Raw genomic sequence first — 144,179 nt, 5'->3', positions numbered from 1 at the left:
GCTAAAAAAACAAACAAACAAAAAAAAAACCAGATGAAACCACCCAATAAGAAACTGGACAAAAAAATGAACAAGCAACTCATAGTAAACCACAGGGAACCAAATGATTAATGAATATATGAGATGGTGCTCATAAATTCAACAGTAACCAGGGAAATTCAAAATAAAATGCCAATGGGATTTAATTTCACTTTCATAAATTTGGAGAAATTAAAAAGTCTAATACTATTTGTTGTTCAGAATGTGGGGAAGCAAACCAACATGGCTGCTAGGGTGTGAATAGGTATAATCATATCGGAAGGCCCATATCCTGTAAATCAGCAATTCTGCCTCCAGGTGTATACTTTAGAGAATCTCTTGTATGTGTGTACAAGAAGGGAATGGATAAAATATACTATAGCCATACTATAGAACACTATATAGCAGTTGAAAGAAATAAGCTAGGTAGGTCTATGTAAATCTACATAAATCATTCTCAAAAAAGTGTTTTTTCTTTTAGCTTTGTTTATGTATAATTGAGAAAATGATAAGATATTAAAAAGAAAAGAATCAGGATAGGGTGATAAATGTAAGAAGATAATCAACTTGGTGGACCTAAGTATTTCAGCCACTGAAAAAGCATGTTCCTTTCCTATTAAAAACTAATAAATCTGGGGATGAATATATATTTTATCTTAATTTTGGTTAAGACATGTCAGACTATAGAGTCTGCTAAGCACTTAAAAAATTGAGTTTCTGTACCTGAAAGCTAAGAATCATATTCTGCAATATGGTGACGCCCACCCCCGCCCCCCAGCCAAGTATTGTCATCTGATGGCTAAATGGACACCGTCTAGGGCATGGAGAGACAGTTCATTCTCTATGAAGACCACATCTCTTGATTCTGATGCCCTTGGTGTTAGTTTATCTCAAGCCTGGTAGATTTCATCAGAAATAGCTGCCACATCAGCCACCATCCTAGTGATGCCCCACTGGAAGCTTCCAGACTCCTACAAGTCAGCCAGGTAGTGAGATAAGCATTCTAGTGCCTTTCAATACTTCTGAAGCCTGTAGGCCATCAAGCTGCTCAAGCTATTTAAAACGTTCAGCAGGTTTTGCTTTTGACTTGAATTATTTAAAATAATATCAGTAACAATAAGAACCTCAAGTTGATCAGAAACTCTAATTGGCAATAATATATTATTATATTTAACAGAATAAGAAAGTTAATAATTAACTTATCCAATTGGCTAGGGATCCCTCTTATCCCCCCCCACCCCCCCACCCCCCCAAAATAGTCTCTAAGGGAGAAAAACAGTAAAAGAAGTCTTTGGTGATGGCTTTTGGCTATCGTCAACTGCCACACTGAATTCTCCTCCTTAGACAACACTATGTCTGATGTCTTAGAAACAGAAAAGGAGTGTGCCCTCGGGGAAAATACAAGAAAGAAAGAAAAGAGGGAGACGACGCTTGCTGAGGTGCCTGCTGTGTGCCACGTAATATGCCATTTGCTTCTGTATACGTTGTCTTATTTAATTTCAATAGCAACTCTGCTAAAAAAGTATTATTATCTGAGGCCCAGAGAGTAAAGTGATTCGACTGAAGCCACTCAGCTGCCAAGGGGCAGAGCTGGGGTTTCAAATGAAGTCTGCTTGACTTCACAGGTGAAAGACTTTCTATCATTGTCTATTACCTGTAAAAGACAGTGGAACATGACTCCAGACCAAAGTTACCTTTTGCAAAGCAAGAGTTGTGTTTATTGTTTCTCCAAATCCAGAAAAATGGCTTCAAAGTTCATTGGCCTTTCATCCCTTTTTTTCTCCACTTTGAGCAAAGGGCGCTGTCCTAGATGGAAAGGAAGAAAATGCTTATCCTTTTCTTTCTCCTACTGTTCACCTCCCAACTTTGAATGAGATAACAGCTTTTCAAAAGACACAGTAAGATAGAAGGACCTTCACACAAGAATAGAACAGCAAAAGATAAACATCAAAGGAGGAAGAAAAATGGATAATGGGATCGGTAAATCCTGAGGGAAGTGAATTTTCTCAGAGCTTCCTGGTAGCCAAGGCAAAGGGAGAAATATGCTGGGTTATATGGTTTCAGTGTCAAATGAGGAAAGGACTACTTGTTCATTAAGAAAGATAAACTTTTTTCTTTGTAGTTACTCTTAGTTCTGAAGGGAATTTATCATGTGAGTTATCCTGAAAGGGATATTCAATGACATAAGAGAAAATACTAGAGAATAGTTTTATTTAAAAAAAAAACAAACACTAAGATAATTTTTTTGTCCACTACAGATGTCCAGAGGTGAATTTTTATGTTCTTAGTTGTTTATTCAATATGGCACAAAAACTTTTGATAGGTTGATCATAGGAAGTCTTCCCTTGAAAATCTTCAATAGTTTCCTTTGATGATATCACTCAGAATATTTCTCCCAGAAGTATTTTAGTGTCGGTCTCTTTATTCTTTCCCTGCCGCATTTTAGAATGAAAATCCTTGAAGAAGGACCATGCTGGCTTCTTGTGCTTTGTATAAAACACACACACACACACACACACACACACACACACACACACACACACACACACAGTATATAGCATATAAAGGATCTTTCCATGGGGGCTAGATTTTTATATTGTTTTATACTTAAAAAAAATCTACTATCAATATCTACTTGGGAAACATAGCAGTCGTGCCAGACATCTGAGTTTTATTCATTAAACCATATCTTTTACATCTGACCTATGACCCACTGATGTGTTTGTTTTTCTCCTTGTTAAAGCTCCTAACAAGCCAGACTGAACCATTCACAAGTCTTTCTCTCTTTCTGCTTTATTTCTTGTTGCACATGCCAGAAATCAAAACTTTCTACAGACTACAATGGATAATTTTGGACTTGAATAATCCATTTCTTTTTTCCCATCTTTATTAGAATCATAACAATTTTTAGTTATTTTCCAACTTTTTCCTATTCATAACAGTTTTTCAGTTGCATTTGAATTTCTACGTTGCAAGTTGAATTTCTACGCATTCTTTCTTTGATTCTGCATCCATAGATTTTGTGTACCTCTGGCATTATACAGGTATATAACTTTTTAAAAATTTTGCATGTGGATTAAGCTTCACTGAAGTTTGAGGCAGACCAAGGGGGAGATTATACTGTAACAGCACAATACATTTACAGCTGATTTCTAATAAATTCTGTATGACTGTTACGAAAGCAACTGATTCAAACACATTATAGAGGAGTAAAATTATAGAAAAACTAATTTTCCATTATAGAAAAATAACTTTCATGGAAAATACAAAAAGATATTTTTAAAAAATGACACAAAAATTGCTAGTTTTCCTAAAGTTGACATTTTAGGAATTTCTCTTACGGTACTTTTCAGAAGGATTTTCCAAGGACTCCAGATGGGTTTGGGGTGAAAGTACAGGACACTCTCCAGCAGTATTGCTTGCAAAGCTATGTACCTTGACCTTGCACGTGACTGGAATTGCTCTGTGGGTTGTGTCTAACTCCCTGGGCTGCAGGCAGCTAGCTGCCTTTATACATGCCACTAAGGTGAGTTCAGAACCAAGTTATCACATCAGGGTGGTCTTGGTTATAGGAAAGAGCCTCAGCTGTTAGTTAACAGGCTGTGAAGAAACCATTTGGGCAAAACATAGTACGTTCAAACGTGGCACTTTGCTTTCAGCTCTAAGTTCCTTTTCTTCCCTCTAAATACTCTCTTATTTCCCCACCCCCTTGCCTAAGAACTTTTATTTAAAGCTGTTGGGCTTTCCCTTTCTACATATCTATCCAGAACAATTTTTTTTTTTTTTTTTTTTAGTGGTACACACTTTTAGCATAAGGAGAACACTGACAGTAGAGTTGTATTCCTGGTGGGCAGAATTCCTTTTGCAGCATTTCCTCAAGATCCCCTAACTTTGGTGGTCTCTTTTTTCTGGCTCACAGCTCTCAAGCTCCTCATCTCCCTTGGAGGCCTGGTGTTAGCCTGAAGTTGGAGATTTCTGGCAAAAGGTGGTTTGCAACATGTACTCTTCTCAAAGCCCAGCTGCTAGGGGGTGGAGATCAAGCTGTGAAGACCCTGCTTTGTTGGTGTTCTTGCCTGGCTTGCAGAATTGTCAAGTGGGGACGGGGGAGAGGGAAACCATTTTTTTCAAGATGCTTGTGCATATCAAATGCGACTTCCTAGAGGCTCCTTCTATGCTGCTTCTGCATTTCAAAGAGGATTTATTTATGCCATTAGTTAAGTCATCACATTTAAGGCAAAGAGGCTTTTTACAGGTGTGGAACTCTTTAGAAAGGACTTTCTATACGTTCCCCTGTGTTGAGCTGACAAGAAGTTCCCACATGTGTTGCTGTGCTAATTCAAAAGATGCCTTGTTGCTCTAAGGAGAAAAGCAAACACTTCAGGAAGAGAGGGTTTCACAGAATATTGCAGATCTGGTGTGAGAGAATGTAACTAATATTTTTCTTCCCTTAGCAGATTCATCTTGGCAATCACAGTTATAACTATTACCATTTAGTGACACTAAGCTTATTTGGTGCCATTGTGAGAAGTCTCCTAGTTATCCCTATGCCTCCAAGTCTCCCATTTCTCCACAATGCATTCTACACACTACAGCTAAAGTGATCTTTCTAACAAAAATCACGTCATGTTACTCCTTACTCCCCACTTAAAATCCTTCAAGGAGCCACAGAAGGCAATGCTGCCTTTTTAGTATAGCAGAGAAATCCTTCAGGCCCTAGTCCCTGCCATCCTGCCCAGATCTGCTCTCCCACAATCAGTATGCTTTCTAAGAGCAACAGAGAAACAGCACGTATAAGCACTAGTTATTAAGTACCAAGCTTGGAGCTAAATGCTTTGTGTGCACTTTGATCCTCTTAATGACTCCAAAACTTAGATGTCCCTATTTTACAGAGAAAACAGAGGCTTAGAGAGGTTAAGTAGCTTGTGGGAAGTCATCAGCTTGTGAGTGGTGGAGGGTAGAGTCCCTTCCAGGTGGTTTGTCAACACCACCTGGTGTTGTCTGTGAGTTTAACAAGTGTACTATACTGTCTCTCCTGCTGAATTGCTAGTTGTTTCTGTTCCCACTTCCTGGAAAGGCTTATCCCATTTGTTCAGCTGGCTGGCTGGCTTCTCCACCGTAACATGGCTCAGTTGCTAACTCCTCTGGAAGCCATCCCAGGCTCCCCAAGGCAGAGTTGGGAAATGATGCCTCTACAGCCATAGCATGAAATTAGTGTGTGCAGTCGAACCCTTATTAAATTGTATTGAGTCCATTTACATCTCTATGTCTCTGACTAGACTGTGAGCTTTTTGAGGGCAAGGAATTTTGTCTTTGTATCCCCAATGTCTACTTCAGTGCCTAGTGCATGACTAGTTGGTGTGCAATAAACTCTTGTCAAACAGAATGAGTGTATAGGAGTTGGGGGAGTATGATGCATGTTGGATTTGCTTATTCTCAATCACCCTTTAAAGTCTATTCTCTGGTGCACAAGTTCCCTGTCAAAAGGTTTCTACATCCCTCAGGGTCCTTGAAGATTTTAATGGACTCCTTGAGGTATTTTCAATATTTCAAAAATGCTAACAGAAACCATTTATTAACCTGAGATAAGTCCCTACAGGCTAAATAAAATGTCAAGTTTCTTTGCTTTTGGCTAAAATCATATCAACTTGGTGTGATAACAGAGATTTTCTCGTAATGATCAGAAACTTTGGCAGGAAAATCTTATGTGTGATTAATAAAACAATAAGAAAATAAGTGATCTGTAACTAAAATGCTGCTTGTTTAGTGGAAGAAATTTCTCAAAAATTGGAATCATAAGGGGGAAAACTCTAACAAAAGTGATTCTTTATGGTGATTCCTTGTGATCCTTCACAAATATGGGGAAGTCTCTGCCTTAGTTAATGGACTCATGTAGACCACAATCTTCTTATCTGCACAGAATCCCCTTTTTCAGAAAGCTGAGGAAATTATCTTATGTTTGTGCAAATAAGGCTTTTTTACTGAACATTTTTTAAACCTCTCTGTTGACCATTGAATGTTAGAGTGATCCAGTTTCTTTAACTGCCATCCATTGACCATCATATGTAATATACAGTTGAAGTTATGTTCTTTTCACAAATTTTGTCATTACTGTTTTCCAAAAGGAAAGAGAGAGAGAGAGCGCGCTGATATCTGCAGCACTGAATTCTGTTCCATTTGAAGTACAGCCATTCATCTATCTCCTTGCTCTAGTTCATCCTCCACAGAGAAGCTGGAGTTTTCAATTCAAAAGCCAAATTGGCTCCTATGGGTCCTCTGATTAGAAATCTTTGAAGGCTCCTTATTGCTGACATTTTCAGCTCCAAATTCCTTGATGTGATATTCTAGGCCCTTGACAATTCATCTTAAAGGCTAACTTTTCAGCTTCATCTGCCACCAGAGCCACTGAGGTTCTTTTCTGTCCGACCACCTTGGATGCCCTCTTTTCTCCAACATGGTATGACCTTTCATGCCTAGAGTGTTTTGTGTTCATGTTCAATTCCCACTCATTCTCTAAAACTCTGTTCAAATGTCATCACTTCTGGGTGTGTATATCATTCTTATGTTATAGCATATATCACCTTTTGATTTGTACTATAATTATCTCTTTTCCTGTCTGCCTCTTCCATTTTTGTGAACTCTTTGAGGGCAGGAGTCAGGTTTTATTTATATTTGGATCCCTAGGGCCAATAGCTTCCAACCACTGGGAAGACCATAAAACTTACCAATCAACTTGGGACACTTTTGAGGGTGTAAGGGGCACTGTTAATAATTATGTTGGGGCCATAGTTATAAGCCAGATTTGCCTGGGCAATACAGGGTGTGTTGTTACCCAACCAATCACTCCAAGCCTTACAATGTCCCTGCCTTCACCTACCTTCCCGTTCTATCTTTGCCCGATCTCCTTCCCTGCCACCACCCAATATAGATGCTTCGCACTAGCGTCACCAAACTATCTTGTGTTCCATGATGGTCTCTGCCATCACTATCCCTCTGCCACGTCCACCTGGAAGATTCCTCTTCACCTTTCAGGATTCTCTTGTGGACTCGGAGAATTGGACTGGGAGCTCATTCTGGGACCCTTGCCAGCAATAAGCACGGCAATACTACTTTGTATTACACCAGTTTGCTTCTTCATTGCTTTGTGCAGCTAGGTTGGAACTTTGTGAGGCAAAGATTGCATCTTATTCATCTCTGCTTTCCAATCAGTCTGTACTATTTTAATAAATGTCAATTGAATTAAGCATAACTTTGGAATTGCCGTAGTTTTTAGGTGGCAAATCCATTAAATCTTTTGGAACATCCCCTTTACTATTTATTTAACATATGTTTCTGGGACTGAAATTGTTTTTACATTTTAATAAATGTTACATTACTGTTTGTTGAAATTTATACATCTGATACTAAATACCAAATTATGGTTTTTATTTGAAATGTAACTGATTTTTGGTTCTTTTGAACCATTTTTTAAAATAACTCTCGGACCTGTAATCCTCTAACTAGCATTCTGGCTTTAAAAAAATTTTGAGGGGATATCCGGGATCGATTTTTTTGAAGAGTGTCAATTCCACATGAAATATCTTGGGAATTTGGGGGAAAATTCTGTGTTCATATGTGACTGAATTAGAAAACAAAATGAAATTTCTCCTTACCTCATAATATCAGCCAGCCTTCCTAAATCCTGAGCACTTGAGTAACTGAATTTCATAAAGAATGCTTGAAGTAAGGTAAAAAACGGAGAAACCAGTGTCCCATGTGAAGCACTTATGAATCACATCCATACACCTTTTTCCTGGGAAAAGACACCCAAATCATCTACTTCTCCTCTTCTCTCACTTCAATCCATGGCCAGGAAGTGACACCCTTGGTATAGAGAAACAGTAAGAAACAGGTCTGATGTGTTACCAGGCTCAGAAAAAGGGTATTTAGAGAGTGGTTGATGGCTTGTCCCATTTTGTCCTCATGGCCTGTGGTTTCTCTCAACCTATGGGAACAAGAAGAATTACTGAAATTAGTCACAATCTTTGAGCACCTAGCATTGTGTTTGTCACACTCTGACCTGCCCACAAATATTGAATGAAAAAGGAACGAAAACATACTTGGCAATTTTTGTCATGAATTACATCTGGTTGAGGTTTTTGGAGTTCACAAATCTTGGCCAAAAGATGAGGAGAGTAGGGGAGAGAAGAAAAACTGAGTCAGGGTAATACATCCAAAAAGAATGAATATTGGGTTTAAAAGACATTTCCAGAACTTTAGTTACATTGTAATTGCTTTAATATAGTCCCTTAGATTCTTCAACATGTTGCTTCTGCTCTGGTCTCTTGCACCATCCTGTTCTTTTGTTCAGTTTATTGGGAAATACTTGAAAAGTGTTCATTGTGCCTAGGGCATCACCAGAGGCTCTGGGAAGACAGGTAAAAGATAGGACCCTGGTGCTTTGGAGCCTACGTTCTGTTTATCCAGACACCTGGTTAGTGACATTTTCCATTACAGGTCTTGCCTCAGTGTAAGTGGTTCCAGTGCAGGTGATCCTGGCTGTCCTGGATATTTTATGAGCTCCTTTATCCCAGATAATAGTGATACTCCCACAAAGCCCAATTAGTTGCAAGACTAGTATATCCTAGGTGATGTCCTAAGTACAGTACAAACCTTCTTTCATTTAACCCTCATATCAACCTGAGGTAAGGATTGTTTTTAGATGAAGAAACTGAAGTTGAGAGATGCTAACTGACTCGTGTAGTCACTAGTAAGCTAGTAAGAGTGCTGCTGGCGGAGTTGGGGTTCTTGGTCTCTGAAGCCAGTTTCTCAGCCATTATGCTGTTCAAGTTGCATCTTCTTCTGCCTGCCTCTGGCAGAAAGTATTTAAAACATTCCCCACCACGCTGCCCCTGAATTTATGACTTGCCTCTTATTGGAAATCTCAGATGAGGACTCAAGAGAGTGAAGACCTTTCTTCTGAACACTCTGAATAGGTGATGCACCAACAGCCAAAGGCTTTGAGAATTCCTGTTACCCATGGGGCTGTTCTATTCTAGATCCCTACGCACTCCCTTCTGCTGTGTGGCTGTCGTTGGCTTGATGCAGGTGTTCCATTGCACTCAATTGACTGCCCTGCTCACTGTCCTAGAGAGAGTCAAAAACGGCTTCCCCCCGGGCAACTGGACAAACATACCTGACTGAGTTATGGAGGGTGGTAGCCAGTCTTCAAAGGAAATCCCATAAGAGTTAGTATAAAAACAGATTTCCATTATACAGCCTCAGATGGAAACAATGTAATGTAGATTTTGGCAGGATATTATTATTTTTGACTAATTCTCAAACCCACAGTTTAGGTCAAAATTCATTTCTTTACCCCTAACCTACTCTGCTTGCTTTTACAAGAACTCTGGACATCATGAATTATTTTAGAAAATTGGGGGATATTCTGTGTTACTACGTGCAACAGGTTCCCAGGAGATGACTCCAAAGTATAACTCAAGCGAAGAACAAGTTTTACTTGGATGTCAAGCAACCTCCTCAACCAGTGCACATCATAACGCTTCTGTGGTATCTGAACATCTCACCACCTACAGTACTGAGATTATAAACAATTGAGCAGCACTTACAATAGCTGTATCTGTTCATTCTCAGGCAGTGCTTCATGCTGAGGTTTTTGAAAAGGTGTTATAGATGTGATGCTTTTAAGTTCCAGGTCATGGGTTCAAATGCAACCCAGATTATTGACTATCATGAGACATTTATCTCTGTAAAATGAACCAGTGTTCTAACTCGACATCTAAGATGTGGAAATACACATGTTAAATACGGCCACCACCTCTGACACCTTATTGGCCGTCATAGCAGAAAGACCAGTCTTAGTGAGCTGGGGTAAAATAAACATAAAATATTAATCTTCAAATAATAAAAGAAAAGTGTTCAAATTTTATTAGACCAAATCATCATCTTAAATGAAACACACACACACACATACACACACACACACACGCACAAGATGGTTTCTTTTTGGCTTTTATAATTGCATGTACTAACAAGAAATGTTCTATTTAGACGAAAAATATCAACGGTTACATAATTTTTGTAATCTACACCATTTTGAAGACTCTGTAATATAATATTTTCTATGTATAAAGGCATTGTTTTTTTTGGTTTTATAATGTTAACATCTACTTTTCTCACTGAGAATTTATGAGATGTTAAGGTTTTTTTTTACCTTTATCAGTTTTTATTTTCTCATGAAATAGTCTCTCCTTGGAAATAGCCTTCCAAGGTAGAAAGCAACTTTTGTAGGTAAAGATCAAATTTACTTTAAACATGTTCCTTAATCATTCCTTCATGAATTAAGCAACTATTAACTTAGCCCCTACTATGAACACAGTACTTGCTGAACTGGGTGCTAAAGGAAGATATGAAACCATTTAACACATAATCCTCACCTTCAAAGAGCTTACAGTCTAGTGGGAATGTAGTGCAGACACAGTGAATGTTAAATGGTGAGTCAGCAGTACCTTAGATGTCACAAGGCTGTGTGTAACTGTGTATCAAATGAATGTCATGAATGCTCTGAGTTCCTGGGAAGGAGAAATCACTGTGCAAGGAGAGGTTAGACCAGCTACATGAGAGATGGGACGGTATCCGGCCTTGAAAGGTAGGAAGTTCTCAGGAAGTTGATGAAAGGACATATTACGCATTCCATACAGAGGGCAAGGTTTGAGCAAAAACCCAGTGATGGGAAATGAGCAAAGGGTAAATTTAGGGAATCAGGCTGCATCCCACTCAGAGGTGGCAAAGAGCTTGGGCTTTGTAGTTTCTCCAAAACTCAATATTACCTGCAAAGACCATCCCTGAAACAGTGTGGCAAAGAATCTGAGCAATGCAGTGTTTGGACCTGGAGAAGCATAGGTGGGAAATGGTGCCATATGGTCTCAAATGGAGAAGTGAGAGTCTTGAAACATAGTGGACATTCCTTCTCCTTCCTTCCCTCCCACCACTTACCTTTTAAAAGGGGAAAAAACAGATAAACAGGAAATACAAGGTTTTTGCTTTTGTTTTTATTTTCACCTGTATAGTCTTTTGTCTATACATAAAACTGTTCCCAAATTTGGGGAAAGGCCAATTCTTTGAAGTTTTCAGAGAAGGACCTCTGATTCCATTGCAAAGCACTCTGGTTTCCACAGCTTTCTTTGCTAGGAAGATTTTCTAATATCTTTGCAACTGATATCCTTCCATCGTTTTTCCTCTTTCTAGGCTTGAAAGTGGTTTAGTACTTTCCTCCACCTTTTCTAAGTCAATACTTTTATCATTACAGTTGTTTCTCTAAGGGCTGTTTCTGTAACTTGTAATCAGTAAGTAAATTTTATTTCCTCTTAAAAGCCCCCATATTCTCCATATCCTACTTTAAAATATGGGACTAAAGACATCACAGAGTATTCTAGTATAGCCTGTATCTGTACTGAGCATGAGGGAAAGGACTCCTGGTTTTCTTTTACTAAATCAGTCATGTTTTTTAAGGTTAAAGCACGAACACCAATAGTTTGTGTTGACTCTGACCTCCAGATTGTTTTCTTTATGACATCACAAAATGAATCCTGCAATCCTGTGGTTTGTGTTTCTTCCCAAGTGAATTACACTACAGAACCTCAATCTGTTTACGTCCACCCACTTCTCCAACTCATCAAGGTCATTTGCACTTCTATCTAGTTTTCCAAAGCAGAATGTACCACACCCAGTTTGATGTCATCCTGAACTTAATAACCATATTCTCTACCATCCTCTAAGTCACTACTAAAAATAGCACCAGGTTAAGACCAGTCTCTTTGGAATCCCATGAAGTGTGCATCTCTGGGCTGACACTGGACCATTAATAATTACTTACTGAGAAAGGCCTTCTAATCACTTATGAATCCTCCTGATGAGAAGAGGATTTCAGGATGTAATACTTTAATTGCCTGATGTCAAGCAAGACAAAACTTAAAACTATACAATAGTCAAAACTATTTCATATCTTTACCTTCTATTTGGTTTTACCAGATTTGTCATGCTCCTGAGGAATAGTGTTTGACTAATGTGGTAGGATTTCTTTTTTAAACAAAACTGCCTTGATCTTATCTAGCATGCTACTGTGTGTGTGTGTATGTGTGTGTGTGTGTGTGTGTGTGTGTTTATAAGATTGTAATATTATTTCTGGATCTGAGTGTTAAGGTGTTGAATCTAATTTTCTGAGTTTTCCTATTTCTCTTTTTAAGACACAAGTATGCATTTCTCTCTTTCAGCCCATAGACACCTCACCTTAAGTTTGCAAAGATAATTGCTAGTGACTCTGTGATGACTTCATTGAAATGCCATACCATGGTGTTTGCCAGTAATTGTTTATTCATTCTGCCATCTGAGCGTGCAGGTCATCATTAGCATATGCATTTGTATATAATAATGATTTTCAATTTATTGAGTAGAGTCATCATCTGAAGCACTGTAAAAAAAAACAAGTGTAAACGCAATTCCTACCTCAGATGTTTGTTGCTTCACTGGGACATGACAACTAAGAAATCAAAACATGGAAGAAGGAAAGGTCACTCGTATTGTCGAGACGTTGCTGGCAGCTGGCTGAATCTTTCTTTGGGCAGCCTTTGGACTGCAGCCCTGTTGATTTAGAGGAGCCCCATTGTAGGAAGAGCCTTCCTGGAATGTGAGAATTTTGACAAGAGGTCTGAAAAAGAAAAGGGAACTAGCTCGGATAGTTGGAGGGAGACCATAGGTTCATATAAAAGCAAATGGAGGGGCTTCCCTGGTGGCGCAGTGGTTGAGAGTCTGCCTGCCAATGCAGGGGACACGGGTTCGAGCCCTGGTCTGGGAGGATCCCACATGCCGCGGAGCAACTAGGCCCGTGAGCCACAATTACTGAGCCTGCGCGTCTGGAGCCTGTGCTCCGCAACAGGAGAGGCCGCGATAATGAGAGGCCCGCGCACCGCGATGAAGAGTGGCCCCCACTTGCCGCAACTGGAGAGGGCCCTCGCACAGAAGCGAAGACCCAACACAGCCATAAATAAATAAAATAAATAAATAAAGATACATGAAATTGCTGAAAATTTAAAAAAAAAAAAAAAGCAAATGGATTGTTCTCATCCCTCTGTTCTGTGAAAGGGATTTTCAGTGGCTTCAAAAGGAATTCTGTGTAGGAAGGGTATGTGGGGAAAGGGAGATTGTTTAAAGGAGTCAACCCTTGTTTTACCTGGCTACCAGACAAAAGAACCTTCCAGCCGTATGAAATTGGTTGCACAACTCACAACATCTTGGTTATGATAAGAGCTGTTGCTAGAGACTGGTGTTTCTGGTGCTTGAATTCTAAAAGGTTGTTTTCTACAAGCTGTCTACTTTGACGGGTGTTGTGACTCAAATGTTGATTGTGGTTAATCTGCACAGACGTGAGAATGGAAACGTCCCTAGGGAAGGCTGGCTGGGTTTCTGCTCAGCTATCTGCACACTGTTAAGGAATATGCATACTGATAAGGCCAGGTCTCACCGCACTCATTCCTTACTCTAGCCATCTCCATCCCAGTGGCCAGGGACGAAGCCTGACATGGTGTCATCCTTTCTCATAGTCTGCGCTGAAATCCTCATCCCTGGGATCGCTCTTGGGATGAGTCAATAAAAAAGTAGCCATTACTTCCAGGAGACCCCAGGTAGCAGTTTGAACGTACCTACAGGAGGCAGGAGGGTGAGTGGTGTCATCTACTTTAGTCTTTTCCCATTAGCTTATTAAACTAGTTTATTGTATTTCCTAACAACCAAAAGCCTGGTCCCAAGGACATGAGATTCCAGATGGCTGGCCTGCAAAGCGGAGCATGAGGGGAGTGGGGGGAGCAGGAAGAGAGCGTGGCATGAGGAAGGTCGCGTTAGAGCGCTGTCATGCCCAGGAAGGCAGTGCTAGCTATGAATGGGCAGAGGGTGGATGTGGTTGCCAGTAATGTGGGCTGTGGAAAGGGGAGGCTGGGAGGCATCCAGCCTTTGCCCATTGCTGCTTTCCTCTTGTCTTTTCTCCCCTTATTCCCCTACGTGTCTACTACTAAGCCTATAATAATGGCAATATTGCATGTCAAAGCATTCTGCTTTTTAGCAAAGATCTCTGAATGAGGCTACTGTTTATTGTCTTCTTTGTTGAGTGAAGGGTTAGAAGAAAAGTGCATGTATTGGACTTTCCTGGTGGTGCAGTGGTTAAGAATCTGCCTGCCAATGCAGGGGACACGGGTTCGAGCCCTGGTCCGGGAAGATCCCATATGCCGCGGAGCAGCTAAGCCCGCGAGCCACAACTACTGAGCCTGCGCTCTAGAGCCCGCGAGCCACAACTACTGAGCCCACGTGCCACAACTACCGAAGCCTGTGCGCCTAGAGCCCGTGCTCCGCAACAAGAGAAGCCACCGCAATGAGAAGCCCGTGCACTGCAACGAAGAGGAGCCCCCGCTCGCTGCAACTAGAGAAAGCCTGCGCGCAGCAACGAAGACCCAACACAGCCAAAAATAAATAAATAAATAAATAAATAAATAAATAAAAAAAATAAAGGAGCACGAGAAGCATTAAAAAAAAAAGTGCATGGTTTTTTTTTTTATTCAGTTCATTCAGGTTTAATATAGGGAAGATCAAAATACAATGAAGAGTACTGTACATTAATGGTCTCAGTTTCTTGAAGGTATTGAGAGAATATAGCTCTGTGTTCTTGCCATAAGTTAAAAGTAGACTTCCAAAGCCTTGACTGATATCTTAGTTTTTTTTTGTAGTATTGAAGCCTTGTGTACAGTGGTATGTGGTGAGGTTTGGGCCTTGGCTGATATAGAAATAATTACCAAAGCGTGGTTGCTGAATTATAAATCCTGCTTACCTAACAGGCACACAATAATGGAGTAATATATTCCACAGTGGGTGCCAGGGAGGGCAAAGGCAATGTGTTATCCTGTGGTAGATCAACCCACCTCTTTGATTCTGGCTGGAAACAAAAGTTGAAACTTGCCACTGATTGCATAAGTGATTCCGTCCATGTACTTTGTCTAATTACAGATTTTTAAGTATAGTGATTTAGCTTCTGGGTAGAGAATTTGGTGTTTAATTTGAATAGAATCCTGGTAATGTTCAGTCCAAAGATACACTTACTCTGCTTCCAAAGATTGTGGTTAGGTGCTACCTTGGTTTTTGATGCACAGTGCAAGCAGGGGGCATATTGTTATATGACAGTATGACATATATTGTATGATATATGCTGAAATGGAATTTCCTGCAGTTTGCCAAAAGGCTGTTTGTTGAGGTGTGTTAATGTGCTGACTTTGCATGTGTGAATGCACGAACTGGGGGTCTGTGGAACTGGTGTAGTGAGAGTCCCATGCCTGGCCCTGGCAGAGGTTGGTCTGGGCAGGAGCTACTGCTGCTTGCGAAGCTGGAGGGGACTATCTCTAGATTACTCAGAGCCACTTTCTACTGCTTGGGGTGCTGGGAAGATTTGTTTGCAAATTCCTGCTTGACTTTGGGCTTATCACTGAACCCGCCTCTGCCTATTTGTCTCCGGTGAAGCTGCAGTTAACCTTTTCTGATTCTAAATACCTCTGCATTAAACCTCACTTGCCCATGGATGGATGTCAAGGGCTGTGGTGTTCCTAATGAGTAAAATTTCAAAATAATGGATGACTCTCCTTCAGAAGTGCCTTTTAACTCAATTTAAAATTTGTTTTTGACTAACATCTTAAAATGAGGGATCAATTTAGCATACTAGGAGGAACTGTGGTTGGAAAGACCAGAATGACATTTCCTAGCTGGGTCTCCCTGGGCAAGTTTATAAAACCTTCCTGAGCCTCAGTTTACTTTGAGGATGAGCACATTTCTTCTTAAAGATTGTTGAAAGCAGTAAATGAGGTTATAATGTATGTAAAGAGACTAACACAGTGCCTAGTTTATACCAGTCACACATCAAGCTGTGGTGTGTCCAAGCTGACTTCTACTGGCTCGTGAACCGATGGTTAAAATTTCAGGAAGCTCTTGTGCTAGTTGGTAGCCTGAAATCAGTTATGGTGGAAGTACAAACCAGACCTTTCCTTCTCCCTGGAGAGTTGGTTGCTAAACATTTAAGAGCACACAGTTGATGGCAAGTATTAATCCCCGTCACCACAGCTCCAAAATATATTATAAACCTCCCAGCCTTTGTAAACAGTCCATAGAGAATTAAAAATGGGCCTTTAAAGAAAATTTAAGGTAATCACAGTAAACTTCAGTCACTTTTCATATTGTAACACAGAGATTCTGTTGGGGCTCATTGAAACTGTCGTCTCCATCCTGTATGATTGGAGAATGTTCTGCTTTTTGAGGTTTTATGTTTGCTTTTTAAGGTTTTATGTTTGCTTTTTAGAGTATTTTTTTCTCTTGTTACATCATGTTAGCTAGTATATCTGTCTCTAATAGCTCCTTCCCATTTATTATTTGCTGTTTCTCATGATTTCTCAACTAAAAAATCAGCTGCTAAAATAATGTGTAATGTAAAAGTAAGCTGGCTCCCAGTTAAAAAATGGGCAAAGGATATGAACTGATATTTCTCTGAGGGAGGTATAAAAATGGCCAATAAGCACATGAAAAAACTCTTGACATCATTAGTCATCAGAGAAATGCAAATCAAAACCATAAGTAATAATGAGATACTACTTCGTATGCATTGGAATGGCTACAGTCAAACATCCACTAATAACAAGTGTTGATGAGGATGTGGAGAAATTGGAACCTTCATACACTTGGTGGGAATGTAAAATGGTGCAGCTGCTTTGGAAAACAGTCTGGTAGTTTGTCAAATGATTAAAAAGAGACCCATAGATCCCTGTCATATGACCCAGCAAGTTCACTCCTAGTTTTATATCCAAGAGAAATGAAAACATTTGTCCACACAGAAGCTCGTACAAGAATGTTTAGCGTAACATTGATTCATAATAGCCAAAAGGTGGACGGGTATTCATCAGTTGACAAATAGATAAGTAAAATGTGGTATCTCCATACAACAGAATATTGTTGGGCCATAAAAAGGAGCGAATAATGATACATGCTACAATATGAATAGACCTTGAAAACATTATGCTTAGTCAAAGAAGCCGGGGTCACAAAGACCGCACATTATATGATTCCATTCATATGGAAGCCCAGAACAGGGGAAGCTATAGAGACAGAAAGTGTATTAACCCTATTAGCTTAGGGCTAGAGTAGGGATAGGGACAGGGGAATAGGGGAGTGATGCTAAATGTTATGGGGTTTCTTTTTGAGATGAAAATGTTCTAAAATGGATTGTGGTGATGCTTGTGCATATCTGTGAGTGTACTAAAAACATTGAATTATATACTTTAAATGGATGAATTGCATGCTATATGAATTATATCTCAATAAAGCTGTTAAAACTATTTAAAATACATTATCATGAAGTAAGGTTTAATTCATAGACGGCAAGAATGATCTAAACCTAAGAAAATATTGTTATATAATCAATACATTAATTAACTTAAAAAGAAAAAGCAAACTGGCTTTGAGAGACAACCTGAGAGGCTCATCTAAAAGGGAGGTGCGTGGATTTTTGACATCTGTTTTGGCTGTTAAGAAACTCTTTTTTCCTTTTGGCTGTATTCTGGAGAGTTACTGTCTCAGGTAAGTAATGCCATCTATTTGAATGAGTTGTTTGCCATACAAGCATTTTTTTAAAAAAGATTTATTTATTATTTATTTATTGTAGGCTGTGTCGGGTCTTAGTTGTGGCACGTGGCATCTTCGTTGAGGCATGCAGGATCTTTCTTTGTGTGCAGGTTTTCTCTTCTCTAGTTGTGGCGCGCAGGCTCCAGGGTGCGTGGGCTCTGTAGTTTGTGGCATGCAGGCTCTCTAGTTGAGGCACTAGAGCCCAGTAGTTGTGGCATGTGGGCTTAGTTGCCCTGCGGCATGTGGGATCTTAGTTCCCTGACCAGGGATTGAACCCCTGTCTCCTGCATTGTAACGCGGATTCTTTACCACTGGACCATCAGGGAAGTCCCACACAAGCATTTTAATTCCCTTTTTAGTTGTCAAATACAGAGGGGACTGAATAAATCTCTCTCTCTCTCCATTTGTATGTTTAAGTTCAATATTTTTGGATGACCGTAGTGATATTGCAGTTCACAAATGATACTTTAATCCCTGGCTTCTGTAGAGACTGGGGGAGAGTGAAGTGAGGAGTGGGGATGGCAATGATATCTATGAGTATCATGGTAGAATGAAGATAAGTGATGAGTAGAGGTAGCCTAAAAATAGCAAACTCTTCAACAGCTCTGTGCGTGTGTGTGTGTTTCCTTTGAAAAGAAACTTGTAAAATATTTTGGTGCAAGGAGTGTAGAGGTGAAAATACTTATGTAAACACCCAGCCACGCCAGTAACTTTCCACTTGATAGAATGCTCTTGCATTATACCAACTCCCAGCAAAATGTTCTTTCATACTTTGCAGAATTGCTGTGAAAATGTTACCTTATGCCCTTTTTAGAAATAATCTACATATTTGAAGGGAAAAATATCTATGTCACTTGAAATGTTTTATTAAAGCATTCAAATGCCTGTAGGAAAAAATATATCATTTCTTAAGGAAAATCTGATCCCTTACAGAATATTTGCACTCCACTTGCAAGATTAAAAAAACATGCTATGTTGTGACTTTTCTGTGGTGAAATTCAATTTTCAGCTCTATTAATGCTATTTTTACTTTAATATTTGGTTTGTTCTTGCTCATGTTTTATTGCTAGTCATTCTTAGTTTATTTTTGTTTAGCACAGTGCTCAGGGATTAGATTTCAGGAAGAGAAACAAACAAGGAAAAGTACTTCTGAAGTTCCATACCACATCAATTGCTTCAACACAGTAAGTACAGGCGAAGAAACACCAAGACTCCAATAGCTCAGCCCTAATTTTCTGGTGAAGTCTAAATGCTCCAGGAAGGGAATTAGCCAATAACCGTCCCCCGCATCGTTCCCTGCCCTCCATGCACCTGCCCAATTGTGCAATCCTTAGCTTGAGTGTGAGGATGTCATTTTCTCAACAAGCACTGGCTCACTTTTAAAGTACTTGGACCTTGTGGGAGGGCATTTCTTTCTGATCTCCGTCAGCAGAGGCTCGATCTCTAGAAGCCTCAGGATTGACTATCTCCTGGTAACAACACTTGCCAAATCTCAGTTAAACATTTGGGGAGAGAGAGAGGGCAGAGGGGTGGGCAGTCTTATTGCTCCTGGTGGGCAGATCCAGGGATAAATTGCCTCCTGGGGAAAAGGGAAAAATGAGAGTGTGTAATGATTTGTGTATCCAGGAACTTTACAAGGTCAGGCGAACGCAACAATTTAACTGTTGGCTCTACCTGGTGCTTGTCTTTATTTATTAACGTTGATACACAATATCAGTATGAAATCTTTGTGCATCTTTCTGGACTTGAAAGAAGAGATATATGATTTGTAAATGGTATTTGAAGTAATATTTATGAAACTTTATAATACATTCATTTTCTTATTTTCCATCTTAGAATAAATGCAAAATGGCAACTAATGGGTTGGGTATCATTAGGGAGAATTGAGGTCCTGATCAGCTCATAGCATCTCATATCAGAAGAAAATTCTGTTTCCTTTAATGCCATTTATAGACAGTTTCTAGTCTACCTACAATCTAAGTTGCAAAAATATTAATACAGGTTTTTACCTTTATGGAAAACTTATATGCCACTTATGTTCATCTTTCCTTCGTTCAAATGATTAACTAGTTGCTAACTTTAAAAACTTCCCATCAGAAATTGTGCCTGTCTTTTCCCACTGCTTCTAATGAGTTTCCTGGGTGTTATCAGATGTTTCTTTCTATTTTTACCATCTTCCTTTGGAAATAAGGCGATTTTAACTGAATGTAGAACAAGAGTGCACCACTGATTTCTGTAATGGCACTGGAATATACTCTCTTTCATTCTTACAGCAATTTAACAGCGTATTTGCTTTCTCTCTCTCTTTTTAAAACTCTGCTGAGCATCATGCATACATCTTCATTAAGATGTCTTCCGTGAGCCTAAATCTTTTCCCTGTAAGTTTAGAACTAATTCAGAACTCACCCCAGTGGATGAGTAATTTAAATTGCTACTTACAACATGCATTACTTTGCAGTTGTCTGCTCTGAGTTTCGTCTGCCTGTTTTGCCCAGTTACCAAGTTTGGATTCTGTGTTTCTCACATCCATCTGTATAGACTTAGAGAACCAAAATAGTTTTGTTTAGTCAGCAAATTTCAGCACCTCATTATTTAGTCCATTTTTAAGGGTGTGAATAAATATCCTGGAGGACACTACTCTTGTTCCGATTGCTGACACCCCACCATTAACTCTTTTCCATGCTGAGAGCTGGTCATTTATTCTCCGTCTATCACTTAACTCACTTTTAACCCATGATTGACGGATCTTTACCTCCTGCCTCGTGGTCGGCAAGTTTCCTTAATAGTCTCTTGTGTAGGATTTCATCAAAAGCCCTTTGAGAGCCTAAATAAATTACATCCTCTAGTTTTCCTTTACCCACTATTTTGTTGCCTCCATAAGATTTTGCATTAAACATACCAAAGGCACATAAGTAAAACAACAAATTCTAAGTGTTCTAAAAACCTCTTTTCCCCCTTTTGGATATGTCCCTTTATCATAGCATCTAATGCTGCCTTTTTTTTTTTTTTCTTTCCCTTAATAATAACTTTTTCTTTGTACCATCCCCACCGAACCTCTGCAAATCAAAGACATATTCCTACCTCGTGTTAATGTTGTTTAGAGCTACTTTACAAAGTAAAAACGTCCCACTGCGTGGCCCCTTCAGAACTGTAAGAATCATGGCTTGCTAACTCACTCATTCACGAACTTGTCAGAAATTTCAAGAACGCAGTTATTCTCTTTGGTAGTTAAACATTCCAATATTTTGGTTTTAGGGGCATGACCACTTGTCAGGACTTTATTCTGTAAAGATATTTATTTGGGCTATATTGACCCTATTCCAATAATTCCTCACCTTACACACAAAATTTTTTATTTTTTATTTGGAATTAAAGAAAGGACATTGGAAAGTGTGTAATAAGTAGTCCGTCAAAAGCTCTCCTTTGTTAAAGCTCGAAGTCTGACCCTGACGATGTTTGCCAGCAATGGCTGTTCCTCATTTTGATGAGAACTTGAAGGTGTGGTGCGGAGGGTGAGCGGGAATAGTGGAGTGGGGAGGCTACACGCTGGCATTTGCATTTACATATCTTCTGAGCCTCACAACAACCTGATGAGTCCTGTAAGGCAAGTATCATTATTATAAAATTGTAGAATAAATTAACACATAGGAGGTACATTATTTGCCCAAGGTTGTGGGCCACTGTAATGACCCCGGACTAGAACCTAAGTTTTCAGATCCTTCATCCAAAATCCCTTCTATGCTGCCATAGTGATCTCCTCTATTCCTTTGAGTTGAATATGTAAAAGATTTAAGCCATTTTAAAAATTACTTGTAGCTGCTTATATACTATTTATTTCAAAGTCTTCTCAGGAGTCATGCAGTTCCAAATGTGGAGGGGACATATCCTTGCCCTCTTATATCTTATATCTGCCAAATCTTACTGTTTAGAAGTGAAGGGCATTTTCATTTTGGATTAATATTAAAATGACATAAAAAAGCATTTTGCTCTCTGATGTAAGCTTTTCTTCAGTGTTCAACAAACATTTTATCATTTTTTTCCTATAAAAAAAAGTCCCCCTTATTTAAATTGTCACAGTTTGGGAGCCCTGCCTGGAATACATAATAATTGCTTGTAACACTTAAAATGAAAACAAATTTACCAAGGATGGTGGAACGACAGCAAAGAGCAAGAAAAATATAAGTACATGGAAACAGTCTCTCCTACACAGATATTTTCAGCACTAAGTATTTTTATTGAAATTGTTGTTTCCTGTTCTCCTAACTCCTCTTCATCTGGATTTTTTTTTTTGGGTGGAAAGGGCTTTAAAAATCTAAAGATCTGAAGAGAGAGAGACATGAGTCTTTAGAATTGTTATTTGATTTCTTGGGTTTAGCAGAAAATGATGAAGTAATACTGAATCTGAGCGGAACACTGATTGACAGGTAGCAGGAGAACAAGCCTTCTCAGCCTTGGTACCATTGACATTTGGGACTGGATACTGTTTTGTAAGGTGGAGGGCTGTTCTGTGTATTGTAGGGTGTTTCACAGCATCCCTGGCCTCTATGCACTAGGCGCCAGCAGTACCCCCGCCCCTCCCCAGTTGTGACAACAAATCATGTCTTCAGACATTGCCCCAAGTCTCCTGACTTAGAGGCATAGTTCTTGGGAACGCATTTCAGGACTCTAGTAGGGGCTTTGACAAATCTCCCACTCCCTCCTGTGGGCAATCTCTTCCTATCCAGGTACAGACTGGTTTTGATCCCTGGAAATAAATTTACCTCCCATGAGGCCTGCTTGCTTACCCAGACTCTGCTTACCTTTTTTGCCCAGTGATTCTGAAAGATCCATTTACTCTCTTGTGCTAAAACTAGCTAGAGTTGACAAAAACATTTTGAGAGCTTCCCTCTTGGTTGGGTGGAACTCATGATATTTCCTGAAAATTCCATGCTCCTCTCTGGTCTTACCCTGTTACCCCTCTCTTTTTCCACCCAGTGTGAAAACTGATAAAATGAGACTCCGACTAGGAAGCAGCAGACCTCACTGACCTTGGGCGAGACAGTCCCTCCCTGTTCTCGGCTCTTGATTTCTCAACCATGCTTTGACATAGTTGGGCTAGATAACACATCTTCATGGCCTTTCAGCTCTAGAATATTATTGTCTGAACATTTAAAATTTTTTTGGCCTCTTGAGTCTGCCAATTCAGACTTTAGAAGCAACCCCTATTCCCTCAATGACACCAATTTATAAACCTGTTTTTGCAAAAATGTTTGTTTGGAGTTGTTTATCCACTTTATTTCATCTATACCCTTTTTCCTCCAGAGCCTAACTTTTATTAAACCATAATGAGAATTTAGACACTCATTTGTTCTAATGATTACATCAAGAAGTTTTGAGTTCAATCACATCTTATAGGACTACATTGTGGACTGAGATTGTAGCAGCAAAGTGTGGGAATGAAAACCACATTTCACATAGAACAGGTTATTCAAAGCAAACTGCTGGGAAACCTGTTGAAAAAAAGTACTTTTTTTAAAAAAAAAAGTAACTACTACTGGATTTATCTGGATATAGGCATTTCAAAAATTATGAAAATCTGATTCATTCCTCCAAATGCATGCAACCTTTTGCTGCTGCTCTTACGACACTGCTGGTGTTTACTCTTGGGAAGTAAGAGTGTCTGACTTTCCCCAGGCATTCCTGGCACTGCAGGGAATGGTGAGGTTAAGGTGGGAAAGGCCTCCCTGCCTCCCACTTGCTGGTTGTGTGACCTTCGGCAAGTCACGTTCCGCTCTCTGGGCTTCAGTTTCTTGGCTTCTGAAACTAGGGAGTTGAATTTGATTTCTAAGTTCTCTTATAGATCTAAAATCTAATAAGTGAAATCAGAAATGTTGGTTTGGAGCAAGGCTTTGGAACACAGACTTCTTCAGCAGGGCTGGAAAGCAGGATCCCAGGGAGACTGGCTCCCCCAGAATGGCAAACTGTGACTCTTCCCTCCCTTTGTTGAGATGTCTGGAGGGCTGCACCCAACAACCAGCTCGCTGCCCCCCAGCACAGTGCCTGTTGATAAAAGGCAGCAGTTCTAGGAAAATGGGTGGCAGCCTGCTGAGAAAAATGAGTCAACAGCCCCAGGGGGAGAAAGAGGAAGACCTGCGGGGGGCATTGGACGTTCTTCTAATCAAGGAGCAAAGAGGAGGTGTTATCAGTGCTCTGTGAGCTTGCCCTGCCCGAGGGGGAGGAGGAGAAGATGTCGTGAACCGGGGTGACTGAGGTGTCCTCCCTGCAAAGATTCACAATGAGACATGCTGCAGCGCCATTCAGAAAGCACAATTGCAGCTCCTGAAGGTCTGCCTAAGCCCAGAGCAATCCCAAGTTCCTCGTGATCACAAAGTCCTGACTGAAAGGCTGCAGCCGCCTGGTTTTCCTAGGAGTGTTTGTTAAGGAAATGGCTGAGAGAAATTTGTTCCATCAGTCTTTCTTGAATGGTACACTGGTAATGGGAATGTGCCTTGCATCATTAGCACATTATATATTCACTCATTAAAGTATATTTACTGAGTCATTATTACTTGCCAGGCACTGTGCTGCATGACTGGGGTGTATCAGTAAACCAACTGCTTTAATATCCCTGCCCTCAGGGAGCATACTGCCTAGCAGGAGAGACGGATGACATACAATAAAGATAAGTAAGTTAAACTGCATGTTAGAAGGTGATAGAACCAAGGAATAAAAAGAAATGAAAAGACAAGATGCCATTTATTTAATCTTCCTCCTTTGCTTTTCCTCTACCTCTAGCGTTCATAATATCCCCCAGTATTTTCCCTCACTACAATTTCTTGTTCTTTAGTTATTTTTTCACTACCAGCATGACGAGTATTATTTGAGACTAATTTCATACAATAGCATAACAATGTTACAAGTTGATGTTAAAATGCCTTGTACCTGTTCAGTGACACAGTTTCTAAATTTTCCTTTCAATACTTCTGTGAGGTAGACAGAGAGGGTATTTTCACCCCCATTTTACAGATGAGGAAACTGAGGTTAAAAGACTCAGTTTCAAAGCTTGGTGTCATGACTTTTTCTCAGTATTCTTCTGCAGACTTTTGTAGGAAATATTTTTTGTCATTTTTCTCTGTAGGAAAAAGTGTTCGAAATTTCAATTGACTTCAAACAAATATTTGGAACAAACCTGGTTATTCATTGGGAACTTCTTATATGGTGATTACTTTAGTTGGATAAATACATGTGCGTTTGATGGTCACCACTGTACTTCCTGATATCAGGGTTATCCCAGAGGCCACAAGATTTCCTTAGAGAGCTGGTGAACTGCCCCGCCCGTGACGGTGGGGGGATTTTTTTCCACAGCCTAAAATTGGTGATGTGCAAAATCTTTTTTTTTTGTTCTTCCCTAGGCTCTACTGATATCAGTGAATGTTAGCAAACTCTGCTCCAATTCTTGTTGTCTGTCTTCTGAGGTTTAACATCAACTGCATCTTCTGGAAATGGGTCATATCCTTGGATGTAATCCAGGTAAGACTTCTTAAGAGTACAAATGGGACACACGCACACACACACATAGGATTTCCTGAAGTCCCTGGGGAATTTGCCTGCGTACATGTACCTTCAAAGGTTATAATTTGACAGGCTATAAAGGTGAAAGTCTTATTTCTGAATTCTTTTGCTTTGTTCCTCCTCCCCCTCATCAATTCCCCCACCACTGCACAGGGCATTTTTCTTCCTGCCATAGGAATTTATGGTAAAGTTTTCATTTCCAGACTGAAAGCTCTTGGGTACCTTTTCGTCAGTTGCTACATGCTCAGCACCCACGGTCTAATTTCAGTATTAGTACAACCAGAACATATTAAAAATATTAAGGAAGGTAAATTTACTTCTGCTGCTGTTGCAAAAAATATGATTATGTAATACATTCTAACACCAACTGTAAATGATGTTTGTTTTATACCATATCCTCAATAATCTGGAACACTGCTCTTACCAGTAATGTGAAAAACTGGGGGATTTCTAGTTTCATGTCTTCACCACCCTCTTCTCTTTTTTAGAATATACTTCTATTTAATTAAATACAACAGGTTAAAATTAGGCAGTGTGGTTCCTGGGAGGGAAGATGGGATTTCATTTAAGGGAGTCTTGGATTTGGAACCTGACATGCTGTTTTATTAGTGTGTGACTTTGAACTATTTAGTTTACTTTTCTGAAATTTAAATTCTTTTTTTTCTGTAAAATGGGGGAAAATTTCCTCTTACAAGTTTTTTAGGGATTAAAAAGGGATAACAAAGAAAGTGCCTGGCATTTAGATAGAACATACTCAGAAAAATGTCAGTTTCCGTCTTTTTTTTCTACCCTCTCCCTCTTAGTTCGGTAATAAAGCTTTCTTGGGAATGAAGTTTTTATGTGACAGGTTTATTTGTCCATTAGGACTTCATACATTATGAATGGGTTTGCAGTGCATCTTGGAAGTGTCGGCTCCCCATGTGTGGTGTGGTGGGAAATGTATTCTCTTTACCACTGCGCTGAATACAAGACACACTTATTTAAACTGGTGGCTGAAAGTGACAGAACCTGCCTTGAGGCTGATCTCTTTCAGTGTTCTGGTGTGACGGTTTCCTCTTTAAAATCCACTGGTTTGGGAATTAGGTGATCAGCTGTGCTCACCCAACTTGCAAGTGTACTGGAGAAGCAACAGATACTCTTCTGGCTTCGTCTTTCATGGATCTCTTCTTCAGTCTGGGCTGCTGTGCCAGAAATTTCTTCGCCATCACCACCACAGAGCGAGTTTCTGGCCAGTGACACAGATGTTGGTCAAGTGCTTCTCTCTTAATTTGATGGCTGGGAAGAGCACACTGACTTCCTCACTGAGGAGACAAAGCCACAGTTTGGAAAACTAGGGACAATTTGAGAAAGTATAATGGTCCCACCAAGACGAGATCCCACATCTTTGTTCTGAATCAGGTGGAAAGGACAGTACTTGATATCACTAGACAAGAGCTTCTCCAGCTGACAGATACAAATTACTCTTCTTATTCTTGTAATCTGAGCAGTCAGCTCCTGCTCCAGAACAAGGGCTCCGGCATCAGAGAACACTCCAAAACCGCATCTAATACTCCACACGTTACCTCCTTAATGAAATGAAGAACGGCTCTGCGAAAGAAAACAGAGGTGAGGAAAGCTTACAAATAATTAGGAAAAGTAAGATGGGGATCAGATTCAACATGCTGTACTGTCAAAAACATAATAAGAAACAGCTCCATTAATTTGGTGTGAATAACTAGGTGAATATACTCTTAGGACCTAAATCACAAGTGAAGTGGAAATTGCCCAAAGAAGTTAATAATTTCTTGATAGAGTCTTTTATAAATAATCATGATTTGTCTCTGCTGGTTATTTTATGTTTAAACTGTCATCAAAATAGTTTCCATTTTAGCAACAAGGCATGGGATTGTGTTTTTATGATATATAAGAAAAAGCTAAGTACTTAATAACATCCCCTTAGAATTATTCCTTAAATTCCATTTTGCATTAAAAATACATGGAGGAGGGACTTCCCTGGTGGCGCAGTGGTTAAGAATCTGCCTGCCAATGCAAGGGACAGGGGTTCAATCCCTGGTCTAGGAAGATCCCACATGCCACAGAGCACCTAAGCCAGTGCGGCACAATTACTGAGCCTGCGCTCTAGAGCCCGTGCTCTGTAACAAGAGAAGCCACCGCAATGAGAAGCCTGCATACCACAACGAAGAGTAGCCCCCGCTCACCGCAACTAGAGAAAGCCCATGCGCAGCAACAAAGATCCAATGCAGCCAAAAATAAATAAAATAAATAAATAAATAAAAAATACATGGAGGAAACCCAGTAAAGCAAACAAAAACCAAACAGAAACAAAATCAAAAATAATTGTGAGGACTTGTGCACTTGCAGTGATAATAATGACCCTTTTACACAGAAGGTGAGCTTTCCATGTGTCATGAACAGGTGAGAGGAAATCTCTAAGACAAAAGATGATCTGGTCTGATAGGCCTACAAAGCTGTTGAAGGTTTTTGTTTTCATCACCTTCATCACATCACCTTTTTTCATCACATCAAAGGTCTTCCTCTACTTCACGCTCAGTGAGCTGGGTACAGCAAAGAGGGTGAGCTTCCTTGGACAGGAGGTGAGAGAACTCCATAGGGTTATCCAGGTGCCTTTGGGCCCAGAGGTACCACCCTTGGCCTCTAAATCTAATGGAATGTGTCCAGCGGGGGTGGGTGGATCCCCTACAGTGGAGAATCACTGCTGTCGAGAGTATATATATGCTCAGGAATAAGTACTTGCTGGATACATGACTGGCCAGTTGTCGATTTGCACGTGTGATTATTTCTTCAAGTGGCGAAACAGAAAAAAAGTACATATGCAAATATACTCATTTCAGCTCTCTCCCTGGCTCCAATTCATTTTTGACAGCCATTCAAAAGCCTTTCCTTTGAAAAGCAGATCTGCAATGTTCGAAAGGCCCCAGAAGTCCAGGCCAGTCTTGCTGGATGTTCAAGCCGTCCCCAATCCCCAGCCCCGCCTCAGCTCAGCAGCTGCCACAGCCCGGCCGAGCCCAGCTCGCCGCCACGCCCTGTTCTTCTCTCTCTGAGCTGCCTCTGTTTACGCTGGGCCTGGAGAGCCCTCCTCCTCTCAAGATCCTGCTGTCTTTCCAAGACACAGAAGGGATGACCCCTCTTCTGGGAGGAAACTCATGGCAGCCCTGGAGATTAGAGCTCTCTGCTCCTGCTGCTTTTTCCTTGTATTTAGCTTTTGGCACTTTCCATACTAAGGCTTGCATTTTAGTTACCTGCCAGCCTCTCCCACCAGGTACAAACTCCTCAAGGGCCAGGACTTGTCTTATTCATCTTTGTGAGGGAGTGCCGCAGGCACCAGGGGAGTTTTTCAGCATGGGCACGGCAAGGTAAATGCTGGCTGATACACCTTTTCCTCTTTATTTAGATTTTGGTGATTCACAGTGTGAAAATTGGAGTTAGTCTTTTAATGTTCAAACTCCTTGCTACTCTTGAGTTTTTGCTGAGGCATCATATCGTATCCTGGTCTCAGCTTCCAAAAAGTGTTTATGCTTCTTTCCTATAAGAATTTAGGCCCTGGAAGCTTGGGCAGTATTGTGTCTTTCATTTCAAATCCTGTCCATCAGATTATATGTTCCACATCGGCTTTTCCTTTACAGCCAAAACTAATCCTCAGTGTGTTCAGATTCAGTGTTGAGCTAGTAAGAAGGGCCCCCTTTGTGCAGTAGGCCCTGGACTGGATTCCAGATTTGTCACCGCTCAGGACTGGCCTTTTGGTTGGTGCCTGGAGGGGGTGGTTGCCCCTGCCAGCCGAGGACCCTGCCGGAGAACTTGCCAGGGGAAGTGTTTGCTCTTCTTAGGATTTTTACGAATGGATTTTTCTATGGTTCAGAGTGGATCAGTAATTTTCCACAGCCAGAGTGCCTCTGCCAGATGGGTAGTTTCCCTTAGGTTGGTAGAATGCCTTCCGATAAGATTCAAGCGCACATAAATTGTTTATTCATTATGGACCTTTGGGTCCCAGCCATAGAAGAGGAGAGGGGGCCTAGGGTGCAGCAGAGACCTTGAGAGAGCTGAAGAATCCAGAGAGATAGATGAAAGCAGGGTTCTAACCAATAAGATACTCAAGCAACACCTAGGGACCTTTGGTTACTATACATACTAATGTTCTAATTCATAATATGAAGGAATGTGGGTTCACTGAAAACCTAACTATCTACTGAGGTTAGGGTGATCTTGTTGGTGTACTTCCTAGCAGAGCAATACGTCTTAAAGATAGCAAATATACATACATACATAATTATAGCTCAGGTTTTTTGAGCTCTTTCCAGGTAAGATGCTTTCTGCTTTATATTAGAGATGCCATTCAGTCTTCCCAACAACCCTTAGGTGATAAATATAATTACCTCCACTTTATAAATAGCCAAAATGAGGCTTAAGGAGGTTACATATCTTACTTGCATACCAAAATTTTAACTGATGGTTTTTCCAAGTTGTTCTTTTTCCTTTGCTTTGCCCAAGACTGGAAGAAATGAAGCAGATCAACAGTTTTTATTTCCCCCGTTGACCAAGGACAAGGGTGTTTAAGAGGTTTGCTAGAGAAAAACATATCAGTTGGGAGGGTGATGTGGGAGGGTGAGCAACGATATTTTCTCTAAGCAGGAGCTGATATTTTAGGATGCAAAAGGTACAAATTAGGTTGACAGTAATTCCCCCCAGTGTCCATATCTGTATCAACTCTTTGCTCTTGATCATTAGCTGACTGGTCCAGAAATACTTGACCCAAGCTCTCTCTTGTGAGTGCTGAATAAACTCATAGCACGCAAGAGGGTAGGTTTTAAACTGCCTGCTCCTGAGACTTTGATAGGTATCTATTTCTCTCCCTATGTGGATGCCTTGTACTTCTGGTGTTTACAGATTCTTAGCTGGGCTGGGAGTACACTGACAAGCATCCATATGTCATCTGGGCAAGGCATGTACAGCTCTGCTGTTTTGATCTTTCTTTTGCCTTGAATTCAAAGTCTGCAGGAAGAGGCAGAAATCTATTCCATCTTTGTGGGTTGTGGGATGGACCCAGAGGCCATAGTCTCCTAAACTTATTCTCGTTACTATGATACTTGCTTGGCAACCACCAGCTCCCCTTTCCTATCTGCTGTTATCCAGTCCTGAAGTTGAAAGGGGTGGGTAGTGAGGCTGAAAGCAGTAGATGGCTCTGACCAAAGGTTGCAGGGTGGGGCTGTTCTCTCCACTGCTCCTTGTTGAGTATGAAAGGAGGAAGAGGAAGGCCAGTACACTGCAGGAGAGAGTATGTCCATAAGGAGTGTGGCAGGGGGAGGGGGAAAGCTCTAAGTACAGAAAAGCTCATCTCCACCTATGGAAAACTGAATAAACACCTGAGAATAAAGAAGAGATGATTAGTCAGAAACACCTTGTAAAAATATCTGCTCATGAAAAGTAGGTCTCTGAAATGTAAATGCCCTGAAAATTTGCAAGTCTGGAAGATAAACTTCCTGAGTTTATCACCCTTAAAAATGCACACTGGAGCTAGGAGCAGATTCAGGAAAAAGTTTGCAAAAGCTGGAAAAAGAGTAGAAATGACCTCCTGGTAAATTAGATATGATGATTTCGCAAGAGAATATAAGAAAAATTGAAGGAAACACGAATAGTACAGAACACCTGTGATAATGTAATCAAGAGCAATAAATAATATAGATTTTGAAATGATAAATTATGACAAGTCAAATTGGTGGATATAGGAAGACTTACAGGACTAGGAATTGAGTCCAGCCAAGCAGATGTTAAATGTTTAGAATTTAGGAAAGCACTTAGGGTGAGCTCTCAAAACATTTTATTTGCAAAATTAGTTCAGATTGATTTGGATATGAACATGCTGGAAATCAGACAACAAACATGGGCTCTGGAGAGATACAAGGTGCCCAATAGCAGAAAGGGAGATAGGAGGAGGAGGAGATAGTCTTTTATGTATTTGATTTCTCTAGGAAATAAGTTTTTTATATAGGAAATAATTATATATATATCTTTCTTCATAACTATAAGGAGCTGATAAGTTTTTTTTTTTTTTTTAAACTGTGAGGGCATAAAATAAAACAGAAATAAGGATATGCCAAGAAAAAGAAATAAGCATATTAGATTCTATTAAAAAAAAAACAATCTGGGAATTTCTTGGCGGTCTAGCGGTTAGTACTCTGTGCTTCCATTGCAGAGGACACGGGTTCGATCCCTGGTCGGGGAACTAAGATCCTGCAAGCCATGCAGAGTGGCCAAAAAAAAAAAAAAAAAAATCTGAATCTGGATCTTTTCCACATTGAAGAGAATTATGGGATGCAGTGAAGTAATCCTAACCACTCACTCGTTCCACGAGCACATGTTCCCCATCTCCTTTAGGCTGGGCACTGTTCTGGTACTGGGTGAAGGCAAACTAAACACAGCCCCTGCCCTGGGTACAGGCCAACTAAACTTGGTGTTGAGGGAACCTCAGGAGGGTGGCCTGGAGGGTCCAGGGAGGGACTCCTAGAGTTGGTGGGAACTGAATTGAGTCTTAAGTTATAATAACTGCCCATGCTGTATAATATTCTGTATTTTAGAAAGTACCCACACCTACAGGACCTTATTTGGTTTTCATTATAGCTCTGTGGCGTGGTGCAGAGAGACTTAACAATTTTGGGGTCTGTTTCATGTGATCTCTCTACCATGTTTGACACCATTGGCCATGTCCTCCTCTTTGACATTCTCTCCTCTTCTGGCCTCTGTAAGATTTTGTGCTAATAGTTTTCTTTCCATCTCCCTGGATGCTCCTCAGGATCTGTTGTCACTCTTTTCTTTCAGCCCATCCCTTAAGTGTCAGTGTCCCTAAAGGTGTTGTCTCCTGCTTTCCTCTGCTTCCTTCATATGATGGTGGTAATGATTTACTAGACTCATGGCTGACACCCTCAAGAATTGGAGCGGGGTGCAGGGGGTTAGGAGGAAAGGCATTGGAGAATTTCACGGGGATGGTATGTGTAGTTGGAAAAATCTCCCCGTGTAATTCTGACGGCCCTTCTTTCTTTCTGTTTTGAGTCCCACTTACATATATATGCTGATTGTTATATTCCTAGCCAAACTCTCTGTTGAACTCTGGATCTTCTGTCCGGTTTTCCACAGGACTTTACACTTGGCTGTTTCGCCACAACTTTCCTTAAATGTCCCAAACCAAACCTGCTAGTGCCTGCTCCCCCGCTGTGGCTGCAGCCTCTATTTCTCCCTCTCCACTCACATTCCACACTCCACACAGCCTACAGTCAATCTCCAAGCCCTTCAAATTATAACTTTTTAAAATGTCTAGAACATGCCCACTTCTCTCTGGTCCCATTGCTGCTGCCATACGTCAGGATACCGTCATCACTCTCCTAAATTACTGCAGTGGGCTCCTAACTTGTTTGCATGCTTCTAGTCTTAGCTCTTGATACACATTCTCCTACAGCCATTATAATAATTTTCCAGAATAAAAGTCTGGCTATATATCTCATGGCCAGTGGGTAAACCGAGAGGATGGCCTGTGAAGTTGACACCAGGACCCTGCTTACTTGCCAGCCTCATCTCTTGCCCTTCCCACCCTGTCTTCCCCTTGAACCCTGTGCTTCAGTCATACTACACATCTTCTCCAGATGTGCGGTGCCTTCCCTCATCTGCCTGCCCAGCCCTGGTCCCTGCTTGCCTAACTCTTCCTCTACCTGCGCCTTCGAATTTCAAGTGTCCATCTGGCAAGTTTATCCTGACCCACTTCCAGGCACGAGTTCGTTGTCTCCTTCCCCATTCGCCTCCATATCCCTTGGGTGTAAGTTCTCTTACACTCCCCTACTAGAGTGTAAAAGCTCTTTGAGGAACAAGACAATTGATCGACATCATTTTACTCTCAGAGTCTGGAATGTAGCAGACATCCAGTTAATGTTTGTTAGATAAATGATGAGTGCATAATGAATTGCTATTTCTCAGAAGAAGAAATAGAGGTTAACTCACATGTCTAAGAGTGACACAGTGAGCCTTCTAATCTAGGATTATTTCCGATAAATCATCTATCTGTGGCTAGAGAGACCCTATTGATATAGACAAATTGGGATTGAATCTGTATAGCATGAGATATTGTTTTACAGGCTTTTTTGTTTTTCTGCTTCACCACAGATTGGTAGTGCTCAGTGACGGCAAGGGAATGAAGAGCCAACGTGGCTCACAATCCAGGGATGATACAGGGAGAAGTGCACTGGAAATCAGGGCCTCACCGCCAGCTCTCTATGTGCTTTTCTTTCAGCACGTAGCTCCTCTCAGGCTCGGCCTCCCGCTCCCTAGATATGCGGGTAGAATAGGCGGTGTTCAATGTTCTGTCTAGCTCTGTAACTCTATTATACTGCATGTGTCACAGTGCCCGTTAAGCTACTTCCTCCTTCAAAAGCTCAGTGAGCAACCAGTGAAATGTACCGGGAAGTTTGTTGTGTCCTGAAGCTTGGCACAAAAATCTCTGGGCACACATCTCCTGGATGGCATGCAACCGAGGTGCATGCCTGGCTGGTCTCAGATCCAGAGGTTTCCTCCAACTCCTGGCCTTTCATCGGCAGTGAGGACTTCTAGTGCCATTAATCCCTATCTAAACACGCACCCACCTAACGGTGTGGAGGACCCTCTTGGAGGATCTAGTTCGAAGTGTGGAAAGTTCACTGTGTCTCCCACAGCCAGCCTATCTCAAGGGTCTGGACTAGATAGTTTATTACTATACCTGTCTACAGGAAATTCCCCGATCACATCTTCTAACGAGGAAAGCATGCCTAGGCAGGGGTATATTCATTTCCATGGAGGAGTCCCTTACCCTCTTTGCCACCAGCTGCAGCTGTTTGGATTGTGTGGCATCTGTCACAAGCACAACCAAACTGTAGGCTGGTTACAAACCCGTGGCATGACCTCATACAAAAAACATTAGCTGCAATCAGGCTCTTGAACTGGGAAATACTGCAAGAATGGGGCAACCAACCCCATTCATTCCAGTGGTAGAAACAGTAGCTGAAAACACACAAGAGGAGCCCTGAGGTAAGGTTAGAACCATGAGGGGTCACGGCAGCCTGAAGTGATGAGGAGGCAGAAACTGGAGTTTGCAAAAATTAAGAGGCTATACTTACACATAGGAGTCCCTGAGGGATGAGATAGATGATCTGGAGTAAAGAGTAAGCAGGTGAGAAAAAAGAGAACAGAGTGGACAAGGAGAGAAAGACCACTGGCGTCAAGCCCACACGTTCCTGCTGCTGTGGTCTGGAAGGCTGTCTCAGACCTGCACAATCTTCTGGTCCAGTTTCACGCTCAGAAAGGTCTGGGCCAACCGCAGTTCCTGTTCTTGTTTCTGAGAGGTTCTTTCTCCAGTGTGTATCTTTCCAGCAACCACCCCTTCCTCATTTCTTTTCGGTAACTAGAAGAGTGTAACACAGACGCCCTTATGGTAGGACTCCTGAACTCTGACTCACTACTGCTCTGGCATTGGTAGGGCTTTCCTGTGTTCAAGTGTCCAGGTCACTCTTCCTCCACGTTCATGTCATGTTTTCATTTACAGCTCCTTAATTAGACAACAGTTAAATTCCGATACATTGATCCTTAATGAAATACGTAAATTGGAGTTCCATAATTTGGGGCTTATGAACCACAAGGGAAACTCTGGATGGTCTTCAAGGAGGTCTACAGAATCCCTGAAACTGTAATTAGTGAAAGAGTGTGTGTGTATGTGTGTGTGTGTGCATTTTTCTGAGGAGAGTTTCCATAACTTTAACCAGGTTCTCAGTGATTCATAACCTCCTAAAAGTTAAGGCTCACTAGTTTATCGCTAGCATAGCTGGGTTGCCAAGAGCTCAGACTCTAGAATCAGAATTGTAGCTGAAATCCCCTATGTACCACTTACCATTGGGTGGGCTTAAATATTTGCTTTACCTCTACATCTTATGTTTTTCATGCATGAAATGGGCCTAATACCAATAGTACCTACAGATAGGAGCGTTATGAGGATTAAAAGAGCTAACAGACGTAATGCGCTTGTAATAGAGCGCCGCGGTGCGCAGCCCTTAGCACTCAGCCACTGCTGCCAGCTGTTACCCGCCCCCCACGCACCCTGTTACCCGGCAAGGTTACCGGGAGACCATTAATGCCGGATGGTTAGAGCCGCCTTAGAGGTCCTGCTCAGCCATTGGTCGGCGCCACAGGGGGCCCGATTCAGCCATTGGTCGGCGCCGCAGTGGGCCCCTCCCCCAAGCGAGCAGCTCTCAATGGGCGATCGTTAGAGGGGCATTTTTGGGCCAAGCATCAGTGTACTGGTGGTCATCGGGTGGAGAGTGAGGTAAGTGGCAGATCCCGGCCTTCTCCCCGGGGCCCTCCAGCTCACCTGGCCTCGGGCTGGCGGGTGAGCTGCGGGGGCCCAGGGAACAGGCTGGGGGTGTGTCCTGCAGGGCTCCGGAGTCCTTGCCAAGACCGCCCACTGGCCGGGCCCAGGCCTTGAGGCAAAGGTGAACCTCTTCCCCCTCCCTGCCTCTGCGACCTAATAATGGCAGCGGCAGTCTGCATGGGACACAGTCTGGGGCACCTGACCCCCACCATTTGGGCAGCCTGAGGAGCCTGAGGGCCAGCTGGGTCCTGGGCGCCTGGCTCCCTCAGCGATGACAACGGGGCAGGGTCTGGGGACCTGGCCCTGAGGGAGCCACCAACTGAGATCTGCCTCTTCAGCCGGGCCTGGGCGCTGGCGGGAGGAGCCAGACTTGGTGCTGGACGAACGCTCCGGGGCAGGGTAACCCCCCCCTCCTCCCCGCCAGGGATCCCCTTCTCTGAGCCAGGCCTGGACCTCGAAGGGTGAAAGTTGTGCCTTGGGACCTTCCCCTTTCTTGTCAGAACAGAGAGTAACATTTGTTTGGTGGAGATTTACAGGAACATCTTTACCTGACCTTGACCTGACCTCAAGAACAAAGGATCTGACACCGAGAAGTTTGCAACAGCTACCCACGCCCCTCCCTCACCTTTCCTATAAGAGGGCTTTGCTGAAAGTTTTCAGGGAGTTTGGGGTTCTTTTTAAGGCATGAGCCAGCCCTCTCCTTGCGTGGCCCTGCAATAAACATTTCTCTGTTCCAGGCTCAGGCGTTCTGGTATTGTTTGGCCTCACAGTGCGTCAGGCACACGGACTTGTGTTTCGGTAACATGCTTAGCACAGCTCCTGGCATACAGCAAATTTTTTTTTTTTTTTTTTTTTTTTTTATACATCAGGTTCTTATTAGTTATCCATTTTATACATAGCAGTGTATACATGTCAATCCCAATCTCCCAGTTCATCCCACCACCCCCCCCGCCGCTTTACCCCCTTGGTGTCCATACGTTTGTTCTCTACATCATGCAGCAAATTTTTAGTGATGGTATAACATTTGTATTATACTGAAGAAATACATGTGCAATCATTTCTTCATTGTCATGTTTTCAAATTCTGAATATTTATGTTTTATTATTGAGGGCAATATATATATATTTTTTTGTCAGAGAATTTTGAGACTAGAGAACAGGACGAATAAACAAATACAATTTTTCAAAAATAGAATTTTTATTCTCTAGTGAAGCATAGCAGAAAATGCTATTAAGTAGGTACTCATATTTTATAAAATTTATAAAGGTATAAAGTCCTGATGAACTAAATAGATCTATTTTATACTGATGAGCACAGTTTTATATATCATCATAATCACTAATAAAAATTAGATGAATTTAAAAGTCAGCTGCTTGTAGGTTAGTGAAATATTGAAATGACTGGAGTTTTCACTTAACCTGAAGAATTGTTGCCACTTAATATACACACATTTAATACCTATTGGTTTGTCACGGAGGAATAACGGAGAAACCAAGTTTATTGACTAGAGTTTATATGAATGTTTCAATACAGCTGCTTTCACTTGATTGTATTTCTTTAATGCCTACTAAAGATCCATTATTAGGCACATTTTTGGCATTACCAATTAATTTATATAGGACAATGTGTGATCCACAGCAGGTCAAGCTTCTGACTAGCTGTTTTAGAATAAAAGTGGATAGTCAAATAAACCTAATTGAGGTTAATAGGATAGATGTTACTGTGACACTCTGTATCCAAATGGGAGAGAGATGAGACCATTTTCTCAACTTGAATATCCCCCAGTGGAGTCAGACTTCCCAGGTACCTGCCTGGACTCTAAGAAGTGGTGAAAAGGACAGTGGTGGCAATTGTGAGCATGCAGTCAGCTGTGGCGATCCAGCTGGTTCTAACAGGAACTCCTTATGAGCCCTCTGTGGTGGAGAAAATAAATCCTCAAAATTCCTGACGGGAGGCCCTTGACTTTTAATTTGACAGATGGTTAATCAGGTGTATGTGAATAATCATTATACAGGAAACAACCCCAGCAAAACAAAACCCAACCCAACTCACGAATGTAAAAAATGTCATGTTTCCAAAATAATGATGTTCAGCCTGCCTGTTGGAAAGGGAAGAGGCACAGCAGGGGTCTTTACCAGTGCAGCACAGTGTTCTTATTCTACCAGGTGGGAGAAACAAAAGTAGAGAGTTCTCTGGCCCTCATCCGGTCACTCAGCCACTGTGCAGAGGTCTATGACTTGCAGTTGCTCTACCCCACGTAGGTATTTGGCTGGACTGCATGTCTCTGTAGAAAGACAGAAGTCCTGCTATTTGCAGTAGTTATGGCAATGATGATGAGAGTGATGATGAAGATGATGATGCTTACAGTTGGGCACATAATTTTCAGTCTAAAGGTCTCAGGTGCACTCTGGTGGTGGGGCTTCTGCAGGGGTTGTCTCTGAGAGAAGGCTCCTGGTGTCAGTTGTCTGCACCTGCCCTTGGCCAAGCCCAGGCTCAGGGCCAGTGGCCAGCATTTTGCTTAGGTGCGAGACTCTTGCCTAGCAGCAGACTCTTCAAACATATTGAGAACTGATTTGACCTTTGTCCCAATCCTCCCTTAAGACACCCCACGTAGGATGCTGTATCAGCACAGTGTCTAGCCCATGAGAGGAACTAGTTAGGTACTCTGTAAATGTTTGGCTGCAGCTTCTTGTAATGATGTATACACAAATGGTTTCTTCATGCAGAGAGCAACTTGCTCCTTCTCACCTTGATTCTCTGTGGGTTGCTTTGGTTTTTATTTTTTTGGCAGGGGGCGGGTGAGTAACAGGGAAGATTAAGGCATTTGGAAAATTCCTTAGTACGTTACTGGTAGTTGCTCTTTATGCAATAGAAGACATTAGTGTAATTTCAAATAGTTCCCAGTTTGAATCCTTGATCTCTATCCTTTTTCTATAAGGATCTCCCTTTGTGTTGACTTCTCCATCCCTACATTTGGGTATAAGTGTGAGTCCTTTTAGAGAATCTTTTGGAAATTCCAGGGTCTTGAGATTAGGTGCCAAGCCTAGGATTAAATTGAATTTAGAATTACTATAGCAGTTGTTTCTACAGACTCATTCTAGGGAGGGAAATGGAGAGATCTATTTTGTGGCTTTATTCAGTTTGGTAAACTGGAACAATGTTTCCCATAGTCTCTTTCCCTGTATGGCTCCAGGTTACTACTGAGCACGAGATAAATTTAAACAAGATTTGGAAGGTGAAAGTGAAGCAGCAGCCGTTGTTTACCCGTGGAAGGTGGGTGTAGAACTCCGGGCACAATGGTGGGTCGTGCCTTTTGATGCTGATCTGCTAACTCACCTTATGGACCCCCCTCCCCCCCACACACACACCAAGGTCACAGCTCCGACGGCAACCACCAGACCCTCCTTCAGCCTCTCTGAGTCCTGAGCCAGATTTACACGCAACTCCATAGTAACTTGCTGGTCTTACCGTGCAGACCGCCTCATCACTGAGAAGGGAGCAGTGAAAGACAGGTATGAGCTCCAGTTTGTCCTCATGGGCCTCAGGTTCTAGTTTGTCCTTGCTCTCCCCTCCTTCCTGTCCAGCTGACCTTCCCGATCGCTGGCCCAGGTCCACAGCGACTCCATGACCGATGCCAGTCACAGACGCAACTTCCATAGACTTCCTTTTCCACCAGCTCCCATACTTGTGTCAAGTTTAGCCCTGATAATAATCCCTCTTCAATGTCACTCGTGGTAGTTCTGCTTCTCTAATTGAATCTTGATTGGTACACTGTTCTTATCCTAAATGAATACAAGCATTTTTAAAAAAAACAGTGGCCCTGAAGTTCAGATGTTCTTTGTACTGTCTTGGGGGACACCAACTCTAGTGGGGGAAAGCATGAAGAGTCTTTTCTGTAATTCATGTGGTATGTTGGCTGAACTTGTAATCTTGAACTTGTTTTCTGTAACTCAAGTATTATACTATCCATGGGAGGGGAGTTGCTAAGGTTTATAGGGAAAAAATAGACAGCCCTTTGCCATGATAGATCCTGATTGGATAGGTCAAGCGTATACACCTAAGGCACAGATATTAAAGGGCTTAATATCATGTCACCTGAGGACATGAGAGAAGTGAAGAAAAGATGAAGGTGGGATGGAACCAACAAAGGTAAATGAAAATTACCTGCACAGTAAACAGTTACTGAATGAATGTATAAGAGGTGTTTTGACATTTTTAATTAAAAAAAATCAAACAAATCAAACAAGAATATAGAATTATTTTTTAATCTACTTTCACAATACCTCAAAACAACTGTTTTCATCTTTAGGTATTATTTTTCATATTTATATACATTTGTTATATAGTTGGAATCACAGTGCAATAGCTTTTTATATTTTCTTTGTTTTTCCCCACTCATTTTTCATATATATTTTTTTCATTGACGCGGATCTCAAGGGAGACTGTGAGTACTTTTAAGGAGATTTTAAAGCCTCTGTTCAAAAATGTGTTAAATTTTATCCTTCATCTCCTGCTTAGAATGTTTGGTTCTGAGAGGTCTATGAGCAGTTTTAGAAATCGGTCTGACAGACGATTGCTAAAGCAGTGTGTAGCCAAGGTGAGTCCTAAAAAGTAAGAGCTAAGGAAACTTCTAGAGAGACGTTTAGGGTATAAACTTTGCTATCATATTCAAATTTCTTGCTACGGTCCTGGCTTCCTGGACTTGAACATTTGAACAGCTCCAGTCAAGACAGAAATGGTGTAGGGGTGATGGGCGTGGTCTGGCAGAGGGCACGGTCAGAAGAGACTGCAGGGCTGCTGGAGAGCAGGGAAGGTAATGGCTCATGCCTGCTGACCTGAGAGAGAACTTTCTGGACTCAGGGATCTATAGATTTGAGTGAGAACTAGCTTACTATTGGGAAAGGCCATCCCTATGCCTCTGCCAATGTCCATATCTACCAGGGGGCAAGTGTTTTTTAAGCGGAACACAACCTATATATGTATGTATATTTAAGTACAAACACACAATTAAAATGAAACCTTGCCTTGAACTCCAGTGCATTCGGTTGATAAAAATCAAGCTCCTTTGGTTGAGTTTCGAATTAGGTGACTGAGAATTTCTCTCCCTTAGCCTTCACCTCACCCTTACCTCCACCTTTACTTCTTTTTTATTGCAGTCCCTGAGACCCATGTGGTTATAAGAAGAACAGCTTGAAAAATGCTGGTTTGGAACCACTTTAGTTCATACTTAGTCTTATAAGGAAATCTGAAGTTTTCATGTTTGAATCAGATATTTTGCATCTTTTTAATTTTCATTAATCTCTTTGTGATAATAATGATCTATAATAGCAAAATCTATAATTGCAAAATCATAGTGCCTACAAGGTGTCAGGCTTTGTTCTAAGCACTTTACATATATCAACTCATTTAGTCTTTCCAACAACCCTGTGAGGAAGGTACAACCATAATTCATTGATTCTAAAACATATTTTCTCTCACATTTTAGCATCTGTGAAACTGGAATGTGTCTTACTTTTGATGGCATGTAAGTTTAATTGGCAACATTTCAAAATTTCTTAATGGAACATAAAATATTTGTATGTTTTGCAATAGAGGATAGCTTAGATTCCATGAAATACAACATTACTATCCTCACTTTACAAATGAAGAACTTTGGGCATAGAGAGGTCAGGTAACTTGCCCAATATCACAAACCTTGGCATTCAGACTTCAGAGTTTGTACTCTTAGCTACTTTGTGCCCTTCCTGGCATTCAGCATGGCTTTCCTTTGTCCCTGCTTTTACTGCCACCAAGGGTGCACCCTTAGCATGGGGGGACCCCTGCCATTTCTGATAGTGGACTTCATCCACTGAGTTGAGGCCCTCTTCCAGGAGCCCCCATGACAAGGCAGACACCACTTCCAGGGTTTACCCATCGAGCCTTTTTCATGCAGCCATTAATATTCTGCTGGGATTTACTTATCTTATTGCTTTTCCAAATGAGAGACAATTCCAAAACAGTCTTTGGGAGATGAGACACAGAACAAGTTTTGATAAAAGACTGGAAGGATAAACGATATACTAGAACTGGTTCTGACTGGCTTGTGAGAGCTCTTGCCTGCTGGTTGATGGAAGTATTTACATCACAGAAATCAGCAAACACAAAAAGAATAAAATACCTATGAATAAACCTATCTAAGGAGGTAAAAGACCTGTACTCAGAAAACTATTAAGACACTGATGAAGGAAATCAAAGATGATACAAACAGATGGAGAGATATACCATGTTCTTGGACTGGAAGAATCAGTATTGTGAAAATGACTATACTACCCAAAGCAATCTACAGATTCAATGCAATCCCTATCAAATTACCAATGGCATTTTTTACAGAACTAGAACAAAAAATCTTAAAATTTGTATGGAGATACAAAAGACCCCGAATAGCCAAAGCAATCTTGAGGGAAAAAAATGGAGCTGGAGGAATCAGACTCCCTGACTTCAGACTATACTACAAAGCTACAGTAATCAAGATAACATGGTACTGGCACAAAAACAGAAATATAGATCAATGGAACAGGATAGAAAGCCCAGAGATAAACCCACGCACCTATGGTCAACTAATCTATGACAAAGGAGACAAGAATATACAATGGAGAAAAGACAGTCTCTTCAATAAGTGATGCTGGGAAAACTGGACAGCTACATGTAAAAGAATGAAATTAGAACACTCCTTAACACCATACACAAAAATAAACTCAAAGTGGATTAAAGACCTAAATGTAAGACCACTTTGTAGGAAAACATAGGAAGAACACTCTTTGACATAAATCACAGCAAGATCTTTTTTGACCCACCTCCTAGAGTAATGGAATTAAAAACAAAAGTAAAAAAATGGGACCTAATGAAACTTAAAAGCTTTTGCACAGCAAAGGAAACTATAAACAAGACAAAAAGACAACCCACCGAATGGGAGAAAATATTTGCTAACGAATCCATGGACAAAGGATTAATCTCCAAAATATATAAACAGCTCATGCAGCTCAATATTAAAAAAACAAACAACCCAATCAAAAAATGGGCAGAAGACCTAAATAGACATCTCTCCAAAGAAGACATACAGATGGCCAAGAGGCACATGTAAAGCTGCTCCACATCACTAATTATTAGAGAAATGCAAATCAAAACTACAACGTGAGGTATCACCTCACACTGGTTAGAATGAGCATCATCAGAAAATCTACAAACAACAAATGCTGGAGGGAGTGTGGAGAAAAGGGAACCCTCTTGCACTGTTGGTGGGAACGTAAATTGATGCAGCCACTATGGCGAACAGTATGGAGGTTCCTTAAGAAACTAAAAATAGAACTACCATACGACCCAGCAATCCCACTACTGGGCATATACCAGAGAAAACCATAATTCAAAAAGACACATGCACCCCAGTGTTCATTGCAGCACTATTTACAATAGCCAGGTCATGGAAGCAACCTAAATGCCCATCGACAGACAAATGGATAAAGAAGATGTGGTACATATATATGATGGAATATTACTCAGCCATAAAAAGGAACGAAACTGGATCATTTGTAGAGACGTGGATGGACTTAGAGACTGTCATACAGAGTGAAGTAAGTCAGAGAAAAATATCATAGATTAACGCATATATGTGGAACCTAGAAAAATGGTACAGATGAACCGGTTTGCAGGGCAGAAATAGAGACACAGATGTAGAGAACAAACGTATGGACACCAAGGGGGGAAAGCAGCGGCGGGTGGGGGTGGTGGTGGGCTTAAAAAAAAAAAAGAACCAGCAAACACTGTGTGTGAATCAGGGCGTTCTGTTTGTTTGTCCTTTTCAGAGAGCCAGTTTATGATCCAATCACTGGAGAGTTGCTAACTTATTGGATTCTAGGAAAAAGACCTCATTGGTCAAAACACAATAGTAGGAGGGGAACAGGCAGGGTGAGTATGAGTATGAGCAGATATTCTGAAGTTTTCACAATAGTCTCAATGGCAAAGAATTCTACTCTAATTACATCTTGTGTGTCTATGTTTTAATTTAGTTTATGTCATGATCTTAATATCTATAGGGTAGGAGACCAATGACACATATGCTATCCACCTGAAGAGCTGAGAAACCTAACTACCCAAGGAGCGAGCACTGTCCAGTTTTTATTTTGCCCTCCTTGTTGAGAGAAGGAGAGGTTAGTCAGCTATTTGCCGAGGGAAGTGAGTGGGCAACAGGACTTCCAAGATCATCCCAGAAACAATAACTATTAGATCCTAGAGGGCAGTGCTCAACATGTAGGAAGTGATCAATAAATGGTTATTGTTGAACTAAGCAATTATGTAAGAGTTCTTGTATAGTCACATCTCTTCCATGTGGGTTCTTTCGTTATTTTCTCTTTTTTTTCCTTGGTGATTCTCAGTAAAACCCACAAAACAAAAATGGCTTGTGGGCTTACCATTAGGAGGAGGAAGGAATTGGGCTGCTGTGTAGACTGCCTCAGCCTGAAGAGAGAAAACTCCAGGAAATTAAGTAGATTGCAGCAAGGTTAAAAAGAAACCCAACACTGGCCAACGCCTCGAGGGTTTGGCACAGAGGAAAAGAAGATCAGAGGAGCAGGCTGGAGTCTGAGGAGAAGCTCTTGGGGCTAGAGTGAGGGACGGGAGCTTGAGTTTCCAAAACAGGGGCTCTTTGGTCACTTTGGGGCCACAGAAGACATGTATGAGACATTGGTTGTGGGAGAGAGGCAAGAGAAGGGAGACCGACTCTCAAGGCAGAGCGGACTTGGAGGTGGGGATTATGGCAGCTTTACATGTTGCAAAGGACCTGCCCATTTCTTATTTCCAAATTGGGCTGCTTTAGAAAAAAAAAAAAAAAAACCTTTGTGATTCTTCTCTATTTAAAACTACCATGGATTCAGCTCAGGAAATGGACCTTCATGGGTTGTAGGATGACGATTTTAGCAGTTGGGCTCTCGGCTAACTCAGAGAGAGAGTATGGGCTTCACAGGGGTATGGTATGAAGGCTGAATAGCAATTTCTAAAATGACCTTCCCAATATCTTTCCCCACACACAGAAAAGGATTGCGCACAATCTATTAACAAATTTGGCTCTCATTTATAATTCTTTGAACTGTCAGAGCAATCCTAGCTGATTGAAAGTAATTATCAATCTCTCCAAATGATTAAACAGCATATTTAGATTTTCATATATATCATCATTTTGACTGAATGATGTGTATGTGTGTGGGACTGTGTATTAACAAGGTATCTCTTCAAAGTTATAATAAATACTTGATGAAAAAAGAGTTGCCTATTGCTCAGCATAAAAGGAAAAACAAGAAGTCTAGGGCGGGTAAGCCAAAGAACAAAATTGGGACCTAAAATAAATGATGAAAGACAGACTGTGGCAGAGATAAAGTTTCAAGACACATAAGTGATAAACACATAGAAAAATACTTGTGACGTTCCTAGCATAGCATCTGAAGATTGAAAATTCTGGTCAGCATCAGCAAACAAGCAGTGTAATTAATGTGGAACAGAAAGAATACCACAGATGTTTAAAATTATTTTTTTTTCTACTGACTCAGTCTCCTGCATATTTACAAATTGAAGGTTGTAGATTGATAGCCCCTGAGATTCATGCCCAATGGGCCCTGCTCCAGGTTTGTGTTTGCACTCAGTGACATCCTGTTGGGTTCAAACTATTTCCCCCAATTAGAATATAAGAAAAATTACCACCAAAACCTGCTTTGTCTCACATTGGTCTCCCACGTGTGTTCTGTTAAGGAGTCACTCAACAGGAATAACAAACAAAAACTCCCACCAGAAACTACAGCATCTCACAGAGGGGGTGCAGGCTGCTCTTCTTCACTAAGATAACTCAGTTTGGTACAGCCTCATTCATAACACAATAATAGCAATTCGTTTCCACTGGGTTCATTTGAATTCTGATTTTGCTACATGTCCCCATCTGGATTAGCTCAACAAACTTTAAATGCTAGAGAAAGATTATGCAAATGTGGAAGTTCATAACACTCTGAAGAGATTTTCTTTTGCAACCCCAAGGACTAGGCAGATGTTTCACGAGGAGGTAAACTAAGTCACCAAGATGTTTTGCTGGTGTGTTAAGGTCTCCCGGCATGTCAGAGGCAAAACACCAGAATCTTGGCCAGAGTTTAAAATTCTGCAGGTTAGTGTTAGAGCGTGATCATCTTCCAGGTTGGTGGGGTTTTTTGTTGTTGTTGTTGTTTGTTTGTTTGTTTTCACTTTTTTTTTTTTCCCAGTGCTTGTTAAACATGAAATTTTTCTGAAAGGGCAGTCACAGACAAAGTAGCCCAAATGGTTTGAAAAGAGCCAGCTCTACAGAGGAAGGCCCTACATCTTATACCTGGGAGCCTTTCCTTCAAAGCGTGCTGGCTGATAGGACGCCAAGAGAATTTCAGTCATGGATTGTGGTGATCTCTGAGCATCTCAGGTGGTTTAAAGGGCAGGAGGAACATGGCAAATCCTTTGTAACCTGGAGGAGGCAGCCCACTTCTCTGGTTTGAGACAGACACCAAGTCTCATGTGGGGGTCTGTGCATGTGTCAGCCGTTCCATAAACACTGAAATCAGATATAATTTGCCAAATAGTGTGTTCCTAGATAAGACCTTCTACTTTGCTTTGAAGTTGATCAAAAGCCAATCCTTAGTTCTTTTTCTATGAAAGAAATTAGCAAAATAGAATATGGTGAGAATAGATTAAAAGGTACTAAAAATAAAATGTTCTCATCTCTAAAAATTATATATTCACAATTTAAATGTTCTCTTGACTTAGATAGGAGTTTTGTCCACATTTACTTCAAGATGCAAAAGGTATTCTAACACACATACTCATAACACAAAGAAAAAGGTACTCAAAGAGACTCTGAGAAATCATCTGTCCACTTAGTAACCAGAATAGAAACAGAAATAGAAACCAGGCATAAAAATAATGTCTCAGAGTCTCTGGCCTACAAAAGATACATTTGGTTGTGGCATGTAAACTGGTCCTTTCCCCCTTGCCTCTGTGTCCCCTTTTAACAGTTTCCATCTCCTTTTATTCTTCCCCAAGTCACAGGGTTAGGAGAATATTAGCAATTATCTTTGACAGACTCACTTAGGTTATGTTTACATAACAATAAGAAAATGTTTCAGGAAGGAATTCACTATTGCACTGGGGTGTAGGCATTAATTTCTTCATGTAAGAACCAGTTCTTCTTTACAGAATGTTTCATCAAAATGTTTATTTCAAGCCAGTGGGTTCAGCCTAGTTAAGGGGTGTTTTCCACATAAAAGCCTCGTGGTTGGATAAGAACTGGCCTCACCCAGGGTGTCCTAAAACTGTCTTATCTTTTAACACATTTTCTAACTCCTTTTAGACAAAAGAAGGAAACCAAAACCAAATTGGGGCTAACAATATGGTTAGGAAGATAGGGCATCAGCATTGTGCTAGGGACACATATTCCTGTGAAAATGAAGGAAGTGCAAAGGAGAGAATCATGAAATTTCACAATGTTCAGAGCTGGAGGGACTTAAAACTAATCTAATCTTCCTTCTTCTACAGATGTGGGAACTGGGAACCACAGAGCAAAGCGACTGATTATATTTTCTAAAAACACTTGGCCTGTGATGCAAGAGCTGATTGAAACATTTCAAGGCAGATTTTTCTAGATATTCCAGAAAAAAAAAATCCAGTATTCTCTTTTATTCCAAAATCCAATCATTCATATGCCTGGAAGTCTTTTCCTGTATTTCTTTCAAATTTCTCATGCTTATTTATGACAAAAAAGGTTTACTTTTTGGCAAACTGCCTTAGGTGGACGAATATTCCGAGACAGGACCTGGAGTCTGGCTCTGGTTAAAGGGGACCCTAACTCTGGCTAGAGACAGATCTCTGTCGCTGCCGTTGTGGGCCTTGATGTTCGGCTGTTCGCCCATGACTCAGAACTGAGGACTCTAGCATACAGGAGTCAGAACAATTCTAACAGGGACCAGGTTCTCTGCTGACCCTATGTGTCCCTGGCTCAGTCTGAGGGATAGAGAGGAGTGCTTTTTGGTTTTGATCACTTTCTTTTGGGGAAGTTTAAGTTTGCCTCTGGCTCTTTCAACAGATCCATAAGATTGTGTTTACTCTCTTCTCTTTCCTGTTTTTTGGAATTTTAATTTCCTAGTCATTGAAAATTGTCTGTTTTCCAACTTTCACCCCCTCCACCCCCTTCCCCGACCTTTATTCTAATCCCCTAATCCCATTTTAGCAAAGTATTGAGTTGTTTTTTTTTTTCTTTTTTTTCCTCCTGTAGTTTTCTGGCTGCCTTGGGAAGTTTACCCAGCCCCCCACTACTTTTTTTTAACCAAAAGTGAATTTTGCTTATTTGGACATTTAAAAATTAATGTTTTCTAGTTTCTATGAGACTAGTTTCTCTCACTTTTTTAATCATTAGACTTCTTGAAAGAGGTCTATACTTAGTCAATACTTAGTGTCGTCACATCTCATTAATTCCTCAACCCATTACAGTCTGGCTTACACCAACACCGTGCAATTAAAAATGCTTTCTCACCAGTATCCTCCCAGTTGGCCAGTTCAATGGCCCCACTCTTCCTTGTCACCCTGCTTGACATTTATGCAACATTTGACACGGTTGACCAGCCACTCCTTATTGAAACTCTTTCCCTTCTCAGGCTCTTTTATTTCGTAGGCTCTTGCCTCTCTAAGCTTTCTTCATGGGCTTCCTTTTCTGGTTCCTCCTGCCTTTTGATGTTGTTTTTCTAGGGGATCTATTTACGGTTTGCTCACACCATACACCCTTACTCTGCTTTATTGCTCTCAGTAACCCCAAATGCACTGATGAAGTTCTCTGGCTTATAATTTCTCAGCTGAACTCCGGTTCATAGTTCCTAGAGCCTATAGGACATTTTCAACTGTTTTCTCTGAATGTGATGGATGATGACTATTATTCTCGTTATCATCATTATTAAATTCTCTATGCCTTTGCTCATGCTGTTTTCTCGGTTCCTCCTTCACCTTCCCTGCTTGGAGCACTCCTGCTAGTTATTCAAGACCAGCCCCCCTGCTGCTACCTCCTCTTCAGAACATTCTCTGTCACTCTGAAGAGGAGTTTTTGTTATTTCCTTTTTTCTTTTGGAGCATTTTGATAGTGATAATGACTAACATTAATCGAATTCTTAGATGCTAGTCTCTGATTTAAGTTCTCATGGATGATCTCATTCAATCTGCACAGAAGCCTCTGACAGGTACTTTTATCATCCACTGATTTTGCTTGAGAAACCTGACTCAATGTAATAACTTGTAGGTTCTCACAATAAAGTTTCAAATCCAGGTAGCCTGAGTCCCTCCCCAAATAACTGGAGCTAACTTTTACTGACTGCCTACTTTGTTCGTAGATTTCTGTATTATCCTCCTTTAGTCCCCAGAACACTGTTACAAAGTGTTACAAAGTACAATTATTATATCTATTTCGTGAATGAGGAGACTGAGACACAAATAAACTAAGCAACTTGCTCAAAAGCTGCCTAGCCCCCAAAGTAGCCAAGTCAGGATGCACTTTTATTTACCTCTGTTATAGAACTTCCCAAATCGTTCTATAGTTAACTACCTAGGACATCTTTCACTCTTCTGTCTGCTCTGTGAGGGCCCGGATGATGTTCCTTCCAACTTTTTATCCCCTATATCTAGTCACAAAATAGAAGTTCAATAAATGTGGAGAGAGAGACTGATAAACAGATTGGTTACTGTTGTCTTTGGGTCATTTTTCTAGGACAATTGATATGCATCCATTTTGTTCTGTTTTCCATGGCCAATCATTTCTGTGTGTGTAGCATTGTGAAGCCAAATGTGAAAATGCTGTCTCTGCAAACTTTCTTTCTGAGTAAAAATAGTTTCAGTTCCCAAAGGTAAAATAATTGCTGCCCTGACAGCCTGTATCTTCCTCCCTCTCCCTTTAGCAGTTTTAAGCTGTTGTGTCCAGATGGAAGGTTTAGTTGAAGAGACCCTTAATCTATTCAGAGATAAATACCACATTTCACAGAATATAAGCCTAAGACAAACTTAAGTCATGTTGCGGTTTGAAAGAGGCCATTTTCTGTTGAGTGAGGTAGTATCTGTCCATCTCAGGTACTTGCTAGCTCTATTACCTGACCCCTTCCTTCCTTCCCTCTTTCCTCCCTCCCTCCCTCTCCTCCCTCCCTTCCTCCTTCCTATAGCTGGACTTCACTTCATGCTGAAGACGTCACATAAAATTCTATCTCTCCACTCTCTCCAAAACAGGTTGGTTTTGTAATTTTTCAACCATAAAATACAGTACTTTGCATCAATACAGTGCAATATATATATTCATTTTTCTTGTTTTGTTTGTTTATAAAATTACGGAAGTACTGGTATACCTTGTTTTATTGCACCTCTCTTTATTGCCCTTCAAATGTATTGCAGTTTTTACAAATTGAAGTTTTGTGGCAGCCCTGCGTTGAGCAAGTCTGTTGGTACTACTTTTCCAACAGCATTTGCTCATTTTGTGTCCCTGTGTCACAGTTTGGTAATTCTCACAATATTTCACACTTTTCAATTATTATTATATTTGTTATGGTGATCTGTGATCAGTGATCTTTGATGTTACTATGATGCCTTCCTGAAGGCTCAGATGATGGTTAGCATTTTTTAGCAATAAAGTATTTTTAATTAAGTTAGGTACCTTGTTTTTTTTTAGACACAATGCTACTGGACACTTAATAGACTACAGTATAGTGTAAACATAACTTTTAAATGCACTGGAAAACCCCAAAATTCGTGCGACTCGCTTTACTGAGATATTTGCCTTATTTGTCTGGAACCAAACCTGCAATATCTCTGAGGTATGCTGGTAATACATGTTTATTGTAGAAAATATTCAGAATGTAAAGTTATATGTAGTAAAATTTTAAGTTTCCTAAACTGAGATCACATCATACATACTATCTTCAGCACATTTTTCATGTAATAATATATCTTTCCATGTCTGTGTTAATAAATCTACTTCAGTCTTTTTAATGGTGACATCGTGTTCCATGTTAAGGAGTATGTATCTTATAAGCCAATTCCCCTTAGAAGAACATGTGGATTGGGCTCCACAATGCTAAATATACACATATCTTTGTGCCCAGGTGTAAGAATTCTGTAGCTAATTTCCTAGAAATAAAGTTGCTGGGTCAGGGAGCATGTATTATTATTTTGATAGAGTCTTCTGTGGTATATGATCTCCAACGATGGCCTCCCATATTCACATCCTTAGATGGAACCTCACATTAAATCTGGGCTACCTACCCTTACAATTTTAATTTTAATTTAACTAATAAACATAGTTAAATCTATATACTTTAACTGACATTGAGAATTAATCTGAATCTATTAACTTCTTCCTCCCCTTGAACATGACAAGACTGGTAACATGCTTTTACTTTTCCCTTTCCTCCCCGTCTTTATTTTGACTAGATCATTTGGAATTTTCTAGACTTGCTAATTTTTAAAATGCTATTCCTCTATTTCTTATGACATTTCCTAATAACTGAATTGAGCCTCACAGCCACATTATTAAAAATAATTTAGAGTTAACTATAAGTGCTAGTGGGCTTTGTTTCTCATCCCCTTGTAGCATGTTATACTTTTTGAAAATTCTTCTTTTATTTTAAATTCCTTTTTTGTACTTTGTATTTTTTTCCCAAAAGAGATGCCTGGGTGGTAAAGTTTATAAATCATTGTGTATATAACAATATCTTTATTTTTTCCCTCATACTGGATTGATATTTTATCTGGTTATGAAATTCTAGGTTCAAGGTAATTTTTTCTTAGCTTTTTGAAAGCATTTCTCTATTATCCTTGAGTACTCCATCATTGATATAAAATATGATGGCAAACTGATTTTTGTTCTTTAGGTAACCCTTTTTTTTTTTTTTTTTTTCTCCTTGGGAAATTTTTAGATTTTCTCTTTGTCCTTGGAGTTTAATAATTTTACTAGGATTTGTTTGTGTTTTTATTTGTTTGCTTTTTAAAATTTTCTGATGCAACACTTCGTTGGCCATTTTCAGAGGGAACATTCAGAATGTCAGATCCTAAAACTCTCCTAGCAAGAAGATTCTGAATTTTCTTTTATCATTGTTTCTTGCTTTTTATCTTAAAGAAAAAACAAACCCCAAAAAACAAACAGGCTGTGAGAAACACCAAAACAGTAGACAGAAAAGGAGAAACAACATTTGCAGTCCATAATTTAAAAAAATCTTCTCAACAGTTATTAATCATAGTTTATTATTTTTACCATTTTTTTCCTATTGAAATAGACCTGAATATCTAGAAATAATGCTATCATTCTTTTACAGCCAGACCCAAGAAACTTAGATTATAGAATTGATGTATTCCTGTGGGGAAAAATTTGCTCTCTGTACCCCAAAGCCTCACTCATTTTCTTAATAAAATTGAAGATGGGCTTGTCCTGAAGATTAATTTGGCCTCATTCATTATAAAATCATTTTCAACAATTTAACAAGTGAATTTAGATTACATATCTAGATTGTATGAATTTCTGAAAAATATATTAATAATATATAACATGCAAAATATCAACAAGAAATCCCTAGCTAAATAAATAGCTTAAATGTATTAAAGGAAAAAAAGTAGGTCTGACTGAATATCCATGGGCTAATCTTTACTGCATGTTGCTCTGTGCCAGGCTCCTCTCTCTACTATTTTTATAAGCATCCGTCCTTTAATTCTCACATTAGTCCGATGAGGCAAGCGTTGCCATTACCCTAATTTTACGTAGGAGGAAACTAAAATTGGTAGAGCTTGCATGGGGCCACACAATTAACAAATGTGCAAATTAGCAAAGCCAGGACTTGAATCCAAGTTGCCTCATTCCTTGGGAGTGTTTGCTTAAGGTACACGGTGGTAAGGAAAGTGTTAGGGAGCTTGATCTCTGCACCCCATAATCAGAGAAGATATTCTGGAGGCTGTGGTTCCTGAAGGGATTAGCCAGGTAAGGAAGAGAAGGGCATATCAGAAAAGGACAATTTTTACAATGACACGGAAGAGCGAAGAATGTGGCTCACTGGGGAGAACTGTATATTGTTGGGTGTGGATGTAAGTGTCTCTCTGTGGCTGTCAACTTTTCTGAGACATGCTGGATTTGATTCTTTGGGTTTTATCAACAAAATGTCTGCACAGTTGTCCAGCAATTCACATCAATGGTGAAGGTGGTTGAAATAACAGAGCTGATGGAGACCTGGTTATTTCAATCATATAAACATAGCGTTAAGATTTGGTTTCATCTATTTAGATTGGGGGCTTAAATTACCATGGATTTCAGATGAAATTTATCATAAAACACACTGTGGTCCAGTCATGTTTGCTCATCAGAATAATTGACAGTAAAGTTCAGGACAACAGTATCAGACCTGCATGATTCTGGCCCATAAGCATTTCAAATAGGGCTGTCCACTTATGAGTAGGCCCCTATCAGGAAGAGTGAGAATGCACACCAGAGGAAAAATGTTAGTAAGTAGAGTACTTTCAATTTTAAGCTTTCAGAGCATTTCTATGCACATAAATGAATCAAGAGGCAGTTGAATAGTTAAGAAAATGCTTTGCACAGAGCTCTTTAAAATTTAACAGGTGTCAGAGAAATTCTACCAAAGAAGCTGAAGTGCACTTTGAGTGTGTTTTATGTTCAGCGTTATTGCCTGACACAAGGACAGAATGTGAGACCGAGTATCTTCATCTGGGGAATGCTTAAATTCTAACTCAGTTTAGATTTCATCATGTGCCAGAAATATCTTGGATGATTCTATCAATTCCCTATAAAATAATGCACCAGTTCTTACACATCTCGTACCCATAGAGCATAATGAAAAACTTGCAATGATGAGTTGTATTGTGATTTTATTAAGTCATCTACTATGACTGCTCTGTGTCATGTTTATCTGTGGGAGCCAATGCAATGTGTGTGTTAGGTTAAATTCCTTCTGTAATTTGAACCCCTCTCCATTGGAGTGATCTCTGACCACTTTTAAGGCCTTGGTATTCCTTCAAAAACAAAGGCCTTATCTCTTTAGATCGCACCCTGAATTCCATTTGCCTCTGAATTCCAATCAAAGAAAACTGAATAATCCAATTCCCTTTGAAATTTTTGATGCAATCTGATGTTGACAAGGATCTCCAGAGTAGTCTATGTGAAAAGTATGCTCTCCTGCTGGATCATTGCCCACATTGGTTTTTTTGTATCTGATTCAAAGCTGTTTAAAACAAGGTTTCTCTAAAGTCTCTTACATTATCACAGCTTGGATAAATTGACTTTAGTGGAAAACATCTTGACATATCAGCTTCATGAATTTAGAAAACGTAAGGCTTTTGTCAGAGAAAAGTGTGGTATGATTAAACCTTGATATGGTTAAAAAAAGTGATTCGAAACAAAGCTTTGTTCAGGAGATGGGTGAAATTTCTAAGGACTGACTTACAGTCTGAGACTGGCTGACCTGTAGGATTTGTGATTCTCATGCAACATCCAAGAGGGGATGGAGGCTACAAGGATAAATTTACAAGTCACAACATGTTTTCTGGGGCATGAACATTCTCCCCTCTCCTCTGGCCCCTACAGTTTATCCTTCAGTGGCCTTCTATTACAGCAGTTCTCTGAACCTCTCATACGGCACTTAATCGCTTTATTCTTTTGTCTTGTTTTCAAGTTGTTCATGTGTTATCTTGCCTCCACAACCAGATTGAAAGTTCCTGGAGATCAAGGGCCATGTTTTATACTGCTTTTGTGACTATCACAGTATCTAATAGTATGCTGAGTTCACAGGAGACCCATCAATCCTAGTAAAGTGGAACCAAATTGAATAAGTAGCCTTGGTAATCTTGACCCAGGGCCAGGCAGAATCCACAAAACCTATTGGTCCTCATTGGCAGCCACATCACATTTCATTTCTGTGCCCAAGTAATCTCCTGCCTTAGCTATCCACATACCATCTTCTCCTCAAAAGGCATCTTCTTTTTTGGAAAATTTCTAGGTTTTTCTCATCTGTAGTCCCTTTTCATCTTGAATGCCAGGTCTAGGTATATGGCATTAAATGTATTTTTTTGGTCAATAATTAACAAATTAATAAATTATACCTGTGTGGTTGCCTAATCTCATAGGATTTAATAGTAAATATATGCTTACAGTCCTTGTAAGCGGTTTCTTAGTATATCAATTTAATTTTTATTGAGCGTGGCAAAACTATCATTTTTGTTGGAGTTCATCGTTGCTTCCAGAACCCAAGCTATTTATTTATTTTTTTGTTTCCTCTTTTCTCTTAAAAATGTGTATTTCCTTTGATTCTAAAATCAATAAGTAGTTATTGTAAAGATTTTGGCAAATACAGGACAACAGAAAATTAAATCCATCCATAATCCCATCGCCTAGAGATAATGTTTTTAAGATAATTTCCTGCCATACTCTTCCCATGTATATGTGTATGCATGACCCTCAGTCTGTTAGCTTGGATGTATAAGACATATTTTTTTATCATCTTCTTAAATCCAAATGAAGTCTGACCTTATCCTTCAGCCATCCTTCCAGAGGATATTATAATCACCTTGCCAACTGTGAGGAAATTTCACTTATATTTTTATTATAATTGACTGGAAATTATAATCAATCCATGAAAAGTAGATATTTTTATAATATTCAGTCTCCCATCTAAGAATATGGTGTATAACCTTTGTTCAAGTTTTCTTTTGTCTTCTGGTAAAATGTTATAGGTTCCCCCCCACCCCCCCGTGGGTACAGAAGTTCTACTCTTTTCTAAGTTATTTCTAGGTGTTTAACTTTTTTTTATTGCAATTGTGAAAAGACTCTTTTTATACTTACATGTACTGTTATTAATGATATTATTTAAGAAAATTGCTGATTTTTTCGTTTTTACTTTTTCTTCATATTAGTAAATTTTCTTATTAGTTATATTAATTTTCAGTTTACTTCTTGGAAATTTTTAGCGGATCATAGCACCACTGGCAAATGATAACAGTTGTACCTCTTATTTCCATTTCATGTCTTATTACATTGACTAAAATGTCAAGAATAAGATTAATAGGGGAATTCCCTGGCGGTCCAGTGGTTAGGACTCAGCACTTTCACTACCGGGCTGGGTTTGAACCCTGGTCGGGGAACTAAGATTCTGCAAGCCACTCAGTGTGGCCAAAAAAAAAAAAAAAAAAGAATAAGATTAATAATACTGATATCTCTATTTTAAAGAGATTGTGTCCAGTGTTTTATAGATTTATATCATGTTATCTGCTGTTTTGAGATAGGTGCTCCTTTTTATGCTGAGTAATTAATAGTTACTTTTAAAAATTATTCTTTGAAGGAGACTTTCTAAAGAATTTTGTAGCTAGCTGTTTAAAAAACTATTGTGTAGAGAGTAAAAGTGTCAACATGGGCATAATTTACTAATTTATTGGTCATTAATGGATAGTGGTATGGTAATTATAATAATAATTAGCATTTGTAACATTTGTTTACATTATTTCACTTAGACTTTATTATCCATTTATATTTTTGTTTTTATCACTTGTATTTGCATTGTTTCCTTCTTCCACTGCATCGTATCTTCTTAAGGAATCATATTATTCCTTTGTAACATCTTACAGTGTCTTCTAAAGTGTTCACATTCCATGGATACTTGTTGTTGATGACCTACTAACCGAGTATTGATCATAATAACAACGATAATAGTGACCCTGTATTTATTTATTGACTATTTACTATGTACCCAGGCAGTTCCAAGAACCTTATATGCTACCTTTTTAATACACACAATAATCCTTTAAGGTTGATATTATTATTATACCCTTTTTTCTGTTTGAGGAAACTGAGGGACTGAGAGAGGTTAAGCAGGTTGCCTTGGGTGCACACCTAGGAAATGATAGAGCCTGGAATTGAATCCAGGCATCCTAATCCCAGAGCTATGTTCCCTTCCACAGATGGTCATGTTCTTGTGTACGTCATGCTGGTAAACTTCCTTAAATGAAATATCAATCCTCCTTTATAACTATGAAACCTGGTGCAACCAGTAGAATGGGGTAAGACTTGAAATGTGTTTTTCTGGAATAGCAATTAATTTTTGGTTTTTTTTTTTTACTTCTCAGGATAGAACTTTTGATTCTTCTGTGTGAAATGGCCCTAAGAATGTTTTATTCAGTAATCTTTATAGCTTTTCCTAGGCAGCATAACTTTGGTTATCTCTTAAATTTTTGTTTTGCAATATTCTTTATTTTTGTTGAAAACAAAGATTATTTTATCACTTGTGGCAGAATAAATAGTCACCATTAGTAAAGTTACAATGATGATGCACATGTCCTTGGAATAGTTTATCCTCAGAGAGTTTTAACTGGTTAAACTTTCTGTATTCTGTTGGGTGGAAGGTGGTAGACTCACCAGAGCCTGGATGGAAAGAAAATGGGTCTCTGGTCCAGCTTTGCACTAGTCATATGTGAGGCCACTGGAAAACCAGAGAAGTGTTTTTATCCATAAAAAGGGTATGCAAAACTAAGTAAAATATGATTCAGTTTTCTTCTAGGGCTAGAAGTTTATTATCAATGTAAAATTTATTATCAATATTAATTCAGAAATTGTAAGAATATATTTTTGATAAATACCAAAGCATCAAGCCCATTAAACTTTTTTTTTTTGCCATTTGAAAACTCTCAACATCTTGTTTAATTAATATAAAATACATTATTTGAAAATCTTAAAAATTACCAATTTAATGTATAAATTATATATCTTCAATTTTAAGTGATAGAATTATCATTTTTATGATCCCTTAGAAAATAATTTAATTGACTCTTGTAGATACACTTTAACTGCAATCATATTTATGTTCCCTCTCTTTACCCCATATGTTCACAACAATTAAAATAATAACAAAACAATAGTCACCTCCGGATTCCACTATAAAAGCAGTGCTTTAGACAGAGCATATTTCAGGTTGTCAAACACTATTCATTTCCATAGTTTCAGGTCTACCAATAAAAACCTATCTTTCCATAATTTTATTTTCTACTAGCTTAGATTATAAATAGCTCTTAGACTTGATATTTTTCAACAATTGTCATGCTTCTTTATTGAAAAAGAACTTTTTCTCACATTCATTTTGTATCTCCCAGTTGTGTCTACCTTTAGTGTTTTAATTACAGGTTATTTTGGGCTATCGGCATAAAAATGAATTAGTTTGGAAACCAAATTTCATTACTCGTACTGCAAATATAGGTCCAATAATGGATGCAACAAATTTTAACTATCATTTCCGTCAGAATCACAGATGGTATTGATGTGGAAGACATCTGTGGCACAGGCCAGAGGAGAGACGGTTGGCTTTCTCTTAAAGTTAGGGCAAAGGATGTGGCAAAAAGAGATCTAAGGATGCCATGAGGAATTTCAGCACTGCTCTTGTGTGCACTCAGGTCATGGTAAATCAATTATAACAGATTCAGAGGCCATCTATGGGGAACCCAGGTGCACACTGGGTACTGGGTGTTCCAGGGTTTTCCTACTTTGTTCCTGGCAGAATCTAGAATAGAGAATAGGTGTTATAAATTGTTTGCGCTTAAAAAGTAGATAGAAAAGACTCTAAGTGGGAGAAATGCTTTATCAAGTGGGAATATGGTCACAGCAAGTTTGAATCCCCTTATACTATTGCTGAGGAAACTTAAATGTCAGATACATGAAGCAGCAAGGTGAATAGATAAAACCTATATTAGAAAGATGAAAAGGGAAAAAATGGGGCAGCACTGTACTGTTAATTGAGTGTATTGACCACAGGATATAAATATGGGCTTAGATGGTCCATTTATTACTTTAACAAATATTGTCAAATACATATTATGTGCTAGAAACTGTGACAGTTGCTGAGAGACAATGATATGTAATTTAAACATGGTCCCTGCCTTCCCAGAGTTTATAGTCTTGTGGGAGAGCCTTTGTGCCTATTAAAACACTAGCACAAGTGTAAAAGATAAATATATAGTTGAAACAACATTTTTTGTTTCTACTATTCTCAAGGTTTGTATTTGTACTATCTATTTTTTCCACTATCATAATCTATAAATGCTGGTGTAGCCATAAACATTTTACACGTATTAATTCATTTAATCTGCACACCACTTTGTCTCAGGTGTCCCTATTTTACAAATTAAAGCACTTAGGCATAGAAAGATGGCAGTAATTTACCCAGGGTAGAACAGCTTCTAAACTGGAGAGCTGGGAACCGAACCCTCGCAGTGTCGATCCAGAGTCTATAGTCTTCATCATGACTACGTATATTGCAATGATGCAATTGTTTGTGCTAAACTTAATGTAAATCTTTTTCCAGAGCACTAGTACTTATACATCTCCCTTTTATTGGGTCATAATGTCCCTGTGGGCCATGTCATTGATGTTTTCCGGAGTGCTCTGTGTACAACGAAGCTTTGGAATGTGTTATTGATAACTGACCTCACCAATCAGGCAGAGAAGGTCATCTTGTTGCATAAATGATGTTGGCAAACTTCCTAAAATGCAGTTTTAATCCTGCTTTAATCCTGATAGCTAGTATCAGGCGACTTCAGTTAACAGGTTTTTAAATAAGAATAAACCCTGGGAACGTAAGGAGGACATAAGACTATCTTAGCTCACACACAGGCCAGAAAGTTCCAGGTGTTTGGGATACAGTGATGCTCCAGGGAGGCTGGCAGCACACCTGGTAACCCAACAGCATCTCTTAGAGGAGGCTGTCCTTGGGATAACACTTGTCTGCCTGCTTTTTCTCCACAGTTCAGTTCCCTCTCCACGTTTATCCTTTTTTTCTTCCACATTTATTCTTGATAGCACACACCTTCTTATTACGCTCTGCTTCCACTGCTTCATGACATCTACTGCACGTTTATTTCCATAGTGCTCTATGTTTGCTGACATAGTTGCAAGCCTCAGATTTACATTCCCCGTGAGACAGTATCCGATGGGATCTGGTTTAAGGCACCTGGTTAGGGCAGATGTTTGGCGTTGGTCCCGCATGAGCTGATGGCCAGTCTGGAGCCAGTTGCCCTTGACTCAGGAGCTGACCCCTGTCTCCTAATTTATGGTCAGGTTGTGATGATACTTAGCATTTGATATATCGGAAGCCTTCTGCAGGAAGTTCTGGGCATGTCAGGCACTCTGAGAATCTGAGAAGGGTGTAGTGAAACTGTCAGACAAAGTTGCATAGCTCTCCCAGTATAAACATATTATTGATTTATTTCTACATTGAATGCCTATGTGACCCAGGTCAGTAATTTGTGACGCTGGTGGGTTGGGGAACAGAGAAAGAATCTGCTTGTTAGAATAGAAAGAGAATGAGGGGCTAAGGATCATGAAATTGTTAGGATATTATGAATATTAACATTTAAAGACATTTCTAAAAACAGAGTTGTCAATTATGTGGTTAATTGTGAAGTTGTTGATAGCAAAGTGATAGGGCAGAAAGGAACCTCAAGAGATTATCTAGATCATTTTCCTACTACAAAAGATTAAACGAGGTGGTTGTCAACCATTTAAACATTTGTATCTAAGGAAAAACTCCCTAAAATCTGTAGAGTAAGGTACTCTTGAGAAGCCACTAAGATAGAAAGCCTCTCCTCTTTTCCCCATTGTCTCTGTCCATTTCTCTGCTTTATTTTCCTTCTTAGCTTCTATTACTACCTGCATACTAGATATTTATGTTTTTATTTGTTTGTCATTGTCTACCCTGCGAGAATATAAACTTCACGTAGCATCTTGGTCTCGTTCTTCCTCCGTTATATCTCCTATGCTTAGAAAGTGCCTGGCTTATGGTAGGTGCTTATAAATATTTGTTGAATAAATGAAACAATTAATATATGTATTGAAAAGTGTCTGGATGAATAGACACCAAATTGTTAACAATACCCATCTCTGGGGAATACAATTAGCAAAGCTGGGAGAGAATTGGAGGAAAGAGGTAGACTGGTGGGCTTTTATAAACCTCAATGTTGTTTACATTTTGCATTACTTAACAAAACTATATTTGACTTATGTTTAACTTTTTAAGAATGCACCTATTGCATAAGCAAGTGAAGGCATATGTAGATATTATGTTGTAACGCAAACGTATGTTTACTTATGTCCTATAGCCTTTTTCAGTGAATATGTCCAATTTTCTGTAGTGAGGTGGTAAGTTCCTTTTCAGGGGGGGCTCATATTTTTTAAATCTATTTTTACTATTTCATATGTGGTTAGAAATTAATATGTAATTATTGACCAAACTTCTGGGGCAAAACAAAACAACATTAATACCAATTTTTAAAATAAGAGTATCTTCCAAATGTCTGGAAACAGCCTTTCACCAGTATTCAGCAAAATAATAGAATTTCTGGTAAGAATACTTGCATCCACTTAAGAAGCAATTGATCATAAACAATAAATAGAATCATTTTATAAGGATAAAAATTATGCCAATACACATAATAGCTTTTTTAAAAAGACTATAAAATTGCAGAATTAAAGATGAAGAGTATATTAGTCAGGAAAACAGAATTTGAACCACATTTATTTCAGTAAACACATTTATTATGGGGAAATAATTACAAAAGGCGTTAGGAGTGCCTGAAAGTCAGACGGAGAAGGAAGGCAGCCAGAGGTTAGCAATAGCAGGAATCTTCTTATCACCTTTAGAGCTGGAGGAACTAAGGCAGAAAGTAGTGTCACCTGGGTCCTGAGGCCAGCACCACTGGGTAGGAACTGGGACTGCTCAGAGGCAAAGGGAGGGGCTATCTATTAGGGGCTAGAACCACAAAGGAGAGACTCTCTGACTGGTCTATGTAGGAGATATAGTCACTACCCGAAGGAGAAAGAGGAGAAGAAATACTCTGGCTTCTTCCTTCTCCCTACCCTCAATCTCCCACTGGTGCCTGCCATTGGCCAAACCTATCAGGAAGTCATTCTGAAAGGGATCCTGGGAAATGTAGTTTACAGAGTTTGTCCCTTGAAATACAGTGCAGATCAGGTAAAATCAGGAATGGTTTTGAGAACAGGCAAATAACCTGAACAAATGGCATAATAAAGGAAAAAATATATTCTATTCATGGACTAGTCGAGTTTTATACAAAATAATTTTTAGATATACTTAGTCATGTGAATTACTTTATACAACATTTATTTATATGTTTGGGTAAGAATATCAGTGTGGTTTGAAGAACAGCATTAATTATTTCTCAGCCTTTTTACTCAAGAATCCTTTTCACAGTAATAGATAATATTGTCAATCACCTTACTGATTCTTTACTCCTGTATTATTTTAATAGTGTATTATGGCATCAAAAATAAACACACGTTTCTTTCTCACTTCATGGAAGGAATCTCTGTCATTGTGCTAAATTTTTCAATGTTTAAAAAAACATTTTTTTTCTGATTTGTTTCTAAATGGCAAACTAAGAGAGAGACTTGGAGGCTATATTTATAAGCATTTCTCATGAAAAATCTTTTCCCCAGCGATAAATTAAAAGCCAAATTAGATATAACTGACATTATATTTTCTCTTTTTAACTTTGGCTTTTGAAATATTGCAGACATTTCACTGTGCAGTGTAGGAATTTAAATTAAATTAATGCACCTTATGGATCTTTTGAGGATCATCTTGAGGTGAATTTGCAGAATTATGATCATTTATCGCTTTTCACCGACTATATAATTGAGAAGATTCTCCCAGTGATTTATACCACCATTAATACTTTCTATTAATTATGATTTGGAAGACGTAGTAAATATAATGTTAATGAATGTGTTGAATGATGTTGGATTAATTGGAATGACAAAAATGCCTTAAGCAAAGAGTGATAGTTTGAGACTATCGGCAAATCCAAAGATAAAGCTGTTATTTACTTTGTGTCCTGCCCTGTCCTTAGAAATCTGACTTTTCCAGAGCAAGAAGTTAGGTCAAATATGACGGGTTCAGAGCAAGAAGTTAAATTCAATCTTCAATTGTCATTCCTGGTATTTGGGGAAAAACCTTTTTTTTTAATTGTAGAAATTTGAAACATACACAACAATAACTCCGAGTACAATTCACCCAGCTCTGACCAGTGTCGACTCATGACCAGTCTTGGTCTATATATTCCCTTTCCTCTCTCCTTGAATGCCACTGGATTATTTTAAAGACAACCGCAGATATCATATCACTTCATCCCTTGTTTTAACAAGCCTTTTCTAGGGGGTGGGGGTGGGGTGTCTGGTTGCTTTCCATCTACTAGCGTAGTAGGAGCATCAACGCAAAATCCATCTGTTTCCCAAGAATGGCTGTCATTCGTGTGCTGTGATGTTGGAAATTACCAGGGAATTATGTATCCTTTGGTGTATTGTTCTAAATTTAGGCACTAGGTAAACAATCTTGTAAAATGCACACGTACTTCTTAGGATGGGAAACGTTAATTTTCAGAAATCATTAGTATGCCTTTTAAAATCAGATTCATGTACAATCATCCTGTCCAAGGCAGAACCATAATGAAGTAGGATTTTGGACAGAAATATTCCAGAGATAATTAGAGATGTCACAAAAAAAATTCCAGAACCTAGAACTTGCTCTTCACCAGTCATGGCCCTGGAAATTTTGTGATGGGGCAGTGGAAGAAGGAGGGGAAGACTGTGGAGAAACAAGCAGAGGAAGGATTCTCTTCCCACTTTACACAACTTCCTTGGAAAATAATATCTCTGTTCATGGCGTCAGTTATTCCCTGTGTTGATGACTTCCAGATCTGTATTTCTGCATCTCTCCTTAGCTCAGGTTCAAACACCTAGTAGATATTTCTACATACTACCTGTGTGCAAAGCTCCTCCTTATCCAATTAAGTATCCAAGTCAGACACTTGAAAATCATGCTCCTCAGACTAGTCAACCATCAGTTCTTATCCTGTCTGCCTCTGAAAAGCCTTTCAATGTCTCTCTCTCTCTTCCACTGTCCCTGCCTTAGTTTAGTTTTTTTTTTTTTGCCAGAACTAGTGAACTTATCTTAGACCCAATTCATTCTCCATTCTTCTATTAGAGACGCATTGAATATGCAAATTGAATATCTCTCCAGTCTCAAGTTCTTAAAGTTACCCTTGTGTATGGCAAATATGATCCTTTGTGAGCTAGCCTTGTGCTACTTGTTTGGCTCATCTCCTACCATTCCTTAGTGACTTAGCACCTAACTGATGGAAGTATGTGTAGTTCTCCAAACATGCCAAAATGCTGAGTCTGATTTAGAAAACCTGATTCAGATGGGGCCTAAGAATTTGTATTTCTAATAAGATTCCAGCTGATGCTGCTGACCCACAGACTAGACTTTAGTAGCAAGGCTCCAGGAACTATTCTTACCCTATTCCTTAGTTATTAACGGTCAGAGTTGTTTCTTTTCCTTGCCATCCATTTGGTGTTAACTGTGCTGTATCTTCGGCCGTTTTATTTTTCAGAACAGAACCGGTCAGATTCTCTCCCTAAATCATGTACTTGGCCAAATCCTTTTTACCCTTCAAGTCTCAGCTCAAATGCAAATTTCATTTAGAAAACTGCTCTGAATCCCATGGGAGGATTTGGGCACCTCTTCTCCTACGTACATTGCATTTCTTATTTTCTTCTACATGGCCCTAACACATTACACTGTAGATTCTTGTTTGTCTATATCCCGATTCAAAGTGTTCCCAGCATTACTCACAGTGCCAGGGACATGGGAGAAACAGAAAATATTTTTTGAAAAATAGAGAGATGAACAGCCCCCCCCGCACCCCCCCCACCCCCCGCCTCCCCGGCAACTTTGTGATCGTCTTTTGATATCCTCATGGCATTTCCAGAACTGTATGAGGAACAAACAGTTCTAAGGAGTTTTAAAGGTTTAAAGGACCACAGACCTCAGAGATGAATTACAATCCCATGTTAATAATAATATGGTCACCAGAGGCTAAGGGCCCAGGAATGTCTCTGGACAAGCTTACTAAAGCAGCCTTTTGGGCTTTGATTAAGTGGTCATGGTCTGTCTAGCCCCTGGGCTTTTAGGCCCAGAAAGATGATTTGTCAGGATCTTGACTGAATGTCCCTTTCTCACGGGCAGACTCACATTAACCCAGGTTTTAAGATTGATGTATAATTTAGAAAGTCAACCCATTCATTCACTGTGAGAAGTTATGGCATTAAGAACCTGAATAGGACTTCCCTGGTGGCGCAGTGGTTAAAAATCCGCCTGCCAATGCAGGGGACACGGGTTCGAGCCCTGATCGGGGAAGATCCCACATGCCACGGAGCAACTAAGCCTGTGCTCCACAACTACTGAGCCTGTGCTCTGGAGCCCAGGAGCCACAACTACTGAGCCCGCGTGCCACAACTACTGCAGCCCGCGCGCCTAGAGCCCATACTCTGCAACAAGAGAAGCCACGGCAATGAGAAGCCCTCACACCACGACGAAGAGTAGCCCCCACTCGCCGCAACTAGAGAAAGCCCACGCGCAGCAACACAGACCCAACACAGCCAAAAATAATAAATAAATAAGAAGAAGAAAAAAAAAAGAACCCGAGTAGTAGAATCCACGATTACCCCTTTCCTTGCTATGATCAAGCTTTAAGGAAAGTCAAGTATTAATTCAATTTTTTTTGGTAGGACAGAATCTGAAAAGTAGGATTTAGAGAAATTGGGTGACTCTCACCATCAGTAAGTTAGCTTGAAACATCCAAACCATATTAGGAATAACTTTGTGAATGGGATCAGAAATAGTCTGTGGTCACACATTTTGCCTCCATCTCCACCATAAGGATGGATTTTCAGTGGGGCTGGAAATGCTCACATGCAAAATCAGATGATGGAGGGTGGCTGTCCCAGAGTGCTTGGATGGGCCCTGCCACTGTTCGCTTCTGGGATTCTTCCTTTACTGTGCTTCCATGGCAATGAACTCCCTTTCGGATTGACTCATCTTTCCATAGAGCAATTCTCTCTCTCTCTTTCTCTTTTTTTTAGGTGACTTTGCATAACTCTGCCCTGGTTCTTCACTTGTTTTTTTCCATCACGTCTAAGTTCTAGAAGGCACTTTCCAGTAGAACCCCAAGTGACTCCAGACCCCACCCCCACCCTTCCCCTCTGTCGCGAGGAAAGGACTGGCCTTAGAAAGAGGGCTGATGACTCTCGGGTGTGATATAGTGGTTCAACATCCCCAGCACAACTTAGCATAAAAAGGAAAAAATAAATGTTCATCTCCTTTACCAAATACTCTATATGCAGTAAGTTCTTTTGAGTTGAATGAAAAAGACGCTGGGGGGTGGGTAACGCTACTTTCCCCCTTCTCCCTCTTTGTGAGCTGATTTCACTGGGAGTGGAGGGTGGAGTGCCCATCACAGGATTAATGATCTCTGTTCCAAATCCCACATTTTATAAATTTATTTATTTTTATTTTATTTTTTATTTATTTTTGGCTGTGTTGAGTCTTCGTTGCTGCGTGCAGGCTCTCTCTAGTTGCGGCGAGTGGGGGCTACTATTCGTTGCGGTGCATGGGCTTCTCATTGCGGTGGCCTCTCTTTGTTGTGGAGCACGGGCTCTAGGCACACGGGCTTCAGTAGTTGCAGCACGCGGGCTTCAGTAGTTGTGGCTCACAGGCTCTAGAGCGCAGGCTCAGCAGTTGTGGCTCACGGGCCTAGCTGCTCCACGGCATGTGGGATCTTCCCGGACCAGGGCTCGAACCCGTGTCCCCTGCATTGGCAGGCGGATTCTTAACCACTGTGCCACCAGGGAAGTCCCCAAATCCCACATTTTAGACTGTAGTTTTCTTGCATTGCCATGAACTTATTTGGAGAGAGGGAATCTGCAGATAAAGCAAAGAAAATCCTAGTAAATTATGAGAAGGGTAGTAAATGACAGGGTGAGGATGAGTATAACTGCATCGTGATTGCTAAGGCTAATAGTTCTTGAAATATGTTATCAAGGGAAGTTATAATTTTTCTCCTTATTGGATATAAATGTTTAAATTATCGACCACTTTCTTTAGTTTTCTGGTGGCAGGAGACTGACACAAGGCAGTGTTTCTCTATCCTTAACGCCTCTGAATCCTCTAGGGGTCTTGTTAAAATGCAGATTCTGATTCAGTAGGTTTGAATCCAAGTGAGTCCTGAGTTGCTGCATTTCTGACAAGATCCCAGCTGATGCTGTTGGTCCACATGTCACAGGGTGAGTAGAAGCGTGCTACAAGATTCCTGGAGGCCTCTTCCCACCCCCTCACTTAATTATCAGCTCAGTCGAAACTCTTCCTTTTCCCTGCCATTTGCTCTATTTTACCTGCCTTCTGGCTGCAGTCATTTCGTTTTGCAGAATCAACCACGTCACGCGGTAGGAAACCCTTCTTAGTCCTGTGGGTTTGCATGGACTTGGAAACATTCAGTCATTGGGAAGTGTTAAACAATAAGGAAAAATGAGTGGAGGGAGAGGGTCCTGTGTGGGTGGAGGAGGAGAGTGGGGTGTGTGTGTGTGTGCATGGCGGGGAGTGGGGTGGGGTAGGGAGGAAAAGGATATAATAGGTCTCATTGGAATGTGGAAATGTGTGTATGTAAGAGACCTGTTAACTCATGTCTAAAACAGCATAACACCCCAGCATGGTTGGGCAAGTACAGTAGCAAGATGGAAAAAAAAAATCTAGGGAAGGTCCAAGAATATTTTGGAATAATATAACACTCATGGTTTCTTTCCTTTTTTCTGTTGCAAGTTGGATGTAGTTCTCTGCCATTCAGAGTTCACTCTGTTCCCTATCCTGTCTTGCAAAGATGAGGTGAAAGGTATTACAAAGGGAGAAATTTCTACTGTTTGTGGCCAAACAGTACTCAGGATGTCATTGTTCCAGTTTCACCTAAATCTTCTTTCCAAAGGGTCATTATGTAATTTCTCTGCAGAAATCCCACTTAACACCCTGACCTTCCTGACTTTGCTCTTTTACTCTTTTTAAACCTTGTCTTTGTAAAAATTACATATCAATGTGGAGAATTACTTTCTTCCCTTAAAAATAAAGCGGCACCAAATTTCTGTTGTCAGTTTTTCATTTTAACTACCCCCTCCCCACTTCAATTCTCTTCAGTGAGGAATTCCATATGTATTTTATACTACTGTTAGTTTTCTCTTATTTATCAAAGTGTCTCCTACAAAAATACTTACTATTATCAGGCTTTAGAGAACGAAGACGTTTTAAAATAATGCAAATAATCGAAATCTCCAATGATCAGATGGCAGTAAAACACTTAAAGGATTTTCCCTTGGAGAAGCTTTATGAAGACCCAATCTTTCACCAGAAGACTCAGAAAGTATTTGGTAGGCCTGTCTGTCAAATCGTTTTCTGTGATATTTTTTTTTTTTTCCTCATGATGGGAAGAAAACCAAAACGCAATATGCAGTAACTTAAAAAAACAAAAAAGAAGAAGACTGCTAGATGTATTGTGATTGTGATAAAATTTCAACTTTCAAATTCACATTTAGTTATAGTGCTCTGTTTTTCTATCAAGTTTACATTTCATGTCTGTCTATGCAGTACTGTAGTTAAGGCATCTCTGTGGAAAATTTGTACTTTTTCAGAAGAAATTGGCTTTCTTAGAGATGTCACTGGGAAATGCTACTTTTTATTCCTTGGACTATTCAGGATTTTATATGTGTAAAGTGCTATACAATCCCATCAGTGGTTATTCCCATAAATAATTTCATGACTTGGTTTATTCTTGCTATATCCATTTTATAGATGGTAATACAGAGGAGTGGATTACAGGGGAGTTGAAATTAGATCCTACAATCACAGAAGTTTCCTAGACTGTTGTTTAAACTGTAGACTGCAAATGTGTCTCCATGTGTTAAGTATCTGATAAAAAAATGAAATATGTGGGGACTTGGCATCTCTGGGGCTGTGTCTGGGTTTGTTAAAGGAAAAATGAGGAGACGTGAGTCAATTACATAATATTACAGAGAAAAAATCCCTTGTAGTAAAGGAAACCATGGGTCCTATTGGCCCAATGGTTTTCCCTGGCAGCATGAAGTCCACTGGACCATTGCTCAACTCGAGTGTGTTTTCATAAACATCACTATCCTGTCCATCATGCTGCCAGAAATAGCTGCCTTGCACATTCTTCTTGCAATTATAATTCCAATCTTGAAAATGTGTCCCTCAGATTCTCAAAGGTCATTTTAAGATTATACTGCTGCGGCCTCAGAGAACCGGGTTTGGACAAGAGCATCTATCTCTAGAAAACGTCCAATGAACTGAGTGGAGGTATCTTGACCATCTTGTTCCATTTGCTTCTGGCTATGAGCATTGGCTTTAGAAAGTTTATTTTAAAGTGAATGAGCTGGTGGGATCAGAGTGTATTCACAAGCAGAAGGTGGGAGGGATCCCTCATACCCTTCCATCAGACGGTGCAGTCCCAACAAGATTGGCGTGTAGCTTCAGTGGGGCTTGTGCCATGCCCTAATGGGATGTAGGGCCCTCAATTCTTCCTCTCTGTGGGGAAGAAGCCCCCATGTTTCTAGCCCTGTGAAACCCATTTTGTATTTTTGACCACCAGAACTATAAGATGATGATACCGAGTTTGTCCTAATTTGTTACAACAGCAACAGGAAACTAATAAAAGCACTTTTGCCTTCTTGGCTCTTTCCTCCATTAAAAAAAATGTTAAAAATTACATTCTATGATTATGTTAATACAAAGATGAATATATTAATATTATAAATTGAAACATTCTTTGACTTAAAAGTTTCCTTTCTTTTCTGATTTTAAAAGAAATTAGAACATTTTCGTAGGTACCTAAAAGTATCCTGGGCTCTGGGCATGGCGCCAAGTGTGCCTATTGGACAAGTGGGCTCTGCCTATGGGCATCTCTATCCAAATCTTCCCCATCGTTCACCACTTTGGAGTCAGTATAGCCACGTGTATGCCAACTGAGGGATTTCAGAGATACTGGCTTCTTGCTTTGTTGTCTAACCTCTTGGTGTTTGAATGGGGGGATGTTTTCCATTGGTGAGAATACATATTTCAAACAGGAGGCTGTTATTCAAAGTGCCTCTCAAGTCCCATGGCATCAGTATACACGATGAACCCATAATACCTTCACTGTATACACTAAAATAAACACACAATAAATACTAGTTGAGTGAAGAATTGTGACAAGACTTGTCTTTTAATCCTGTTTCCTGGTATATTTTGCCTGATCAATTTACCTTTCTTTACCTTTGTTGCAAATAAAAGAATAGATTATGGTTAAAATTTGAAAACAAATGTCATAATGTGGATATCCTTTATGTCTAAATAGAATCTACAGTTTGCAACACACTTTCATGTACATCATCTCTTTTGATGACCTGTAAAGAAATTTTATGATCTTAGGAGGAAAATATTTTATCACAAACTTATATAAAAATATTAATAGTGACAGTGGTTTTAATTTTAGACACATCTGTCATTTATAATACTAAGAAAGAATAGTTATATATGTGACTTTGGTCACTTTATAATTTGGCCCATGTGCTCATAGGGAGGCAAAAATGCAAAACAATTTGTATTCCTTCGTCTTATATATTACTTTCCACACTTTGCCTCTGTGAAAAATGATACATCTCAAGCTGATAATGATAAGCATTAATGCTGTGAATTGGAAATTACAACATACCTCATTAACTATTTTCACTTCTCTGACATTTAGAAGCCAGAAAGGCATAATTTCCAGCTTAAAAGCAAAGTTAGGTTGAGGGAAGTTCAGAGACATGTTGAAGGAATCTGCGGCTATTGGGCCTTGATGCTTATGGAGCTCACAGGGGTAAAAATAGCCACATTCCTGAATTATGATCCTAATTCAGGATTTGCAGAGTCTATGCCAATTTGGCACTGTTCTGGAAAAGGCTACATGGATAAAGATTTGTTTCTAGAGATATTCAGGAAAGTAGCCAATTCAAACTGCTCAATGCTGTGACATCATTCCTGGCTGGTAGCAAGTTCTTTCTGTCATCATGGGACTTGCTTGAGAATGAAGAAGCATGTCTTCATACCTACTGCTTCTGAATTCATACACGTGCTCCCCACACATAACGCACCAGCACCTACATCTTTAGACCTGCCTTTCACACCAAGTGTGTGAACTTATTCACAAACCTTCAAGTGTCCTAGTCAGACCTGTTCAGTCCAGTTCTGGAGAAACAGGTAAGATAGACTGATACATTCCATCAAATTAATTCCTCATTTCACAGTTGAAGTTTTGACAGAATGTCTGGCCTCCAATTGCAAGGAGAAAGTCTTGCACTCCATTCAAGGGCAACCAAAGGAAGTGGCCGACTCCTGCATTAAGGAAATTGAGTGGCTGTTCAGAGATCCTCCCTTCCATTGTCCTCCCATCTTGATTCCTTCCCAGCCTGCCTATGGTTAGGTGCCTTTTAGAAAGTTGTCCTCATTCAAGTTACACCCTGCCACACCTCCAGGCCCCAGGATGCTTGTGTCTGAGTTCCCAGCAGTCTTAAAGCCTTGCCAACAGCAGACGGAGGCATCCCACTGAGCCCTGGGTGAAGAGAAGGCCTGGAGTTGCACAAGAGTGACCCACTTGGCACAGGGGATGAGCCATCCTGACGGGCCCCAGGGACTCCTTCCTCATCCACGTCTGTCCCCTGGGATCGTCCCTTAGAGAACTCTCACAGACACACTCACCCAGCCACAGTCGGGGGACATCAACAGAAACCCATGGAAACAAGGAAGGCCTTGCCCCTGTGGCATTCTGAGTCAGCCCTGTAGTGTGATTTACCAGCTGACTGAAAAAAGAAAATACTGCTAGGACCTGGGCCGGAACCACGAGGTGTAAAGGTGTCGAGTTGAAAAAACAGGGGGTGGATCTAAATCTCCCCCCTCCCCTACTTCCCTGCCTGAGAAAATTATTCCAGCGTGAACATCTCTCTTTAAATTTAGGATATCTTTGTGTAAGAAAAACTACTTTATTACTCAACATTAGTGACACTCACTTTGAACCTTCATTCTGAAAACCACAGAATTTAAAAAATGCTGTAAATAGCTGACATGGGTATTTTTCCCCCGCTTTCAAAGGAATTGTTTTTGTAATTACTGAGGGGGGGAGCTGAGTTGTCCCCCCAACCTGCACCCCGTCCCCCCAAACACAGTGAACAGGAGAGGGTAATGAAGTATCTCAACTAAAAACATTCATCATAGTCAGATGAATTAATGGTGGAAAAGTTTCAGTGCATTCCTAATGCTTTTGTATAATCTTTTATGTTTTAAGTAGTTAGGTCTCTATTCTAGTTCTGAGTACAAATAAATGCCTGACATAGGGTCTAAGCCAAATTCCACAATGTAGCAAAAACAGTGCCTGCATATTTGGCAGGAATTGAAACCAGTTCAGGTCAGTGTCTGTTTCTGTCCAAAGAAGAGTTTCTGCATTTACACTGGGCTAGGAAAACAACACAGGAAAACATGGGGAACAACAAGTAATACTGTCAGCTCCAGTGCCCGCCTGGCCAACGGAGACTGTTTAGAGCAAGTCCGGAATCACCGCTTAAGCTCCAGGTTGGGTTGGCATAAGGTTTTGGGGGGCAGTGAGCAAGAGAAAGAGAGGGTATGGATGGCATTGTTGTAGCAAAATTGCCTTCTCCCGTCTCAGGCTCTCACCTTGCAAATCACCCTCTCTTAGCAAAAGCACATCTTACTTGTTAACTCCTCCCTTACTCGCTAACCTTTTCAATCATCCCCCTTCTTCATTTTAGAATGGCCTTCGGAACAAAGCAGCATTTTAAAGCCTTTCCCACTAAAAGTTCGCCCCTCCCCCCCTTTAAAGAGGCAGTGTGGGCGTGATTTTCTTTTCTTTTCTTTTCTTTCTTTTTAATTTGTTTTTCTGCAATCTCCTCTTGTGAAGCCGTCATTGTTTGGGGGCTGATGGATATTTCCTCAGAGATACCATCATATCACTTGTTATTGTAACACTTATTGGTGATAAAGTTCAGACTAAAAATTAAGCAGCTGCAATGTAGCAGCACAAATTAGTTTAATGTAAGCAGTCAGGAGCAGCTGGCTGGCTCAGGACTCGAATTTAGCTGTGGGGGGAAGGGTTCTGTGACGCTGACAGTGTTTTTTTCCTCTACATAAACATTTTTGGCTGTTGCAGCTTTTGTGCTGATCATGTGACAGTGTCCCTAGGCAGATAATTTATTTCTGTGGCTTTCATGAGCAATCATTAACCTTCAGACATCGAGTTTGCTTTTTGCTTTGTGGCATTTGTTATTATTATTATTATTTTTTGTATACTAACTAGTTTAACTCAGAAAGTGTCAGGAGAAAATTACAACCAATTTGTAATAGACTGCAATGTCTAATACTTAGGTTTCTATTAAAGCAGACCTTGCTTACAAGACCATTCTCACAGCTTAGCTGGTGTTCGTGGATCAGAATAATTATCTTCAGTGTGGCTGCTACGGGGATGCTCCCTCCGTGTCTCCTTCTGATTGCAAGGCCGCTGCAAGCTGGCCTTGCAGAAACTCAATTTGGAGATCAACTGTTGGCCGTCTTCACTTACTCCCTAGGAGGCTGGAACCCCAAGAGGCTCCATGGGGCTGGGAATGAGGCTTTGGGAGGTGGGCTTGCTCTGGTTCCTTCTTTCTTTAACAACTGACACCCCAGCCTTCTGTAAACGGTGTGGCCATTTGTAGTGAGTGACTGGAGCTAGAACAGATTGAGATTGAAAAACAAAGGAAATCAGAAACTGTGTCCTACATAAATCTGAGGGGCGGCGGGGGACAGAAAAATATCATTTCTGACATCTACTAATCATGCCCACTGGTTTTCTGAATTTAGCTGTTACGTCCTCCTCGGATCGGTTTGTATCGCTCAGCCATTTCTGCCAACCAGTAATTCAGGAGTAAAACGCACAGGGTCACTCTTTGGTGTCTATCATACATGATATCTTCAGACACTTTCAGCATGCCGATTATCTCGTGGGTATTGTGTGGGCCCTCTTAGATATTCATTTATTCATTCTCTCATGGTGCAGGGTTGGTGGGGGAAACTCAGGACTACTTGCACAGAGGGATATGATGAAGTGTATTTATAAACCCCAGTGGATTGTGTTCAGTGCAAAATAAGAGGAAGGAATAACCCCTTTTTTTCCCTACTTGTTTAAAATATTTCAGTGATGAGAGCTGTTCTTAACTGATGCTAATATTTTGTAAGAATAGATGTATAGGTTTTAGGACACAGCATGAAAATTCCGTTCTTCTAAATTTATGATTCAAGAGCTCAAAACATAGGGAAAATTGATACTGTCATTTTTTTAAAGCATCTTGAGACGGCATCAGTGAGCTAGGCATTGCACAGGCTGACAGTGAGGAAGAGCTTGAGCAGATGATAGAAATGAGGATGCCGAAGTGTTTGGGTCATCTCTGATGTTGCATGAAAATGACTGAATGGGTCCCCCAGGTGTAATGAATGTGGTTGGATACAGAGTTGCACCCTTGCTGAGGTGGGGTAGGGGGTGAGGGAGTGGGCAGAATCTGGCATCTTCGTCCTCACCCCAAAGAGAGAGATTTCTTCCCCAAACGTAGGACCCTAGTGTTCTGGACTTTATTTCTTTCTAACTTTTCTTGTTCACTGATTCCCGCTCACATGATTGGCAGGGCTGCATTACGACTTTGGTGCTTATCTAGAAAGTAGTTCACTCACTAAGATGAGGACTTTTGCCTTTGAAGGCCCCTTCCTCCATATTGATAGTCGTAGTTTACGACTGTGTTGATATAAAGATGCGTATAGGGGCTTCCCTGGTGGTGCAGTGGTTGAGAATCCGCCTGCCAATGCAGGGGACACGGGTTCGAGCCCTGGTCTGGGAAGATCCCACATGCCGCGAAGCAACTGGGCCCGTGAGCCACAATTACCGAGCCTGCGTGTCTGGAGCCTGTGCTCCGCAACAAGAGAGGCCGCGATAGTGAGAGGCCCGCGCACCGCGATGAAGAGTGGCCCCTGCTTGCCACAACTAGAGAAAGCCCTCGCACAGAAACGAAGACCCAACACAGCCATAAATAAATAAATTAATTAATTAAAAAAAAAAAGAAGATGCATATAATCCAGGGTGGATTTCTTTTTATGTATTCATTATTATTATGTACTTTTTTTCTTCCGATTTGAAAAGTAATGAGAATGAAAATATTTTCATGGACCACTGAAGGCATCACGGACCCTGGGCACCGTGTTTCCTCTGCCTAACGGAGAAGCTGGCCCCAAGTGTGGGCACAAGCACACAGCTGACCTTTGCCCAAAGGGAAGATAACTTAGGTGAAGGAACCACGTGCACGTGAGAAATACCACAGGGGTACTCCTTTCCTCAGATCGAAGCAATGACAGTTTTTTTTTTCAGACACTCCTTTGTCACAGGGTCCCCTGCCGCATTTAGCTCTTGGGGGTGGGGCTCACTTGGGGGAGCTCTTACCTGCTCATATTGTTGAACCCCTTTCTGGCCCTTCTTGCTCTCTTTTTAGCCCTATGTGCCTTATCTGAACCAATATGCCCCTGGACCCTGTTGTAGAATGAACTCTCCTTTGTTGTACTGCTTATCCCTTCGTTCCAAGCCTTGCACAGCCAGGATCACTTCATCCTACAGTGATCGCTGTCTGTGCAGTTTTCCCCCTTGTACGGATAAGACCCAACAGGACTGTCTCTGAGACCCTCCCCTTTGAGTCAGCTCCTCCTGTTACTCCCATTTCAACTTTGTCATTTTACCATTTGAAACCCTCTTAACTTTCCACTACTTCAAGCCTGCCTCTCAATTTATCTCCATGTGATCTTGGATAGTTTATTCTTTAGCATCAGTTTTCTTATCTCTACAAAATAGATTAATAATAGCCAACTATGTATTGAGTATGCACTATGGGCCAGGCATTGTGCTAAGGAATTTGCTAAGGGTTTGGTATGCATTATCCCTTTTAATCAGGACAAAAGACCTATGTGATATGTGCTTTCATTAATCCCATTTTATAGACGGGGAAGCTGAGGCATAAAGAGATTTACTAACTCAAGGTTTCTCAGGTAGAATGTGATCACATCAGGATTACAGCCCAGGCGGTTGGATCCCAGAACATCAGTCTCAATAATTATGTTGTACTGCTCCTGTGCTATTGTCACACGTACCTCACAGAGTTATTGTGATTCACTTTCTTAGCAAACATCTGCTTCACATCTCCTGTATGTTAGGCACGCACTGATAACCTGCTCTCAAGAATCTCCATGGCTGCTCAGGAGACAGGTGTAGAGACAGGTCAGCAGACCTAGAAGGATAATTAAAATTAAGTACCAGATCGCATGTACTAAGAACCTCTCAAGGAGAACAGAAGATAAGGTAGAGTCAGAGGTTGGGGGCGGATGGGAGGGTAGCTGGAAAGGCTTTTTAGAGAAGAAGAAGTTTAGACCTTGAAGGATACATTGTAGATAATAGAGAAAAGGGGGATGGAGTCTCCTGGTCAAAGCAAAGGTTAGGCCGGAGACCAGGTATTTTTCTGGTTTCAACCATAAGCTTTAAAATAGTCAACACCTGGCAGTTACAGTTTTGCCTAGAAACCTCTGCCCTTCTCTGAGTGGGTAGTTATCAAATTATAATTACTTTAAGCAGGTAGAGAGCTGAGACCAGGATGAGATTCACATAAGACACAGGAGAGTCAGTCAAAGTGAGATCAGTGGGAATAATGTCATTTATTCATTCACTTATTCATTTTTCATCGTTACTTACTGAATACCATATTCTGAGCAGGATAGGAAACTTCCTGGGGATCATACGTGAGAAAGCAGTTCCTGTCCTCGAGGAGCTCAGTCTCGTAGGGCAAAGGAATAGGAAAATATAAACAATTACCGCTGAATATCATCAAGGCCCTTAGCAAAGTACGTACCAGATGCAGAGGTAGCCCTAAGCAAGGAGTTCCTGCCTCTTCCTGTGTTTGGATCAGAGAACACTTCATGTTGGAGGTGCCATTTGAGTTGTGTCTCAAAAGATGAGTAGGTGTCATTGACTTAAAAAGGTAAGGAAAGGCATCCCAAGCAGAGAGATCAACATATGGAAAGGAGTAGAGGTGGGGAGCCTGACAAATGCAGAGACCCCCAACAGTTTGTTATCACAGGAGCTTCAAGTGCTTCCTTGGAATTTGGAGATGAGGTGTGGCTACAGGCTTGGTGAGATCTCAGAGGTGGGGTTTTAAGCAGGGGAGGGTCACAGTCAGTTCACATGGGCAGTGGGTGGGGGGGTGGGGAACTGCAAGGGGAAAGACAAGTTAGCAGCCCTTTGTGACCATTTTGGTACTAGATGATGAGGATGTGATCCCAAGTAGAGGGGCAGAGGAGGAGAGAATGCGCTCACTGAGGCTGAGGACTGATGGGGTGTGGATGCAGAGGGGGAAGCTTAACCCCGGGTTTCTGGGACATTAACTGAGCTTGTGGGTAAGGTAGAGATTTAAGATGAGATAAAGAGAGAATGACAGTCAATTCTCTATTCACCGTAATTCTGTTCTGTAAAGTTGCTACAAACACTGAATTAGTGAATCTTGAACCCTTGCTTCTAGAGGAAATACAGGGTTACATGCATGTGAGCTCCTGGTCACAACATTTTCGTCAGCTGGTTAATACATATCCTTGTTTTAGGTGTGTTTCTGTTTAAAGACACTGTATTGGTCAGAGTTGTCCAAAGAATATATATGTATATAGAGAATATATATATATTTATATATAGTATATATAGTAATATATATACTATATATATATAGAATGTATATACTAATAAATAAACATATACATGGAAATTCTTTACAAGGAATTAGCTCTTGTGATTACAGAGCCTGAGAAGTTTCATGAGTTGCCATAAGCGAGCTGGAAATTCAGGAAAGTTGGTGGTGTAATTCCAGTCTGAGTCTAAAAGCCTGAGAAGCAGGGGAACCGATGGTGTAAATCCCCGTCCAGGAGCAGAAGACCTAGCTCAAGGCAGGCAGGAGGAAAAAGTGGCAAATCCCTCCTCCTCCTGCCTTTTGTTCTATTGAGGCCCTCAAAGGGAGTGGGTGATGCCTGCCCACACTGGGGAAGGCAATCAACTTGACTGATTCAAATGCATATCTCATCAGAAAACACCCTCACAGACACACCCCCAAATAATGTTTAATCTGGGTACCCCAAGGAGCAGTAAAGTTGACACATAGAATTAACGGTCACAGACAACTTGTTCAATATATACTTTTGATCCACTAACATTGATCTCACAGCCGGTAACAGCCTGAGCAAAGCGTACCTGACACAGGTATTTCCTCTGTAAGCGCATCTCTGTCTTCTTGTGCTTAGGGACATTACGCAGCCCTTCAGCAGTATGCTTGCTGTCTTCATTTTGAAAGTGAAATTCCAAACTAAACATACAAAAATGTGAAAAAGGTGGCACTAAACAGACTACAGAAAGAGCACTTGTTTACTGTAAGAGAGCCTTAACGAGAAGGCAGAGCACTGCCTTGCTCCCCCTCACTGGGAATGTGCGGGGCCAACATCTCAAATTCTTCCCCGTTCAGCACGCCTGTGAATGACCGTGGAAACATTGTGTGTATTGATTTGGGGGTTACAAATACATTTTAATGAGCAGGCAAAATTTGCAATTTGGAATCCACGAATAATGAGGATGGATTGCATTCATTTAAGATTAGAAAATTTTGCTTATGAGGTGCCTTTAAGACATGAAAGTCAAGCGAGATGTTGGACCAGAAAATAGGTACTTGAGATAACATTAGTATTTAAATGGCTAAACCACGCTGACTGTGTAAGAGACTGTTACGGGCTGTAAGGGATTATTTTCGTCATGTAAGTACATGCATGGTGTAAGGATCAAGAGGGAAGGATCAAGAGGGTGGCTGTTGTGATGTCAGGGCCAGGGCTTGTTGAATATGTCAAAGCACTGGAGGAACTCTGGATCCTTGTGCGGTGAGCTTCTATCTGTATTATTTCCCTCTATATCCCACAGTGGAATTTGATGTAAGTTGGGCTCTGGGTGGCATCCCCGAGAGGGATCCAGGGGACTGGGTTCAAGATCTTCACTGCTCAAGTCACTTTCAGGGTTAATGCTTCAAGGAGGTCTAAAGTCTCATGGGAGGGGGTCTGAACTTGGCAGAGAGCTCTGATTAAGAATCCATGCCCCACCCTTTGGGCTGCTGTCTTGATAGGAAAAGGAGCTTATTAGCTGCTCTGTCCTGGATCCCTTGTATCCCCTTCACACTCACACCACACAACTTCTTTGAGACATGTGACTTCAGAGAGCCATACTTTGGGGCCAGACATCCTACCCTGATGTTCATTCTTCAGTTACAAGCTTCTGATACTTCCATCCAACCCTATCCTTCTCTTCAAGCCCCATAGCCTGCTCCCCCATGTGTCTGGTGGTCCTTTTGTCTGAGACTTTTCTCCACCATAACTCCCTTCTCACAGACCCACCTACACGAACTAAAATAGTTAAGACTTTTTAAAAAAATGAGTTAGATTCAGGATTCAACCATTAAGTATTCCTTCCTTCTTTCTTTCCTTCCCTCTGTGCTAGAAGCTGCATATGTAGAGACAAATGAATGAGGCATGGTCTTTGCACTCTCACAGCTTACTGTGTAGGAAATGTAATGCAGTGAGAGGCAGGCTGGAGCCAAGACACTGAGCTTCAGGTCTCATTTGTGTCACCATCTATTGATGTGGCATTGGACAAGTCACCTTAGCTCTTAGAAACCCTTCCCTCCTTTGTTAAACACTGGGTTTTGATTTCTAGATTCTTTTCCGGCCCTTTACATTTCATGATTCTATAAAGCACAATACTTTCACGCTGTGGTACAGGGTGGTGGTAAATGTTACCAAACTTGATTGTTGTAGGGAAGCAAGACTTTATTAAGATCATCTAAACTGCTGACAGCTTTAAGCCTCCTACACTGTGTATGTACATCCCCTGCAGAAAGTATAGGGGGATTGTCAGTGCTTACCAGGCAGCTGTTGAACCCGGGGGTATTTGGATTCTGTGGAGGGATTTACTGATTGGAAGGGAAGATGCCAGCCTTGGGAAAAGGACTTGGTAATATCTTGCATGTTTTAACACCAGCTGGAGAGTAGCTCCTCTGCTTGCCATTGTTATGCTCGGGTTTAACAGGGTGGCTCCGCCTGAAAGCCACCGCTGTGCCCTTGTGAGCAGTAGCAGGAGCTCATGTATTGTTCTGGGTCCCCAGGAGCACCTGAAAGAGACCAGGAGACCACATCTGAAATACAAAGTTGAGTTACTTTACCAGAGGTAAACATAGTGCCGGAATCTTGCATGTGCAGTAATTTCTGGAAATCAACTCCCTGCCTGCTCAGATACAGATCTCTTGAAAGCATGAAGTGAAGCATGAATCCAAATAAAAATTGTTTTTCAAATAAGTATTAGGTAACACCCCAGTGGGGGTGGATGGTTCTTCTACCGTGCAATGCACGTTTGTGGTTCAGTGTTTCAGTATTAGCAGAAAGAAGCTTAGAGAGATGTTATAAATGTTTACTACATTCTATTAAATTTAGGGTAAACAGATACCTTCTCCAAAGGGTGTTTTTTTTTTTTTTTTAAGGAAAAAAATTATACCCATCACAAAAAAAATCCTCTTTTGTTTATTTTATGGCTAAAGGATGACTCTATTTAAATTAATAACCCATCGTGATTCAGTGAGGGAGGCAGGTTGAATCCACAGGGTAAGGCATGGCACCTGGTTTTGGCATTGCCCTTGATTGCCCTTAGACATTAGAATACATTTCTCTGGCACTTATTCTGAATGCAAAGTGCAGATAGCAGCAACCTCTGTCTCTTTTTCTTACCATGTATGTTGATTGATCATGGTAAAGCATATGGAGTTCTTCAGGAGAAAGTTTTGCTTTTAGCACAGGCCTACTGAGGAGTATTTATTGAGTCCACAAGCGTATTTGGAGCTGTGACTAGAACTGAGCTGAGTTACTAAAAAATGCAAGACATTTAGACTCCTGGGATTACCTGATCATTATAAAATGTGGCCAAAATTGTAAAGAAACAGCTGCTAAGACTTTTCTGACCTTAGAAAATCTGGTAACATACATGAAAAAGAGGGCATTCTAGTTCCTTGGCATTCTCTTCCTCTGTTTTCTGTAGTCAACTGTTCTCTTTTGTTCTTTCTGGTCCTCTTGCTTCCTCCCTCTGGTTTTCCGCTTCCTCCATCCAGCTTCTTTTTCTTCTCTACTCATTTCTCTCTTACCCACAAGTGTGCAGAATCCACGCTTAAATACTTAGGGCCTAGGGAGGCTGAGGAGTCTGGTGACAGTCTTTTTTTGGGAATGACAGAAAGATTATATTACAATGTTCTAGTTCCCCAAGGAAGAGAGGCTTCTGCCATTCAACAGTTTAGCTGATTAAGGAAGAGCGAGTACAGAAGGTCATGTCTGAAGAGATAACAAACAAAACCCCAAAATGAATGCCATCTAAGATGCCAAGACATTGTAAAGAGTCTGCTATCAAAGCCACAACACTCAGGAAATGCCCAGATAATGTGGTTTTCATTATTAGTATTAGTATTATTTTTAAAATGTATGGGGTACATGTGATAAAGTCCACATGTAAAACTGGCTCTCTTGTGATTTGGCAAATGAGATCTGCTAAATTTAAGAAGAAGTTTGTTTGAAACATAAACAGTGGGTAAGTGCAAAGAAAGCACAGTGTTACTGAGTTGAGAAAAACAGTGAATAGTAAATAACTGAGTGAAATAATACTTGGATTTGCTTTTAAAGTAGTATGGATTTTTTTTTTTTTTTTGCTGCGTCGGGTCTTAATTGCAACACGCGGGATCTTTCCTTGCAGTGTGCAGGCTTCTCTCTAGTTGTGGTGCGTGGGCTCCAGAGTGCGTGGACTCTGTAGTTGTGGTGCGCGGGCTCCAGAGCGCGCGGGCTGTGTAGCTGCGGCATGTGGACTGTCTAGTTGTGGTGCGCAGGCTCAGTAGTTGTGGCACGTGGGCTTAGTTGCCCTGCGGCATGTGGGATCTTAGTTCCCTGACCAGGGATTGAACCGGCATTCCCTGCCTTGCAAGACAGATTCTTAACCACTGGACCACCAGGGAAGTCCCAGTATGGAATTATTTTTTCATGAATTAATTTAATTTTAAATATAATTTAATTTATTTCACTTCTTTAAAAAAAAGAAAAAAAACTTTTGAGGTTTCAAGTTCAAGTGTTTAGCCCCTTCAAATGTACCCTCATATTTCTATCTTCTTTCAAGGCTTCTCTCTGGGGTCAAGGCCTCTTTTCAGGCATCCCAAACTTTGCAGGCAGGCTAGTCCTCTCCCATGAGGGACCCTGAGCTTTTTGCTCAGCCTGCTACTGTGGCAATAGCTACATCTCCAATTGAAGCACATCTCCAGTTATATGCTGCTTCCTGTCAGGAGGCTCTCTTTGAATTTAATGGCCCCTTCTGGGTTGTCTTATCTCCCTGTACTAGCCCCTTCCCAGCACTTGCCCCTCTTAGTATCATTGTCTGTTGGCCTCTCCTGGATGAACGGTAAGCTCTTGGAGGACTAACACCATCTTGTTCACCCTATATTCTTAACACTTACCTTGACGGTTGATCCTTAGTGTAATATATATTTCACTATCAAACCAAAAATGTGCTTTCTTAAATTGGTTTTGAGGTAAACAAATTTTCAAAAACTTGCATGTCAAGTTTTCAATCAAATTTATCTCTGAATTGCATTCTAAATTGTAAATGGTTCTTTCCATTTGCCAATGGTAACATTGAAGATTCCTCCATTTACTTACATATGATATGCCCTCTGCCTGGAATCTTCCAGCCATCAGACTGTTAGCTAACTCCTACTCATCCTTTCCATCTCACCTTGAACTCTGCTTCTTTTCCTGGCATCTCCCTCTCTTCCCTTGCCCACCGAATCGGAAACAACTTCCCTGAAAATAATCACTCATCATACCCTTTATTTTCCCTCCATCATTTATCAAAAGTATCAATGATAGATTTTTTTTAATGGTTTGTCTCTCCTACTAGACTGTGAGTTATATGTGAGTAGAGAATTTGTGTATTTATTTCAGTATTATATTTCTAGCACCTAGTACAGTGTCTGGTACGAACCAAGTATGCAATAAATCTTTGTAAAATGATGAAATTTTTTTTGCATTTTCTGTTGTATAAAAGGTACCATAGGAATACACAGATAAATAGGATATTGTCTTTAGCCTTAAAGGGATTCTAGTGTCTCTGATGCCTTCAGGTTGAAAAAGACACATAGTGTATGAGATGAGGAGGAATGTAAAGGTCTAGAGATTGTGTATGGGAATATTTTCTCACCATAAAATATATAATAGTTGTACATTTATGAAACATTGATTAAGAAAATTCATGATGACAGAAAACTATATATTTATTCAGTAATGCTATTAAATAAGTTTACATGTGAATCAGAGTATTACATTGTTTTGAAGGATAGTGGTATATATGGCAAGAGATATAGACTATCAATTTTTGCTAAATTTAAAGTTTGGTGGCTGCATACCTATAGCAGATCCCTTGCAATAACAGCCCCAGGGTCCCCAAACTTTGATTGCTGGGTGTCTAGGGCTCAGGATGAGGAAATCAGTGCCTCAGGAATAATGCCAAGAGGCAAGAAAAATCCCAGAGTGTAGCTGGAAGGGTATCCATTCAGGGATTTACCAATTTGTGGTCTTTGTGGCATTTAAGAATGCCCCTAAGTTTGGAATTGTTTTTACAGTTTCATCTTCCTCTTAAAAACTGTTTGTATTGGGACTTCCCTGGTGGTCCAGTGGGTAAGACTCCATGCTCCCAATGCAGGGGGCTCAGCTTCAATCCCTGGTCAGGGAACTAGATCCCGCATGCATGCTGCAACTAAGAAGTCCGCATGCCGCAACTAAGAAGTCCGCATGCCGCAACCAAGAAGTCTGCATACTGCAACTAAGATCCCGTGTGCTGCAACTAAGACCCCGCACAGCCTAAATAAATAAATAAATATTAAAAAAAAAAAAGAAAACCAAAAAACCCCCAAAACTATCTGTATTCATTTACTCCTTAAATAACCAGCAGTTGCTCTTGTGTGTGTTTAGGGATGACCATGTTTAGTTAAGAAGACACTGTTCTCCTCTCTTTGCTTTAAGCTGTGATAGACAGTATGGAAATAAACACTTGAAGGTACAACAAGCCACAGCATTATGTAATAGGTAGAAGCAAAACCCAAAAATAATCAAATGAATGCATAAATATTTACAGAGTTTAGCTGCTTAGGGAATTGAAATAAAAAGAAATACTGTCACCCTTCTTATAAAATTTTAGTCAGCAAGCCTTCAGGTAAAGCAGAGACCTTTTGGCAATAAAACTGATGTAATAGCTAACATTTATCTTGGGCTAAAATATGCCAGGTACCATCCTAAGTGATTTATAGATATTAATTCATTTAATTTTTATGTCGACTGTAGTTAGTGGATGCTGTGATGTGTTAGACAGAATCCCCCCCTACAGGACTAAGACATTCATTCCCTCATTTCCTGAAGTGTTGTCTGCTGACAGCTTTTAGCTAAATCCCTCCCTAGAAATTACCCTTGGCAGAAAGGAGCTGCTTTGCCCAAGGCTGCATACCTTTCCAGGGATAGCCTGCATCCAGTGATGGTCAATTCAGGGGTACACAGTTCTGGTTGACTTGCCTCAGTTCAGGGTATCTCTACAGGACCATTCCAGATTCTGTGCTCTTTGTGGGATCAGCTGAGGCTCTGTTGCAACTATTTCCCAGTTCAACTTCATCCTCTCCTGCAACTGGCTTCCCTCATGGCCTTTCTGATGTTTTTCCTCAGAGAACTCTCTACCCAAATTTCTATCTCAGAATCTATTTCCTAGGGAATCAGATAATCACACCAACTTCATTACTATTCTCATTTGATAGGTAAGGAAACTGTGCATAGAGATGGGTAATCAGTCACAGTTACACAGTCAGGATTCAGACCCCACTTCTCTAGCTCCAGAATGAACGCTTTCAGCCACAATGCTCTGTCTTAAAGTAGGACGAGGAAAACAGATGGGCTCTGCCTGTTGTGACTCTGCCTTCCTCTCAGGCTTAATCTTTCTCGGTGTCCTCTCACCTTCTCCTGTTTCAGTCACACTGGCCTTCCTTCAGTCCCTTTTACTGGCCATGAATGAGTGAGTGAATTACTAAGGGTACAGGCAGTGGGTTGGAATATTAGAATCTAGTCTGGAGATGATTAGAATCTAGGGGAAGAATTTGACCACAGCAAAGAAAAGAAAGAATGAAATGTAACTGATATTATGGTTAGTAAGTAATAATTTATGAAATGTAAATCTGAAGTTCTCAGCTTGGGGGCAAAACATTCTGTGCTCAGCACAGTACTAAGTTCTTATTGTGAGGCATATAGGAAATAATGTCTGCATCCTATGGAAATTTATAATCATTTGGGGAAGAGAAAAACACTATATAAGGAAGAACAAAAGAATATCAGAGGGTAATATGTAATCAAGAGCAAGATAATGTGACATTTTCTAAATATATTCAATATTTGTGAGAATATGTAAATGAAATTAAGTAACTACACAAAATATTACGGTAAGATAAAGTTAATTACTAAAGGGTCAGTGTTGAGTTTGTGTGGCATCTTCATAAGTTGAAAGGAGACAGAAGATCATTCTTGACAGAGGAAACAGAGGGAAGTCATGTGAAGAGAGGCATTGTCTCATTTAATCTCACAATATTTCGCTGAGATGACTGCTATTATCAGGATTTATGAGAAAGTTGGGGTGCAGAGAGGTGAAGTAACTTGCTGGAACTAGCCAAATCGGTGAGCCATGGAGCCAGGAGCTGAACCTAGACGAGCTGCTTACAGAGTGCATGACCTTAACGCCACCCTTTGGGGCACAAGGTTTGTGGTGATGGAGTAGATCAGGTGGGCCAGGTGATGAGGCTGTGAAAATTGCAGGCTGGGAGAGTTTAGATAGATCCATTAGGCGATCGGAGACCTCCATGATCGGGGAAAGCATGGGCTTGCAGGTCAAACTGATGAGCCTTTTGATTCAGCTGTGGTCCTTACTGGAAGAGTTGCTTCTTCATTTTAAGGCTCAGTTTTCTCTTATTATAAAATGGAAATAACAAAAATAGCAAAAACAAAACTTTTAGGATTGTAGTGAGGATTATATATAATGTATGTAAAGCAATTTGTATAGCACTTGGTATGCTTGTTGCAGGTACTCAGCTAACGGATGGTTGCTGTTGATTTAGTGTAGATGATTAAACTTGGGTGAAGACTTCTGTAAAAGGTGGGAACCAAGGGCAAAATACTGAAAATGGAATTTTGGGAAGATAGAGATGGCTGCATGGGGTATAATGGACTAAAAAAGGATGGGATGGAGGGGCTAGATATGGGTAAATTGAGTACCACGAATTAGGATTTTCCAGTAATATAAGGATATATGATAAAGAGTGTCTGGAGTGGGGCAGTGGAGGTAGAAACATACAGGAAGGAGTAGACCTGAGGAGGAAGAATTGACGAGTTACTGTACATAGAAGCCAAGAGAAGAGGCAGTGATAAACAGCCAGATGTTCTGAAGATCAAAAGGCTAAGATAAAGGTAATACCATTGAGGAAAAACCTGGGGAAACTGAGGGAGACGTAGTTCTTGGGTGCATGGTGACAAATTCTGTTGTTGAAATGAAGAGAACTAAGAGTTGTGAAAAAGATTGAGAAGAATTTAAACAGTGGAATTGAAATAATTTTTTAAGCCAGTGATTCCATTGATTTTGATCTTGAGAGGATGGAATTTTTGGTTGTAGCTTTTCTGCTAAAATTTTGAGGGAAAGAGAGCCAAGAAATATGGCTGCCTAGACCTAGTGCCATCTTTGTATTAAAAGGAGCTGAAGTCATAGGAATGGGTAAGATTGGGTTTACAAAGAAAAGAAACAAGATATTGGGTTGGCCAAAAAGTTTGTTTGGGTTTTTCCGTAAGATGTTAGATTCACATATGGAGACCACATAGGGGTAGATCCGGTCTGCTTACAAACCAAATCCCTTCCTATATGGGTTCAATGGTATTCTTCCTCTGAAGCCTACCAATTCTAAGACTGACTCAATGATTTTTCAGATTTTCACTTTTGGGGTTTATTTTAGAATAAAATTTTAAGGCCATTGTGTTTCTTCTGTTCTTTTGCTTCAAGAGCAACAGGATAGAATGCCTTGCCACCACCAAAGGGTTCAGGAGAACTATTTCTGTTTTTCCAAAGGGCTTAATAAGGAAGCAACTTATTCTCTCTGAGGAAAATGACACTTCACAGAGGCCAAATATGTTTCTGTAGATTGTAAAGGATAATAATATTGTTCCAATTAAGCTCTTCCTGCTCACAGTATAGAGGCCAATCTGACCTTATACAGATAGGACAGTAGGAGAAAAAAGATGCTATTGCCAAAAATGCTGTCACCTGAAAGATAAATGTCACAAATAAGCAGGTGCCAAAAAACTCTAGAGAAGCTAGAAACATCACTTTATTTTTTCAAAGAGATGAATAGATGAATTTGTAAATTGAGAAACTATAGGGAGCTAGAATCAGGGAATTTGAAAGTATCCGCCATGCCGAGCCAAGTGACCTTTCTCAGACTCTAGAATTTCTTATTTTCCAATAACAAAGCGTAAAGCCCTCAGGCAAACAGTCCTAGAAAAATTTTTTTATTATCAGCTCATAAGATGAAGTTAACCCTGAACTCTTAAAATGTATTTGTTTTACTATTAGTGATGGCTTCTAAAAGGTTTCCCCAGAATTTACCTGCCCTAAAAATGGTCAAGGCCAGGTTCTAATTAAGGTCCATGTTTTCCCCTTTCTTGCAGACTTATAAAGAAAGATGGAGAAAAAAACCCCAGGAGAAGCCTTTCTTTAGTTTATCTGTGAGCTATAGTGTTGTCTATTTATGTGTTTTTAAAATATGCAGTGAAAAATTATTTCTACAGTCAATGAAATATGTCAGAGGTGGGAAGGAGGAGGAAGTCACCACCATACTTAAAATTCACTTAGCTTGGCTGCAGGCTTGGCGTAAGATTAGCTTGCATAGTGATGTTTTTCTCTCCTTAAATGCTCAAATTTTATTCTCGACCATTAATGTAAATGTTCACGGTGAAGGAGCAGTAAATGCCCTGGAAACTTTTTTTTTTTTTAATTGAAGAAATTTTGCCTGTTTAAGGAAACAAATGTACTTGGGAAAGAAATATAGTACAATTTCATACCCATTGATCAGGCATATACTCATGCTACCTGTGGCTCTTTTGGAAAACTCTCTCATTGGAGATTCCTAATTTCTATTCTGTGATATATTATACAGTGATATAATATATTGACTTTAGAGGGCAGATTGTAGCTGTATGGCTTCTTTGGTTGATGACTGCCAAGTATGTCAGTCACGTCTATGGTGGTAAAAACCCTTGATCCAGCATCCTACAGGGGCATTTTCCCAAGTGACATCCTCACACTGCAGTGGTTTCTCATGGAGATTTACCCCTTCAACTCTCTTTTCCTTCCAGGGAAAAGGTTCCAAAACGGCTCTTTCAGTTGTCTAGGTTTTCTTATACTTGGGTTGATTGGGAATCTATCAGTCCAAATGTTCAATCCACAGAATTCTTTTTAAAAGTAACATCTTACAGGGAGCCCCATGGAAAAAGGAGCTTCTGGGAGGTGGTGCTGGGGAGGGATGCAGGTGCAAGGAGATGGGAATGACAGTGTTAAACAATTTCTGACTCTAACACCCAATTCTAATGCTGTGCTGTCCTGTATTGCTGCTATCTGTGAGAAAGAGATGAGAAATAGCATCCCAATTCTTCTTACCTCATGAGTTTCTGTTCATGAAACAAGAAGAATGATTTCAACTCAGAGAATAGCCTTTGCCTCTCAGGCATTATGCTAGGAATGGGTGCTAGCTCTTGTTTCTCCATCTACCCATGCATGCCCTGAATCTCTTATTCTTGCAATAAATGAACAGCAATCCTTGTCTTTATTCTTTGTCCAACACTGTACAAAACATAACCTGCTCTTGTAGAGAATTACTAAGCTAACATGGATGCTGTATTCCTTCTTTGGAGGAAATAAAAAACATATTTCTTATTAAAGGGCCAATATTTTTCAAAAGGTTGAATAGGAGGTTACTATAAAAAAAATTCTAGCTGCTTAAATGTAGGATGCTGAAAAGAGTCAAACCCAAGAAGATTCCTTTGCTCTGTGCTTATTTATTTTCACCATATTGTGAATTAGATAGCTTTGTTTGCTTCAAGCTTTTGTATTTTATTTTGTTTTTCTGACTTGGTTCTTTGATTTCATAAGTTATGTCAAACCTGATGACTCTCCTTTTTTACATGTTCTCCTTCATTTGCATCATTGCTGGCTTAAAAGCGGGCTCATTCTCACAGATATTTGTTATTTATTTATGTACTTATTTAGCAATTTGGTTAAGAAGTGTTGATCTTTTCTTATGCTGGTTTGCCTCTTCTATCACTTATCTGGTCTATTTTAATTTTACTTATTTATAGGCTTGCACTTTCTTGTTGACACTTCTTTTTTTAAAAATATTTATTTACTTATTTATTTTGGCTCTGCTGGGTCTTAGTTGAGGCATGTTTAGTTGCAGCATGTGGACATCTTAGTTGCGGCATGCATGTAGGATCTAGTTCCCCGACCAGGGATTGAACCCGGGCCCCCTGCATTGGGAGGGCGGAGTCTTACCCACTGGACCACCAGAGAAGTCCCTTGTTGACACTTGTTTTAAAATGAAAATGTTCAAATTACAAATTGTATGACCTTTTTTCTAGTTCTTAGATTTATGAGGGTTTTATAAAAAGAATTTATTGTTAAAAAAATATTGGTTTGAAAAGTTAGCAAAACAGTAATTACCTGTTGAAAAAAGTTGGAAAAAATACAAAGGTGGAAGAAAGGGCACAGAGTGAAACTTTTTTTCTATTCCCTTAATTCTGCTCCCCAGACGCAACCACTGTAAACAGTTTGGTATATACACTTCCAGATATTTTTCTATGTCTAAACAAATTTATCTATATCTCTATCTACCTATCATATATTTTTTAAAACAAATGGAACATACTATATGCAGTCAGTTCTCATTATCTGTGATAGTTACATTCTATAAAGTTGCTGTGAATACTGTATTAGTGAACCACTGCTCCTAGGGAAAATACAGGGTTAGGTTCCTAGGAGTCTCTGGTCGCAACATGTTTGTTAGCTGATCAATAAATAATCTTGTTTTATATGTATTTCTATTTAAAGATACCTTAGTCAATATATATTGTTAATTCACTAACCTTGAACTCATGGCCAACAGCACTGTGACTCATGCCTGAACGAAGCTCATCTAACATATGTATTTTCTTTGTAAAACACAGAATTCTTGTGCTTAAGAACACTAGGCATCACTTTTACACCATGTTAGGGGGCCATTTAAACAGCAAAATCAAATGCAAAAAACGTGGCACTAAGTAGACCATGAGAAGGACACACGTTTATAGTATGAGAGCTGAAATAAGAAGGCAGAGAGTCACCTTGTTGAGCCTCAGATGAAGATGCACATTGGGTGACTCAAATTTTTTTGCTGCTCTGTGCATACCAGTGAATGATTGTCAAAGTGCGGCAAGTGTTGATTATGGGGTTACAGATAAATTTTAATGAGTAGACAATTTGCAAATACAGAATCTGTGGATAATGAGGCTTGACTGAGTATCTTTCTGCAGTGTGTTTTTCGTTCCTTATAATAATTGATGGACACCCTTCCATGTCATTGCACATGGTGTTTAGTTCATTCACCCCATGTTTGTTGAACACCTCCCAGGTACTGTGCTTAGTGCTGGGATACTGTGCTGAACAAAACAGAACAGAATCTGTGTTCATAGAGCTTACATTCATTATGAATAGATAATATAATGCTAGGTAGTGCTCTGAAGAGAAATAGAACAATGTTAAGGGTAGAGAATGACAAAGAGGGTGATTAGCTCAAGTGGTTAGAGAAGGCCTTTCTGATGAGGTGACATTTGAACAAGATTTGAATGAGCCAAGCAGATCAAGAAACTAATGATTATGTTTTAGGGCTCCTTACCCTGTAGCCCTGGAAAGGGTTCTAGTGGTGGCCTTATGTCTTTGTAAAATTGCAAAATAATATATTTTTACTGCAGTCAGTTACGACCACTGCCTTTTTCCTCTCCTACTTCCCCTCTGGCATCTTTCTCCTTGTATTGCTGGCTGTGAGCATTTTTGGGACTAGGCTAAGGCGGTGGTGTGCTGGTAAATGTTTAACAACTGATGCTCAGGAAACAAAAGCCCTAGTTTGTAGCACTGTCATTTTCTGTGGTGTAGATACTCCTATTATGGACAATTTCAAGCTATCAGCGTGAGGTCACAGAAAGCAGATTCGGCAAGAGATGTCCAGTAGTATGTCATTATGTAGTTTTATGTAGTATTTCCACCATACAGATACAATAGATGTAACTTCAGGAACATAAATTAACATGTTCCTGTGAACTTTGAGTTTTCTGTAAAGTGGCAGTTAGATCTAGAGACTAGAGACTTGATCAGATTAAGGTTTGATTTTTTTTTTTTTTTTTTTTTTTGGACCAGACTATGTCATTGGTAGTATCAGTCTAGCACACATGTCCGTCGGTAGATCTATAGTATATAATAGTCTTGCCTTAAATATTTACCAGCCTTAAAGTCAAAGGGCAGTTATAAATGATTTGTTGAACATTCTTCTGGAACAATGAGTCTATAAAAACAGATAAATCTAGTTTGCATTTGTAGGGATGTTATATTATGACCATAATCTTCTCAAGAAGTAGCATGACTGACCAAAGTGATTCTGATTCTGGAATCTTGGCCATACAGGTAGAGGAGATGATGTCATTTCTAGTCACTGGTGAACAAGTAGAACAATCTAAAGTCTTTTGTGTTGCTCAGTGTTGAGGTTAAGGGATTGAAGCTATTTCTTATAGATACCTTGATTTTTATAGTAAAGGAAATAGTACCACATTTCCTTGTTGCTATACAGCAGGAAAAACTGATAAGGCTATGAGGGATGCTTTTTGAACAGTGTTTCCACCTTTTTGGGTGCCTATGGGATCTCCTCTATGGCTCGGCTTTGGTGTCTTCATGACTATAATTTTTGGCTCAGCCCTTTCTGTTCTGGGAGTCTCCGTCTCCCTTCCTGCCTTGCACTCCTGAGGTATTATTGCGCAGTCCATCTATGGCTCTGCTCTGGTTGGTAACTCTTAAATTTGACAATCTTTTCTCCTTTGCCTTCCAGTATTGACACCACCACCCTCTCCCTATCCCTCAACGAATACACACAAACCAGCATATTCTCATTCTTCTGCTGTAATCATGGATTACCCTAACTTCTAATACAAAAGTTCCACGGGTCTGCAGTGAGGCACTGCTGATATAATAGGAGGCAATGAAGGTCAGGAACAGCATCCAGCTTCAAGGGATGGATATGGAAGGAATGAAGAAATCTGAGTGTCTGGGGAACAGGTTTGGGATCATCCAGCACCCATGACTGGGCCCCAGATAGAGAGTAGACATCCAAGAGACACAGAAAGAAGAATGACCGAGTAAGCCAAGTGCCTTTTCCCTTACTGACTTTGAGGTCAAGTTTAGGGAAACTTTATGCCAATTTTATGAAAATGTTTAGGGTTCTGTAAACTTCCTGGCATTTTACCCATGGGACATGATGACACATCTCCCTTGCTGGTTGGGAGTGTTGGAGAGAGGCAGAGAGAGTAGTGATGCAGAGTCTGTCAACCTGGGCTCTCAGTGGCTCTGAGGCTAGCAGGGCACTCTGCATGACCACTACGGGCCACAGGCATAGGGCAGAGCTGGTACCGGGCACCTTTTGGCCCAGTGTTGTCCATGTCTGAGTCAACTCTCAGAAGCCCTGTCTGCCAGTGGCTTAGCTCTACTACATTTTGAAGTTGAAAGTAATTTGCAAGGTGCACACTAATGATCTGTAGCATGCTCACAAGGGCTAGGCCCGTGGACACCCTCCCAAATTATTCCTTACTGATAATTAAACCCAGAGTCTGGAGTATAGGTGTGAGGTGGACGTTACTGGTACTCTGCCCAGAGCTCTGCAGAACACTTTTAACTGTCTGTGTGTTCCTCTCCTGAGTTCTGTGTTATTTTGCTTTGACAAGCCCACACTTGAAACTGTCTTCAGAGGCCAGCTCTCGGGCCACCAGTGCCATTTTGGCCACAAGTACAACAAGCTGCAAGTGTCTGGGAGCTTAGGTTCCTCGGGGGAAGCCCGAAGCTAGGGAAGCTAGAGAGAGTCTGCTGTAGGAGCAGAAAAGCTCAGCTTACTTGCCTCTAGTTGGGATAAACTCTGGGGCAAAATACAGTCTCCAGGAGCTGTGTAGGATCCAGCTGAAGCTACCTTCTGGGACTTTGCCTGCAGTGGCACCCTTGTTTGGCTGCTACTACTTCTTTTTCTTCCCCGTTGCTGTTTCCTTCATTCTCTTCTTGGTTTGTCCTGGGAGAATTTTTTAATAAGTCACCCATACAGGAATTCTTGTGTCAGGGTGTGGTTCTGGGGAAACAGCGTAAGATAAAGGGCCATACTCAGCCCTCAAACAGCTGCTATGGTGCAGGACCCCCTGTCTCCATCCTTCATGACTTAGGCCTCAGGACTGGGCTCTGACTTTAATAATGCCATGGTCTCCTTACTTCTCCTGGTTGGGGCCACAGACCCTTCAGGTCCAGGACCCTGCTCGTATGACTGAAACCCAATATCCTTTCTTATTCTTGCCAGTTTCCCTTCCTAGGGTTAGAATTTTTTTTCCTGTATTCCTCAACTGCTTAGGAAAATTCTTTCATGGATGGACAGAGTTCAGGGAAACCCATTTGCTCCCAGCTGGTTCCCACATATTTGACTATCACGCAGAGTCACCACAGCTGAGACCTGCTTCTTGATTTGGACCTTCTAACGCTGATGATTTCTAGAATCATGCTTGAGTTGGTGACATACTCCATGGTGGCCATTGCTGAGCTGACCTCAGAGGACAGCTGTATCTGCTTAGCCCCCATCCTGCCCCACTTGGCATCTTCTGCCTCCCAGCCAGCTGTGTGGTAGACTTCTGTGCATGGCCCCTGGTTAGTAAACTTGTGAGGACAGCAGCTGTATCTGTTATCTATTTTAACCATTAAATCCCTAGTATTTATTGCAGATCCAAATTAGTAAATAAGTATTGCATGAATGAATAAATGAATGTTCACCTAAGTTACGGTATAAGATTCTATTAACTCCCACATTTCTTTCTTGGCATGTCTGAAACTCTGCTGCTGATACTTTAATATAATTTAGGATGTTCCCAACAGGGTGGACAAAGTAGCTTTGGCAGAGAGTACTCAAAAATGATGCACATATACATACGCAAGTGCCATCCTCAAGGCAGCATCGTGTGGGATGATGGGCTCTGGGTCAGCCAAACCTTAGACTCTATGGCAGTTCTATCTCTTTTTAATAATAAGCACTAATATTTACACTGTGTCACTATGTACCAGGGAGTGTCCTAAGCACTTTACTTAAAATGATTCATTGTTTAACCCTCACTACAACCCTATGAGGTAGATAATATTTTTGTCATTCCCATTTTAGAGATAAGGAAATTAAGGCTAATTGGCTCAACAGGTGGTGGCAGAATGGAGATTTGAACCTGGGAGGTCTGACACCAGGGGATATGCGCTCAATCTCTGTAATACCCACCGCAAAATGATGTGACTTCTGAGGACTGCCTGGGGTAATACAGGTAAAGGTTTTAGCAGAAAGTGGTTCATGGTAGGAATTCAATTAATGCTGGGGAGTAAGGCAGGGCATCTGCCTCCTTCTACTATTTTTCTCCCAGGCTGTCTTTTAAAAATTTTTTCAATTAATCTTTTATTTTGGAAAAAGTCAAATATCTAATTGTTTTCAATAGTAAAGAGATTAGTATAATGTAGCTTCATATAACTTCAATAAATATGAGTTCATAGACACTCTTGTTCCATCTATACCTCTTTTTACATTATTTTGAAGTAAATCCCCCTCATCATATTATTTCATCCATAAATATTTCAGTGTACATTTCTAAAAGATAAGAACTCTTTAAAAACACATAATCAAAATACCATTATATCTAAAAACAATGAAAAATAATTCCTCAACATTATTGATCATCCCAGCCATGTTTACATTTCCCAGTTGTTGCTCATACACTTCTTTTTCCCCACGAGTTCATTTGTATGAAGTAGGATTACAAATAAGGTCCATAAATTGCAATAGGTTGCTAGGTCTTTTAAGTTTCTTTTAATGTATAGCTCTCCTCCACAATTTTCCCTCTAGTAATTTGATTGGGAAAGAACTGGATTGTTTGTCCTGTGGGTTTCCCAGGAAACTCTTCCCTTGTGTGGATGACTGCATCTTCACGATGATGTTTACCTTGTTCCTCTGTTTCCTGTTTTTCTTATACTTTGATAGATCTAGAAGCTTGGTCAGATTCAGGTTTTTGTTTGTTTGTTTTTGGCAAGACTACTTCATAGATGGTGATGTCTACTTCCTGCAGGAGGTACAAGCTTTCTGATGTTTCTTTTTTTAGCATGTTGGTTGTCATTGATAATTATGCCTAGACCGATTCATTCATTAGGGGTTATAAATGGTGTGACTCCACTCCCTTTATTATACAGAAGACTTCTATGTAGGGAAACTTCCCCAATTAACTCTTTGTTTACTACGATTTACAGTTCTTTTAGGGAAGACAGAATAAATGCTTGATTTCTCCCCTTTACTAGTTTTCAAATAATGTATTGTTTCTTGATTATGGATTCAAATAAGTCCATTTTCAACACTTTTTAAAAAAAGATAAAATACTTCAAATTTGTAGAAAAGTTGACGTAGTATGCCCCTTACCTAGATGTGCTAGTTGTTAAAATTTTGCCATATCTATTTCATCTATCCCTCTATATATGTAGAAGCTCCTGAAAGTAGGTTGTAGACATCGTGACAGCTCAGCCTTAAATACTTCAACATATATTTCCTAGAAATAAGAACACTTTTCTACATAACCACAATACTATTTTTATAAGAAAGAAATTTAACATAAGTATACTATGTAACAATCCATATCCTGTTGTCCCAATAATGTCCTTTAAAACTCTCTTTCAAAAATCCAAGAACCAATGAAAGATCATGCATAATATTTCATCATGTCCCTTTAGTCTTTTTTACGCCCTTAGATATTTCCTCTTGGGGAGATAGTAACCAAAGTGGGCCTGACCCAGAGCCCGTAATCCTGCATTATGAGGCCTGGGGGTGTCGTGCATGTATATTACATAGGTGATGCTGTATACTTCTCATTGCATCCTATCAGGAGTCCTATAACGTCAGTTTGTCCCAACCCTGGTGATGTAAAACTTGATTCTTTGGTTAAGTTGAAGTGTGCTTAATGGCACACTTCAAAGTGAAATTTGAATAGCCCAATAGGAAAAGACACTTCAAAGTGAATTTGAATAGCGCAATAGCAAAGGGAATTTCTTCTTTGTAACTAATAAGTAATATATGGGATAGCGTTTTTAGATTGTTTGGGCCTTCTGCCTTCCCCAAAGGTGTTAGCATCCACGTCTGATCTTGCCTGAATCAGTTATTACATTGGTGGTTGCAAAATGGTGATTTTCTAACGTTGATATGTCTCCTGTAGCTGATATTCTTCTGTGAAAAAGAGCTTTCTCTACTTCCCCATTTTTTGGAGTAACACTATTGGCTCACAGATTCTTTTTTGATTCAATGCATTGTAAACCATTAACATTGTTATTCTTTTTCATGTTTAAATTGTTCCAAATTGGGCCTACGTGAGCTCCTTCAAGATGGCTCCTGTGTTCTTTGAAATATATCCCCATTGGTCTTCGAGCCCTTCCTTGCTTTCTGGCACAGCTAGATATTCTGGCTCACCTTGTCCCCCAGTGCTTGAGTCAGCAGCTTCTCCAAGGAGCCCCAGTTCTCGTCTGTGAACAGTGGTCTTTAGAAACTCTGATCTGGGTGCCAAGCCTGCTTATTGCTATTGAAGTGTTGTTACTTCAGGCCCTTTCAGTAGGAAAAGCTGGGAGATACCTTTTTTCCCTTTTTGTTAAACCAGGAGATCATACTAAGCAATTCCAGGGTCCCCTACCTTTCCCTGCTCCACATTTGTATCTTCTTTCTACCACAGTGAGAACCTCGGTTCTGAACGCTATGAATAAATTTGTTCATTCTCTCTATCCCATAATATTTACAAATGTTTTTAGAGAATTATTGTATCAATACCTCTCCCAACAACAGATCTACAGTAAAGCTCAAAATTCCTTCATAACTTTTTGGTTTTTGGTCCTCAGACTGTCTCCCACTAAAATAGGATTTCTCAACCTGAACACGCTCTGTGTTTGGGGCTGGATAGTCCTTTGTTGTAGGGAAGTTTAGCGCCATCCCTGGGCTCCCTAGATGTTGGATACCAATACTCCCTCCCCAACCCCCAGTGGTGGCCATCAAAGATGAATGTAAACATCATCAAATGTCCCTGGCGGCCAGGTAGTGGCAAAATCACCCTCAGCTGAGAACCACTTCACAAAGAGGGTACATGCAGCCTGAGTTCTGTTTACAAAAGCTATTTAAATTAAGTTCATTATGCTGTTGTATTATCAATTTGATATACGGTTATATGATCAATTTGATACTGATTTATTTCTGTTTGTGTTCAACCTTAGCATTTTGTTTTTCTTTTATCATTTAAAAATTAAATTTAATCTTGTGAATAAATAAAACATCTACATGATTCAAAAGTAAAGACAACATAAAAAAAGATAAATGCAGTAAAGTCTCATTCCCATCCTTATCCCTGCCACTCTGTTCCTGCTCACCATCTACAGGTTAATTTCTGGTTTATCTTTCTTACACAAACGATAGCATATTACATATTCTCGTTGCAACTTGATTTCACCATTACAAAATATATCCTGGATATCACTTCAAAGCAATTCATAGAGATCTTCTTCACTTTTTATAGCTGCTTACTACTCTGTTGGTGCCTGTTCCACAGTTTGTTCCCCTATCTCTTAGGGATGAGCATTTAGGTTGTTTCCGGTATTTCGATAATACAAATAAATTTCACAGTTAATAAGCTTGTGCACATGTTGTTTTGGATTTCTGAAGATGTGTCTCTGAGATAAATTCCTAGAAATGGAATTGTTGGATCAAAGGGTAGATGCATATGTAGTTTTGTTAAGGATTGCTAAATTCTCCTTCATGGGGTTTATCCTATTTTCCATTCCCACCAGCAAGATGTGAGAGAATGTGTTGTCAGCTTTTGAATTTGTGCCAATCTGATAGGTGAGAGAGAACATCAGTACAGAATTACTGTAGTGTTGACTCGTATTTTTTTATTTTGAGGAAAGTTGAACATCTTTGCATATGTTTATCTATGACCCTTTCTACTTTGTGTGTGTGAACTATTTATCTTTTGCTCATTTCACCCTAAGTTTTTGTTTATTTCTTTCCTGGCATTTTCATTTTTACAGATATTAATATATTAGGTAGATTAGGTCTTTATTTGTGATATAGGCTTCAAATATTTTCTCCTTATTTGTCATTAGTCTTTTAATTTCACTTATAAATTTTTTTTGGCCAAGTTATTTTTTGAAAAATTTATTTAGATAAGCTTATCAATGCATTTTTTCATGTATGGATTTGAATCATAATTAGAAGGTTTTCCCCACATCAGATTATAAAGATAGTCACCCATGTTTTCTTCTACTACTTGAATTATTTCATGTTTTACATTTAAATCTTTAATATATTTGAAATTTATTCTGGTGTGTGGATCTAGCTTTATCTTTTTCTAAATAGGGTCACATTTTCTTCAACACTGTTTAATAGGAAGTCTTTATTTTCCCCACTGATTTGTGACATCACGTTTATCATATATTTCATGGTTCTATTTCATGATCTGTCTCTATTCACTCTATTCGTATTAGAGTATAACACTTTCTTAATTATAGAGGCCTTAGAGTATGCTTTAAATCTGCTATGGCTAGTCCTCTGTCTCTACATTGCTTTTTTTTTCCAGGGTTTTTCTAGATATTCTTGAAAGTTGATTGTCTTTTTTTTTTTTAATATAAATTTTAGAACCAACTTGACTAACTCCAGCAAAAGTTTATTGGTATTTTTATTGAGATTGCATTAAATTTATATATATTAAGTTGAGAACTGATCGATATCTTTGTAGTATTGAGCCATCCTATCCAAGAGAAAGGGAAATCTTTCCATTTTTTGAAGTCTATTTTCACGTCTTTCAGGAGTAATGTAAAGCTATAAAATTTTTCTCATGTAAGATTCACATATTACTTGTTAAATTTACTCCTAATTACTTTATCTTTTTTTTGTGACTCTTGCAAAACATTATATTTTCTAATTGGCTATAGTTTGTATATTTGAAGGCCACTGAGTTTTATATGTTAATTTTGTATCCTGATATCTTACTGAATTATTTTATTGTTTCATCTTATCACTGAATAGCTAAGGTTTTCCAGGGATTCCATCATATCACCTACAAATAGAGATAATTTAATTTTTATTTAAAAATTTTTATGTCATGTCTATCTGGATTCATCTGTCCTTTTGTACTCTCCAGTGCTGTCCGTGCTGTTAATACGAACTCAAGTTATCTTTGTCTTTTCTTTTTCAGTAAGGTACCTGAATGGGCACAAGTATGATATACTGCAGGCTCTACAGCCACCCTGGGCATGATCTTAGAGATGGCATTCCAGAAAACAAGGAATGTGCCAGTATGTCCCCAGTTGAAGCTGTCACCTTCTCCTCCAAATCAGGTCTTCCACTGCATTTCTAGGTTATTCCTGGGTGTTCCTGAGCCTTGGCTTTAGCTCTGACTTTTCTTTCTCCTTCCACCTTCACATCAGATCATCTGCCAATTCATGCAGATTTCACTTCAGCAAACTTTCTTCTTTTTTCCTGACATCCAATGGCTGGTCCACTTAATGCATACAAGGGCCCCAACCCATTGCTTCAATAGGAGACCTTTAAAGGGCCATCCCAGCTTCAGAACCTCATCTGGGATTGGCTCAAGTCCTCTAGTAGTCTAGCGACTACATTTCAGTTTAACTTTTCTCTTTGTCCAATCCTAACTTCCTCACCGCCTAGAAAGTGTTTCTGAGTGCACTCCCCAATAAACTTCCTGCATAAACACCTCAGAGTCTCAGCATAATTCATGGGGAATTCCATCTGTGACATCTCCTTTTCATGCCTGCTGCTAGACCCAGGTATAGACCCCTCCTATTTCTTAGAATATTGTAAAAGCTTTCTAACTGGCTCGTCTTCTCACTGGCACCCCTTCTATAATCAATCTACACAACTTTAGACAAATTATTTATCCTAAAGCATAGGTCAAATCTTGCTGTTTTCTTGATGAAAAACCTTAGAGGCTCCTTTTAATTTAATTTAAAAGGACCTCCTCCCTTCGCGGTCCCTTTAATTCGGTTCTTACTCCTTATTGTGACCTTCAAGGCCCTTCCCAATCTAGCCTCCACTATTTTTATCCATCATCCTCTATGCCAGTATAAGGATTCCATGCTCCATTTAAATTTGGCTGCCTGCAATTCTCTGAATCTACCATAAAAATTTCTCCTTCCTACATTTGTGTCAATTTTTCTCTTTTCTGTTATCTTTTCTTTATCAAATTCCAACCATATTTCAAAGTCCATTTCAAGCATCACATTCTCCATGAAGATTTTCTTTATACCTCAATCAAATATCATCTTTTCCTCATTAGTTATCCCATTGCAGTTTGTACTTCTCTTTGATACTGACCTGATTATATTGACTTGTGTGCTTATTTCAGCTTTTTATCTCCCTTCTCCATTGCCACCTGCACTGATGGAATATAATCTTCAGAGCAAGGTTTTAGCTAAATCATCTTTGTATTGCTTGAAGCAACAAGCACAATCCTTACTACAGGAGTTCAATAAGTTATTAATAAATTCAATGGAGTGTAAGCTGCCAATTTGTTTGGCATTTGCACAAATGCTTTTTATCTTTCCAGCTTAAAGTTTGGGGGAGGAGGGCTTCCTACTAGGGCAATATTTAACAGAGATTAAAAAAAATGAAATCATATTTACACTATCTTTTCCAGTGCAATTTTCATTATAAGAAGATCCCTGAATTTTCCTTTTAAAAAGTTTCTAAAACTCAGTGTGGAATGGTGGCCCCATAGAGTAATGGCCATACCCTATTAGATGTAGGCAAACACTATGACTAGGAATTCCCGAGGGTGGAGAGGAGAACCATGAGACCATGTAATCAGATGATGTGACCTCAAATCCATGGTGCAATTCAAAACACAGCTGTGGGGCAGGAATCTGGAACCAACCATAAGTCTCTTTCTCTCCTGTTCTATTCCCCAGTTGAGGTGGTGTGTATTTTAGTTTTCTTATTCTGCATGGGCAGTTTCACCCGTATCAAGATAGAGCTTTTCTTTTTCCATGCACCTTAGCCTCATTTTTATTCACTAACATCTCTTTCTCAGCCAAATGAGAACAGTGATGTTTTCTAAAGCATTCTTGATTGATATTTGATCTTGCCCATAACACTGCAGTTAGAGACAGTGCAAGTAGGGCACTAATTAAAAATAAGTTTTTGGTGTTAAAAATAATATTTATGCAGGCAAAGTGTAGAAAGAAAGAAGTAAAATTGAAGGAGATATCATACACCTCAAGATACACTTTAAATTTTATCCATCTGTTTATGTCATCCTATTTCTCAGAGTAAGCTAACTACAAATAGTATAGTAGTAGATTGTTAACTTCTCCTTTTGGGGGTATAGAGGTTGAGTTTTCAACAAGCAGAGTGTGGTTATGGTTGGCTAGAACAGTACAACGTTTTGTTTACATAGAATCTTTCCTTGAAAGAACTTTGAGTGCTTCACAAGCATTGCCTCGTGAATCCTTCCAACATCCTTAGGAGGTGAATGGAGTTATTGTTCCCATTTAATTAATAGAAAAATTAGAAAAGAGAGGGTTCGAGTTTCATATTCGCCAGTGACCATACAAATATGACCTATATAGCCTTTCAGTTCTTGATGCTGTATTTATACCTGTATAAATGATAACTCCCTGTTCTGATTTTATGCTATTGTCATTTTTCTTTGCTTTTGCATTAGGCTATTTAAAAATTATCACATAGAAACTTTTCATAAATATTCTGCATTATGAGGTATCATCTTTAAACTTTTGCTATTGTAGTAGTCCTACTGGAACAGGGCCTTGTTGTCAACCCCATTTATTTAGAGGTTGCATCTTAGTTGCTTTAGCCACCAGGAATATAGCCACAATCTCAAACTTGAACTAAGACTGGTCCTAGGTGGGGAATTGCTGTCACAAAACCCATGAACCTTGCTTTGTAGAAGATAGCACTACTAGTTCAATCACTCAAGCAATATGTGTAGAGTAAAGCAAACAATAACAGGACACCAATCTACTGACATTAGTAAGGAAATTTCGACACCTGAAAAAGGACGATGAGTTCTAAAAAGCAATCTGCTATGGATGGTGAGAGTATACGAGGGATTGTGAACATTCTCAGAAGAAAAAAAGGCTGTTTAAACGACAACAGCCTAGTAATTGAATCTTGTTTCTAGTCCTTTTGCACAGTAGTTTGGGAGTGTTCCCTTACATAGCTCTGAGACAAGGAACAAAATGGAGCGGTAAATATGCAAAGTTAATTTGGTGTGCTGATAGTTCTTAGTGAATTTCAATTAGCATTAAGTTATATTTTGTATCTTTATGAGATAAGACATTTATAATTCTCTGTTAAAGACTAATATCAGAAATGGTTAAAAAAAAAAAAAAGCCCCTAAAATAATACATATCAGAAAACAAAGAGCTCCTCCTTCCCTCCAAAAAACAATGAATTGTCTTTTATCCAATATAAGTCTGGAGTCTGAACCAATCAGTGAGTGAGATGTATACTGACCCTCAGACAATTGTCAGAGGGTCTTGACCTTGCTGCTAATGATCTGTTGACAGGAACACCTGGTGATGGTAACAGAGGTGAGTATTACCAGAGAAGAAGGCATGGGGGCCTCACTGAGCTACTTTAGGACAGAGAACAGTCGATGGGTGCCAGTCAGACCCCATTAATTGACCTTTGGTAAGTTCCAGGCTCTAGATTTTATAGACTCTACTTGGTGTGGAATAAAGTTTATCTACACATAAACTTATTCCAAGGAGAAAATCTGATTGTACCCTTTCTGTAATCCTGCACCTGAGTCTTTAAAATCACAGAATATTTTGGATTCAGTGTTCATTGGATCATTTGTCATTATGGCAAATAATTTTGGGGTCTCATAGCACTTGAAAAACATGTTTTGGAGATTCTGTTTAACATTCTGGGTGGGGTGGTTTTTCAAAGGCTCAATCTTGAACACAAAGCAGAGCTATAAAACCAGTGATTAGCAATGATGCAACAACTTCCCAGTTATGCTGAATATGCAGTGTTCCAAATGCTTGAAGCCCATGCTGGCCTGACACGTCTGTCTCTCACTGTATGTTGACAAGAAGAGGGCTAAATCGTGTATGCTACACATTTATAATCTTCATCTGAACAAAGTCAGTTTCTGCAAAATTTATTTGATAACGAGAATTTATATGTGTTTCTCTTTTGAAAAATTATGAAATATTGCATAGATATAAAATAAGAAATATAAAGTATAAATTATAACAATAAAATTATACCCTTGTGTTTACCATCTGGTTAAGAAAGAAAATATTTCTAATTATTTGAAGCTCCCTATAATTATTTCCTACTCCAGAGGTTAGCCACTATCTTGACTTTTGCATTTATCATTTTCACCCTTTTCCTTACAATTTATATATATAAAACTGTAATATTATGTACATGGTAAAACTAATATTATGTATATGGTAAAACTATATATGCATATAGTAATATACATGTGGGAAAACATATATAAGTGGCAAAACTGTAAAGAAAAGGATATATATATATATATATACATATATAGTATTAGTTATAACAAAATAGTTATAGTTTCACAAGTTTTCTAACTTCATGTGGAAGGTATAGTGTTTTATGCCTTCCATGGTTTGCTCATTTGTTTAGAATTTTGTTTGTGAGATTCATTCATATGCATGTAGCTCATTAATTTTCTCTGCTGTAGAGTATTCAGTTGCATAAATATACCACATGTTATCTGTTTACTTCCTTTTTGACTTACATCCAGGTTGTTTGCAGCCTATCAGGAACATTCTTATATATGTCTCCTGGTGTTCACAAGGAAGATTTTCTCTAGAGTACAAAAAGTGGAATATGCACACCTGCAACTTTCCTAGATAATGCCAGACTGTTTTTCAAAATCAGGGAGTCAATTCACACGCCCACCAACAGTGGCTCGTAGTTCTCATTGCTCCACATTCTCTCCAACGTTTAAAGAGACCTTCAAGTTCTTGCCAATATAGTGGGTGTGAACTGGTATCTTGTAGTGGATTTAGTATTATTTTCCTTTGTTTCTAAAAAGGTTGAGCTTCTGAGTATATGTTTCTGATTTGGTTAAATGTCTGCTCATTTTGTATGCCCTTTTTGTTATTGGGTTGTTAACTTATTCTTGTCTGTCTTTAGTCATTCTTTATATATTCTGGACACAAATATGTTTTTCATTATGTGTGTATATTGCAAACATTTTCTCCCAGGTTGTTATCTTTTCAGTTTCTTTTGACACAGTCAGTTATTTCTTTAAAATTTTTACTAAGGTAAACAAATAATTTCTACTCAGTATTTGAAGAGGTAAAATTGGATTAATTATAATTATATTAAATATACAGAATTTTTATTTGGACATAAGAATCAGAAATGGTACATTTGTGCTAATTATTTTAAAAGGCAAAATGGCAGATTTATGCTTCCTGACAGACTCTCCAGCACAACCTATTGAGATGATATCTAGTCTTAACCAAATGGGTTCCTTTATTTAACTGAATCATGTCATCATTGTGGGCATATCCAAAAGGCCTGTACATAAACCAAATAGCAACACATCTCTTTCCTTTCAGCATCCAACTTCTGAGAAAAGTAGTCTATTCTTGTCTCCCCTTCCTTATAATCACTCACTCCTAATCCTCTGGTGATCTGGCTTCCCTGTGACTTGTTTGGAAACTGACCTTTCAAAGATTGCAGTGACCTTGCAGTTTCCAAATTCCATTTAGATTTGCCAGATTTAGCAAATAAAAATACAGAATTTGCAGTTAAATGTGAGTTTCAGATAAACAAAGAATAAATTCTTAGTATAAGTAAGTCCCAAATGTCCCAATATACGTCCCCAATATTTGCCCCTCAGCCCTCTCCCCCAAACACATTCAACAGAGCACAGAGTACTATCAGTGCCTCAAGTATTTATATTAATAATTCCCTCATAGTGATTGTAATTCTGGAGTGAAACAAAGACATGGAGATTTTGGTATTTAGTTCATGTGATACATTTATAGAGCAGTGAGCTCTGATTACGTTTCTTTCTAATCAGATGCTATTCCGCCCGTCTGCAGGCCTGAGATTTCCCCTCCCTTCAGCTGGATTCTCCCTAGAAGTATGATTGGGGAAGAAGATGAAGACTAACATAAATCGTCCTGGTGGGAAGAGTTAGAGCCTCACAGAATGGCTCTAACCAAGAGAATTCAATTCTGAAGACAAAAGAGAAGGTTAGGCTGGGGAGGTGAGGATGGGGAGGGTGGGAAAGGCTTGGAACTGTGCCTGGGGCATGCCTTTCCCTCCTCCTCTAATCCTCCATCAAGCACTTTTACTTTTTCCCTAGCTGCTCCTATCCTCTGGAAGGAAATGCAAGAGACTAATAAACATAAACCCTGGAAATGGAAATTAAAGCAACAATAAAATATCTTGGAAGGGTTTCAAACAGGTGAGGGAATGTGGTCAAGAGCCTTTCTAAATAAATGTACTTTTGTTTGATTTGAACTTTTAACTGCAGTAATAATTTCAAGATGTAAATGATTTGAATTACAGATTTTCAATAACTTGGGAATAAGAGTAGTATACGATAAACAGTGGCAACATTTAGCACTTAAAAATAGCCCAACATGTCAAAAAAACAGAATTTCTAAAACCAAGAATCATTACTTCCTTCAGGGTTCTAAGTCTTTAGTCATTGCTTTAGGTATTGAAATTCAAGTGTTCATTTAAGATCCACCTTAAAAGTCATTGTATTCTTGAAGTCTTCACCTGTTTCAATGGTCTCCATCACTGGCTCAGAGCAAGTCTGCATTTTAATTTAGTCCTTATTAACTGTGACTGTGTACTGTAGTTTCTTACAAGTCCCTGTCCGCTTCTAGATCATCATTTCCTTAAGGGAAGAGTTCATGCCTCATTTGTCATTATTTCTCCACTATTCTTGGCCCTGGATTGTGCTTAAAGACTGTTGACTTGAACTTCAGTTGTTAGCCTAAAACAAAGAAGAAACAATTCATTTTGCTCAGCTGGACAAGCAAGGTTCTTGTAGAACAGTGTTATATATGTATTAGTAAAATAAATTGGCAGTATATTCTATCTCCAAAATGATACCTTGATAATCTGTCTTTGAGTCCACACACATTCAAGGTTTGGAAAATACTTAAAAGTTTCAAAAGAGACAGTTGTATATTTGAGATACAAAGATGTATTTAAAAAGCAAGAGTCTAAAAAAAATGCTTGACCCGCTAAGCAAGGAAAGGTCATTTTAAAATGATGGGTCTTTCTCTTGTCTGAAAAGTCAGAAGACTTTTAATATGTCTGCAAGGAGAAATTTTGAGAAACAAGAAATGTGGCCTTTCCTCCAAAGGCTTCAGCTATATATTATCATGGAGCCCCATGTCTACATGTGGAAACTGATGAAGTTAGGCAACTTGCCTAAAGGGAGTCATTGACTAGAGCTGGGAAAAATCTCCCAGCTTGTGCTGTAACCCGTAGACTGTGTTGACAGAAGTCAGGCTCCACAGACTGTTTTGTAAGTGTAATGTTAGCATAATGTTAGCAAGCAATAAAGCAACATCTGCTACAGACACGGACAGAGAAATCAGTTTTTAAAAGCACAAAACAACCTGGGAGAGAGGAGGTAAATCTGAGAAAGATGAGCCCTCTGGTTGCTAACATTTTTATTGGAGACACAGAGAAATGAACAATTCAACGCCCCCAAGAGTAACTCAGGGAACTTCTGAGCCACCACAATTATCCAGCAGAAAACCTCTCTATTCCTTGCTTCTAAACAGCCCAGTTTCCTTGTTATCTGACATGGACACAGCTTTATTGACATGATGGGAGGAAAGGGAAGGAGCCATGTTTCACATGGGGGAAGGTATATTGAAGTAAACGTTGAAATAAAAAATAAGCCTGGCATTAAGAGAGTGGCTTAAAGAGTATTCCTCCACAATGTTTCTATGAAAAAAAGTAAGCATGTCACTTAGATCACTGATAGAATGTTGAATTGCTACCATTGGCTTTTCACAGTTTGGATAAAATAGATGCCCAAATCCTAACACTCATTATGAAAACACATTTGGAAAATCCTTTTCATTCAGAGCAGACAACCTAGAAGCACTGTTTTAGCCGCAAGAATGTGTCCCTATGAATAGGACACCAGAATCCCAGACTTCAGTGCTGCTATAATTTGCCACACAAGAGCTAGGATTTTTATTTTGCTTCACATTTCTCGCAAGGCTCTATTTTGAAACTCTAAGGTAAGAGGTGATGTGGGGACAGCATTGTATTCATAAAGATTTCAAAGACGTGGAGGTTCCCACTCTTTGACCTATTTTGCCACTCATGCATTATATACTGAGAAAGTTTCATGCATACAGCAAACTCATTAATGTAATATGTTCTTATTTCTGTGCATTGATATGTGTGAGTATATATACATACGTATATTTTGGGGTCCAAATGCATACTTTTTACTAGATGACAAGATGAATAATCTAAATATCATCAATTATTTCAGCATTTTGAATAAGATTACAATCAGATATCTTAAAGAATTTACTTTTCAAATCCAGAATTCTTTAGGCAAAGAGAATTAGGTTTAAAATAAAAAGAAACAAAGAACAAAACAAAAAAACCCCTCCACCCAACAGGAGTTAATGTATAAAATACAACATGCCAGATTCTCTCTATCACCACCCTCTAGCTAGTCATGAGAAATGTACTTCAGAAGCTTTGTCAATTCTTTCAGGCCGCTAATACATTAGTGTACTAATAGCCTAAGAATTGATGTGACTATTAAAAGTGCCTAATTTACAACTTGGAGTAAGTTATCTAGTGGCTGAATCTCTCTCAACATAATGTTATTGCCTGAATCTCAAAAAAATCAGAAAATTGTTTTCTTGATGAATTTAAGACAATAACAGGGGGAATGGGTTCCACGCATCCATCCATTCTCCATCATTTATTGATTTTTTTATTTGAGACAGTTTTTGAGTGACTACTCTGAGCTTGGCTCTGTTTTATGTTCTAGTGTAGAATGATGTGTTAGTTAGACTAGTCTGTCTTTTAGGAGCCTCTATTTTAGTGCGGGAGAGAGAACAATAAATAATTATATAGACAAATAGGACGTGATTTCCATTAGTGCTGAGTGCTATGAAGTGGGGCAACTTTTTGTTGGGGGGAGTTAGGGAAGCCTCCTGAGGAAATAATTTTTGAGCTGAACTCTGAATGGTAGAAATAAACCAGCTTCATGAAGGTCTAGAGGGTGAGTGGTTCCAGGCAGTGGGAACAGTAAGTTTCAGGCCTGAGGCAAGGCTACACCCAGGGGGGACAGCCAGGCCTGAGTGGTGAGTGGGAGGGGTGTGGGCTGGAGGATGAGGGCAGAGAGGTAGGCAGGGACCTGGCTCTCTGGACCATGGTGAGGAGTCTGGCCTTCTGTGACAAAAAGCCATCGGAGTGTTTTAAATAGGCCACTGGCTTGATTTATGTTCTGAAAGATTACTCAGACTGTTGTGTGGAGAAAGCATTGTTTTGTTTTTTTTTTCTTTTCCATTATGGTTTATTATAGCATATTGACTATAGTTCCCTGTGCTGTAGAGTAGGACCTTGTTGTTTATCCACGCTATATATAATAGTTTGCATCTGCTAATCCCAAACTCCCACTCCATCCCTCCCCCTCGGCAACCACAAGCCTGTTCTCTGTGCCTGTGAATCTGTTTCCGTTTTGTGGATAAGTGTGTCTATGTCATATTTTAGATTCCACATATAAGACATATCGTATGATATTTGTCTTTGTCTGACTTGCGTCACTTGGTATGACAATCTCTAGGTCCATCCATGTTGCTGCAGATGGCATTATTTCTTTCCTTTTTATGGTTGAGTAGTATTCCATTGTGTATATATATGTATATATCACATCTTCTTTATCCATTCATCTGTGGATGGACATTTAGGTTGTTTCCATGTCTTGGCTATTGTAAATAGTGCTGCTGTGAACATAAGGGTGCTTGTATCTTTTTGAATTATAGTTTTGTCTGGATATATGCCCAAGAGTGGGATTACTGGATCATATGGCAACTCTATTTTTAATTTTTTGAGGTATCTCCATACTGTTTTCCATAGGGGCTGCACCAATTTACATTCCCACCAACAGTATAGGAGGGTTCCCTGAGAAAGCATTGTTAAGGGACAGAAGTAGAAACAAGAATTTTAGATGAGAGTCTACTGAGGTCTATACTAGGGGAATAGCAGTGGGAATGGTGAGAAGGATCAGTGGGTGGAATGGGGATGTTTTGGAGGTAAGCCTACGGGATATTTGGTTACGGGAAAAAGCAGAATCTCAGATGGCTTGAACAGCTCTGTGCATGGTGGTGCCATTTACTGACAGGGTAAGTTGGAGAAGGAGTAGTTGGGATTGGGGAAGGTGGGGTCGATGGGGGCTTCCCTGGTGGCGCAGTGGTTAAGAATCTGCCTGCCAGTGCAGGGGACAAGGGTTCAATCCCTGGTCAGGGAAGATCCCACATGCCACGGAACAACTAAGCCCGTGCACCACAACTACTGAGCCCTCATGCCACAACTACTGAAGCCTGAGCGCCTAGAGCCCATGCTTCACAACAAGAGAAGCCACTGCAATGAGAAGCCCACTCACTGCAATGAAGAGTAGCTCCCGCTCGGCGCAACTAGAGAAAGCCCGTGCGCAGCAACGAAGACCCAACGCAGCCAAAAAAAAAAAAAAAAAAAAAAGATGGGGTCGATGATGGGTTGGGTGAGAATGCAGAGTTCTGTTGGTTAAGTTACATTTGAGATGCTGGTGAAACACTCCAGTTGAGGTTGGTGATCACAGGGAGAAAGCAGGACTGTTGATCATCAGATCAGAGCACTGGGGAAAACCAGTGGCGCTCCCAAAGAGGTCGAAAGCATGCTTACAAAGCTTTGAAAGCCTGGAGTAGAATTCCTAAATCAACTTCCTCCTTTGCCTTTTCTTTAAAATTTTCTCTTTATCTTTAAAATCCTCTCCTCTGATTCACCTTTAAAATCTTCTTGGTTCCCAAAGTGGGATGAGTGCCTGGAGCCAATTAATTAAGGACTTGTTGGAAAGGTTGTAGACTCAATTATAAAAACACAGTTTCAGCACAGTATCCCCACCCATCCCTTCCAGAGCACCTCCCCTACCAGGCGGGTTTTCTCTGATCCATTTCGAACCGCATACCAATGACAAATGTGCAAGGAAGAGAGCTGGTTGTACTTGTATTGCTCATCCCACTCATCCGTCCAGGAGAACAGGCTATATGTTTATAACAAACACATAGAACTTTGGGTTGGAAATGTTTTTTTCCTCTGTTATCAGAATGTAGCCAGACTTAAAGAAGACTGGTTATCTATTAGTCATTTGGTATTCTAAACACACCGGTGTGGGCTCCCCACCTGGCTGTGGCTTGCTTAAATTGTAACCAAGTTTATCCCAATTAAGCTGTCTAAAAGCTGGAGAGAATAAGCTTTTTGGCAGTTCAACCAGAAGCCCAATGCTTAGGCCAGAATCTTGATAGTATTGTAAATTCATAAAGGACAGAACTGACATCTTCTAAGAATGTAACAACGAAGTAAAGTGAGTGCTTTAAAAATGAACATAACAAAAACATAAACTCAGAAATGAGCTTGGTTCTTTAAAGGATCATTAGGGAAACAAATGCAAATCCAAAGCATGCTTTTAATTCCTTAAAAAAAGTTTTTTAGGAATGGTTTGGATTGCATACGTGAAAACTTTTTTTTTTAATTGACATGTCTCATTTTTGATTGAATTTTGTGTATCATCGTGGGAAAAAAAATCAGTCTTTAGAGAGTCACAGACCTGGGTCAAATCCAATCTATGCTACATTCTGGGTTTATGACTTCTTTGTTCAAAGTACTTTGAATTTTCATTTACTCATCTAAAAGTTGGGGAAATTATGACAGCCACTAAATATATGTATGCATGCCTTGAATCCGGCAATTCTACTCAGAGGAACTTATCTGAAGGAAGTGATCACAGGACTCCACAAAAAGATCTACGTGAAGAATGTTCATTTGAAACACTGAAATACTGGAATTCTTTGAGTAGATGATGACATATCCACATACAGGAATACCAAACAGTGAGTAAAGATGATTTTGTAGAAGAAATTCAGTGACTTGAAAAACTGTTCAGAATATAAACATTAAGTGAATAATTATAAAGTTATGTACCGTGTGATTAGTTTTTTGGGGAAAGAGCATATTTGTATACTCACTCACAGAAAAAGCCTAGACCAATAAGCACAGTAATGTCAATAGTGGTTAGATCTGAGTGGTGAGAACTTGAAGGAGGTTTGGTTTCTTCTTTCTACTTTTCTAGATGTTCCAAACTTTCTTCAGTGAACATATACTAATTTTATAATTATTAAAGAGATATTAAAAAGGGACACTAATATCCACCTTACAGATTTGTGGTGAGAATTAAATTAGGTGAGATGATTTATAAAATACACTTAGCTTAGTGACTGACATTTAGTTGGTATTTTCCATTATTTATACCCAATTTAGTCACTCGTCATGGATTTAGCTCAAAGTCATTGTTGACCTAAAACAAAACCAAAAATATTACATTTCCACTGGTAAAGATTTCTCAGCATTAAAGATATTCAAAAGAATGTATTGCAAGCTATGAAGGCAATTTCAGAAGAGTTGTACCTGAAATGCTTTGAACTGAAATCAGCGTTTAAACTTAAGGTGACTAACTACTTTGGGGCGTTTATTTGGACATACAAGCTTTGTATTGTTTGTTTAAAAACCTGTCATTACTATATAGCCACATAGGGTACCTAGCTAGATAGAACAATGTCACTCAAAGTGAGCAATTAGTCTGTCATGATAAATGCCCCCTCTTCTTCAGGCTGATAAAAAGTGTCCTGTCAGAGCCTCTGTGTCACCCCAGAAACACCGTGCATGAGCCCGGCTGCTTTCTCTTAGCAACATTCTTCATCCTGCAGAAATGTAGAGGGAATTTTTGTGGGTATGGTTGAAAGACAGCTCATATTATCCCTATCTCTCTTCCGGGACTATGGGACTATTTATCATCCGTGTGCGCTGGGCTCCTCTCCCATAACCCACGTACTCCCCCTCCCCACACTCCTTCTTAACGTCCCCAATCCCCTCCTATCTCCCTTCCCTTATGCTGAGCTCCTCCCTTTTTTAAAAAAATCTCTCTTTTAGTATTTACCATAGAGTATTGTAAACATTAGTTTGCTTATCTTGCTCCTGCACTGGAGTTCCCTGAGAGATCTGCCACTTTCATGTAATCTCTCAGAGCCGTCCTTTCTTCCTCTTAGTTTTTCATTGCCAAAGTGGGAACTTGATGCCTCATTTAAGGGTATGTTGTGGGCATTCCATTACATAATGGAAGTAGAGTTCCTGGCACATGTTAGGCACCCAATAATGAAAGCTATTATAATGATCAATTTTATTATTTATTTACTTTTGTACCCTTAGGGCCTGGCATAGTGCCTGATGTGTGATGGGTATAAAATAAATTACTGGTGAATTAATTTATAAGCTTACAGAATGTGGCTTTAAAATACAAAAAGAATGTATCTTTGTAGTGTTTATAGACTTGGGCAACAATTCCATGCACTGTCCCTTCTCATTTCTTTCCCCACACATCCCGTCTGGTGCCTATCCCTGGGCACTATCTTTCCTTGAGAAAATCAATGGCTACCATATAGGTACAGAAAGTCTACTGACATGTAGATGTAGCTTAATAGAGATAAGAGGAATTCTCTGCCTTGATCTTCACCTCCTTCATCTATATACTTACTTGTTTAGGGACCAGTCTTTTTAGTTTTGTTAATCTCTGCATTCTCTCTAAATCCAACAACTAACTCCTGGCCGCAATAATCTGATTGAGATGAGATCCATTCTGCTGCTAACTCCAGACTCCACCTGATCTGTTAGTTCCGAACTAGTCGCCTCTCTCAGTGTTGACAAAACCTGTCAGCTCATTTGTATTCCACTGCCCATCTTTCCCCTGCTTCCTTTGAGGAAGACGTTTGTGAATTATTTTAAGCCAGTTGAATCACTCTGAGATGTGCTATTTTTAAGCCTTTGAGGAGCAGTTGAGAAGGAATGATTTAGGGATGTGAACCGTTTCACAATAATATCCCAAAGAAACTTCAAATTTGTGGTAGGTTTCAGCATTTTAAGATACTAGAGGTAAGTAGGTCGCTGTTCTCAGATGCAAAGTACTAAGGTACTCAGTAGCAAAAAGCCTTCTGAAAGCAATGGTATTAGGGTGCAGGTGAGACACATAAGAAGCCACCTGCTGCTGAAGAAAATGCGTCCTTTCCAATATCTTCTAAACAGACTGCTTCCTCTCTTTGCTGTTTCCTCTGCTTGGATGTAGAAGTTTGTTCTCTTTTATTGGGACCCCTGTCTCTGTGTCCTTGTCAGACTTCTTGCCTCCTATTTGTCCTTGCCAACAGGTAGTCAGCTGCTGCACCCTCCTCTCTTCCAAAGACTCTACTTTGGGTCTAGGGCCCCACGTGGCCTTGTAGGGGGAGCGGACTTCTGTTAGCCAATCACAAGGGGAGAGCCCTCTAGACTGATTATCCTACTTGTTTTTTTGAGCCTTTTCTGAGCCCCCAGCCCACTAACCAAAGAACATTTCCCCACTGAAAAATCCAGGACATCTTCCCAGATTGTTAAGAACTCAGATGTTTTATCTTATCTCAACTTTTCTAGACCTCTGTATTGTTCCCATCTCAGTTATGCATTTAACACCCCTGCTCTGTCCTTTACTGCTCACCCTTGTGTGTCAGTCTATGCCTTCTTGCTTAACTGTGCTGTTTTGTTTTGCCATCTGTATGTCCCTATCATGCTGGTTCAGGGCACTATTCCAGTAATAGACTGGGTGCAGTTAGAAGGGAAGGACCATGTTACTCTTGTTCTTTCTTTTTTTCCTTTTAAGGTGATCAGTGAAGCATCAAGTATAATTACGACTTAATAAGTGCTTTTTGTTGATGATGATGAAATGTTCTTTCATACTTACAGACTGTACCTTCCTGTAATCCAGGTGCTATAGTTCACAGAGAAGCTATAGTGGGATATTAAAATTGATGAAATCTGGAGTGATATCTTTGTTATTAACAAACTGAAAATTTGGATACAATTTTAAACAATTTCTTTGTATACATGAAACCAGCTACTATCAGGGGTTGGGAGGTGAAAATAAGTCCACAGTTTTCATCATGGATTGTGGAGTTTGGATAAAGACAAAGAACTTTCTAAAATACCAAGAGTCCTCCAACCCTCAGGGAAATCACCGCTCCACACATAAGGTAACATATACTGAAATTTTTTTCTCATGAGGGCACCAGATATTTCTCTGTACATATATTTTCTTTTGACGTATGGAATACTGGGGAAATCTACCACTAAGTTTTGGAGATGTTGCCATAATCACTGATTTCATAGAGAAGGAAGATGATTGTAGTAATATTTTTCTTACTTTGTTGTTGTTGTTCCTGGTAATAATTCATGGCATTGTTGAATTAGGAGTTGGTATTTTATCCAGATTTATCAGTAGGAATATGAGTATGGGGAATTTTAAATTAAGGGACCCAAGAGCACTTTTGTTTTCTAAATAAGGAAGCAGATGCTTAGATAGATGACATTTAAGGTTTGATGGCTGACACAACCCATCCCATTGATTCCAGTCTAGTGCCCTTTCCAGTGAATGGTGCTGACTCTATGAGCTCTTGGCACTGAAAGTAGGGTAGAACATATTGATGTTGAGAAATTGCTCCCAAGTTTTGCCTATTTATATAGACGTCTTCATAGTGCTTCATTGATGCCTTTACTTTTTACAGAGGTGTTATTATGGACACAATCAATATGTGCTTGTATATATGGAATACATATACCTGGTGTGTAAAATAATGAGACACTGTAATGAAAACTTTTGTTCCAAATAATGCTGACCCATCGCTAGCCTGGCCTATAGGTCTCCATGAGTTAAAAAAAAAAAAAAAAAAAAAAAATTAAATATTATGGCAGCCAATATTTGATGTGGGGTAGAAGGATTGAAGGTGGGAGAAAGGTGGAAAGAAAGGTTTTCAACTTTCTGTGCCTTTTTTAGGCCAAGTGATTCTAGCAGTGGTGCTCTGGGCTTACTGGCAGAGAAAGGTTGCCCCTCTCTTTTCTTTTATCCTCCTATTCCCATGCCCTATCCCCCAGTAGAGTTTCAGAAGTTCCTCTCTCCAGTCTAGGGGAAGAGATACTACATCTCTCCCTAAAAGGAAAATTTATTTATTTATTTGTAGGGTCTTGGCTGTGGTGATGGTTGACTCGTCTATAAATTCAAGGCAAAAACCAGAAACAAGACCCCTAAACCTTTGTAAACTCTCTTTCTTCCTCTTTGTATCTCCTTTTGAGTAAATCCCTCTTGGCTTTGGCTGTGTCACCTGGCACATTTCGTGTCACCACAGAACTAGTGAAGTGAAGCTGGCCCTTGTCCCCTGCTCACTAGCATTAAAGCAAGGCCTTCTTCTTTGTTCTACTTTTCAGGGCAATTCATTGCCCTGAAGCACAGGTCTCCCCTTCCCAAAAGATTTTAAAATGTACGTCTCTCTTCCAAAATTATGGGAATCTTAATTGTAATAAAATCACACGAATGAGTTGTGGTAAGTTTTTGGCAGGTTCAGGAAAATAGTGGTTTCACTTAAACATGAATCACTAAAACACTGCTTCTTTAACACAATTAACTCAAAGCAGCCCTTATTGTTAGAATAAGAGATTTCCTCCACAAATCTCTCTTCCTTACGCAGACTTCCAATATGGAAGCACAGAAAACTGTTTTAACAAATCTTCTTTTCTCTAAAACGGGATAAAGATGTGTTTCTTCTCATTGTCTTCCTGAGGAAAGCTTCTCAGGTTTCCAGAGTATTAATAGACTGACTAAGACATGCGTAAGTAAATATATCAAAGGTGAAAAAAAGGAAAAGTTGAAGAATGTCATTTCCTCTGAGGGAGATTTTTCAGTAATCACAAGAGGACCATGGGGACTGCTATCATTTAGTGTGGAAGGCACTTTGGTTGGCAGCTTTGCTAAGATAGGAGCTTAGAATGTGGACCCAGGTCGTCTTGTTCTAAACAGAACTGCGGTTGGGTGCACATGGCGGTCGTGAGCCCAGGGATGCACTGAGAGTGTGAAGTTGTCAGGAAAGATCAGTGAGAGCTTTGCTTTGCTGTGGAATCAATTGTTACACAGTATCGCTTCTGAGCTACATAAAGAACAACTTTATTTTCGAACAATGTTTATTTTAAAACATAGGTAGACTTGACAATGCTTAAGATGCTAAAGAAAATTAAAACACTTTCCCCTCCGAGGACTTAAAGTCTAAAAGACAACATGATTGGCAGCCTGAATAGTAACTATTACTTTTCTTTTTCAAATGAAGGACATTAAAAGTCTTTATCTTTTTTATTCTTGGGCCCCTTTCTTTTTTTCTGTTGCAAGTTAGTGTTTGGTGATGCGGAAAGTTAAGGGGGTATATAACCTTATTTCATTGTAGAGAAAACTAGGGAGCTGACCAGAGAAAACAGAGCTGACTGGAGAAGGAGGAGGGGAAAGTTTATAAGTTAAGCTTTTTTTCTTTCAGGGTAGGGTGGACCAATTTTAAAATATCAGGGGTTCACATGTTAACACGTACCATGTTTCCTATTAAGAAAATTTGAAATAATTGTTGAGCTTGATTCCTTCTTTCAGGTAGGAACCTATGATCTGCTTTTCCTCTGGGATGCCTTTCACACTGAGTAATATCCAAGGAGCTGAGGAAAGCTTTAATTCACTATTAGTCCTATAGGAAAGATGAACACACAAAGTGGGATGGGTTTCAAAGGCACTTTTAAAAGAATCACATTTTATTTTTCTTTGATTAGGTTAAACATACACATGATACACAATTCAAAAGAGCACACAGTGAGAAGTCAACTTCCCTTCTACATGCATCCCACAACCATCTAGCTTTCCTCCCCAAAGACAATCATCGTTGCTGTTTTATTTTGTTGTTCTGGAGTTAGTGTATTAGAGGCTTCTTTTAAAAACTCTCGTTTAATCCTTCTGATAACATCAGGTCCTGGGGCCCAAATGTTTCCCACCAGGGAAAGGTGTTCGGCCTCTTTTTGGCAAGAGGGATGGGTGTGCAGTTCGCTGCACAACAACCTGAAAGGTAGGTACAGCCAACCCCATTTTCCAGATGAGGAAAACTGTGATTCCAGGAAATCGTGTGATTTGCCCAGCCAAACAGGTTGTTTCTGGTGGAACCAGAGTTCCCATCCAGGCGCTTTGAGCCCCGGCCTTACTCTTTCCACTGTGCAGCTGTGCTTGACCAACCCAGAGCTCTCCTTGGCACCAATTAGCCTTCTCCAGAGTGGGTGCAAATTGGTTTTCCTCTTTTGAAATCATGATCCAAAACAGCTTATAAGGAAACTTTAATATTTTACTAACAATATCCAGAGTTCCAACAACACATTGGGTGCTTGAATACAGATACACACAGGCCCGCAACACTTCATGACTGCCTCACGTCTCCCTGCCCAACTCTGATGACAAGTGTAACTGCTGCCATGATTCACTAATATTCTAAGGAAGAGGTTGGGCTTGTTTCTTCTATTCAGCCACAGGAAAACATTAAGAAAGGAAGTGATTTAAGACAGATTGCTGCAAGTGCCAGGCAATTGGTCATCATTGTTTGTGGATTTTATCTGCAAATTTGGCATCTCCCACCTCCCTGCTCCACCCCCAGGACACCCCATTTTATCCTTGAGGTAGTGCTTCTGGCAGCGACCGCTACTAGACATCGGAGGTTGTCAGGGACTCTTATCGGTTTCCAGTTGGGTTTCACTGGTTTGAGCATTCTTACTTGTGCATGTCATGATTTGGTTATATATATACATGGCCCAATTTCTTTGAGCTGCTCTGCAAAGTTGGCCATGATGGACGTACATCATTTATTTTAGACTCACTTTCTAAATCGTGATCATAAATAGTTTCTGAAGCATTAATAGGAGGACATGCTGTTCCTCATTTGTATCACCGTGTCACTTTGGGATGTCATTAATGATTGGCTCGCATTATCCGTACATTGCCCCCTACTCTCCAAAAGTAATAATTTTGGCTTTATTTTTAGTCTGTGTACATAGTTCTGAAAATGACCAAGGAGAGGAGGAGTACTCTTTTAAAGGAGATTCCTTCTGAGCGTGGGCTTATCAGCTGTGTTCACAAAGAATCAAGTATTCTGCCATTTGCTCCTGATCCTACAACACTAAAACGTTCCTTATATCTCAAAATGGGCACCTAAAAATCAAAGCTCATAACTATCAATGTATGTAGGATGTACTTTCTTTTCCTTGTTATATTAAAAGCACAGAAACATGTCTGACCCAGATTGATATTTCTCAGGGTTAGAATGAATAAGCTTTTAAATTGCTTTGTAACTATATCAAAGTTAATTGAAATACACTATTAAATTTTTTCTCTCGTCTCAGTTATGTAAGAAAGAATGTGCTTGAGAGTAACATTCCTCATTTGCAGTAATAAGAGAGAAATTGTATGTAGCATTTCAGTTCTCCCCCTTTAGGCAGGAAACATGCCTGAAGGTGACACAGGATTTGTCATAGAAACTTGGACTGCAGTTCATTGGTGGCTGAGGCTGGGCAACATTGGAGACCTGTCTAATTGCTGCCGTGGAACCGGAGTCCTGGGAGTGAGGCAAAGACCACCTCCACCATTGGAGCTTTCACCACTGACTATGGTGGAAAAGCTCTGGTCTCTGCACACAGAACAAAGCATTTCTAAGCATGCCCTGGTAGGATGTTCACCCCAGCGGTTATGGACTGAGGGTGTGTGTTTCCTCAAAATTCAAATGCTGGAGCCCTAACCCCCAATGTGATGGTATTTGCAGGTGGGCCTTTGGGGGATAATTAGGTTTAGATGAGGTCATAAGGGTGGAGCCCTGTGATGGCATTAGTTCCCTAATAAGAGGAGAAAGAGAGACTAGTGCTTTGTCTCTCTCCACCGTGTGAGGACACAGTGAGAAGACGGCTGTCTGCAAGCCAGGAAGAGGGCCCTCAAGGGGGAACCGAATCAGTTGGCACCTTCATCTTGGACTTCCCAGTCTCCAGAACTAAACTAAGTAAATTAACTAAATAAATTCCTGTTGTTTAAGCCACCCAGTCTATGGTCTTCTATGACGGTAGCCCGAGGTGACTAAGACACCTGCATACTTTAATGCTACCCTGACACTGGATTTTTCACTTATCATTTAATCTTTTTACTCAGTGCTGCTCTATGCCTTGATCTGGGCCAGTTCTTGCTTGTAACCTGGAGAGCCTATCAGGTCAAAAGTCATCATGTTGTTCAGACAGTTGCTTCTCCAACATCTCCAAATTCGAAGACTGATGGTAGATTTCCTTAACCACGGGTATTTAGTTTTCTTTTTTGCATTTCCTTGATAATTGATTCATAGCACTTAATCCCCAGCACTGCGTAAAAATTATTTCATTTTTTTCCCCTTGTCTGCCGTTCTCCACTAGAATCTTAGCTCTGTGAAGGTCAGGATGTGTTCTTTTTGTCCCTCTCTGCATCATCAGCAGCTGGCATGGTACCCAGCTCCAACAGGTGCCGAGTGGATGACTGAGTGAGGAGCATTGCTGGGTGTGATGAAAGTCACGATGTGAGAGCACCTCTGATTCAGTGCTAACTTGGACCCTGAAAAGAATTAAGGAATTCTTTGGAAGATGTGTCTTTTCTAGGGTATTTCTTTCCGTCCTCCTCTCTATTCCTTGTCTAGATACTGTCAAACTCATTTCCTTGATTTGCTTTAAGCTGACCATTCTAAACAACTTGTGACAAGAAGACTGAATAGGAAAAGGGATTCCCCAGAGCTCTGAAGGAGTTAATGGAGGTAATTGAGAAACTGTTTAGCCAGATCTGTAATCTCAAGCAAATTATAATTTATACTCTGAACCAGGAAGATATCTAGCCTGGACCCAGAAGATTATGTTCTCTGTTTCTCCTCTGTTTTAGGCAGACTCTAAAGCTAGGATCATTGAACATTTACATACAGAAAAGAGGGAGAAAAGATTTCTCTGATAGGCAATTCTGAGCCCTAAATAATTGCCTTGCATTATGATGTAAATTTGCATGCAGATAAGGAGAAAACTGTAGGTGGAGTATATGTAGATTTTCATAATGTATTTGATAATTCAATTTTTAGTGGCGTATCCCAATGTTTTTCTCACTGGGGGAAAGAGGATTATTAGTCACACTTGGGGAACCAACTTAAAAACAGAAAATGAAGTATATGGTTAACAGTTTCACATGGGGAAATATAAAGGAGGCAATGTTCAAGCCTTTGTTTTAACCAAATTCTTTATAAATTAATTTTAGTGTCTAAATTTGTGAATGACACAAAACTTTGGGGGTTGGGAGGCAAGCTAAAAAAAGAGGTAAATGCAGAAAGTTCATAAATCTGTTAAGTGGGGATAAAAATGGCAACTAGACCATTTGAGAGGTTTTTAGGTAACAACCAATACTAACATTTATCAAGAGCTTACCATGTACTGGCCACTCTTCTAAGCACTTCACATCTATTATTTTACTTGGCCTCCTAACCACCATATGAAGTTGGTTCTAGTATTATCCTCATTTTATTAATGATGGAACTCAGATAGTTAACTTACTCAAGATCATACAACTAGTAAATGAAGGAGCTGGATTTAACCTAGGGAGCCTGACTCAGAACCTGTGTGCCTTACCACCACTGTAGAGGACCAACCACATCAAATACATAGAAGATGAAGGGAATAGAAACCAAGAAAGAGACTAAAAATCCAGACTATCGTTCAAAGCAAAAATTCTTCCAAGAGAAGAAAAAAAAAAAAAAAAAGCCCAGCATCAGGAAGAGTGATGAAAAACCCGATCAAATGTGGTCCTATCGCTTTATAATTAGGACACATTTATACTTGCATTTTTGTGAGCAGTTCTGTTCAAATTAGTTTAAGAGGGAACCAACCAACCAACAGAAGACTGGCAATAAAAACTGTAGAACAGATGAAAATGGAAGTTTGGGAGAAAGACTTTAAGAATAAAGTTTGAGAAAAGGCTGAGATTACTATCTATGAAATCATAACTGACATGACTAAAGTAGATACAAACATTACTCATGAAATAGCTGGCAAAGTTAATACAGGGCACAAAAAGGATGTAACAGTGCATAAAAAAAACATGGCATCGTTACCCCAAGAGTTAGTGTGGGAAGAACATATAATATCTATTGCTATGTTTAAAATTACTAAGAATAATTATAAACAATTTCTGAAAATAGAGACGGATCCGGCATACAAGTGTAGTATGAGGGTAGTCATGAGCCTAACCCAGCCAAAAAAAAGAGAAGTTGAACTGCAGTGGTCAACTGTGGCTTTGAAGTCAGACAGACTTAGGTTTAGATTCCGACTCTACCATTCACTGAGAAGTTATTTAATCCCTCTGAGTCGTAGTTTCATCACCTGCCAACAGCAGATAATCATACTTCACTGGGCAATTGGGCCTGGCACATAATTGGCACTGAAAAAATGTTGGCTGTTATTATGATTAAGATGACCCCATGTATCTCTGTGTGATGTGCTCAAAAGAGCTTTTCTCTTCCATTAGGCTGAAGGTTGTTGAGGGTTTCAATTTTATTTTACCCTGAGCTGAGGTTCTTAGGCTCAGCTTTGAACAGAAGTTCATATCCCTACATGCATGATGGGAAATTGCTGTGACCTCCCTTAATCTTGGGAAAATTTGTACTCGTGTGGCATTCTCTTATAAATTAAAACAGCTTACACATATTCTCTCTTGATTGCCTTTTCTTGAGCATTTACAATTGTATAGGTGATCTCTTATGCATCTCTTTTGAATTTTGTCTTTTGGCTGCTTGGTTTGTTTTTGATGATCCTCTTCTGCCTAGCATGTGAGAGGGGAAGGACACTGTGTGTTTGCTTTTCTTGTGAGAGTGGATTCCTTTTCTTTGCCATTTCTTATCTCCTAGGTTGAGAACCTTCTAGTGCCGGGACCAAACACACTGTAAGTAACAACAACAACAGTACTCAACTAAGCCCTCTGCTCTGAAATGACAAGCTGAATAAAAGACCAAGTAGCGTGTGCTTGTGATGACTCACACGTTGCCTAGAACTTCAGAGTCTCTGCCCTATTTTGTTTAAATCAAACATGTCAGGTGATCTGGCCACAGGACTGAGTATGACACTGATGTGCATTTTGCTAAAACAAGGTCAGCAGTCAGAGCTGGAGAGCTACACCCTGGGGAATTCATCTGTGACCGTTGCCCAGAAGATTATAATTTAGGAAATTATTTCCTAAATTTCAACAACATTTCTCATTTCTGGGCAATGTTATTTTTTTTTCAATCTTATTTTTTTTCTGTTTGCCTGGTGAATAGGTGACTCTTTTTCAGTTACAACAGTCAGGCTTGACTTAAAAGAGAAACAGGAAGAAAGAAATTGTCCAGAACTTTGGAATTATATATTTCCATTTCCATTATGTTTATAGTGTCCAAGAAAGAAACAGAGAAATAATTTTAAAAAGGGAGCACCAGCCAGAACAAATTTACAGGGGGAAAGTAAATAGTTGATTAGAATCTGAGATTGTGAATATTACTTTGTTTTTTTTGTAAACTGACATCTGCCTTAAAGACACAACTTTGGAAAAATGTATAAAATTGAAAACACATTGACAATAAAGCATGCTCACCCCATCCTCCCTTTATTTTTACCTCAGCTTCAAATTTTCTGGCTACAGTCACAAACAGGAATGAAAGGTCAGTGGAGAACTACAGAGTTTCCTTTAATCTTTCAAACTTCTTTACATGCTTTAGATGGCATCTACCTGGAGCTTGGGGCCACCACCATAGACTCCTTGGAATTGTTGCTTCAGCATGTCTGTCATCAATGGTTTCTGAGATGTAATCCTCTCAGAAATGTAGTCAACATTCATGTTTGCTTTAGATTAAAAAAACCTCTAAAGGATGCATGTACCCCAATGTTCATAGCAACACTATTTACAATAGCCAAGCCATGGAAGCAACCTAAGTGTCCATCAAGAGATGAATGGATAAAGAAGATGTGGTATACATATACAATGGAATATTACTCAGCCATAAAAAATAATGAAATAATGCCATTTGCAGCAACATGGATGGATCTAGAGATTATCATGTTAAGTGAAGTAAGTCAGACAAAGACAAATATGATATGATATCTCTTATATGTAGAATTTAAAAAATAATACAAGTGAATTTATTTACAAAACAGAAACAGACTCACAGACATAGAGAACAAACTTATGGTTACCAAAGAGGAAAGGGGCAGGGACGGATAAATTAGAAGTATGGGATTAACAGTTACACACTACTTTATGTAAAATAGATAAACAACAAGGACCTACTGTATAGCATAGGGAACTATATTCACTATCTTGTAATAACCTATAATGGAAAAGAATCTGAAAAAATATATAACTGAAACTTTGCTGTACACTTGAAACTAACATAATATTGTAAATCAACTAGACTTCAATAAAAAAATTGTAAGAACAACAAAAAAAACCTAGATGTTTTTAATCAACCAGGTAAATATATCACAGAGAACTTCAGCTACAAATTAAAGTGTATTTATTTTAGAGAGAGAGAGAGGTAGGTGACGGGACTAACAGTCTGTATTAAGTAAGTGAGACAGCAGACGGCTGCACTACCTGACCATCCCCTCTGCTTTTTTCCTTATTCTCCACAACTACCAAAAAAATTGTCAAGGTCACCCTTCTGCCTTCTTTCTCCTGGATTCCCCCTTGTCTTTTTTTGGCTGGTTTTGAAGCATATTTGGTAAACTTCCTATCCAACAATGAGAAAGGAGAAAACTGGGTAACAAGGGATAAGGGCTCTCCATTCAGAGGGGCTGGGTCTAGTCTTTTGTACATAATGTAGGTACTACGTTATGGGTGAAACCTTTGTAGATAAAGGCAAAAATGCCTGATCATTTGTTTTAGCATTTTCAGATTTATTTTTTAAAATTAATGTCGATTTTGGAGAGAGTAGATAACGTTGTTAATGCATTCTCCAGAACTGAGGGAAGGTTCTGGAGTGGCCCCTGGCTGCTTCCCTGAGAGAGGGCACCAACTGGGGGCGGTGTGCCAGTTAAGTTCAAATTCCCGTTTCCTTGTGCACCTTGAACAGCACTCAAAAGTTGACTGCAAAGGCTCCCCCCTCCCCCCTTTTTGTTTTGTTTTGTTTTGCCTTGTTTTTAACGCTCTAATTAAAGAATTCTGGGTACATATTAACTTCTCTCCCTCTACACCACCTCCCAACCCTGCCCCACCCCAAGTGTTTTGACTGCCAGGGACTAAGCAGAACAGTGCTTTGATGGATTTCCTATTTTGATAGTAAAATCCTTGTTTTTCTTACAAAAAGGATTTTTCTCTGCTTCTAACAAAACTGTAATCTTGCCCTTCTGACTCCTCATTCCCTGCATCCCTTCCTTCCACGTTTCAGGAAGGAGCAATTAAGCAATCCTGTCCTGTTTCTTCTGAAAGTAGCAAACAGAGTGGCTTTAAGAGACATTATGCTGAGTCACCACGCAGACATGTTTTCAACACCTTCCAGACCATTTTGGATTAAGGCAGAAAGCCCGATTCTGAGGCACTATTGAACTCAACCCTGGAAAGACAGAAGTGTGGAAGAAGGGGAAAATGTTGAAGGAAAACAACCTTATCTGAGTAAAAAGTCCAGTTTTTCTTCCAGCGTGTAGTTTAAAAGTGCTGACTCATTGGAATGAATTTGAGGTTCGGGTTACAGTTTTCTTTTAGCAGATTTTGGCATTAAATGCATCGAATAAACCCTTTTAAACCTGTTACATGACGTAGAGATTAAATTTTGCACCTTCTCTACTCACTCTCCCACCTCCACATCCATCAAAACCACTAATCTCTGATTTTTTTTTTTTTTTTTTTTGGGCAAAAGGCCCCAGGAAACACATTTGCCTTGGAGTCCTGAGCACTTGGGCAGCTGTGGGAACCACCATTCCTGAGGTTTTACGTGCCCTGGGACAGGCAGCGCTGTGTCCCGGGTAAGTTGCTCTCCCCTGCGGGAAGGCCCACACCCAGGCCGCACCTTGAGAGTCAGTGAGGCTGGAGGGAGACAGAGATAAGATTCAAAAGGGAAAGAGATCCCCCTTCTCTGCCTCCACCCGCATCTCCTTCCTCAGGTGGAGAGCCCAGGGCCCACTTTATTCTTCCTCTGGATGAAAGGAATGTGGCCCTTGACCTACTCCTCTCTTCAAGACTGTGTAAAGGGTGAAGAGCCATTTCTTCCTAGGAGGAGTTCCTGACCCCCACTCCTGCCCACCTCTGGCCCCCTGACTTCCCTCCTCAGCCTGCTGCTTTTTATCCTCTCCTCTGCAGCAGCTGGCTTTCTCGTTGGTCTCTCGCCAGAGAAGTACTTCGAGACACTGGACTCCCGGAGTCTCGGTAAATCTGTGTAGCCTCCGGTCTCGCACTTAGCAGATGCACAGTTGTTAACTGAGCAGACAAGCTGTGGGAACGCACAGAGTTCTTCTGACCCCCCGACTGCACAGACGAAGCCGTATCTCTTGGGCCAGGTAGACCACGCCTGGCACATCTTAAAATGGGAGATGCTTTGAAGGAGGGAGAGGAGGAGAACAATGATAGAAGTGGTCTCCTGGTAAACAAAGGGAGAGCTTTTGAAAGGGTCAACAAATAAAAATTAACTAGGAATCTCTGCTTTACTGCAAATCCAGTATTCTAAACCCAGATTCAGGGCTGCCTTGCTTTATCAGTCTCGGGCCATCGCAAATCCAGTTGTGTCATTTTCTGCACGTTTTTTCCTTCCAGTTGTGATATAGATGAAGCCATCAAAATGCTAGTACGATCTATACCAATCACTTCCAAAGTGTTTAACTGTGCATTCTGTAGGTAAAAAACGTATCAGCCCACATCTTCTCTTTCTACATAGCTGTAAATTGCATGCATGCACTGTTACTGTGCTAGTGCATCGTGCACGTTATAAAACATTACCTATATACATTACAAGATGAGATAAAAATATAAATAGATATTCCAGCATCTTCTTCCCAGGCCAGGATGGATCACTGTTGCACCCTACCTGGATGGCACACCCAGTCTGGAAGGGACTTCTCCCACCTCTCCCACCCATGACTTAATGATTTGGACAAAGTCAGAGCGTGCAGGTGTGGGCTACTTATTATGCTTCTCTGTGCCTCAGTTTCTCTCTCCAGGTAATATAGCCTCATTTATCTCACAGAAATGTAGAGATCAATGAATGGTACCCTTGGCTCTAAGAGTGAGGTCATTTGTTTAGTATATTGTATTCCTTCTAACCTCTACCGTTTTCTGGGAAAATCTTGTGATTTCATTAAGTCATGTTGATTCTTCCACTAAGTGTTGGTGGTGGGGGATAGAGTCACCTTTGTCTTTGAATTGTGGAATTTTAGCAGCTGGAGGCATCTTAGTGGTGACCTCTAGTCTAGTCTTTACCCAGTGACGTGAGGAAACTGAGCCATAGAGAAGACAGAAGGCTCCTTGATATGGCAGATAATCTCCATTGCCTGCAAAATTGACCTTTCCTCCTTTCCTCTAATTCTGTTTACCCTCCTCTGAGTGCCACATGCTCAAAGGCAGGCTGGGCCCCCTCATCAGCCACAGGGAGTGTATCTTGATTAGGGCAAGTTACTTATGAAGATTCCATCCATGAGCCTTGTGAAGTGGTTAGGTTTATGCTTAGGCATGTGACATGGTCTGACCAAGCATCTTGGAAAGTTTCTTTCACTCTGAAAAAAGGACACACCTGGCACACTTTCCCTTGCTTCCTCTGGATCTCATCACCTCCATGTGACATGGACTCTTCAGCAGCCACCTGAGGGCCGTGGAAGGGGCTAGCTTACTGGGACAACCTGTCCAAGAGGCATGGCAGAGGACAGGGATGGTCACAAGTCACGGAGCTTTCAACTTAATCATGCTGCGACTTCCATCACTCTGGGATTCATGCTATGAAAAATAATAAATTCCCTCATCATTTAAACTACTGTTAGCTGCATTTTCTGTTATTTGTTGCCAAACGCATCCTGACCGATACGCACATACAAGGGGTTTGGAGATGGCAGAAATGGAACAAGACCCTAGATCTTTAAAAGAGCAAGTACTATACTGCTTGATTTTTATTTACAAACGATAGCTTAAAAGAATTCATTCATCCCGCACAGTAAGAGCAGTTTGTTCCTATCTCTTCAGGAACTTTTGTCCCCGTATACTTGGAAGGTTCTGAGTGAATAAAATTATTTGATTATAAGAATGTCCTGCTTCTTCGCTTTCATTGAATGTTCTTCTCTGGTGACATCTTGATGGCTTTCTTCTAAGAATACATCTTTACTTTTTAATATTGAGCTCCTACTATAGAGATATCCAATTACACTATACATTTCATCTATTGGCAAATATAAGTTGCCTTCAGAGGCCCGGGCCAACAGTCTCTCGGTGAGTTAGTGGCAAAACGCCTGAGTGTGGAATCAGGATAGTTGTACATTCAAACGAAAACCCCACCCACTGCCAGTCCGAGCTGCCCTTGCTGCTGCCGATTAGTTGGGACACTCAGAAATAACCCAGGAGCTTATACAGGTAATGAGTCGTTTCAAATCACCCATAGACACCCATAGTAAATGGAAAAGCTTTTGTCAACATCTTTAATGGTTTCAGTTGGTAAATTATTAACAAAATATATGTGGAGTCCTCAGCATTTCAAATACATTTACTTTCTGAGCGAGCACACTGGAGAACAGTCTCTCCTGCCAAGTCCCCAGCTGCAGGTGCCCACTCTCCTGCTCCTGCCTCCCTCCTTCTCCCAGACTGTGTGGAGTCTGCCTTCTCTTACACAAGGGGGCTTCCCCTGCCGCTGCTGAAGGCTCTTAGCTTCTCCAGTGCACTTCTCCTCGGACCAGGCTCTATCATGTGACTAGTTTCATTCCCTTCTACTCCTCCTCTCCTGGCATGTGGGGGAAAGATCACAGTTTCAAAAAAATAAAAACATGGATTCTGGTGAAGCTGCCACCTCTTATTAACTTATTAACTTTCAGTAAATCATTTAACTTCTCTCAGCCTCTATTTCTTCACCTGTAAATTGGGGCCAGTCATACTATGGGTGTTCTCTACCTCTTAGGAATGTTGTCAGAATCAAGTGATATAATCCATGTGGATAGGCTGTGACCCTTATGATTCTCAATATTTACAAATCGTATTGTTCATGCTGATATTTTTCCTTCCAAGGAGGTTGACACACATCCACTCAAATGTTCCAATTCTGACCAACTCTGTAGGCAGGAAGAACAGGTCCACATGCCAATGAGTGGAATGACCTATATGACACGTTGGCTGGAAAATATAGAGTGTGGTCTTCTTTTTACACGAACAAACACTGAGAAGCAGATCCTGTTATTATTTTTCATGGCAACATTTCCTGACATATACTTGGCATGCTGGGTGATGTCCACATGTTGGGGACATTCAATATTTGAGGGAGAAAGGGAAAAGGTTTAGAAGAATAGAGGAAGGGTGGGTGGGAGAAACAGGTTTTACTTCATCAAGATTTTTTTTTTTAAAGAGCACTAGCTATTCCATTTTTATGATTACATCTGTGGGACAGGAGACACTGTCCTGAATCAGAAGACAATAAAATGTATAGTCTATTATTGTCACTAACAGTAGTGATGCTGGGCAAAATATGTAACTTCTCTGTGCTAAATTTTCCCCATCAGTGAAATGGAAATGGGAATGGTACCTACCTCATAGGGTTGATGTGAGTATTAATTGGGTTAACACACAAAGTAACTAGCACACGATGATGATGCTATGTGTATGTGTGTGGGCGTACTTTAATATTACCCAGTTTCTGGTTTGCTGAGAAGCCATACATTTGACTGATGACTTATAAATCACAGCCCCATGCTGCAAGGCAATGAATCTGTGCTTAGAATCTAGACAAAAATTAGAAAAGACAAGGGGACAGAAAACAAGAGTACCAATGAAAAGTAAATAAATTGAGCAGAAGCAAGAAGAACTACAATTCTGCAGCCTGTGGAAGGAAAACCACATTCACAGAAAGACAGACAAAATGAAAAGGCAGAAGACTATGTACCAGATGAAGGAACAAGATAAAACCCCAGAAAAACAACTAAATGAAGTGGAGAAAGGCAACCTTCCAGACAAAGAATTCAGAATAATGATAGTGAAGATGATCCAGGACCTCGGAAAAAGAAGGGAGGCAAAGATCGTGAAGATGCAAGAGATGTTTAACGAACGCCTAGAAGAACTAAAGAACAAACACCTAGAAGAATTAAAGAACAAACAAACAGAGATGAACAATACAATAACTGAAATGAAAACATACACTAGAAGGAATCAATAGCAGAATAACTGAGGCAGAAGAACGGATAAGTGACCTGGAAGACAGAATGGTGGAATTCACTGCTGTGGAACAGAATAAAGAAAAAAAGAATGAAAAGAAATGAAGGCAGCCTAAGAGACCTCTGGGACAACATTGAACACAACAACATTAGCATTATAAGGGTCCCAGAAGGAGAAGAGAGAGAGAGAAAGGGCCCGAGAAAATATTTGAAGAGATTATAGTTGAAAACTTCCCTAACATGGGAAAGGAAATAGCCACCCAAGTCCAGGAAGCGCAGAGAGTCCCAGGCAGGAGAAACCCAAGGAGAAACACGCCGAGACACATTGTAATCAAATTGACAAAAATTAAAGACAAAGAAAAATTATTGAAAGCAGCAAGGGAAAAATGACAAATAACATACAAGGGAACTCCCATAAGGTTAACAGCTGATTTCTCAGCAGAAACTCTACAAGCCAGAAGGGAGTGGCACGATATATTGAAAGTGATGAAAGGGAAGAACCTACACCCAAGATTACTCTACCCAGCAAGGATCTCATTCAGATTTGATGGAAAAATCAAAAGCTTTACAGACAAGCAAAAGCTAAGAGAATTCAGCACCACCAAACCAGCTGTACAACAAATGCTAAAGGAGCTTCTCTAAGTGGGAAACACAGAGAAGAAAAGGACCTACAAAAACAAACCCATAACAATTAAGAAAATGGTCATAGGAACATACATATCGATAATTACCTTAGACGTGAATGGATTAAATGCTCCAACCAAAAGACACAGGCTTGCTGAATGGATACAAAAACAAGACCCACATATATGCTGTCTACAAGAGACCCACTTCAGACCTAGGGACACATAGAGACTGAAAGTGAGGGGATGGAAAAAGATATTCCATGGAAATGGAAATCAAAAGAAAGCTGGAGTAGCAATAGTCATATCAGATAAAACAGACTTTAAACTAAAGGATGTTACAAGAGACAGGGAAGGACACTACATAATGATCAAGGGATCAATCCAAGAAAAAGATATAACAATTATAAATATATATGCACCCAACATAAGAGCACCTCAATACATAAAGCAACTGCTAACAGCTATAAAAGAGGAAATCGACAGTAACACAATAGTACTGGGGGACTTTAACACCTTACTTACACCAGTGGACGGATCATCCAGACAGAAAATTAATAAGGAAACACAAGCTTTAAATGACACAATAGACCAGATAGATTTAATTGATATTTATTGGACACTCCATCCAAAAACAGCAGATTACACTTTCTTCTCAAATGCACACGGAACATTCTCCGGGATAGATCAAATCTTGGGCCACAAATCAAGCCTCGGTAAATTTAAGAAAATTGAAGTCATATCAAGCATCTTTTCCGACCACAACGCTATGAGATTAGAAATCAATTACAGGGAAAAAAACATAAAAAACACAAACACGTGGAGGCTAAACAATACATTACTAAATAACCAAGAGATCACTGAAGAAATCAAAGAGGAAATCAAAAAATACCTAGAGACAAATTACAATGAAAACACGATCCAAAACCTATGGGATGCAGCAAAAGCAGTTCTAAGAGGGAAGTTTATAGCAATACATGCCTACCTCAAGAAACAAGAAAAATCTCAAATAAACAATCTAACATTACACCTAAAGGAACTAGAGGAGGAAGAACGAACAAAACCCAAAGTTAGTAGAAGGAAAGAAATCATAAAGATCAGAGCAGAGATAAATGAAATAGAAACAAAGAAAACAATAGCAAAGATCAATAAAACTAAAAACTAGTTCTCTGAGGAGATAAACAAAATTGATAAACCTTTAGCCAGACTCATCAAGAAAAAGAGGGAGAGGACTCAAATCAATAAAATTAGAAATGAAAAAGGAGAAGTTACAACAGACACCACAGAAATACAAAGCATCCTAAGAGACTACTACAAGCAATTCTATGCCAATAAAATGGACAACCTGGAAGAAATGGACAAATTCTTAGAAAGGTATAACCTTCCAAGACTGAACCAGGAAGAAATAGAAAATATGAACAGACCAATCACAAGTAATGAAATTGAAACTGTGATTAAAAATCTTCCAACAAACAAAGGTCCAGGACCAGATGGCTTCACAGGTGAATTCTACCAAACATTTAGAGAAGAGCTAATGCCCATCCTTCTCAAACTCTTCCAAAAAATTGCAGAGGAAGGAACACTCCCAAACTCATTCTATGAGGCCTCCATCACCCTGATACTAAAACCAGACAAAGATACTACAAAAAAAGAAAATTACAGACCAGTATCACTGATGAATATAGATGCAAAAATCCTCAACAAAATACTAGCAAACAGAATCCAACAACACATTAAAAGGATCATACACCATGATCAAGTGGGATTTATCCCAGGGATGCAACGATTCTTCAGTATACACCAATCAATCAATGTGATACACCATATTAACAAATTGAAGGAGAAAAAACATATGATCATCTCAATAGATGCAGAAAAAGCTTTTGACAAAATTCAACACCCATTTATGATAAAAACTCTCCAGAAGGTGGGCATAGAGGGAAGCTACCTCAACATAATAAAGGCCATATACGACAAACCCACAGCAAACATCATTCTCAATGGTGAAAAACTGAAAGCATTTCCTCTAAGATCAGGAACAAGACAAGGATGTCCACTCTGGCCACTATTAATCAACATAGTTTTGGAAGTCCTAGCCACGACAATCAGAGAAGAAAAAGAAATAAAAGGAATACAAATTGGAAAAGCAGAAGTAAAACTGTCACTGTTTGCAGATGACATGATACTATACGTAGAGAATCCTAAAGATGCCACCAGAAAACTACTAGAGCTAATCAATGAATTTGGTGAAGTTGCAGGATACAAAATTAATGCACAGAAGTCTCTTGCATTCCTATACACTAACAATGAAAGATCAGAAAGAGAAATTAAGGAAACAATCCCATTCACCATTGGAAGAAAAAGAATAAAATACCTAGGAATAAACCTACCTAAGGAGGTAAAAGATGTGTACTCAGAAAACTATAAGACACTGATGAAAGAAATCAAAGATGACACAAACAGATGGAGAGACATACCATGTTCTTGGATTGGAAGAATCAATATTGTGAAAATGACTATACTACCGAAAGCAATCTACAGATTCAGTGCAATCCCTATCAAATTACCAGTGGCATTTTATTACAGAACTAGAACAAAAAAATCTTAAAATTTGTATAGAGACACAAAAGACCCCAAATAGCCAAAGCAGTCTTGAGGGTAAAAAACGGAGCTGGAGGAATCAGACTACCTGACTTCAGACTATACTACAAAGCTACAGTAATCAGACAATATGGTACTGGCACGAAAACAGAAATATAGATCAATGGAACAGGATAGAAAGCCCAGAGATGACCCATGCACCTATGGTCAACCAATCTATGACAAAGGAGGCAAGGATATACAGTGGAGAAAAGACAGTCTCTTCAATATAGGTGGTGCCGGGAAAACTGGACAGCTATATGTAAAAGAATGAAATTAAACACTCCCTAACACCATACACAAAAATAAACTCAACATGGATTAAAGACCTAAATGTAAGACCGGACACTATAAAACTCTTAGAGGAAAACATAGGAAAAACACTCTTTGACATAAATCACAGCAAGATCTTTTTTGACCCACCTCCTAGAGTAATGGAAATAAAAACAAAAATAAACAAATGGGACCTAATGAAACGTAAAAGCTTTTGCAAAGCAAAGGAAACTACAAACAAGATGAAAAGACAGCCCTCAGAATGGGAGAAAATATTTGCAAACGAATCAACGGACAAAGGATTAATCTCCAAAACATATAAACAGCTTATGCAGCTCAATATTAAAAAAACAAACAACCCAATCCAAAAATGGGCAGAAGACCTAAACGGACATTTCTCCAAAGAAGACATACAGATTGCCAAGAAGGACATGAAAAGCTGCTCAACATCACTAATTATTAGAGAAATGCAAATCAAAACTACAGTGAGGTATCACCTCACACCGGTTAGAATGGGCATCATCAGAAAATCTACAAAAAACAAATGCTGGAGCAGGTGTGGAGAAAAGGGAACCCTCTTGCACTGTTGGTGGGAACGTAAATTGATAACAGCCACTATGGCGAACAGGATGGAGGTTCCTTAAAAAACTAAAAATAGATTTACCATATGACCCAGCAATCCCACTACTGGGCATGTACCCAGAGAAAACCGTAATTCAAAAAGACACATGCACCCCAGTGTTCATTGCAGCACTGTTTACAATAGCCAGGTCATGGAAGCAACCGAAACGCCCATCGACAGACGAATGGATAAAGAAGTTGTGGTACATGTATACAATGGAATATTACTCAGCCATAAAAAGGAACGAAATTGGGTCATTTGTAGGGATGTGGATGGATCTGCAGACTGTCATACAGGGTGAAGTAAGTCAGAAAGAGAAAAACAAATATCGTATATTAATGCATATATGTGGAACCTAGAAAAATCATACAGATGAACCAGTTTGCAGGGCAGAAATAGAGACAGAGATGTAGAGAACAAACATGTGGACACCAAGGGGGGAAAGTGGCGGGGGTGGGTGGTGGTGGTGGGATGAATTGGGAGATTGGGATTGACGTATGTCTACTAATATGTATAAAATAGATAACTAATAAGAACATGCTGTATAAAAAATAAATAAAATAAAATTTAAAAATTCAAAAAAAAAGGAAAATTGAATAAATTAAAATGCTAAATACAGACCATCATTGGCTGTAGGTGCTGAGAAGATTACGTGTTCCTTGAGACCTGAAAAATTCACGGAAGTTGTGTTTCGTAGGCAGGATCATGGATCTATGTCTTGAAATGGGGAAGAAATTCCAGGTGTAGAAGCCACGAGAGCAATGGCAAGCTGGGGAAGTGGAAGGAAACCCAGGCTGGTGAATGGCCAGCCAGTTGGAACTGGCTGGATAGCAAGGTAGGGGTCAAGCATCTTTTTCATGGATGCTGCCATTGGCTCCAACACCAACGGAGTCTCCCTGGTCATTGCTCATGCATTCTTGCTTCTTAAGAGAGCAGCTGCTATGAATAATGCCTGAAGATACATCATTAACACACAAAATACAGTGCAGCTTGGCTTTTCTCTATAAAGAATTGCTGTTGATCAACAATATTTACTGGGTGGATTTGGCGTGCTAGGCATCAAGGAAGGTTATGAAGAAAGTAGGTAGCATGCAAGATACCGGGCCAGAAGATCGTTATAACTGTGGGCATAGGATAAAACACATATATAAAGAGAATGGATCTTTATAGAATAGGATGGCTGAGTGTTTTACGATAGAAAGCCTTTTCTTAAAAAACAGCATCATAAAAATAGAAAACTGGGTGGTATTCCCTGTTGTTGACAAAAGTGGTATTGTTGTGAAGTTGGTGTGTGTGCAGAGCAGCGTTCAGAAAACCTGAAATCATGATTTGACTGTGCTTTGCCTGAGGCCCGCTCAGCCCTGGGGGAGTGGTCGGCATGCCACAATATTTCCTGTTTGCCTGGCAGGTTACCCATAGTATTTTGATCTTGCTCCATCAAAGCAGTGATGATGTGTTCAGTGACTTTTTTTTTATTCCTCTTGTGCATTCTCTTTTGTATTTATGGATCATGTGTCTCCATTTCTTCCTTCTCAGCCTGACTCTTGGTAAGTTTAACAATTTCTCCCCTCAGTTGTGGACAATTCTTTTTACTTCTCAAAACATCTATAAGGTTCTGGAAAAGGACCTCTGGCCGCTCCCTGCTTCTTGCTAAGTGTTAGGGCAAACAAAACCCTGAGAGATGAGTCGGCTGCACCTGCAATTTAGAATTAGAAGGAGAGAAAATATAAATGGATACCAAAAAATGGTGTCAATCAATCTTGGAAAATGAGATTGAATCATAGCTATATAAGGTGGTAGAAACAAAAAGAGCCACCTGCTTCCGGTAAGATACCTGCCAAATCTTCAGGAAAGTGAGGAGGAGAAGATGATGAAGGTGGCTAACGTAGGAGCTCCTACCAGCTTGAGCTCTCTGGGGCAAGGACTGTCTCTTTTATCCCTTTGACCTCATACAGTGCTGGGCACATCCTAGATGCCCGCTTAGAGTTTTGTGTGCATAAATAAATGAACAGACTCCGAAAAGATTTCATGAATAGGTGGTAGCTTCAAACAGATCCACAGTCTTCTGAAGCTTAACTTCTGGGTTCACCAGACAATCACTGTGGCTCTATATTGCTCCTGGACAGATCTTAAGTTTCTGTAATTTAATGTTTCCTTTGGAATAAAACCACTGTTTGAGGCTTGAGACCAGAAGGTACCTGTGCAACTTTCACTCAAGAAATACTGTTGGTGGTTGCAGAATCTCTTTATTCCTCGAGTTTTCTTCTCTCAGACCCCTTGCCATTAATACTAGATTTAATTTTAAAACACTTTTAGAATTTCAGCATTCAAGATTTATATATAAATTATGGCATCTAGCATATGAGCATTCACAATTCATACCTATTTGCTTTCTACCTAAAATCTGTGTAATTTCTCACAGGGCTAAATAGAAAAAAGTATTACACAGAAGAAAATCCACATTGTAGCTTTGTCCTAAGAATGCCCTTGGGGCTATCGTTATTTTTGAGAAAAAAAGAAAGGTCTGTTTGTCTCAGTAAGAATGGGAAGAGGGTACAAGCACCTTCTTTGACTACAAAGGAATCAGTTTGTGTTATTCATGCATTTTTCTCTCTCTCCTCTTTCTATGAACCAAAGAACAGAACAAAACAAAAAACAAAAAGTCTAAGAACAAACAAACTCACAACAATAGCAGCAGCAAGAACAAACTCGAGGATTTAGGTGGAATGATACCAAATCAGCAAATGACATTTGGGAATGTCACGTGGCTTATATAATTCTAGGAAAGAGAGGTTTTATGCGTTTCCACCAAAGGAAAGTGGGAGATAGGAAAAAAAAATAAAATAAAGAAGAGAAAAAAAGGAAAGGGAAAGCACTATGTCTGGGTCAGCGTTTCTCAGGAGGGACACTATTAGCACTTGGGGTAAGGTGGTCAATCATATTTTTAAAATATAATGAAGGATTTTTGATAGGGGCTTAAAAATGGGTTGGACTCCTCCTGATTAACTGTACATTTTATTTCCACTTCCAAGATTCCTGATGTTTTAAACTTTTTGGAAAGAGGATTTCTTCCTGTTACAGTTTATAAATGTCTCAAAGTGTGGGTGTATGGCAAACCATTCCAAATTTACCCTCAGAGGAGTATTCTTTAATTTTGACTCTTCCGGTTCTCCGCTTGACTTTTGCTTGAGCATCTTTAGCTCATTCTGTTCTTCTGTCTTTAAACTCTCTCTGGGTGAACTGATTAATTGCCATAGCTTTGATTGCTGTTGATGGCTTACTTTTTACACCCATCTCTGACATTTTAACTACTCTTCAGCCCCATGTCTTAAGCAGGGGTAAGAAATCTGCCTTTAGATCTATTTTCCTCATCTAAGAAAAATATGATAAAATCAAACTTAACTACTTCTCCTTAGCTCCCTTAATACAATCAATGACACCATCATTTATTGAGTTTTCTTAATTTCACAAATATTTGAACTTTTTATGCTAAGTTCTAGTGACCAAACTGGCAGAGTCCCCAGTCTCATGGAACATTATAATATAGGAGTAGAAATGTATTAGTAATCACACAAATGTATAATGACTAATAGAAATAATGGCTATAAAAACCTACAGATTTCTATAAGTGTCTAATATAAAGACCTCAATTAGTCTGAACAGTTAAAAATGACTTTCTAGGTTGCATTTCCTTTACCTCCCATATCCACTCAACCACTAAGTCCTATTGGCTGCACCCCCATTTTTACAGTTGCAATTCTGTTGGGGGCTATTTCTGTATTTGGATTACTCCAGTTTGATCCTCACTTGATTTTTCTCTATTGCAAACTATCAGCACATGGCTGCCATGTGATTTTTCTTAAATTTTCATTTTTGTCACATTGCTCCCCAACTTGAGAATCTTTAGTGGTCCCCCATCATCCATTGACTCGACTTCAGGTGGATTACTTTTTCCTAAATGCTTTTATTGTGCTAAATAAGAGCATTTCTTCACCACTTTCTTATTCAGTTTCATCACGCTGTTCTCTGCACCCAGAGGGCTGCCTTCTTTCTCTTCTGTACCTCGTACCTTCTAGATTTCAGTGATTTTCCAGCTGTGAACCCTTGAAGAGAAAAGGTTAACAGGAGAGAAATACGGGCAGCGGACAGGGTGAGAGGTGGTGTGCAAGATTTCATTTGAAGAAAGGGGTCCAAGGCGAAAGAACACTTGGAAATCTATGTATCATTGAAGTTTCCAGTCGAAATTCATCTTCCCTCAGAAGTTCTTCCTTACTAAGCCCCTCTCCTCCACACTGGCTTTTCCCTGTACTTTCAACACTGCACTCCTAGGTGTGATGCACTTGCTGACTTATTGCTTTGTTTTGTACTCTTGATAAATTGGCCTCCACACACCCAATTTTTAATTCTTTTGCATTCCCTGAGGTGCTTTACTTTGGTATAAATGGATGAATAAACTGAACACATGAATACTCTGTGGTTCTTTTCAGCTAGTGGAAAATTTCTGTCTACGACATTATGTCTTTAATCTATTCTCCATTTTTTAGCAACGAAATAAAAATAATCAGTACGGTAAGTTCCCTGCACACGAACGAGTTCCATTCTGCGAATGCGTTCGTTAGTCCAATTTGTTCGTAAGTCCAACAAAGATAGCCTAGGTACCCAACTAACACAATCGGCTATATAGTACTGTACTGTAATAGGTTTATAATACTTTTCACACAAATAATACATAAAAAACACAAAAAATAAAGAAAACATTGTTAATCTTACAGTACAGTACCTTGAAAAGTACAGTAGTACAGTGCAACAGCTGGCATACAGGGGCTGGCATCGAGTGAACAGGCAAGAAGAGTTACTGACTGGAGGCGGGAGAGGAGGTGGGAGATGGTAGAGCTGAAGGATTGTCAGCAGTAGGAGACGGAGGGCAAGCTGCAATTCCACTCACGCCTGACGTTGATGGCACAGGTTCTGGTTCCTAGCTGGATTCAATTCTATCTACCCTCTTGAAAAAACAATCCAGTGATATCTGGGTAGTAGCTCTTTTTTTCTCATCATAGATGACATGATAACACTGGATTGCATTCTGAACAGCTGCTGCAACGCTTGTGTACCATTCTACGTTTGGGTCCTATGCCTCAAATACTAACAGTGCCTCCTCAAATAAAGAAAATCCCCTTGCTATTTCCTGAGTCGTGAATCTCTTCGGTTCTTCAGTTACTTCTTCTTCCTCTTGTCTCTCTTTGTCCTTTCTCTGGTAAAGTACACAAAAGCACAACCACTTGTAGAGGATGCACACACGTGACATTGTATGCCAGACACGTGAACTAACTTATGTGATTGGACCTGTGAATGCACGTTAGCATCTTTGAAAGTTCGCTACTTGAAGGTTTGTATGTAGGGGACTTACTGTATGTGAAAAGTGACTTTCTGCCATATGACGGTGAGTCCATGTAGATGGTCAAAAAACAGGGGAGAGGATTTGTGAGAAGTGCTGAGAATGTTCTCTTTGAAACCCCTTATTCACTGGGATTGACCTCCTGTCCTTTTTACTCCCCCAAGGTTGACATGGGACTGTTTGCCAATCTGTGACATATAGGTCAAACTTTGTATCTTACCTCTCTTAGGGCAGAACAGAATCTCTTTTAGGACCACGGTTTACTTAAGTTGAAGTAATGTAAATTTAATTGGATCACAAATCTTGTTAGCACTTATTATTCAAGCCTGTTCCTGAACTACAAGAGGACCATGACGTATCCCAAATTCCCAACTGGGAACAAGCAATGAAGAGAACAAGTCCCTGCAGTGGCTTCTCCGCTGAGCCCAAAAAACCACATCTGATAAGCTATGTAATTTGCTCTAGCAATTTTGTGCCAAAAATAAAGGCACACTTTTGCAGAGTTCCACATTTCTAAGAAAAACTGAACTCCGCCTCATGCTAATCCAGCTCCCTTTCTTTCTTTTTCGAACTTGATGTGCATGGAGAGAAAATACCAGTTTGCATCTTAGGTCTGATAGACCCTTGGCCAGATGGCTAGGTCTGTCCTCCTCTAGTCATCCCAAGCCTGCCTTGCTGTCACACAGAAACCTAAACCTGAAGGACAGGCAAAGACGCCAGCAGTGGTCTGTTTTACGACACCCCGATAACAGGATGTTTTTAGCAGCACAGCAGATTCTTGGCCTATGGCCCTGGTTAAAGGAAGAGAGGCACAGAATCTTCGAAGTCATCAATTTTAATGAGGACTGCAACTATTCCAGTAAACTAGATCCCTTCATTTTTGTTAGCTTGACAAAGAAACCTGATACATCCAAGACATTTATTTTTTTTTAGTTCAGTACCAAGACAGGAACTCGCTTTTTCACCACCAGTATTAGGCCCCCAATGGTGATAAAAATTCCTGTGCAGTCTTTTGCAGGGGAAGAATAAAAGCGTCTACAAGGGGGAAAAAAAGAACACCAAACAAATACGAACTTTTGAAAAATTCAGGCTTTTCTTGGCTCAGAGGTTAAACATGAATTGTTAGAGTTCCCTTTCAAAGTTGGAGTCTGCCAAGGTCTCTCATAAGCTTGGATAGTTTTGTGGAAGTTATAACAGAAATAAGAATAGATATATGTACATGTATAACTGAATCATTATGCTGTACACATGAAACTAACACAACATTGTAAATCAACTATGCTCCAATATAAAATAAAAATTTTTAAAAACTTGAGATTAAAAAAAAAAAGAAATTTCGTCTGCGTTTTCAACAGTGAGGAATATTGCCTTTGAATAGTGGGGTGTGTGTGTGTGTGTGTGTGTGTGTGTGTGTGTGTGTGAGAGAGAGAGAGAGAGAGAGAGAGAGAGACCGAGAGAGACAGAAAAAACAGAGAGACAGAGAGACAGAGACAGACAGGGAAAGAGACAGGCAGATAAATAGAGACAGACAGGGAAAGAGACAGGCAGATAAATCGAGCCAGAAGATGAGAATTCAACTAATTTATTTATAACTTAATAAATTGAAATAATTTGAAGAAGTATTTCTGAATTTTCTGGGTAAGTCACACTAGAGGTACTAAGTAATTTCTAAGTTTCGTGGTGAGATAAACAGGTAAATTGCTTGAGAAGTTTGAGTATCAGAGAACCCAGCCTTTGCTTCTAATCTTTTTCATCTTTGTGCAAACTCACTGAACTCTTATTCCAGAACTGAAGGCAACAGGCAGGCATTTGTTTTAACTCCTTAAGTAAATTCAAGTTCTAGAATCACTAAGGTTGAAAGCCCTGGTACAATCTCTAAATCCCACTCTTCAGTAGTAAGGGATTCAGAGCAAGGGCAAGCTGTGCCATCTCTTACGAATTTTTCAATCAAAAGAAGTTTCTCTTTCTTTTTTTTCCCCCCTGTTAAAAAATTCTTTAAATAGAGTTGCGGAAAAAAAAAAAAAAAAAAAAAACCCAGAAAAAGTTACGCAAATGGCAAGGTAGTGACAGGGCATCTATCAAAATGGCTCTGGAAATTCCAATTTTTAAAGTGCTATAAAAATATCATTATTAGTGATGATTGACTGGGTTTTCAGAGCCAAGATATTTCAAGACTGCTAAGTTAGCGCTGAGTGCAAAAGTGTGGGTGCTGAAGCGGCTTCAGGGTTCCCTCGCTGTGTTTCTTCATTGATTTTTAAGTAACGTGAGCACAATCAAATTGATGATTTTCGTTTTGAATTAGTTTGGCCTCTGTCATGGAGAGCCTTCCATCTTTGCCTGACTGTCAGTGTCTCATTCATCTTCATCAAGTCCCCAGCAGGAAGATTTGGATCTTACTACTTTTTGTTTTACAGTTTTATCATTTACAGGAAATTGGGACACAGAAAAATAGAGCGGAATCTACCCAAGTTTTCAGTAGAAGTACTCAAAGGGAGAAGATACACCTTCACTCGTGGACCTCGTAGAAACTCCTGGATTGTGGCAGTCCCACGAGGTGGGAGAGGTAATAATATAATAATATAATCCAGTAATAATATAATCCAATACTCCCTTCAGATTTTGTTTGTTTGTAAGATTCCTGAAAAATCTTAACTTCCAGTCTGTGTCAACCTGATACCTTGTACCTGTTGCTTTTATGAGCCTAGAAGTCCTCTCCATTTTACAGATGGGAAAACTGAGGCTAAAGAAAATCATGCACAAGACTGGAAAAACCATATTAGATTTCAGTACAGTCAGCTGTTCCTGTGAAGGTCTTATATTTTGCTGTATTTTCACTCACTGCCAAGACTGGGAAAAATGACAAGTATGGTTTTTTTTAAAGTGTAACTAAAATGTACTTGAAAAACATCACAAAAATATTATCCTGTTTAGGTAAGGCCCAAGGCCCAAGTTAAAGGACTTCTTTAAAGGACGCAGGGAAAAAAACACCGCCACCAACAAACCCAATCATCTACTGAGCAAAAATCATGTCTTTTCTACTCCCTGAAGCTCCTTAGTGCTCACCCCTCTGCTTTTCAGAGCAAGCATTGCTGCTTCTTCTCTGAAGACTCACTCATTCTCCAGTCCTCTGGGAGAAAACTAGTTTGCCTTTTTGACGGTGTGCCAAAAATGGAAAAAGGAAGAATTTAAGCAACTGTCAACCAGGAAATTTTTTGTTTGTTTGTTTTTTAAAAAAGGAAATTTGCCAACCTAGCCAAGAAATTTCATCTAAGTTACAGACTGTCAGTCTTTATAATCCCTCTTTGTTCCTTTTCTTTTCTGAATCCCGCATTTTCACCGAGGGTAGATAATCTTTAGCATTATCCTCATTGGCTCAGCTTAGCCTTCAGTCCCTTGGGGTCCTGCTGACTCCATAAACTTTCAACTCCTAAATCCAGTGCTGGCTCACCCAGGAAAGAAAAAAGCAAATTGAACAATAAAATTCAAGCTGTAGCTTCCGTTGTGACTCAAGAGCAGAAAATGTTTTTAATGGCCAAAAGCACATAAATGCCATTAATCACCAAGAATTTGTTATTCCTCATTGGAGGCTCCAAACAAACACTGTTTTGTCCAACTCCATTACTATCTGGGATTTGAAAATTATCTGATTGAATATTCATCTAGGGTTGAGCATTTTGGAAATTCTTTCATAGAAATGATACATGCCAAAAAGGAGGAAGGAACACTTTTTTCTCCCTTTCTTTTCTTTTTCATCCCTCCCTTGTGTGTCTCTTCCTTTCCTTAGGCTCTTTTGCTGTGTCAGCCCTTCTATGCACGATCGGTTTTCTGTGATCTATGGAAAACTCCCACCTCAGGAATTTGAAGCCTTCTGTTAAAGTCTTTTTATTTTGTTGAGTCCAGGCTACAGACTTTTGTTTTGAAAAAGTCTTAGAGGCTTGTATTATAGCCACACATTTTCATTCTTTGAGCTGCATGTATAAATTAGACCATTTTTTAGGAGGCACTTTGCAGGCATACTGTCTGGAATATTTTTCTAGTGTATCACTGAAGCATTAGTATTATTTGGAGGTTCACACAGTAAGTTGATGGGATGCTTTCTTTCTTCTCTTTTTTTTTTTCTTCTGATATTTCTAGAGCAATAGATAAGTGGTTGAAAAATGTTATAAATTAATTTGTTGGTGATTCTTGGAATAAATTAGAATAATTGATTTGGGAAACCTAAGTAAATATTTGTCGCAACAAACCCATTTTTTAATTTCACGTGGAAGAAAGCTGCATTTTCCTTCATGCACAGAGATCAGATCAAAGGCTTGTGTTGAGCAATAGGGGCTCCAAATCGATTCTCTGGTCTTGTGGGACATAACTTCTTGGGAGAGGTAGACTACAGTGTAACTACAATATTCAGAATGCAAGCAAGAATTTTTTAAAAACGATTCTTCTTTTTCTGAGTTGGGATTAAGGACTTTAATAGTGTGTCATTTTATATGCTCCATTCAAACAGAAAACTAATGGGGGAACAATTGCATTTGTTGAAAGCCTGCAGTGTACCAGGCTCCATATATATTCTCCCCACAGCCCTGCAAGGGTGAACATCGTTTTCCCTACTTCACAGATGAAGAAAAAGAGGCTCAGAGGGGTTAGGGGATCAAACAAGGGTCAAAAACATAATAAGTAGCAATGCTAGGAAGATTCATGTGACTCTTTTTCATTTTAACCTATTGCCTCTAGTAGGTAAGGATGCTAATTCGATATTTGCCATTACTGCCTACCTAGACAGGTAC

The 144,179-nt window shown here is 39.8% G+C and overlaps 1 long non-coding RNA gene across 2 annotated transcripts; it reads left to right on the top strand.

Annotated features, from left to right (window-relative positions):
- The first annotated feature begins 25,159 nt into the window (after positions 1–25,159).
- Positions 25,160–141,839, top strand: LOC133102661 (uncharacterized). 2 transcript variants are annotated; one of them, XR_009703031.1, is made up of 3 exons: positions 25,160–25,224; positions 26,754–26,871; positions 141,813–141,839. It is a non-coding gene; the product is annotated as an uncharacterized LOC133102661 (long non-coding RNA). The 2 variants fall into 2 exon arrangements; XR_009703030.1 differs by lacking the exon at positions 141,813–141,839 and adding an exon at positions 105,374–105,422.
- The last annotated feature ends 2,340 nt before the right edge of the window (positions 141,840–144,179 follow it).

The sequence above is a fragment of the Eubalaena glacialis genome, chromosome 12 (genome assembly GCF_028564815.1).
Source record: "Eubalaena glacialis isolate mEubGla1 chromosome 12, mEubGla1.1.hap2.+ XY, whole genome shotgun sequence".
NCBI classification, from domain to species: domain Eukaryota; kingdom Metazoa; phylum Chordata; class Mammalia; order Artiodactyla; family Balaenidae; genus Eubalaena; species Eubalaena glacialis.
This window is presented reverse-complemented; position numbering and strand designations above follow the sequence as displayed.